Raw genomic sequence first — 126,592 nt, 5'->3', positions numbered from 1 at the left:
TCAACGTTGTATGTGTGTGAGATGACCAGACAGGTGCCGAAATATCTGTGACAGCGCTACTGCTTGGACCAGCTCACAAGTGCACCCCCCTCCCTTTCTGCAGCATCTACAGCCAGGGCTGTGAGACGTACCATGGGGCCCCAGGAATGTGGCTGTATGCAGCAGCCTCCAGGGCTCCGGTGAATGGCCCCCTGGGTGATTTTTCACCCTACTTTGACTTGCAGTTTTAAATAAAGATGTTGTTTTGTGTGTTTTCATTTTAAAATGTGAGCAATCACGTAAATAGGAGAGGATAATTATTGAGTACAGACAGACATATTGACCAAACATAATGGACACTTCTTTTTCATAAAGTAACTAAGTCCTGTTAAAGTAAGTCATATAATATCACAAACTTTTTTGACATGTAAAATGCAAAACAATATGGGGCATTCCTCTATGCCATTCGCCTAACATTAGCTGATAACTAAATTAGCAAAGAAGGAAATTGAACAAAGCTTGAATGTATTGGTCACCTGCCTGTAGAAAATGTTGATGTCCTTAATACTTTGAATGAGTCCTATATGAGGTTGAATAAATATGACACAATTTTGAACGATTTTGCCTACCAATCTGTTGTTTTTTCTATTCAACTGTATTCACTATTTTATAAAATTGGAGCATTTGCACCTAGTTCGCGAACCAGACATGGGCAAACGGTATCACACAACGATGTTACTGTATTACATTTCACCTACATCCTGGATAGGTTTTTCCATTGATATAATGAACATATTTCATTTGTGTAGGATGTGCTGTAGGAATTTTTCATTAACTATTGTTTTTAATCAGCTGGGCATGTTAAAATAAATACAATAGCATTTGAAACAAAGAGTATAACAATGTCAAAGCAACGCTGATCAGGTTAACTGCTGTGCCCTTGCTACACGATCTCCAGCAAGCTGAATAATATATCTTGTGTTCCACATTACCTGTTAAAGAAGGTTACCTCAACATAGGCAAACTGAGGGGGGGTCCTAGTGCCTGGAAACCCCCCATCCAAGCCTTGGGCACTGTATAATTGAGGTGGATGGACCCTGCCCCCGCTTCACACGGCTCCGCTTGAAAAGGGAGAGCTGCGTGCACCTAACAGTAGTGCACGCAGCATTGTCCATGTATATTATGGGGATAGGAAGAGTTGAAAAGCAGCCAAGCACTGTCTAAAATTATAGCCACGCCCCCATGCATGCTGGTCACACCCACTGGCGGCGTAGTGTGGAACCCCCCTCTACAAATTCTGCGTTTGCCCCTGCTCAAGACATATAGCAGGGACACAGATCATGGTTAATTAGTCATACTATATAGTATATAATTTTTTTATTTCTACCAGTTAGAGAAATCACCTAGCACTGCTATTATGTTTCTTGTTTTTTTTTCTAATTTCTTGGGTTTGCTCCACCAATTCAGAGGCGACACTGGTTTAGGACGCACAGAAGAGGGTGGCACATATGGAGGAAAGAGTTTAAATGTGCTGCTGTTTTCCTCCATATTTGCCTCAATGCATAGAAGCCTGCATACAGTACAACATGGAATAGAAGCAGGGGCGGGCTGGACTGGGAGGCGGGGGGCAGCGGGCCGCTCAGTCTAACGGCTGTTCGGGCCGGCCATCCACCCCCCCCCCCGTCCCCCCGTCCCCCCGTGGATGCAGTAATAGGTTAATTTTACCGGCGGCCGCATCACTTGACACGCGATGCGGCTGCGTCAGCGCACAGGCGACCGCATCATGTGACACGCGTCATCGCATTGCGTGTCACGTGTTGCGGCCTGTGAGCCCCCCGGGCTGAAACCTGCCAACCCGCGCCTGAATAGAAGAGATGATTAGAATGCCTTATTTCATCAATGGATACTTCTTAATTCAGCATGTCAGTGTTTTGGTAGAGTGCAGCTCACCTTTCTGAATATGTGCCCTACCAACATGCTGAAATATAGGAATGTGACTTATTATATGGAATACTTGGGACATAAGGGTTTTCCCCCCTTAATTTACAACACCATACCTAATATTGACTAAATTACATTTGGATTTACCCGTCTTTCCCAACACTGGCATTATGCTCCTAATTAATGTGTTTGGCAGAGTCTGACCAATTATTTCACAGTGACTGTGAGGAAACTCTAATGACCAAGTCCACTTATCAAAAACCAACAATTATTTGCATATTTTTCTTCCTGGTTTTTGGAGCTCACTGGATATCAGGTTTCCAGATGACAGATACCTGTATTAAATGAAATATACCAGTTGGATTAATTGCAAGATTTGTGTGTCTCTCCCATGTTATATGCTTAGTGTTTGCATTCATATAGGCAGCCAGGTATTTATGCCATATATTTTAATGCTTTGTTTCATTTAATTTGTTTTATTAAACATGAAAAGTATATCCTATAAGAATAACAGTGTTGATATTGCTGAGAAACAAAATGCTATCTACAGAAATAGCCACTAGATGGCGCTTGTGCAATTTGAACTTACATTCCAGCTGTGCAGAAATTGCTTCCAAACACTAGACATCCTGGGCCTGAGTCATTAAGTAGAGCAAAGCATAAAAAATTAGCAACTATGCACCTGGGCAAAACCATGTTGCATTGGAGGGGGAGGTAAATTTAAAATCTGGGGACAGATTTATAGTTGGAGTAGGACATGTTCTAGATCAACTTTAAATTTCAATGTACAAATAAAGCCATCAAGTATTTGTGTGCTACATGAAAAAGCAGTCAATATTTAACTTATGTGCAAAATAATAAACTAATTTGCACCCCTTGCATTGCTACATGGTTTGTCCCGGAGAACATTTACTACTTTTTTTTGCCTTACTTTCCTTAATGACTCAGGACCCCTGTGTCCCTACAGCTTTAGTGGAGCTACAACTGCCAGTATGTCCTGCAAGGCATTTAACCAGCTGAAGAGCCACATATTGCTCATCTTGCTATACACCATAATTTACATTTTAAAAGAGAAATCTATGATGATATAGTATTAGTGATGAGCAGCATACAGAACAAATCAATAAACATGTTTTCTAAGTTACTGTTACCTGTTCAAAGAACATGTGCCAATTGTTCATAATCTCTTCTTACAAATAGAATTCCTGTGAACAACTGTCCTATATTCTGGAGTTTAGTAACTACCAAAGCTAGCATTTAGGAATTGGTTTACCAGACAGTCAAAACATTTTACATATTTCCATGCATCACTGTATGATCTCTTGAAGATGTATTAACGACATAGCTGTCACTTGTGAACACAATTTCGAGGGACATGTTGCTCCTGGCTAGATTGCTCTACATAAGTCACACTAAGATGACAGTTACAATTACTGAAGTACACCCTCCAATCACATGAGCCATTTACAGTAAAACGAAAAAAATCAACCCTTTGCTGATTGGGTGATGCCACTATAATTTCTCTCAGTGGATAGCACTGTCAGTGAAAATACGTTTGTATAACAAAGGATTTATTAACAAATTACGACAAACTCTTTTTTTATATAAATAGCAAAGGGCAAGATCAGGAATTTCAGGGAGGATCCATATCTGCCTTCATCAAAATGTTCATATTCCCTGAAAATAAATTCTCCACAAAAGTGACATTTAGATGGCAAACAAGTTTTCCCTGCCCATTGAAGTCTGAAATCATTTTACCATGTTGTCAGGTGAATGTGAAGTTCTTGGGGGAAGGGGCATTGACACCTGGGAGTAAATGTATCAATGTCTGCCTTGTAAAGGGAAGTTTCGCTTTACAAGGCAGCGCCGCTTTAAATTTAAGCGCTGAAGACGCTGATCTCGCCGGAGTTGAAGAATCCGGACATTGATACATTTACCCCCTGCTCAGCTTGTTTCAAACAGCATGAAGTAAAAGTGACAATTTTAACTCAAGGTAGCCAATGCTAATTTTGTCTTTTTGAGTGAAGTTAGCATATAAAGTGCACCTGTTGTCTACACATAAAGGATCTGACTGAGCGTTGCAGGTAAAAGTTGTTGCTTTACATATAGGCAAATGTGTTTGTGCACATTTGCATTTGGACATCTGTATTTTGAGTAAGACACTATGTGCAACCTTAATTATAGCACAGAAATGCCCGCTGCGTTGTTACATGGCGCATAATTTACAATCCGTAAGTAACATTTTCAAGCGTTACATGGAAAGCAAACTACAGATGAGGCTGAAAGGGCAATGGTAAGGTCTCCACAACCTTACCGTACTCCGCCAGTGTCAGATACTTGCACCTGGAAATACTGGTGCAAGTTGTGCGCATGCGCAGTGTGATCAATTTTATGACACATAAGTATGAAGTGCAAATACACTCACGTACAACTCTAAATCAGCCCCAATGATGATAGCCATTTGTGGGAGTAGAAGTATCCATGAAAATGTAGCCTACCAGCTCACCAGGAATTAGGGACATAACCTGGAATGTAGTCTACTAAAGTATTTGTGACATAGAACACCATCATCATCACCATTTATTTATATAGCACCACTAATTCCGCAGCGCTGTACAGAGAACTCACTCACATCAGTCCCTGCCCCATTGGAGCTTACAGTCTAAATTCCCTAACATACACACAGACAGAGAGACAGAGAGAGACAGACAGAGAGAGAGAGAGAGACAGAGAGAGAGAGAGAGACAGAGAGAGAGACAGACAGAGAGAGAGAGAGAGAGACAGAGACAGACAGAGAGAGAGAGACAGAGAGAGAGAGAGACAGACAGACAGACAGACAGACAGAGAGAGAGAGAGAGACTAGGGTCAACACCATGGTGTGATTTTGGTCATTCACTGTTATCTCTGGTTATTTTATTTATAATCTATCAGCTTTAGCTGCTTATCAGCAGCTGAGTTTACAATCTGTTGTTTTCTATTTTATAGGAAAATAAATATTGTTTTCTAGCTAACCGGTTCTCACTAGATAAGTTATTTCTTCCTTACTTAGAATTGCAATTAATTTTATTACTGAAGAAATCTCTTCCTCATCGCTGTTTTTCTTCTGTATAGTTTGAGGTGGATACAGCCACAGATATATCTGTCATTTCCCTTTGAAATAACAGCTGTTAGAAGGAGGAGAATCCCCATGGAATTAGGCGCTATGGCAAACATGGGTATACTGGCCCTTGTAGTTTTACAAGGGCCAGCAAATTCAAGCAGTTTATGGTTGCCAGGACTTGCTGGAATCAGTAGTTCCACACAGACTTCACAAACAGACATGAAATAAATACAGTCTCTGAAGTTTTGCTAGTATGATGAATATAAGGTAACACAGGAATGATGCAGAAATATGACAGTCTGAGGTAATGCAGAACATGAACACTGAAGATATTTCTGATGCAAGATAACACAGTCTGTGGGCAATGCAAGGTAGAAACAAACTGAATGTAGCAACCAGGTCTCAAGTGTCCAGAATGAGCAGAACCACAACTAGAAAATCTGTGTGGTGCAGTTCACAAATCAGGATACAATTTCAACATTAAAAACAGAAAACAAATCCCGGGCTAGGAACAAATAGGTCAGGATACAGGATTCAATGATGGCACAAAACAAACAAGTCAGGATACAAGGGCCAAAGACAGGAACAAACAGCTCAAGATACATGAACCAAAAGCATGAGTGTCAACAGCAAACGCTATCACACACATCAGTGCATGGCAAGTGAGAGTTATTATAGTGAGGTGTTCCAATCAGATCACAAGCTGCACTGCAGCTCAGAACTGATTGCAAGCAGGAATGCAGGGAATAGTTCTTTCAGAGGGAGACTCACGAATGTATCTGAAGTACATAACAGAACTGGGTAGGGTGCAAAGCAGATTTACATCCTAACATTTCTCCTAGGGAATTCAGGCTTGTGCTGAATAGTCTGGGGCTGTGTCCCACTGTAACAGGAGAACCTCATGCTGCAGGGTTTCCCTATTATAGTGTGACCGGCCCAGCCTGTCATAGCCTGGTGCTGGTTTCAGCTTTTGGTGGGGACCCTACACTGGTTATCCCCATTAACTGCAATTTGTCCAGGCTTTGAGAGCTTGTGCTTCATGCGGCCACATATACATATATATATTTAAAATTGCTTGTATCTTTAGAAATGTGCAACTCAAAATAAACACCTACATTTAACATTTTTGCAGAACACATATTATATTTGCATTTTGGAAGCAAATAACCCCAAAGATATCCACAGTGAATTTCCTGAGCATAGAAGCTTCCCTACCCAATATACATGGTGCATATCTCACTGCAACAAAGGATGACACATCATCACTAATGCTGCAGTTAGAAATTTGGTACATTCAGTAAATTCAGCATATAATAATAATAACAAAAATAATTAGTTGTTCTTATCTCTAATATTCCTACTCTAAACAATAGTATCCCTGTGAATAATCATGAGAAGCTAAACTTATCTAGGGTTTTAACTAGGTACAGGAGGGAAACATTCTTCAAGGGAAGAGAAGTATTAGAACACGAGGACATGTACTGACACTGGAGGGAAGTAGGTTCAGTGGAAATATGGGGAAAAATTGATAGACATAAGGATATCCTTACAAATAACTAAGGATCAAATAGGGTTTGAGGTCAGCTTATCTGCCAGTCAAATTCTATGATTTTATGTTTCTATGTTTACCTAAAATGTGTGTAGTTCTAAACAGGCACAGCATGAATCACTATTAACTGTTTCACCCCAGTTACATTCCACCTCTTGACATGTAATGGGTGTAAGCGCCATCAAGTTTGTATACTTTCAGTGATAATATTTCTGCAGTGCATTTCATATATACAGTGCTAAGATACTTTAGTAGTATGAAAATAAAAATGTCACAAGGAAAGATTGCGGCACCTGCGGGTATTGACACGCCGCCGGTCTTCACCAGGGACCCCCGCAAGGAAGTTTGGTTTTCGCGGCAAAAGACGTGTAGGTCGCGGCCCTCCCAGGAAGCTACCTGCGAGATGGCGGTGGTAATCGCGGTCGTACTAGCAGAGGTCTGGAACCGTGCGGGCAGATAAAGTATCAAATCAGTAGGCAGAGAGTAGTCAACAAGCCAAAGGTCAAATCCAGAGAGTATATGCAGAACCAAGGGAGAATCCAAATCAGAGTCAGGGAAGCTGGGTCGGTACACTGGAGAACTATCAGGATATATGTATATATATATATACACAAAACGCTGGAGGCTAGAATAAGGAAACTAGTTGCTCTGGCACCCTAGTGGATAGGATATATATATTGAAGAGTCTGCTCTCATTGGTGGGCAGTGGGTCGTCGGTCAGACGCGCTGACCGCCGAAGGAAGCGGGGAAGTGCGTCTCGTTGCTGGGGCAATGGGCGCGCATGCACAGTGGCCCGCCGGAAGGAGCGTCTCCGTTGCCTAGCAACGGGGCGCTCCGTGACAGGAAGATGACTGTCCCCAGCTAGCGAGGAGGCGCGGGGACGGCGTCTGATAAAAACAGTACAAAAATAGTATAAAAACGAAGGCACCTTCTAGAACCATTTCTCCCAGAGATAAAGCAATCCAAACAATGAAAATTCATTTTGTTTCTCTTATCACATTTTACGTTGTCCTTCAACTCTTATACATTTTTGCTGACAACCAGATCCTACTTTTATTACCAGAAAATCTTGTGCAAGCGATTTTTCTAAGGTCCGCTCTCAGTGTTCTCGTAACTCATTGTTTAATAAGGCAATAGCTGTGCTAGTGACAATAATATTTTCTGCTAAACCACAAGCAATGCTGTTTATTACCCTTTCATTGTATACACCTAAAACTGAAATCCCCAATAAAGATGTCCCTAAAGCTTGTTTTTCTGCATTACATAGCAGAGATAAGGCTAGAGATTGTTCATGTCTCATGGATGATTTTACAGTTTAATACAGTAGAATATGCAGGATACTAAGAGTAAGCAATGGGTCCATACTCATAAAAGACACCTTTCAGAATAAGGAAACCAGCTGATGCCCAGGATCGAGCCGTAACGTTAACACAGTTCATGTTATTATCCAAAATAAGTGCTTTGTTTGGAGCACTTATCACATGAAAAAAGCAGTCAGTATTTAACTTATGTGAAAAACAGAATACTAATTTGCACCCCTTGCATTGTAACATGGTTTTGTCCAGGAGACTTAAATAAGAAGTTTCTTAAGTTAAGATCCTTAATGAATCAGGACCCTAGAGTTGATCCCGGGTCTTTTGGGTTTGGTACTTATTTGGTGAGTCACTGTTTATCTCAGCTCTTATTTCATCCTCTCTTAATTCATAACTTATCTTATAAATGTATCTGGAACTTGCACAGTTCAGTCCACTTCCTATCTCTAGCCAATTCTTTGCATTTTGGGGATATTTAAGCCTGGCAGACAATTGCACAAACTGCCAAATTATCGTACCTTAACTCAGTGTTACTGTAATCTCTGTTTGAGCTCCTGTGCACCAACTTTGGCTTTGTAGGGCAATCCTCCTGGCTCTGACTCCACTGGCATGTCCAACTTCCCAATCTGGTTCTGACTTACTGGCGACATCTCCAGTTACATTTTTTCGATTGCCCTTCTGCCCCAACTACTGGGATCCATTCTTACTTACCATTAGCCAGCTGCTTCGAGACACCACAGCAATGTTGCACAACTCTTTCATATGCTGCATTCCTTCACCTACTGTATGACAAGGGGTAACATCTATTGGCTTATCAGGATTCTGCTATACTTCTGCAATAATCATTTGCACAATGTCTAGCAGTGTATTGTTTTGTAATATGTTTCTCAAACATCTCATTTGTAAATGTACTTGTGGATCTATAGTGACACTACCCAGATCTATAGGTTCTTGTAGGGACAATAATATTGTGTCCCCTTCCAGATCCTAAATTCTGACAATCCATGTCAACAACAATTCTCCTGGTCCCTGTGTCTTGCAGCAATGTAATTTAACTCCCCTGCATTGTACCAGGGAATACCAATAAAAATTAGTCCCCAACATGCCAACAAGCATCACAAAAATTATTTCCTCTTTGTACAAACCCACTTCTAGCACCAATTTGTTTCAGGTTGTTAAATTGCGCCTCAGCGAAATATAATGCACAATGCATTTAACAAAATCATATTATTCCTACACTCCATTACAGGAAACTGAAGCCCCTCCAACATCTTTAGGACAGTTACAGGTTAAAATTCTCAGACTGCACTCATTTAAGTTACTGGCCCATCCCTGCATATCAAATCACCACTTAAGTACACTTCTGCAGAGAAGGCATGCAAGCCCATATGACAACGTTTGGCTGTTTAGGCAAGCACCTCCCCAATAATATGGCAACCTGCTGCTTTCCAGTGAAATAAAGCATTGTGGACATATTTGTTAATTATAAAAACTACAATAATTTCAGGTGTATTGTTAAGCCCAGCTATACACTGCCTTTTATATATATTTGTTGCAAATACAGGCTTTGCTTTCTCCTTGAAATATGTTTTTCTTGAAATAAAGGTAGCTGAAATATACTCTTGGTTTCAGAAGCTAAAAGATTAAGGCTTGCAAAAATGTTTAAATTGATGATGGGGTGTTTAGTGCTGTTTTCACTAGTGCAAAAGTCCCATGTTAAAAAAATCACAATAATCATGAAGATAGGATGTGCACACAAATTTGCTTGTAAGCATTACTTTCATAAATTAGCACCAGTGTCTAAGTAATCCCGTATGAAATATGAGTATGGATGTCCAGACATGAAAATAAGCAGGTGTTGTTGTTGGAAGAGAGTCCATTATCTTCCTGAGTCCAAAACACGTTTAACCCCCTAATGTTTAACAGTAGTGAAATTATGATGTTCTGCTAAAGATATCAAACATCCACTCTTGGGAATGAAACTTTCCGGACTTGTTAAGAAAGTGAAAATATTTCAAATAAAATTCCAGCTGTTGCAATGCATGCTTTGCATTTATCTGTTTTACTGACTTAAATAACCATTGGGCTTAAGGATCTTAACGTAAGAAGCTTCTTATTTCAGTCTCCTGGACAAAACCATATTACAATGAAAGGGGTGCAAATTAGTATTCTGTTTTGCACATAAGTTAAATACTGACTGTTTCTTCATGTAGCACACAAATACTTGATAGCTTATTTGTACACTGAAATTTAAAGTTGATATTTGTGTGCTACATGAAAAAACAGTCAGTATTTAACTTATGTGCAAAACAGAATACTAATTTGCACCCCTTGCATTGTAACATGGTTTTATCCAGGAGACTGAAATAAGAAGTTTCTTAAGTTAAGATCCTTAATGAATCAGGCCCCTGGTTCATATATTTCTATAGAACGGTGTCAGTCTGGCCTATAGAGAACTCCTAAGTCAACCTCCTCACCATGATAACCATTGGCCTACAGACAATTTCAGCTGTAAATGGAAAGGACTATTCGTGTTGTTCCTCATGACTTGGGCTGAGAACACACACATTACAGTGTTTTAGGATGACTATCGGGCCAATCAGACAATAAACGACCGGTTAGCCCAATATCACATTAGTGCGTACCCTGCAACAATGAACAATCATTGTTCCAAAGCCCATCGTATCCTTGAACGAGATATTTAAATTAATACTAAAAATCTTGTTAGACGATGAAAGAATGTTGTTTTAATCCTGCAGTGTATATGCACTCACAATCGCAGGGTCCATTGATCTCTATGGGGTGCGCAGAGTCAGGATCTTTCCTGCCGATGATTATGACAGATGAAGAACACAGATCTGACAGTAAATTGTGTAAAACTTCAATACATAGAAATCAGCATGTTGATTGGGACTTTTTATTTTTTTAGTCTCTGGTAAAATTGCTGAAAACATGGCATTGTTATAATTTTGCTGTAGTGTGTACCCAGCCTTGGGCTGGAAATCTGGATACAAAATAATTAATTTGTGGCGTAACTAACGTCCCCAGAGCCTCGATACATAGTCTGAGCATCGACTCCCTCTATACTCTCTATTGCAACACCATTGTCATTAATGTAAAACAAAGAACTTACTGTCATTTACAATATTTACACTTGAAAGTGTGATTATAATTCGAATTTTAGGATTTAATTTTCAGCTTCTCCAGGATAACATCTATTTATTAGCTTTATGTTTCTTGATTATGATTTCCATGTCACAGCTTGCAAATCTTGCCTCTGCTTTTCCTGAAGCCATGCTCCTCATTTTCCATATGCACAGTTCATCTTCTCCCATTAGTTTCCCCTGCCACTCTAATTTAAAAAAAACCTATGTAATCACAGAGATTCTGCCTCACTCAGACACAAGTCCCGTGTGATCAGACAGCCAGCATCGACCACTGAGAGGCTGTGACGTCACACGCAGGAGGAAATGCTTTGTGTATAGTGCAGATCTGATGCAGAATACACAGTGTTCTGTGCAGAATGCTGTGTCTAAGCTAAGACAACACTAAGCAATTGGTATCATCCTTGAAAATACATCACTTTATGTCACGCTAACCAGTACCCTGGTGTTGTTACTAAAGGATCTGGTCTAAGTAAGTAGTTTTTTCTTTATTTCTTTTACAGCAGTGCTTTGTGTAGCATCAATTTGATCTATTGTACTTGCAGTGATTATTATTTTTATTATTATCATTTTGTTACTTTAGGGCAGAGGTTAGTAAATTGTATATAAAGAATGTTTTGTTTAAAAATGTAAATATTTACCTACGACTATAGTCACCGTACTATATCTTTTGGCAGAATTGTTCTAGGTTTATGGCACAACATAATAATATTAATAATAATAATTAATAATACAAATATTGACATGTTTCTTGATAAATCAGGCATTAAATAAAAGTTTGTTGTTTTTTTATTTGAGATTAAATTGTCCAAACAATTTTTGCCACCATTTATACAATGTAACATAGAATATATCACAGCAGCTTCAATTTACAATGGTGATTACTGGATTTGACTTGACCATGATTATTTAATAAAGCATATATAGTTCAAAATGCTATTTTGTATTGCCGTTATAATGAATATAGTCTTTCCACTTGAATTAGCAAAAAAGAACTATGGAGTTGTATACAGATGTAATACAATCCCACTTTTATTATTTCTAAAACTATGTGCAATCAAATTTATCGACATAGCCTGTTGTATTTAAATTTGTATTTTTGCAAAATATATATTTTAAATTTATATCTTAATAATGTTAGCATTCACAGAAATTAGGGGTTATTTGTATTTTTAATGGTAAGCTTGATACAATATCGGTCTATGGTAGGACTACTCACCCTCTTACTTGGTGAAATATAATACAGAAACGCAAGGGGAAATCTCAAAACCTCCCTATATAATAATAGCATTAAATAATGTATTTAATTATTTTACAGAGTATTGGATGCACAAATTGGGTCACAACAAAGCTGACCATAAAAGGCTGATATATTTTGTGACCACAGGTTTTTTTAGAAATAGAATTCTCTAAATTATTTTTATAATAGTGTGCAGCAAACATAACATTGCAGTAATTTTCCTACCTGACAATAATCTTCATAAACATAGCGAGCGAGAGAGAGAATAAGAGAGAGTATCTAATAAGAAATGTGTTATCACAGTGTACTGTGGAAGAAATTTGAACATGGTATTGCTACAAAGAAATGTTTTTAATGAATCACTGTCACTGTGTCACCTGTTAAAGACTTGTCATCTATGACTGTAAATAAATACATCTGGAGCTTCTGATTGGTCCCCAGAGCTGCTGTGACATCACAGCACCTGATCACAGCCAATGAAATTCATATATTCAATTGGCTTATCTTAAACCAGGGAGCAAAGATTACTCAATAGGCATGAAACTATTCTTTGCTTAAACAGCAAATGCTGCATCTATGACAAATTAGAAACGCAAAACTTTAATTATACATTGAAGAACAATTTCAAAGCAAGATCGTTAAAGGAGATCCGTTAGGTCTATCATGTTGAAAATACCCATTCCCCTACAATTCAATAACTAAACTGCTTATCAATCTAAATGTACAGTGTCAGACTGTTGACATAATAGACAGATGCATGAATATTTATGAAGTACTCAATGCTTAGTGTCATCACATCCAATTCTGGTCTGGTCTGAGACACTGTGGAGTAGACTTATAGAGGAGATCAGCCCCAAGGTAAATCTCCTGTCTAGTTCATGCAGGTTACACCTCCAAAATGGAGCCTTAGAAAAATGTTAGGATATATTTTGTTTTTCCATTGTATTTGTGAGATGTAAATTTAGGATGAATGTATACAAATATTTTTGATATAAGATGAACACTGGTTTCTATGAAGGTGTTAGTAAGTCAGTTTTCTCACAGTTCAGTAGAGTTGACATTGTTTCTCTTCTCTTCCTATATTTACCTTCTCCCAGAGCACATCTGTAAACTAGCTTGAACGCAAAGGCAGGTGACATGGTGTATGAGTGATGTCATTGGTGGGGAGGGAAGGTGGGGTTGACATCATTGGTGATGGGGTCAGTCCAGAAAGGACTGATAAAATGAGCAGGCACATGTCCAAACATTTGCACACATAGGGGTATATTTACTAAACTGCGGGTTTGAAAAAGTGGAGATGTTGCCTATAGCAACCAATCAGATTCTAGCTGTCATTTATTTAGTGCACTCTACAAAATGACAGCTAGAATCTGATTGGTTGCTATAGGCAGCATCTCCACTTTTTCAAACCCACAGTTTAGTAAATATACCCTATAGTATGATAAATCATATACCACTAAGGGGTCTATTTATTAATATGTGGTGATATGGCTGATTTTCTACCTCCACTTATCCGCTGTGGGTCACAATAGAAAATCACCTATCACCATAAATTATTAATGATACTCAGTCGCTTCAGCAATACTGGCCCACATTGGTAAGAGTTAACTTAGTGCTTCTTCTGGCCAGTCTGTGAGAATATGGGCATCCGTGACCCGGTTAGCCGCTTAACGCATGCGCATGAAAGACCGGACTTGACTTTTCAATTCCACAAATTTATTTATTTTTAATAAATAAATAAATAGTAGAAACTCATTGTTATTTCTAACCATTAAAAAAAATATTTTATTCTAAAAATAAAGCATTTTTCATTGTTTTCTTCAGATATCTCCATTCTGAATGGGCGAACCTCAGTAAATTTTAGGGCCCCTTGATATATAGGGTGAAGCCCTAACTCCACGAAAACACCCTTTTGGCTTTTTGCCCTATAATAAATAGACCCTTATGACCTGCATACATTCCTCTGTATAATGAAGCAATTATATTTTATGAGGCTACAGTGCCTTTGAGAGCCTACTGCTTTCTCTATGCTTGCTGGATTCATGCAAAAGCATAAATTCTACATTATGATGGATATGATGAGTGTAGATTTCTATAGAATAATGAACAATTGGCAGAATTTCCCGGTAACTATAGATATTTTATCACAATCACTTGTTTATTCATTCATTTACAATATAGGCAGACAGAAGACTAAAGAATACAAGTCTCAGTAGATTCAGAACATGTATGGTTAAAAGAGGATTGTAAAAAAAAAAGAGATCCCTATGGCCAGTGGCATATGCGCTTTCTTATCATCAAGGGCCCCGCTACACCGCATGTTCTGTACCAATGGTAGTTCCGCCACTGCTATAGATGATAGTTACTCCACTGTGTACCAGGAATTCTGCCTTTTCATGGCCTGTAATGTGCAGACAAAGACTATGAAAGCTCAGCGTTCAATACACAGGCGCACAAAACAGCAGTGAAATGTTCCTCTACACTTTGCATTGACACACAAGATGGTCACATGGTCGTCAGTGAGTACCGAAGCAGGTTGTCATAGCAACATACATCTCTCCTAACAAAGATATAAGGGGGGTAGATTGTCATACTGTATCAGTTATGGAAAAAACATGTAAACGGACTAATTGTACAGGCATCAATAATCATAAAGCATTTGCTAACTTTATTTCCTCATGAAAAAAAAACATAGGCGTCTACATCTATAAATCTATCAATGCTGTATAATTAGAGAAGGTTATTCTGGTATATCAGCTTCTGCACAGTACTTCTTGCAATCAGTGTCTTCACAAGAGCTTTCAATTGAATTCCATCAACACAGACACACACACATATATATATATCTTCTTAAACGCTATAAGATTAGCTATAATCACCAGGTGGGCCGGCCTGTTTAAGTCCCAGGCCAAACTATCGCTGAAAATGCGGTCCTACCGACAGTTGCTGGGGTACTCACTAAAACATACAAGTCTACAGTGGTACTGCTATGTTTTCTAATAGCCCTTGCCAGGGCCGGACTGGGACTAAAAATCAGCCCTGGCATTTGAAGCATACAGGCCCACCTCTGTTGGTGACGCTGCGCAGCGGCGATGGCGCAAAGGGCGTGGCCACATTATGTTGGAGGCGTGGTCGACATGGGGCATTGATATATACATTATAATAAAACATTACATTTATCAGGCCCTCCCCACCCACATCACGCCACCCCCACCCCAGAAACACATTACAACACCCTAGTCCACTGTACTTATCTACGCTTCTGACACTCATCAGGATGAGAACTTCCTGTAGAGTGAGCAGGGAAGCTCTGAGTCTCACAAGATTAATAAATCTCATGAGAGTTAGAGCTCCTCGGCTTGCTCTGCAGGCTGTGTCCTGTCCGGGGACTGGGAGCAACTATCAGATTCCTCCTACTAACCAGAGCTGGATTAAGGCTTGGGGGGAAAGGGGGGGGGTCCTAGGCACTTAAGACAGGGGGGGCTCCTATATGTAATATGGTTACTAGACACATTTTCAACAAATACACACGCAATACCGTGAGCACTACTGTTAGGTGCACACAGTTCTGCCTTCACAAGCAGTACAATGTGAAGCAGGACATACCTCCCAACTGTCCTTGCAGTCATACCAAATCCTGACTAAGCGATACAGTCACCCACTAAATTCAGGACAGTTGGCAGACTGTCCTGCTCTCTCCTACCTGACTTGTGGCTGCTGGTGTCTTTAGATCAGTTGCTGCTTGTCTGGATCCTGGAATATTGGGGGCCCTATTTGGAAAAAAAAGGGTACATGAAATTTAGAAAACTCCAAGCAGCACCGCTGTTAAATCAATATAGCACCCACGTTTTAAAATTAGGCCTCACTACAGCCCCAACATCAAAATAATAGTATTCACATTTAATAAATAAACATATTACCCTCCCTGCAAACAGCCCCTTCATCACCACCATACTGTGCCCCCTTATGATCACACTGCGCCCTCCATGCTACTTTTACCCCCTTCATCACATTCTGCCATGCTGCTTTTGCCCCTCTTCATCCTCCTGTGCCTTTTATCTCCCCCCTTTCTTCATCACCCAGTCCCTTTTACCCCCCCCCCTTTCTTCATTCCTCTGTGGCTTTTCTCCCTTATTTCCCCTGTGGCTTTTCTCCCTTTATTCACCTGTGCCTTTTCTCCCCTGTGGCTTTTGTCCCTTTATCCCCTGTGGCTTTTGTCCCTTTATTCCCCTGTGGCTTTTGTCCCTTTATTCCCCTGTGGCTTTTGTCCCTTTATTCCCCTGTGGCTTTTCTCCTTTTATTCACCTTTGGCTTTTCTCCTTTTATTCCCCTGTGGCTTTTCTCCTTTTATTCCCCTGTGGCTTTTCTCCTTTTATTCCCCTGTGGCTTTTCTCCCTGTGGCTTTTCTCCCTTTATTTTCTGTGGCTTTTCTCCTTTTATTCCCTTGTGGCTTTTCTCCCTGTATTTCCCTGTGGCTTTTCTCCCTTTATTCCCCTGTGGCTTTTGTCCCTTTATTCCCCTGTGGCTTTTGTCCCTTTATTCCCCTGTGGCTTTTGTCCCTTTATTCCCCTGTGGCTTTTCTCCTTTTATTCACCTTTGGCTTTTCTCCTTTTATTCCCCTGTGGCTTTTCTCCTTTTATTCCCCTGTGGCTTTTCTCCTTTTATTCCCCTGTGGCTTTTCTCCCTGTGGCTTTTCTCCCTTTATTCCCCTGTGGCTTTTCTCCTTTTATTCCCCTGTGGCTTTTCTCCCTGTATTTCCCTGTGGCTTTTCTCCCTTTATTCCCCTGTGGCTTTTCTCCTTTTATTCCCCTGTGGCTTTTCTCCCTGTATTTCCCTGTGGCTTTTCTCCCTTTATTCCCCTGTGGCTTTTCTCCTTTTATTCCCCTGTTTTTTTTCCCCTTTATTCCCCTGTGGCTTTTGTCCGTTTATTCCCCTGTGGCTTTTCTCCTTTTATTCACCTGTGGCTTTTCTCCCTTTATTCCCCTGTGGCTTTTCTCCCTTTATTCCCCTGTGGCTTTTCTCCCTGTATTCCTGTGTGATCTTTCTCCCTGTATTCCTGTGTGCCTCTCTTCGCTTCTACTCTCTTTTACTTACCTCTGTATTTCTTCTCTTTTCTGTCTTCTCTCCTTTCTTCTTTCTTCCGGGCGCCGCTCCTCACTGAATGACGGGCGTGACGTGATGACGTCACACCCGACATTCAGTGCAAACAAAAGAGGGGGGGAGGGTGGACGCCAGTGCCGCGATCATGTGAGTATTTGTATACTCACATGATCGCGGCGCCGGAGCCGCCCGCCCCCCTCCTTTGCTAATAGAAAAAGAAAAGACTTTGAAAAAAAATAAAAAAATTTAAGTGAGTGCGGGGGGGCTGCGGCGCCGCGAACATGTGAGTATACAAATACTCACATGACCGCTGCGCAGGGTACTGGACCGGCCCACACAGCCATCGGCCCTTCTGGCAAATGCCAGAAGTGCCAGATGGCCAGTCCGTCCCTGGCCCTTGCTAAACTGGTGGTGAATATCCGGCCAAGCTGTTAATAGTGTTCTGGCCAAGCTGTTATTAGTTTATTGCTGAACTGTAGCAATCTCCAACCCAGCTGTTATTGCTCTGTAAATTCTTCATGTCCCTGGGCCACTCGGCCAATAGTCTCTCTGTCAGTATGGTAGGGATCTAAATTCCAGTCTCCATACTCCAGTAGGCTCACCAGGCAGAGAGATCGACAAGCTTCTTCGATGGAGTAATGATGATGGAACTTGAGGTTTAAGCACATCTTGCATCAATATATTAATCATCCAACAGAGCTGGTAGAAGCCAAACTCAAGCTCTTCCCAAACTGGAACAGCGGGAGATTCTTGCAGGCTTATTTTTAAGTAGTTCAAATATTCCCACATAGGGATCGTTAGCTTTGGCCATGCTACCGTTAGGGATTGGAATGGGGGAAATGATGGAAAACAGCACCACATTGATCTCCTGCCTGCTGGGCTGGTGCTTGTGTGGTCTGTCATGGTCCACGGTGAAAGAGAAGTCCCTTACTCATGGAGATGAGGAGCTTTGGACTCATTGATGAAGAGAGCCTCCTACTTTTAAGCCCTTGCTAACTTCCTGTTCCCAGGATAGGAGTGAACAGGTAGCTGAGTTAGCCGGTATGGTATCCCGTTCCCTGACACTGTCACTCCCATGGGACCCACCTGGGTCTGTTTAAGTACATAAGCTGATTATATAACCATATTACAATGTGTTCATAACATAACCAATATGCATTATTACATAAGAATTTCTCAGATCACACATTTTGGGTACCACTTTGATGGATAGCCGGGCACTACATTGATATAATGACCAAGGTTGTTCCTAATAGCCCCGGCCAAGTGAGGGCATAGATTTTTTTTATTTAGAGTCCCTTACAGCTGCCTTTTTATTACCATAGGAATACACAAGGTAGGGTAACAGAAACCCAGTCAGCTGGCAAAATGGTTGTTTACATACAATGTGGTGGACCGGATAGGAGCAAAATCTGCCCCCCATTACATATACATCCTTAGGGGTAGGAATATTGATAGTCATAAATGCATTTGATGAAAAGGATCTCCTAAATGGGAAATAATCCAGTGACTTTGAATTTGTAAGGGTGGAATCTCTGCAATTATGGTCTTTACTGACGAGGGGCAGATGATGTGTCAGCTGTAATAAGTACCTATATTTATCATAACATATGTCAGGTATATATGTTATTGTTGTACCTTGCATTATGCTGCACATGGTACACTAAGTATACCATTTCTGTTTTAAATCACATTTAAAGAACTAATGCATGCATTGCTACACTAATTTCTTATTACTTTCTTTATTAACACTTATCTATATAGCACATACATATTAAGCCATGCTTGCCCCAGTAGAGCTTACAATCAATACTCCCGACCACTCGGACACAGACACTAGGGGGATTGATTTACCAATTGACTTATCACAATTTGTTTGGAGTGTGGGAGGAAACCGGAGCACCCAGAGGAAACCCTCGCATACACAGGAAGAACATACAAACTTCACACAGATTGGTCCCTGATTGGAATTGAACCCATGACCGCAGGGCTGTGAGACAGCAATACTAGCCACTATGCCACTCCTGCTTATGTAAATCACTCTGTAAAGAAAAATTCAAGTCTGGTCTTATTCCTAAAGCTTATTTTTTGTCATGACTAATTGTTGTTAACAATATGTGATGTGTGATACACTCTAATGTAGGGAACAGTTGTAAATTACCCCTGGTACCTCTGGAAATGATTATGAGACCCATAATTAATGTGATTGTACTGAGTACTTTAATCTCTTAAAGTACAGAATTCTGGTACTCATTCTGTCTGTGGGTTAACAGATATAAATAAGCATTATATATGTTGTAATATCTCCCTACTGTAAATTATATGGATAAGGATATTTGAAGCACCTGAAGTGTTATGGACAATATAAAAACACACCATGAAGCAAAGTGCTTTATAAAGGCCACAGAAAGACAAGGTATCAATAATAATTGAAAGTAGTAGGTGTATAATTCCTTATAATACCCATAATGGCCTAATTAATACTAAAGTGATGACATCAGAACTCATCAATTATAAGCGATGACCTCAGAATTCACTATTTATACAGATGTTATTTACAGAAGCTTATACATATATTAATATCACTTGTCTATTAAATAAACAGAAAATAATATTTATTTCAGCAGCACTGCCATATAATAACCACCTGTGGGGAACAGTTGACAATATAATTGACTTCTTCAAATATATATTTTTGGGTCATGTTATCATGATCCCTGCATCTCTATTGGCTAGAACAACTATCCAGCCTATATCACATTCTCAGCTTTTCCAAAATACATTAAAGCTGTTCAAACTATTTATTTTTTTTTAAAGTGTTCAACAGTTTACTCTATTTATGTAACTAGAATATGTTTTAAAATGTACAGGCATAAATGATTTTCAATCCCATAAACTCTGTTTATGTAAACATATTATTTAAAAAGTATGTTCATTTTCTGACCCCCGGTTTACAAAAGGTGCCTGTAAATTGGTCATTTGTGTGAATGGAATGAATTTGACCTACGACTTCATAAACATCAGTCAGCTTTTAATTGGTCTCATAAGCTGGATAGGCTTCACCTGAATTTTTAATAGCTGAATATGAAAATGATGATAAGTGCCATTTCTTGCAGAGTAACTAACAGGAAAAATAATTATTGATAATGTCACAACGGAGGTCATTTAGGAACAGGGGGAAAAAATGCACTCCATCAAATACAGTTCTATTAGCGCAAATCGCCTTACACGTAGGAAGGGGTAAGCCCACGGTTTTGGAACTGCTCCGGGAAAAGGGGAGCTGTGTCTGATTTTGCGGAACCGTAGGTCCCCCTGGAAATGCGCATAGAGGAACAAGTGCAAGAGTCCCTTTATAGCTCAAAGTGCAGCTTACGCTGCGACCCCACATTTTGAACTTTCATAAAAGACCGGCCAAAATACTAATCAGTTTATTTATTAAATATGATTTAATGCTATTATTGCTTGGGGTATTTAAGCCTCCCCAAAAAAACGCAACAGCTGCAGTACCACATTCAACAGGAGATGCAGAGAGATTTTGTTCTGCGTTGCTTTGTAAACAGACAATATAGGAATTATTTACACTTGTAAAAAGTAGTGCGGTGCAGAAGATCTCATTTAGCACAAATGGGCATAAATTAGCACATTTGAGGTTCCTTGGTAATATTATAAATGGGAATGTATGCATTTGTTAACATTGTGCATACTCATGGTACTTAGTGGATTGTGAAATCAATATTTGCAAGGTTAGGAAGGTTAAAACATGTCGTTGGGGCTGTCTTTATTTAATCACTATGCGTTTTCTCTTTTTAGTGTTAGAAGCACATTAATGGAGGTTGTAGGGTGTATGTCTTGTAGTGGCAGAAAGGGGGTGGTTCAGGTGACAGAAGGGGTAGGTACACCCCTAATCAAGTCAATATTTATTTACATGGTACAAGTACCATGTGTACTTTCCATGTGTATAATTTACTACATGCACTATGCATGCTTTGCATAATGGTTTGCAGACATGAAGAATCTAATGCAGACAAATGTTAAGGGATGAGTTTTGGAAATTAAAAAACTAACTGTCTTTATCTATGAAATATCCCCCTAAGCAAGGGGCAAAGCACTGGGTTTGGGCCAAAACATGGGTGACCATGTCATTCACATTGTCAGGCGCCGTCTCCGCACTGACACTTGTTGCAGGAGACAGACGCCTGCACCTTCTCGGCAGCCGCGTCCTGTTGCCTAGCAGCGGGATGCTATCTCCGCTCACCTGTCGGCAGTCAGCAAGTCTGACCGCCAAAATCTCCCTAACCCAATCAGGAGGCACCTTATGGTATATAAAGCAGCCTCTGACACATGTCTAGTGCCAGAGTATTGGTTCACTCCTGCTCCAGCGTTTCCTGAACTTCTAATGCAGTGTTCTTCGGTTCTGACTCAGTTTCCTGTTACTATTCTCCTGTGTTTCATTTTGGTAACTCGCTGCCCGGCTGGTTGGACTATTTGGCTTGACCTGACTTCTCTCTGGATCCTCCCTGTGTACTGCACCGCTCAGTTGGCTCTGACCTGGATTGCCTGACTACGCCTGTCTACTACTGTCGGTACACCGGTCACTGCCTTGGAGAACTGTGACCTGTATACCCTCTGCAGCTAAGTCCAAACCAACGTGCGGGGTCCCTAGTGAATATCGGGTGTACGTTAGACTCCGCGCCTCCCTGTTCAGTTGCGCCAATACCAGCTAGTGACACACATAGATCTTCCTTTTGAAGGCTACAAACTTATGGACTAAGGGCCTGACACATCTTCGGACATCATTCTTGATGCGTGATGTATCTTGCGCTGTGCAAGCTCAGAAATTGACTTTACCCCAGTGAACGCAATTGCATTCAACTCATGTCCACACACAAATGACTGCCTACGACTTGATGGGGGGTGAGAAGGGGAGGACGCACGTATGCAATGTACAGTAAGGGGTGAGGTCGAGCACATGCATATTTCGTCTGATTCAAGCTCTGGGCATCTCTTAGGTACGTTTTCTATTTAGCTGTATCACCTGCACCAGCTATAGTTGTAAATGCAGTCTGCTAGTGATGACTACACATATGCATGCCAGAACATGTGTTTGCAGGCAAGAGAAATTGTAAAAATGCATTTTATGTACAGAAGGCAATAAGAGCATCCTCATTTATGTATTTCATGTAAAAAATGTAAAAAAATAAAATAAAAAAGTACATATATTTTTATGAATGATTGTAGTATTAATAGTTTTATAAAAAAAAAAATATTTACCTGTGTTCTGTTGGCACGGGATATTGTATACAAGTTAACCCGTGCATAATACTCATGCATTCTAGTCAAATCAAGCTACTTAAGGTGTTAAAAAGGTTATTGTCATGCATTTGGGGCTAGGCCAGGCCTCCTCAGGGGAAGAGCGTTACTTCCCGACGTAAGCGCCCTTTTTTAACGTGGTTTTGTCCACATGTCACCACCTCATCATTCTTCTCCATCACCTCATCCTTCATCTTCATCGCCACATCCTTAATCTCCATCGTCTTACTGTCCTAAAACCTCTCGATACACAACGTTTCTGCTAAACACCTTATCGCTGTGCTCAATCAGTCTTCCTTGAAGGGCAGTATTCATAACCTGCACTTTCACATCACTGCTTCTCCGTACTCGTGAAAATGCAACATACAAATGTCCATGACCAAACACAGGCTCTGGTAAATAAATACCCACACGGTCAAGAGTTTGAGCCCTCAACTGGTAAATTTAGCCTTTACTGCCCCTCCCACGGGGGAAGGGGGGATGATGGAAGTTAACTTACTTCACTATTATAATTTTTTTGTCAAATAATGTCAGTATACCAAATTTCAGGTCAATTGGATGAGCCCTTTCTGAGAAAATAGTTTTTTCCACACACACACACACACACTAACACACGCCGCTAGGCTTATATATATTATATATATTAGATATGTGTGTGTATCCTACAGTTTGCTCTGTCTGTCTGCATACAGTAGGTAACGTATACTCCAAGCGTGCTTATACTCAGATTCAAATGTAAAGGTGTCTTGAGGTCCGCTTGTATTTAAATATGGGCGTGCAAGTGATTTTCCCCTTTTTTTTTAATCATGCGTTGCGTTCACATTGCGTTCAAAGATGGCACTAGACTAGACTATTTAATTATAGTTTTAATTATTTTTTTGTACACATCCCTAACTTCTTACTCATTATAGTATACCTAAGTAGATAATTTTGTACAAATAATTTGGGCCCCATTTAAAAATCAGATAAAAACAAAAATAAATTCCCTGGCGCTAAGTAAGGGGACTAAGGACTAATAGGAGAAAGATGCAAGTATGAAGTCATGTATTTCATATATTCATAAATAGTTAATAGAAAATATTCCCACAAACAGTGAAAGCATAAAATCAAACACAAACACAGAGAAAATGAGGAAAAATAAAAATAAAAAATAATAAAAAAGTAATCTGCAGACAAAAATAAAAAACTCAAAACTGATAAAAATCAAAACATTGATCCATGAAAAAATTTATATATCCTTAAAAAGTATATATGCATGCATTTCTTTTCTGTGTCCCCATTTAAAAATGTTTTGAAGAAACCCTGGTATACGTTATCATGGAAGTCTTGTGCTTGATCCTAGTTATGTACCAAATAATCAAACATGTCTTCAAAACTAATGGGATTTTCAACTTCAATAAATTCGGTGCAGCATTTTTTTCTCAGTTGTGCCAAGGATATCTAGTTCTATAAATGTAATTCCATAGGTTTATTTATTTATTTTGCAAAATAATTGGTTAGATGCGTCCAGATTATGTCACTTGATTTGCTTCAAGAATCTGCTTCCTAGCGTTCCACTGCTAGCGTAAATAATACAATAAGCAACATTGTGCAAGATGTAAGAATGGTTGTTACTGATTAAACACCACCTACATAACACAAAAACATTGTTACATAAATTATGTATTCCTCTTGCGTATGTTATTTTACTATGACAGGTACATACACAGTTACAATATGTTATTTTATTTCCTTACCCATTTTTGTTACACAGTTATTAAATCCCATTCAAATGTAAATAGGAGCGACATTTCCATACTTCTGTTGTACAATTCCACTGAAATTGGAAGGTAATATGAAGTGACGTTTTCATGGGCATATTGTGTGTGCGTTCCCCTTTGTCTGAGCATTACATGTTCAAGCTGTCGGAAAGCATCAATCTGTTATATTTGTAACTGGAGGTCTGAAGCCATACAGAGTTTTAAAGTGCATTAGCTTCAGGTACTCTACATGTGCTGCTTATGGGAAGAAGCCAGGTGCCCTGTCCAGTTAGAATGGATTACTATAAAAGCTATTAGACTGATCGTAGCAGTTGGGGATTTTCTTTACAGAATGAGGCTTGAAATTGTCGCTTTTCAGGGTTAAGTGTTCTTAATGTACAATATATATATATATATATATATATATATATATATATATATATTAGAGATACTCACTGGTTTTGGTTTTGGATCTGGATTAGCTTCGTGTTTTGGTTTTGGTTTTGTATTTTTTTAGCAAAATTTTGTTAGTTTTTTGATCCTACATTATTAATAACCTCAATAACACTAATTGCAAGTCATTTGCAGTCAATGTTGACCACCTCACAGGTCACATTATTATTTTCATACACTTTCGGACAAATACTACAGCGACCTGGCTGGATGCTAAGCGACAGAGCAATAACACAAACACACAGCAGTTCCTAGAATATCTAGGACACATTGGCACACAGCAGTGGCAGAAAAAGAAAAGTCAGAAGAAAAGCCTGCAAGGCCTAGTATTTGTATTTCAGCAATGACATTTAGCAATGGAGCAGTAGAGCTCTTCTCTTTAGGTGTATATAACACCGTACACTTTTTTGTGCAAATTTAGAAGAAAAGCCTGCAAAGACTAGTAGTTGTATTTCTGCAATGAGAATTACCAATGGAGCTCTCCTTTCTGTGTGTTACCTATATAACACACAGTAGAATTGGATTGCAGAATTAAATCAACCCTGTAAGCACTATTATTTGTATTTTTCTGCAATGACATTTAACACTGGAGCTTTGGTGCTCTTCTGAATGTCACTGATTACTTTGTTTAACACTGCTACCACCCTCGACTTTCAATTCTCTAACTTTGCCTGCCCAACTGCTCTACACTCCATGCTACCCCTTCTGTGTCCCTCTCTCAAATGGCGCTAGATCGCTGTGGAGGGCGGTATTTATAGATTCCAAAACTCGCGAGATCTGAGGACGTCACGATGACGTTTTGCCTCGTTTTTGATTCCGAAAAAGCGGGAAAGTACCGAGCTCAGTTCTCGGATCCCCTTAGTTCAGGCGTGTTCGGTTTCCAAGGAACCGAGCCTGAGCATCTCTAATATATATATATATATATATATATATATATATACACCACCTGTGTGAGAGAACTGGCAAGATAATACATTGTCCTCATTTTCTATGTAGTGGCTAATATAGTTGTGTTTAACTAAGAATGGAATGTTTAGGTTAGTTAGTGTTGCAAAAGGTACACTTACAGCACCTTGTAAGATTTATTTTAGTTTGCAACAAGACTTCATCATGTTTTTCTCAAATTGTTAAGACTGAGCAGTATGTTCACAGTATATAAGAACATTTTGCCCTTTATTTTATATATTTCCTTATTCAATTATTTTTAAGCATATTGGATATTTACACCATCGTCTATATATATATATATATATATATATATATATATATATATACGCTAATACTCTGGTACCCTGACACACACACAAACACACACAGATATATATATATATATATATATATATATATATTCGTGTGTGTGTCAGGGTACTAGAGTGTTAGCATAACAGCGGCCCATTAAGGAACCCTGGCACCTCAGGGTTTATTGGACCACAAAGGCAAAGAGAGCGAACAAACACCTTCTGTAATAGAGATACAAATATCCATAAACAGTTAAAACAACACCCAAGTGGTCACCAAACTCCAAACATCACCCAACAGTATTCCAATGCCCATTAACCCTTAACCGTTATAAAATAAATGGGTATAATCCTTATTCAGTTCAAGTTGTGAAGAGACAGCTTTCGGGCCAAGCTGTATTTCTCTAGTGGTCCAGATGCAGTTGCCATGTTGTTAGTTTAATACAATATATTATAGGTATTCTCTATACCTGGACCGCTTTGAATGTCTATGGGAAAGCCAGCCAGAGTGGCGCTGATACAGTTTCTATGGTGATCCAATGATAATATACCAGCATGTAGGGTGTACCAGGAGTCCGGCCAGAATGTTTAGTCTTATCTCCTCAATGTTACAGCAAAGTCTGTAGCAGCAGCTTTGACAATGCACGGCCACACTGCTAAGTCCTATTCCCCATAGTGTAAACGTGTTCCGGTAAAGTTGTAGCTTCTATACACATTAATGGCAACTCCTGGCTGCGATCTGCTGATCTTGTGGATCTGCTGATGCTCTCTAGCAAGGTGGTAGTGACCAGCACTCCAGTCACCCTACTCCAGTAGGCACACCAGGTGTCACAGATCCATGAGCAGCTCGCAATGTAGCAGAGTTTTCTCCAGACAAGACATTCTAATGAAGATGCAACTGAGACACAGGATTGTAAGCAGGAACCAAAATTGAGCTGATAGGAGAGAGAAGTCCAACATCAGACTCAGTGGAACCTCAAACACACCTTGAGTCTCACATACAGGCCACGTACAGCTTTTCCACGATGGAAATCCTACCCTACAGAGTTATCCCAAGTTCAGCTTGAATGCCACTGCCTCTCAAGTAATTAGAGGATGGAAATGGGAGGGGAGAACTGTCATCCCCTCGTGGTTTCCCTCTTGCTGTTTTGGAGTCCAGGAGTCTGGTGCAATCCCAGGAAGAACAATAGCTGATGTTGATAAACTTAATACTGGTTAAGTAAGTGAACGTTGAAGGGGCTTTAGATGGTCTAGAATTCCAGTTCATCCCACCGGTTGTAAAATTGGCAGGAAATAGTTCATCTGTGGGGAAGAAATGAGATCTAAGTGATTTTTATTGTTGGTGCTAGGTTTCAATATCTCAGAACCTGCTGATCTCCTGAGATTTTCACGCACAACAGTCTCTAAAGTTTACAGAGAATGGTGCACAAAACGCATTATTGATACAGGAGGTCAGAGGAGATTGGCCAGTCTGGTTCAAGCTTGCAGGAAGGTGACATTAACTCAAATAACTATGTGTTACAACAGTGGTATGTAGAAGAGCATCTCTAAATGCATAGAACATAGAAACTTGAAGTGGATGGGCTGCAGCAGCAGAAGACCACACTGCAGCAGGATAATGCGTCATGTCACAAAGCACACGTCACCTCAAGCTAGTTCCACGACCGTGACAGTGAGTTCAGTGTACCCCATTGGCCTCCACAGTCACCAGATCTACAATCCAATAGAGAATCAAAATAATTAAATGTTTCCATATAAAAGATTATTGTGCCTTTATAATGTAAAATGGATACTACATTACACATATCAACGTCAACCCTACAATGGGTCCTGTCACTTTACACTAATGCCGATGGCTATCTCTTGTGTTTGACTTCTCATTCTATGCTAGAGAGAGCACATAAGATAAATGATTAATATGTCAAATAAAGAACTTAAACATGATATTACTTAGGTTACACCAGCTCCTTTCTAGAATAAACCATGCAAAATACTATAGGGGCATTTATGAAAAACTCTTCCACAGGTAAATATGTAGAAAACATGGTGTTGTCCATAGCAACCAATTCAATTTTTTTTTTCTAAATTGCTCGAGATGAATGAATGAATCTGGCTAACAGCTCCATTTTGCATAATTACCTGTGGAAACGTTTTCATAAATGACCCCATATGTAATGTCGTAATTTTGTAGCTTTAATAACTATTATTGTTGTAGCTTTATCATAGAGACCATTTCATTAATCATTATTACTGGAAGTAAATGAATTCCTTAAATACATTTACAAATACACAATTTGTGTTCAAAGTTCTCACTTAAGCCAACTTTATATCTCCACTCTGGGAGATCCTGGAGGAAAGGTGACGTGTGAGGAAGGAACTGGGGGGGTCGCGGCGAATCATGTAAATTTCACCCCGCAAAATAATGACGGAAAAGAGGGCGCAGGGTCAAAATTACTTGAATCACGGCGAAACGCGTCATGTTGGCTTCCACCCATTAGGAAGTGTTCAGGATGCGGGAGAGTGGCCTGCTCTCCCGGGAATCCAGGAGACCTACCTGGAATTTGGGAGCCTCCCGGACATACCGGGAGAGTGGGCAAGTATGACTTAAACACACAGTTACAGTAGTGAGGTGAGAAAATGTATTTTTTACAAATATTGGCGCAGCCCACAAAATGACTGCATCCTTTTTGTGTATGAGACAAACACACTTTAAATAGTGACCAAAAGTGTCTTGTTGTTTTCCAAACAACTGTGTGACTGTGAGTTATAGTTCTTTGATCTGATTGTGAGATGCGTTTTATGCCAATGCTTATGCCAATGCTTCATAATTGTCACCTGTCACTAATTTTTGCCCCTGGAAATGTCCCTATTTTACATATTGATGAACTGCACAGTAAAATACCTCCTATTCTGCCTGACAAATCTATTTTTACTTCTTTGGGCTATACAAGTTAATATTTACTTAGAAATAAGCCTTGTATATTCCAATTAAGATGGGGGTTGTTAAACTCCAAGATCCAGGACAGTATTGCACATGACATGCTTAGATGCGGTGGCTCAGCTGCAAATTCTCACTGGAAACTATTCAATGTTGGCAACTGTGCCCTTATTTATTTTGTTGTAATGCAGAGGTACTCAAAGAGCATCACTCCCACTGCTGTGTAACTGCTAGTCCCAGCATGCCTGCAGTTGCATGCTGGAACATGTAGTTCTACAACAGCTAAGGAGCCACAGACATTGTTGCCAATTGTCATGTAATATACTGACAGTTGGTAAAAACAATAGTAAAATGTTTTCCTGTAGCAGAGAACTTTTGACAGGAATAATCCAACCTTCTAAAAAGGAACAATGGAGGCGTTACCCATAGCAACCAATCAGATTCTAGCATACTTGGCAACCTTATGTTGGCTGGGTCCGGGAGATCCTGGAGGGCACAAGAGGTGTATGGGCAGAGGGGACGGGGCTTCGAGAATTACATCATTTTGGTCCCGCCCCTGGTGACGTAATGCCTGTTTTGGTAAAAAGACCCCGAACAAGCATTGCATCACTAGGGGTGGGGCCAAAATGATGCGAATCACGAAGCCCCGCCCCCTCTGCCCATACATGCCGGCTCTAATTTTATTGAAGTGGGCAGATGGGCCAGATGCGGGAGAATTGCCAGCCCTACCTGAAATTCAGGAGTCTCCTGGACATTCCGGGAGAGTTGGCATGTATGGATTCTAGCTGTCATTTTCTACAGTGTACTAGATAAACAATATCTAAAATCTGATTGGTTGATATGAGCAACACCTCAATGTTTTCTTTTTAGAATGTGATTTTCTTAATGTCACATAGCATTCACACCAATGAATTGAATAAGATAATGATCTCCCTCAGTTCAGTTCCTAGCACTATTTTAATATCAGATGTAGCTATTTTTACTTTTTGATATACAGTATTTTTGGATTACATAAATAATATGTCAGTAAAGCAATTACAATTACTATAACATTTTCAGTAACAGGTGTATTCAAAGGTCTGCCTATAAGTTGCCTATGCCTGTTCTAATGCTGGAAGGTACGCAGAGGTAAAAGGGTTAAATTCTACCAAGAATTTCCGGTGCCAGCCAATGATTTCCCAGCAGATGTCGTCCATTACACAATCTCACAGCCCTGATTCGCCTCCTTTCTCAGTTGTCATGGCAACCATGATTCTGAGCTGCAAAACCTACCATATGGCTGTGAGATATCTGTTTTCTTTGTAGTAATAACAAAAAAAAAAATCTGTAGTGCTCCGGAGTAGAATTCGATAAATAAAAAAATATATGTTCATTGCATTTAAATCTATTCATAAAATTAAAGGGTTGATAATAAAGACCGCTTCTATTATCAGGAAAAATAAGGCACTCTTCAGTCAGTTTATAAATGGCATATGATGATTCTGGTGGCATAAAGGGCTTGTCAAAATCAAACTGCATATTGCGTACCTACTGGAATCTGCAAGGACAGACTGAAGCATCCTGCCAAGTGTGTGCAATGCATGCTGGAACCTGGCCAATCCTTTGTGTTGGTCCAGGGATGTGTTCTGCTAATCATATTCCTCATAAGCAGTAACAGCAGCTGAAGATAAGAATCCCTGAGAAATACCAGGTAATGTTCATGATATTCTAATAAATTGCATAGTCACCAAATTGTTAAAATAAATTCATGGGACACTCCTACTGGGCAGGTGGATATAAGGAGATCATGTATGGCACTATAGTACCTTGAAGCAGTGTAACTTGCTTATAATGGTTTTTTTTTGCTGTTTTAAAATTAAACCTTAAATATAGGACAATATAGTGAGAATTACATTCTGTATGCAAAAAGAGAGAAATTCTACTGTGCTGATGGTCAGTAATGAGTAACAGGAAAATATTTGGCACCGTCCTTTGAAATTAGGGACAGTTGACTATTATGAAGTTTGATAAGACTAATTACATTGAGACATTTCCTATCGCAGTGCATATTTTGGTGTGGCTGTTTACTCCTGACCTTTGAACATGAATTGTTATTATTGAAAAGGTTTAATAATAATAGTTAATTTCTGAAACATGAAATAGGAAATTCTGAGATAGAACTAGAATTGATGCCAGAAGGTAGTTACCACCAAGCATTGTGCTTTGCTAAGCTTAAACTGGGTTCACACTAAAGAATATATCTCCCAATGAGATATCTTTAACAATTTTACCAACGAATGAAAGTCCCGAGCTTGATTTCCGAACCATGGCCTTAGCTGTGTGGAGTTTGAATGTTCTCCTCGTGCTTGCGTGGGTTTCCTCGAGGTGCTCCGGTTTCCTTCCACACTCCAAAATCAGACTGGTAGGTTAATTGGCTGCTATCTAAATTGACCCTAGTCTCTCTCTATGTCTGTGTCTGTGTATGTGAATGTTAGGCAATTTAGACTGTAAGCTCCAATTGGGTAGGGACTGATGTGAGTTCTCTGTACAGCGCTGTGGAATTAGAGGCGCTGTATAAATAACATGATGATGATGATGATTTATCTGTGATTGGCACGATAATCGGGTGAAAAACCTGTAGTGTGTACCAAGTCTTACTGATTTACTTTGTGTTTTGTGAATACTCGGAACAATGGAAGTAATGTAACAAAGTTATCAGTGGATTGAGTTTCAGTGGATTTACTGAATTCATTGATGGGAAACCTCTCCTTTGGCTCCTCTTGGTGCAAAGTACCAGAGGAAGATCCTGGAGAAGCTTATAAATAGAAATCTGTTACGGATTCCCAGTGTAAAAACCATGGACAATAGTAGTAAATGTAAACAGAGTGTCTTTATTTAGAACACCGGTCACACAGGTTATAACAAAATGCAGTCAATGGTAATACAGCTATCACAATTTCATAGGTTAGAAATATTGCAGACAGGAACAAAGGTACTTAATAAGCAGATGAGCTGGAAATCAGGCACGATAGGTAAAGTGCAGGCACCAGAAAACTGGATTACCAGGTTAGTCAGGAGGCACAAGCCACAAGTTAGCCAGGAGGCATAAGGCAGAGGTTAGCCAGAAGGCACGAGGCACTCTATGATCCATGGGCGAATCAGGCATAAGGAGGGTCAGGCAAGCCATGGATCAGAAACTGAGAGATCCACAATATACCAGGGAGTAAGCAGGTGCATGGTCAAACGAAGCTGGGGTCTGAGTCACAAGAGGAGTTAAAGGACGATGGAACAAAGCAGGAGTCAAATTCCAGGGAGAAGTCAGGATCCAAACAGGAGCATCACAGGAACCAGCAGCAGCAAAGACAAATGAATTGGCACTGGCCTGTTGGAAAAGGCAATCTTAAAAAGGCCAGCCACAGGTGATCACGACCCTGATCACATGATGAGGGCTTAACTCCTTGCAGACAAAGAAAAACTGTCCAGGTATAACAGCAGCAGCACAGAGGTACTGCAGACCTAATTCAAAATAAGGACAGAGCCGTAACAAAATGACTGAAACTTCCACAATTCAGTTCACTGATGTTATTAGTTACATGGTGTAGTTGGGTTGAGGAGAGACAGCAAAAGGCAGAGACACAAAACATGTTAAACTGTCAACTGGCAACCATTGCTGTTCTTCACCATTTATCATAACTGAGCCTCTTCCCTCTCCTGGTTCTAGAGGAGGCTTTTAGTAATGATAGTTAAACTCACCAGGTAAAGTAGCTGAACTGAGATGATATGTCAGTAGATCTTCTAAACCCTGTGCTTGGTGTTTAGACACCCCAGGTTTGATTGATTTAAGAACGTGAGTTCATTTAGCGTTCTTTCTCTTTGTGCATGTGTGAAACCGCAACATATGTCAAAGAAAATATTAATATTATTATTATTATCCTTTATTTATACATGTTTGCACGTAATAGACAGCCCACGATTTGAAGGGCAGAGCAGGCAGGGGAAGGGGCATATGCACAAAGTCAACGTACAGTAAGGACATGCCAAGCTCGAGCGCTTGCAGCAGCGTCCGATTCAAGCTGTGGGCATCTTTAAGGAACGTGATTTTCAGTCGTATTCCTTGCACTATTTACAAGTCCTGTGTAAGTGCGAGTGATACTGATGATGGCAGTGTATGTACGCTAGAACATGTGTTTTCAATCGAGAGCAACTGTAAATATGCATTTTATGTACAATAGATATTAATAACACATGATGCATGTATTCAAAGGTTTTTTTTAACCTGTTAAAGGTATTTCATGAGGAGTGGGCAATGGAAAAAAAACATGATTATATTCTTATATCATTAACAGGTGACAATAATTGAATACATTTGTTTCTGTATGTACTGTTGGGACTTTACACATATGTATCATATGTATCCTGCTGTGTTTTGTATCTGTCTCAATACGGCAAGTGTCGTATAAGCAGAGTGTACTAAGACCTGTGTTCAGCAAGAGATGCTTCTTCAGATCCGCTTGTAGTTGAATATAGACGTGTGAATGCCAAAATTACATGCGTTATTCAAAAAAAATGTACAGTATCATCATCAAATTATATAACACCACTAATTCCGCAGCGCTGTACAGAGAACTCACTCACATAAGTCCCTGCCCCATTGGAGCTTACAGTCTAAATTCCCTAACACACACACACACACACACACAGATACAGAGACTAGGGTCAATTTGATAGCAGCCAATTAACCTACCAGTACGTTTTTGGAGTGTGGGAGGAAACTGGAACACCCGGAGGAAACCCACGCAAACACGGGGAGAACATACAAACTCCACACAGCTAAGGCCATGGTTCGGAAATCAAACTCATGACCCCAGAGCTGTAAGGCAGAAGAGCTAGCCACTAAGCCAACGTGCTGCCACATTACATTTGTTTTATGCGTGGCACCACCGCAATTATTTTCCTCTACCTTCACAAATTTTTAGATGTTTTATATTTGTGTGAAGATGATTATATGAGAAATAGGGCACAGAAATGTTCTTTAATGCAGACATCTTCAACTGAGGTTCCATGAATAGACATTTGTTCAATTTGATGTCTCTTTTATGCAATTTGTTGTTGAAATACGTCAAGGTAATTATGTTCAAAAACAATATATAGAAAGACGATATTGTTCCAAACTGTGGAACATGTAGCAGCCAAACCTTCACAAATCAATTCATCTGCTGTGAAACACTGAAATTCAGAAAAACTCGAAAAGAGCTGAAACATTTCTTTAGTTATAAATATAGCAGCCTTGCAGTTGCTGGGCAGAACACGTCTCTCCTTGAGCAATAAACAGAGACCCTCTGCAAACTCAGGTTTCTGCTCTTAGATCTATTATATATTAGTGCAGGAAGGCACTTTATCCTTTCGTGTCCTTCCTAGTTGGAGGAAGCTATTGAATCTTGGATTTGCTATGATTGTTCTTATTCCAAGTAAACTGAGAACCTTTATTTGTTGTTTTATATCCCCCAACTTTTGGAGGATTCAAATGTTGCATTGTTTGTGTAAACTCCTAACTCTGAGGCCTTGCCAGTGGAAACTCTGCTATCTATCTATGCACTGTCATACATAGCACATACTTGCCAACTCTCCCGCATTGTCCGGGAGACTCCCGCATTTTGCGAGAGTCTCCTGGACGAGTGTGGCAATCTCCCTGATAGGAAGGGAGAAAAATTTAGTTTAAACGCCGCGATTCACCCGGAATCGCGGCGTTTAGCCCCGCCCCCACTGTAAAATGACGCGATTTGCGTCATTCCGTCACGGGGGCGGGGCCAAAATGACGCGATTTCGCAGCCCCGCCCCCTGCACGCCCACGTCCCAGTCGGCATCTCCCGGAAAAAAAAAAAAAATGTTGGCAAGTATGACATAGCATGGTCTAAGGTGATTTACAGACCACTAGTGAACATATATGCCAGTCAAAACTGCATGTTTCCTTGTGTTTGGGTTTTAAGCTAACCCATACTTGCCAACTCTCCCGGGAGACTCACAAAATTAGGTTCGATCTCACGGACTCCAGGGAGAGCTGGCGATTCTCCCGCATCTGGCCCATCTGCCCACTTCAATAAAATTAGAGCCGGAATGTACGAGCGGAGGGGGCGGGGCTTCGCTATTCACATCATTTTGCCCCCGCCCTCAGTAATGTAATGCTTGTTTGGGGTCTAAAAAGACCCAAAACATGCATTACATCACCGGGGGAGGGTCCAAAATTATGCGAATTATGAAGCCCCGCCCCCTCCCTCCCATACACCCCTCCTGCCCTCCAGGATCACCTGGACCTGGCCAACATAAGGTTGACAAGTATGAGCTAACCACATATTGTGGAGTATAAGTTTCAAAATTGCACATGTATGGCCAAATCGGTTGTCAGGAAGCGGCAGGAGACCGCACACTCAATTGGATCATTTTAAGCCATAAACCGGTCGACACGGGGCTGCATTTGTTCTGTGTGTGCAAACTCCTGCTGATCGGTTTATGTCTTAAAATGATCTGATTGACTGTGCAGTCTCCTGCCGTTTCCCGCCAACCGGTTTTGGTCACACATGAGCAAATTTGAAATGGTTCAGATAATCTTGGGCAAGACAATCATTTTGTGGACACACATGCAGTGATATCTGGGCAAATTGCTGTATGTGTAACCGGCATTACTCTGTATTCTTGCTTGCTTGTACAATCCCAGTCACTTATTCTTGGGTTGACTTTTTGGAGAGCCACGCTCTCGACAACTTGACTTAGGTTACGTTTAGTGGGCAGCGTCAATTATATATTATTCATTTTAATAAGATGCTTAATATTTCCTAAATTACATATTCACCTAAAGAGAAGGCAGCAGTTAACAAAATGTTCCACACCGTCATTAATATTTTATATATTAAAGAACATTAAAGGACCATTAAATCCCAATATTGAAACATTCAGATACCATAAAGATTAAATATAATGTTCACTGTTAACCTAACATTCTACTGCAGTTCTGTTAAAAAGTAAAGTAACACCCCAAAAATGCCCTACAGAACTCACACCTTTAGAGGAAAGTCTTAATGTTATTTGATACAGGTTAAAAAGCTGATGTGACATCACTGGCTCTGTCCATGTGTATGAATCAGCCAATCCACATGGTGCATTTCTGCAAACAAGTCTGTCAAGACGTCAATCACTCTGTGTCTGCTCTGTTAGATAAGCATCTCTTACCTAGCATAGCAAACTGCTCTAGAACAGTCAAAGTGAACATGATGTATAAACATTCCAGTTATTTCATGTACATATAATATTCATCTTAGTCATAAAAAGCCTTTGATACATATTCAAAATCAGTACTTATAATTTAAATGAATATTGCGAGTAAATGTATTGTTATGTATCAGTAGTGTGGAGAGACCAAAACAACATAGAAATTCTTGGGAATCTATCATTGTCTTTGCACCATATGGAGTAAAAATAGAGATCTGATATCAGAGGGAGCAAGATGAAGTGAGAAGCCTTGTAGGAGGTGGATGACATTTAAAGTCAGTATCAAAAGATTGTCATAAAATCAAAGCTGTCTGCTGTAGATGAATGAAGCATTAAAGGGTAGAGATATCAGTTAAATAGTTGGAAAAGGAAACTGATTACATCATACAAGCCTTTACATGATAAAAGGCAGGGTTGAAGGAATTAATGCTGTGTGGTCCTAAAGATAAAATGGTTGTGTTGCTGGAACAGTGAAAGCACAATTATGTGTAGCTTTTCATAGCTTCTGACTTGCCATATTCATTTTTTTTCCACAATAAGCACATTGCACAATTAATGCTTTGAATTAGTGTGGTGAGTTTAGTAATTAGTATGTTATTTTAGCAACAGAATATATGGGATACATGACATGCGTGGTTTGGCAAAAAAGGATATACTTATTACAGGATAGGCAATTATTGTAAATACTGAAATATATAACATATATGTTATAGTAAAAATTATATATCTTTATTGGTATGGCGAAGATCATCATCATCATCATCATTTATTTATATAGCGCCAACATATTCCGTAGCGCTTTACAATTGGGGACAAACATAGTAAACCAATAAACAAACTGGGTAAAACAGACAAAGAGGTGAGAAGGCCCTGCTCGCAAGCTTACAATCTATGGGGCAATGGGAGTTTGACACACGAAATTAAGTCTACATTTTGCATTTCGGCCCAGCCAGACCGCAAAGGTAAAAGTGACTTATAAGCTAAATGATCCTGTCATACAACAATGTTGGTCAAGGGGAAGTTGTCTTGTGTGAAATTGTGTAACGGGTGGTAATAGGGTAATGTAGTGAGGTTAAGAGGGTGGTTGAGGAATATTATAAGCTTGTCTGAAGAGGTGGGTTTTCAGAGAACGCTTGAAAGTTTGTAGACCAGAGGAGAGTCTTATTGTGCGAGGGAGAGAATTCCATAGAGTGGGTGCCGCCCGAAAAAAGTCCTGTGACCGTGGATGAGAGACGCAGATCTAGTGCAGAACGGAAGATGTAAATAATTATTGTGGATTGTACTTTACATTGAACAGTCGAACATATGCATTCAAGCTTACACTAGATAGTGTAGATTATGTGTACATATGGCCTACTGTATCACCACACACCCTTGTATAATGCCATATAGCCATATGTATAAATGTATCACTATATTTTATATATACAACAGAAACTAGTCAGTAACCACCTTATATTAAACTGAAATATAATGACTAAATTACTTTATGATCAGAATTCAATAACATTTTTATACACTACATTAGATGTAGAAACTTTAGCAATAGAATCTAATGAATAAATAACTAAATTATCAATCACTATATTAAAGGAACAAAATAATTTCTTGATACACTACAATATATGTATAACTTCTTCCATTGTAGTTACTTTGCTGGGCATGTCCCCTGCAAGATGCACTGATATATGTGACTGCAAATAACTGTCACAGTGTCCAGATCACCCAGCAGGTCACATGTTCCAGGTCACCCAGCAGGGCTGCAAATAACTGTCACAGTTTCCAGACTACCCTGAAGGTCACATGTTCCAGATCACCCATCAGGTGCACAGCTGTATTGCTAACTGTAACATTTTCCAGAGAACAATAGTAATGCATTGTTGTAAAGGGCGTGCTTACGTTTTGTGAAATAACTCCAAAACGATGCATTATTTTTATGCAAATCTATAGACCAAGGCCTTTAATTTGGTATATGATGTGCCCTGCTCAGACAACGGCATCATAGAAATAAGTCACTCATAAAAGTCATACTTTTGCTATTAATATATAGAGGGGTATATGGGGGAAGGGGGCTCATGAACTATATGTATGTGCTACCACATAGTCTCTGTCAAGGTTTATCTTCCCTGGTTGCCAAGACACACATCCTGGGTCCACTGCAGGTGCCAAACTACGATCTAGTACTTGGTGATTTTTACAGTACTAAAGTTTGTGTTGCATCCTGAACACTGATTGGAATTCAATAGAAAACACAACAAACTAGTGCTATGAATGTAATCCCAATGCAACGTTATATTTCCTGTAGTGCCTGTCATTGTCATTTTTTACTTCACCTTATGATGAGCTCCAGTCACTAGTCACGTCAATGACCCAAAGGTGATTAATGATTGCAGTAGGCCTCCAAGACAAATGCTCCCTCTCCCCACAACACTAGTGATGTCACCCCACTCCTGTCTGCTCTCATCAATGGGTCAGTGAGCAGAGGGAGGCAGAGCAGGCAGCACAGTATAGTGGGTCACAAATACATCTACAATAACCAAGTGGGGGCAGCTAATGTGGTTTTGGGATCTCACCTAAAGTCACCAGTATTACACCTGCCTGACTGTGCCAGACTGGGTTACTCTGGGTGCAGGGGGGCATAAGTCAAGGAGATGGAGCAGAACCACTTGGATATATGGGCCCTTGTTTAATGTACTAAACCCCCTGCCACCATGGTTGATATGCCAGTGCAGTGTCCCTAACAAGGTGGTACTTCGCAGGGCCGTAACTAGGGCTGTGCAACAGGGGCAACCGCCCAGGGCGCAACGCTGAAGGGGGGCGCAATTTAGGAATATTTTAGGTTAATTTGGTTAAAATTGAGGGCTAAGGGGGCGGCATTTGTCTTTCTTGCCCCAGGCACTAGAATTCTAAGTTACGGCTCTGGTACTTCGTTGGCTCTTTTGTGTATATTGCTATGATTTTTAGCTAATTCCAATGCACGATTTATATACTCTACTATATATTTATGCGTGTGACATGTGTATGTTTGGATATATGTAACATGTATGTGAACTGGACATGTTACTTGTCTACAATTTATATGTCTGTCCTTTACAAAGAGACAATTGGGTTCCACAGAGTCTGACCTTTATTGCTAAGACGCAGTTTAAAGAATTGAATTATAACCACTCAATTTTTCCACGCAGACAATGTTGTGTAATTTGAGAACACATGCAACTGGATGTTTTTACAAGTATCTAATTTGAATTTCTTTATGTCAGTCTGTATCCTGTGTCCAAATGGCAATTATCTTCTGAACAGCATAACTAAACGTAGCATAGAACGTGCTGATGTTCTTCAGTGAATGACCTATCTGCATATCTTACTACAACATTAATAGCCCAATATGACATCACAATCAATACAATACTGCAGGAAACAGATAAGTTTGCATGATCTATTAAGTACATTAGCAAATACAAAAGCATTAGGTTCACCATTAAAATACAAGCAATACGCTCTTTGTTGTAGTGTAAATATTTATTATTTACATACCACTTATACCGATATAGAGAAGTGTGTATTATGACCTTTGTCTAATGTAGGCGTTTAATGTGTGTTTTTGAGCACACTCTATGCTTTCAGTTCATTACAGAGCTACAACATATCTGGTTACTAAATAATTAAGTAAGTATGGAGGCTTCTATTAAAACACCATAATATTTTAGCATAACCATGGTAATTTTATTACCTAAGTGTTGAATGACATTTTCAAACAATGTTAAATAAATGGGCCTAATAGAGCCGGTTTATTAAGTACATTGGGTCAGTTAGATGGTTCAATCCTTGTTTGTATTGTTTTATTATCCTTTATTTATATAGAACCGAAATTTATGCAGCTTCGAGCCATTAGAGAATGTTTATTCATTCACATCTGTCCCTGCCCCAGTGGAGCTTACAATCTAATTTTCCTACCACGCACAGACAGACACATATACATATATCTGTATAGGTGGGGAAGGCCATGCATTGCAGTGGAACTATTGCTAGGTAGTTTACACTGTTGCCTTATTGCCCAATTATTACTAGCCATGTATAGCCCATCTTCTTTTAAGAAGATGGGCTATACATGGGTGTTTCATTATAATCCTAATAGGCCAAGGTGCCTTAAAATAAAGGCAATCACTTGTCATATAATCAAATTATCAGAATGGTAAAAAAAAAAAAACACAGTATTGATCCAGCGGATGACCCTAATGAACCTCTCCTTGGCTCAAATCCCCGCCACATAAACTTGACAACTTGACTCTACCAGCACGGTGGCTCAGTGGTTAGCACTTCTGCCTCACAGCACTGGGGCCATGAGTTCAATTCCTGACCATGGCCTTAGCTGTGTGAAGTTTGTATGTTCTCCCCGTGTTTGCGTGGGTTTCTTCCGGGTGCTCTGGTTTCCTCCCACACTCCAAAAACATACTAGTAGGTTATTGGCTGCTATCAAAATTGACCGTAGTCTGTCTGTCTGTCTCTCTCTCTCTCTCTCTCTCTGTGTATGTTAGGGAATTTAGACTGTAAGCTCCAATGGGGCAGGGACTGATGTGAGTGAGTTCTCTATACAGCGCTGTGGAATTAGTGGTGCTATATAAATAAATGATGATGATCTAACTCGTTTTTCAGGTTCATTATTTGGCACTGTGTGGCTACATGCTTCCTCAGTTTACTTGTGGTAAGGCTTGGTTAGCAAATTCCGAGCCCTTTTACCTCTTATTTCTTACCTGGTCAAGTTATCGCTCAGTTCTTTTTCAAGCTTTAATTGGCTGCAATAAATCTGCTCTGACAGGTGTGTTCCTATTTATGTACATCTCTAAGAGTAGTTTGACGCGTTTCCTTCTCATCTTCTTTTGAAAAGTATGATTTGAGCTAAAAGAGTTTCACCGAGCATCATCTAAACAGAAGGAGTTGTCATTCCTGGAGCGGTCACCGTGTGAGATGTAATGACTATCCATGTATGTGTTTTTGTGCTTAATTGTATTTATGTATATGTAAGTATGTTTATTATATTCATGTATGTCATCTCTGTAAGATAATTGATCAGCGTTACAGAACCTGTGGCCCCCTATAAATAAACGATGAGTAAGCAATGCTGTAACTATCTTTTTACAGAATTGTTAATCTTTACTCATTCATAACTAGCTAATTGACAGCAAAAACAGATCTTGCTAGTTCTCTCAGCTTCTGAACTATGTATGCATGCTGTGTCCTATCATGTCCATGTTTCCAACATAACATGTCTCAAGATTTAAACATAAGAGGGTCCTTTCTAACATGTAGTGCTATTCTATATTGATTCATTTCTTTAGACCAGTACTGTCAGTCTAGACAGCTTACCGGATGTTGACTAGACTCATTTTCTTGGACCTTTGCTTTTCTAATTATATTTTTCAACAAGTATCCTGTTTCCACAAAGTAATTTTAACAAAAAAAAAATCACAAACTGTGTTGGCATGACAAATAGTTATTAATGGGCAGCACGGTGGCTAAGTGGTTAGCACTTCTGCCTCACAGTGCTGGGGTCATGAGTTCATTTCCCGACTATGGCCTTATCTGTGTGGAGTTTGTATGTTCTCCCCGTGTTTGCGTGGGTTTCCTCCAGGTGCTCCGGTTTCCTCCCACACTCCAAAAACATACTAGTAGGTTAATTGACTGCTATGAAAATTAACTCTAGTATCTGTCTGTCTGTCTGTGTGTGTGTGTGTGTGTATATTAGGGAACTTAGACTGTAAGCTCCAATGGGGCAGGGACTGATGTGAATGAATTCTCTGTACAGCGCTGTGGAATCAGTGGCGCTATATAAATAAATGGTGATGATAATGATTAATCAATGCAGTTGCAAAAGCTGTCTCCATGCAACTAGTTCACATACACCTTTTTAAGCATCTCTGTATTATATAACAGTCACATTTGTTGCAGTCTTTCTAGTAGAACCTTCCTTCTTTTTCAACCTTTTGGAATGTTGAGAGCCTTGGATACTTCAAATTCATTTGTATGTTTCCTTTGTAGGGGTTGAGATATCTTATTGTATGTTTTTGGACAATAAACATTAAAGTGTCTTTTATCCGATTTTCATTTTCTTTCAGTGGTCTTGTTACTTCTCTTCACTGTTTTAGAACGTGAAGGTACGCTGGCACTGACTAACAACTTAACACATACATGCGACATATAAACTATTATCCTGAAATAGGTACCCAGATACTGACCAGCATATTAATTGGATTTTTGACAAGTAAGCCAAGCAATAATTCACCAGTGGATTTAATGTGTGAGATGAGGGCATTTCATTTTGGCAGTTTTTTTGAAAATGCTAAGGCTTACATTTAATAAACCTTCCAAAATGAAAAAGGGGAGGTGTTGCCCATAGCAACCAATCAGCTATCATTTTCTAGAATGCACTAGATAAATGATAGCTAGAATCTGATTGGTTGCTATGGGCAACACCTCCCCTTTTCCTTTTTTAGGTCTAGTAAATCTACCCCCAAGTGTCCTATCATCTGTAGTCTGGCAAGCAGTGTATTTCCAAGCTACACAAATATTGGACACTATTTATGTAATTGTACATGAAAAATTTCGCCACAGTGTAGGATATTACGTTTGCATTCATTTATATTCCCATAGTTTCCTCTCCCCCAGTGTCTTGAAATTCGCCCAATTACCGTGACATTTAGGTCCTTAATACTCTGGGCACTGATGCAAAAATGTTCTGCCGTGGGAACATCTCAGTCAGAGAAACAAATTTTACTTATTGCTCACTGAGTCACATACAACGGCGACTAGATCAGTAAGCATATGGGGACCCTCTAATCATCCATCGTATAGACCTAAATATATGCCCTTTGAAAAAACATCAGGCAAGACCTTGAGCATCAAAGTAAAGTCTGAAGAATCATTGCAAAAGCTACTGCGTGATATCACAAAAGTGGGAAAAAACGGCTTTGTGCGCTCTTTGAAATACGTTTTTCTGGTTTTAAGTGAACTCTATTTTTGCATTCTTATCGTTACAAATTATCTTTACTATGTATTATAACATTTCTGCCTTTGTCTGTCCTCTTTTCATCTTTTATGTTTTTGATCCAGCAAGGTAGTTTTTATTTATTACTATTGGAACAACCTATACTGTCCTTGAGTATCATCCCCATTTACTGTACTAGCTTCAACCTGCTCCATTAAATACCTATTCATTCTCTCGCATTCTCCATAGCATAAACAGATGCATTCCTTCTTTAATGTTGTTTGCCTCTCACCCAGCAACAGTCACTCAGTTCTTAACACTGACCTTGCCTTCTTAGTATAGGTTTATGTGAGAACTGAGACCTCAGTAATTTACCTCTTCCTTGAAAGTCTACCTCTCATTTCCATACAGTGGAGGCAGACATTCGGTGGGCTAAACAACATTCTCCAGATTGCAGTCATTCAATAAACTAGGAAACAGTGGTGTCGCTTTCAGTGAATCAATAGGCTGTAGATTCCTGAACATTTGGAATAGCTCACACAATTGCTGCCCCACAGTTACACTTTAAAAACCTATATATTGTAAGAATCCATGCTCAAATGGGTTACTTGTTCACCAGTCAACTCATTAATAATAAATTTGTAAATAATTCTTCATTAATTGGCCCATCAATTAGTAGACCAATTGACGGATCAAATTGCTTTTGACTGGTGAACTCACTAGCTAGCCACTTGGTTATTCCAATGCATAAATGACCAACCAATTGAATAATTGATTGGCCAGTTGTCTTATTGAGCAGTTGATTGGTCAACATAACAGTTGTCCATCAAAAGATACTATATCATTCTAAAAATGTAGATTGTTGGAATGAAGTAACAAAGTCAATGTCTTAACATCTATCTATCTATGTATCTATGTATCTATGTATCTATGTATCTATGTATCTATCTATCTATCTATCTATCTTTCTATCTATCTATCTATCTATCTATCTATCTATCTATCTATCTATCTATCTGTTTATCTTGAGGCAAACTTCAGATTCCATTGAATTTATTTGATAACCATTCTTACAAAGATACCTTGCCAATCTGTCAAATTCTCATTACTCCTTTATGATAAATATATAATTCTGCTTGAATTCAATCAATTCTGAGCAGATTCATTTTAAATATGGCTGACGGATACCATGTCATCCTGTTGGAATTTGGACAAAGTGACAAGTACAGTGGAAAGAAATAAAGAAAGCAACATGTAAGAGGTCTGTCAATGTTATCAATTTTGTGTAGTAAAAACCAATACAAGAGTCATAAAACTGACAAGAACTTTGTACAGTTATTGCCAAAGGCAATGGAATGAGGGTTGAACTGATTTGTACCCAGGTGAAGTGGCCCCAGCTGTCATGTTCTAATGTAGTAATTGGTGTCATTGTTATTTGGTATAATAGGTAGAATGTTGACAATGTATTGCAGCTTTTACCAGGCACATGAAGTGAGAACATAGATTGTGATATTATACTGAAACTTAGTTCAAAAATTTTTTACAATGGTAAAACAGTTTGACAGATCAATTATTTTTGAATATAGTCAGGATATTTCCAAGTCTGAGAGATACTTTATTCAAAATGATTGTTCAGGAAAGCTTAAAAGGAGACATTTTCCTAAGTGTTACACTTCGCCGTCTCAATTTTTTTCATTATTTTTTTTTTTCTCTTCCTTTTTGTTGATTGTGCGGCATGCGGATTCTGTAGTGTAATATAAATAATTTAAGGTGATGATGATCGGAATAGAAATCATTATATTTTCTAACCTGCCAGAAATTCACCAAATAGCACCAGCACAAACAGGGTGGTATTGAGTGGAGAGATTGAGAAAACTTTACTTATAGTCGAGCTGTCAGATTAGAGGCCTCAATCCCGGCCCATCTTTCTCTACACATCACAGCTCTACATATATATGCTCCGGAGAAAGCATAGCCCAAAAAAACATGCTAAATAATATTTCCTTTCCTTGGTGAAGGGGGCACAAGGCACTATGTAGTAAATGGTTGCCATGGTAGTTGCATGACGTCAAGCAAGCTGTAAATCATAAATCCTTACAGCTTGAAAAAAACGTAAGGAAACAAGGATAACACTATGGGCCTGAGTCATTAAGGAAAGTAAAGAAACAAAGGAGTAAATTTGATCCTGGACAAGTCATGTTACAATGAAAGGGGTGCAAATTAGTTTATTATTTTGCACATAAGTTAAATACTGGCAGCTTTTTCATGTAGCACACAGATATTTGTGTTAAATTTACCTCCCCCACCAATGCAACATGGTTTTTCCAAGGTGTAAAGTTGCTCTCCTTAATTACTCAGGCCTGATATGTCTTCTTACAGTCACCCAAAATAATTTATGTTTGAAAAAAGCAGACACATCATATTTTCATAGGATTGCAGAATTAAGCATGAAAGCAAGTGCTTTATATTACCACTTAGTGGTCAGAAAAGGCTCTGTAGCTATTTTCTTCCTTTCCCACCATCTTTTGATTATTTCATTAAACTTTAAACCAAATGCATGTGTGTGGTACGGCTCCATGTTCATATTTAACGCCTCAGCCTCTTCTACTTTTTCAATGTTCATATGCTTTTACATTATAGAAATACATAAATTATTAATGATCATTTATGCTACCATACCACTTCTGAAACAGTCCACCGGTCTGCTCCAGACTTCTGGCTGCCTGACTGTCTCAGTAGAATTGTACGCGAGACACAGATGTCAGACTTGTGTTTGTGCTGTAGAATGCTATAATGAATATCTAGATTAATAAATGATACTTTTCCTATGTTGGCTGCAAGAGGAAATTAACAATGATACCTATAAAAGGTATGCTCAAAGTATAATACTGCATGAGCGGTGACAACCAATCAGGCATAAGTTTTCCATAATTAATAAGGTGGGAATTCAATCCAGTGCGGGGTCCCACTGCGCACACTAACGGTTATTACAGGAGACAAATCTCTGCTCATTTCAACCCGAACAGCGCTGTGTAGTGTCATTATGCAAAGCTTCTGTGGGACATCACGCTGAATTCAGTTGCCCCCTTAGACTGTTAAAAGCTGATCCAAATGGTTTGTTTGGGTCACATAACATTTTTTATCTTTGCAATATGTTTTATAAGTCCCATGAAGGTAACTAGGTGTGGACCTTGTGATAGGTAGAGGTGCTCCGGCAAGGCATGTCAATGCGAGGAGGAGCAGCCAAGCAGTGTGGAGCAAAATTGCCAAGCTCCACTCCTGGCGAGTGACATGGTAGCCTGAACCTAGAAAAGATTCCAGTTATCCATGCTAGAGGATATCACTATTCTGCAAGGGACTCGGGACAGGAGAGCAGAAGGTCCGTGGTGGCTGCCATGTGGGCAGATTAAGTTTGAGCAAGGGAGGAAGCCCTGTACCAAGAGGGGAGAGTCACCTGCTCCCTACGAAAGAAAGAAGGCGTGTTATGTCATGTCAAGCCAAGTATAACTGACCTGAATGAGGGTAATGTTTGGAATAGCACCAGCATAGACCCTGCAGTGTGTGCGCTGCTTGGAGCAGTGAAGCTGCAGTAAGAGAGGAAGAGCCTAGTTGGAGAGTCCCCTTGTAACGTTCTCCATAGCATGAGGAGGGTTGCTGCAAGTAGGCAGTGTGGCTACACTTACCACAACATCTCCCTGAATGAAGGACATGTTTTAAACTACCAGCAGTCTGTTAATCTTCCACAGTGGAGATAATTTAGACAGTTCCAGAATGGTTATGTATGACATTCCCTGGAGTATAGAATGTATGGAAGTGTCAGAATCCCTGGATATTGGAATGACTATATTTGTATCCACCTGTAGAAAGCCCTATGGAGAGTGGAGCGCTGACAGGTACAGTGTGGCAACTGAGAAAGAGGGTCCCTGATGTAGGGGATAGTGTGCACCTATGGAGGAGAGATTTATTTTCTGCTAGACACTCATGTATTCGAGGCCCACTGGTCATGGATGCCATAGCTGGGACAGAGGAGAGCGATAGAGAGTAGGTGTGCCACACTACATCCTGACACGTAAGTTTATATGCTGCACCAAAAAGGTCAGTAGTGACAAGACCTGTGCAAGCGCTGGGTGGTTCCCCCCACTCAGAGGTGGCACCTCCTACATTGGGTATTGTGCTCCCACCCCTGCTGCTTCTTACCTTAGCAGGTGGGAGGTGGGGAGTTGCATTCACTGTTCCTCAGACTGGGAGTGTTGCACTTGGCTGTCTCACCGTTGTGTATTATTTTTGTTTATTTTTATCTTGCATAAGCGGGGTTTTAATTTTATTTAAGCAGAAAACCAGGACTCTCATGTTGCAAATTTTTGTCTATAAATTTCAAGGGTACTAAAGCAGTTGCATAACTGTCAATAGTCCTGAAGGCTGGAGTAAACTCAATGCCCATTCAATGGGCAAAAAACAGACATATTCTGGGAAAACTGCAGCCTTGTTTTGGTTTTCACATGATACAACCCTGTGTGCTAATTGCAGTTCTTACTATGACAGCGTATACATGCACGCTGCCAGGGGCTGGCTGGGCAGGAGGGGGTGTCTCTCTCCTGGGCTGATGCCATAGTGGGCTACCATGGGCTAGGTCACTGGGCTACCTGCATTTTTTACCTTTAAAATATTCCTAATAGGCTGCTGAGCTGTCACACTTCAATGCTGAAAGCTGGAAATGACAGCTATGGAGCCCAGAATATGGTGAAATCACATTACAGTTATTGAACAGAGATGATCTAGATAATGCAGAAAATGGTACAAACTGGGTACTGCAGACACTGAACAAGGATTTCTGAGAGAGGCTGAAAGCAGGTAAACAAGGTGCAGGTGAACAGGCTGAGTGGGGAGAAATCAGGTACAGAGATGTCGGCAAGCAGCTTGTAGTAGTCTCAGGGAACAGGAGGAACAAGTGAGCACAACAATGTCAGGCACAGCAACATAAACAACAATGACCAGTAAAGGTAACTGGGAGAGGCAGGTATAAATAAGGAGACAACAGGTGCAATTGATTAGCTAGTGCAGCAGATTAACCCCTGGTAGTGAGAAGAGACACGGCAATGCACAATAGCAGCACCTCTGGTAGATTTGAGGTACTGCGGGATAATTACAATAATCTAAAATCCAATATAGTCCCAGAGGCAGGAGCTGCCGATGCAAAGCCCCCGCATGCTGCACACTAATTGTAGCTTTTTTACATGATAGCAAGGACATGCATTCTGCACACTAATTACGACTCTTCCCATGATAGCCGGAACATGCATGCTGCACACTAATTGCGACTCTTCCCATGATAGCCGGAACATGCATGCTGCACACTAATTGGGACTCTTCCCATGATAGCCGGTACATGCATGCTGCACACTAATTGCGACTCTTCCCATTATAGCCGGTACATGCATGCTGCACACTAATTCAAGTTCTTACTATGGTAGCATATTCATGCTTGTTGCACACAAATTGCAGTGCAGCATGGCAATCCTGAAAGTGTATGCTTTCTGCAGGGGACCTAATCTGCAAGTAATGCTAATTTCATATTAAAAACCAGGACAAGTCTGCTCAGGATATAAAATCAGCAGACTGCTCCCTGGTGCCAAATAACTTTAGACCGTTGAATGAACCCACCTTAACTTAATCCATTGACTTAGGTTCATCCGTATTCTGAATTATGAGAAAATAAGCTTTGTAAGTTAAATAATTCTAGTAGAAAATGGGGAACTGTCCTATAAAAACTGGGATACATATGGCAGGTACTTAATAGTGGAACGTAATGAATAGTTGAACTAAATCCTATTTAATAACATCACACATTTGCTGAATCCAATAGCGCCCAATGAAATATAAACTTTCTCCAACTTTCATCGGTATGGTGAAAGTTAGGCTGACTTTCACTGGCTTATCATGCTTTTCAGCCTGAGTGCCACATAAAATGATCAATTTCCAATCTGGTCAAATTGAACAGATCTAGTAGCCACTTGGCTCTTGAAACTATGGTTGGCAGATGACTGTGCAAACAGGCTGACTGCGGTAATCTGCCAACCAGATTTTCAGGACTGAAAATGATCAAGGAGTATAGTTACTAAACTGCGGATTTGAAAAAGTGGAGATGTTGCCTATAGCAACCAGATTCTATTTATTATTTATTTAGTACATTCTACAAAATGACAGTTAGAATCGGATTGGTTGCTATAGGCAACATCTCCACTTTTTCAAACCCGCAGTTTAGTAAATGTACCCCCAAATCTTTTTGACCGGATTATTCTCAAGCACACCTATTATCTTGTTGATACGTTCACTGAGCCAATTTGCCAATATCTCCACCGATATTGGTGCATGTGTAGTCAGCTCTAGGCTAATAAAAGCACTTGTAACACCCCCTTTCTGCTATTGTATGTGTACCATGTTATTAAATAAGCCACTTTATTATTTCAGCCTAATGACTATGCAAGTGAGTGAATTAAAACAGTGCATCTCTAGAATATCAATGCGCATTTCATAAACCGCCTGTCATTGCAGTGACATTGAAACACCACCATAATATTAAGCAACACATGGCCATCACTAGAAAAGGGTCCTAATGGCTTTCACAGCTTGTGCAAGCACTTCGTACAAGCATTTTCCAAATCTGCCCTTCAAATAGTCAAGCTCTCCTTTGTTGCAGGGTTTCCTGATTCTACATTCCATTCGCTGTTGCATTCTGTGCAGGTTCATAATAGTTTGAGCAGATTTGTATGAATTACATAGAACATGAATATGAAGAACATAATGTGCCGGAAGCATTAGGAGTCGAGCGGAGGGCAGTGCACTTACCATCTTTCCTACACATTAAGAGCAAAGAATAATTATACACACAGAGATTGCTTAGTCACTCACAGTTTGACTCTTGCTGGCAAGCAAAGCCACTCTTACTCTTTCCTAATGTTATTAGTTAGCTACTGAACTGCCAGGTTAGAAGTAATTATTTCTGTAATGAAAATGTACCCAAAATCCTTCAGGACGGGGGCAGCTAAGGACAGACAGAACCACTAAATCTTGTCAGGAATCCTTTTTTTCTCTGAAGTTGGCAATAATTTAATTGATGCTGTTCCTGGCTTCTCGCCAAGAAATTCTAAGGAATCAGACGTGCAGTTCTTAATCTAAGCTTGGAATCAGGGGAGTGATGCTCAGGGATAGCTTTCTGCAAAATTGTGGTCCCTCGTTGATGCTCCATCACTGAATTTCATCTCGTGTTCTTGGTAGTGACACATCTGAAACAACTAGTTTATAGATAAGACATGCATGGTAAACAGTGAATTATTTTTGTTTATGTTTACATTCTATGCATGTTTTATGTTTGATAACATTTGTTTTTATCAGAAGTATATAAATGTGTTCTATTTCTAAAGTACATTTTTATTTACATAACATTTATTTATATAGTGCCAGCATACTATGCATTGTTTTACAATTGCAAACAAACAGTATTAAAACAAGGCTGGGTATTAACAGAGAGACAAAGAGGTAAGAGTGTCCTGCTCGCAAGCTTAATACTATAGGGAAATAGAAGATTGATACATGATTTTAAGTGCAACATTTTGCATATTGGTCCAATTAGATAGCAATGTGAAAAAGTGCTTAGAGGGGATAAGTGATACAGTCACACAGCAATGTTGGTTTTGAGGTCAGAGGGGTATATTTACTAAACTGCGGGTTTGAAAAAGTGGAGATGTTGCCTATAGCAACCAATCAGATTCTAGCTGTCATTTTGTAGAATGCAGTAAATAAATGAAGGCTAGAATCTGATTGGTTGCCATAGACAACATCTCCACTTTTTCAAACCCGCGGTTTAGTAAATCTAGCCCAGAGTGTTTTTTGGGTATGGAAAGAAAATAAATGTAAGTTTTGAGTGAACTGTTTGAGGAATCATAATTGGATAGAGTAGCATCGGGAATTTAGAAGACGGCTCATGAATTTGATAGGCCTGCCTAAAGAGTTGAGTTTGCAGGGAATGTTCCAGGGGTTGGAGGCTAAGGGAAAGTTCTGTTACATGAGGGAGGGAATTTCACAGAGTAGGTGCAGATTGAAAAAGTCCTCCAACTGAGATTGGGAATAGGTATGTGGATAAGAGGCACAGATCTTAGGCAGAGTGGAGTTGTCAAGATATTTTAAGACAAGAAAAGATGCATGTTGGTACAGTTTTGTTGAATGCTTTGCATGTTAGTAGAAGTATTTTATATTGGATTCTCTAAACGTACTGGCAACCGATGCATGCACTGACAGTGCGGAGCAGCAGTAGAAGGACATATTACAAAGAAAATTAGTCTAGCAGCTGCATCAAAAATACATTGTAGGAAAAATCTGTTTATGGGAAGACCAGTAAGATAATTGCAGTAATGAATGCGGGAGATTATAAGTGCATAAATTAAAGTTTTTGTAGTTTGTTGTGTGAGATATCTGCGTATTCTGGAAATGTTTCTTAGATGTCTATAACAGGATTTGATCTAGAGAACAAAGGAAGTGGGCTTGAATGGTAGAATTTATTTTTGCCTAGTTAAGAGATATCAGGTATGCAGTTTGTGTGGACTAGTGAAAATATTATTTGCTCAATTTTTGAAAGATTGACTTTGAGGTGGGAAGAGGATACCCAAAATGAAATGGCAGAAAGACATTCAGTAACACGGGCCAACACGGATGGCAAGAGATCCGGAGAGGAGAGATAAATTTAGGCATCATCCACATAGAGGTGATGCTTAAATCCAAAGGAGCTTATTAGTTTTGAAGGAGAAATTGTTAAGATAGAGAAGAGGAGAGAGCCTAGCACCAAGTCTTGGGGTACTCCACTTGTTAGAACAATTAGAGAGTAGGTGGATTTGGAGAAATGAATCACTAAGAAGTGGTTTGATAAGTACGATGGAAACCAGGAATAGACAGGGTTCTGTACACCTTGAAAATGTAACTTCTGTATAGAGTATAGAGAGCTTGGGTCTGAATTGGTGGATTCAAATGAAGAGACGGTGCCCAAGGATGCAGGAAAGAAATTGGACAGGTTGCTGCACAGAGAAGAGCATACCACTTCATGTCAATCTGGTCATTAAAAGTAGGAAGCTAGATTTTGGGAATTGATGGTAGTCAGATGTATTGGCTTGGGAGGGTTTAGAAGAGATACAAATGTATTAAAGGGAGGGTTTGGGCTTGATTTCTGAGCAAACATGAGAGATTGGACGCATGTATGTTTGGCAGTGTCCAGATGTCTGTGATAGGAGTTATAGATATAAATATATTTGAGGCTGTCATGAGAAGTACGAGACTTAGCCAATGTTGTTCTACTTTGCATGAGAATTTTTGAAGGCAGAGTGCTTAATTAGTATGCCATTGTTGAGATCATGTTTGACGCTGAGAGGGAAGTATAGCTTGTGCCACTTGTTCAAGGGTTTGATTAAGTTGTGGTACCGCCAGATAATAACAAACGCTGCCCCCCCCCTCTCCTCAACCACACGCTGCCCCCCTCTCCTCAACCACAAGCTGCCCCTCTGTCCTCCATCACACACTGCCCCCCCTCTTCTCCACCACACGTTGCCCCCCCTCTCCTTTTTTCAACCGTGCTGTACCCCCATCTCCTTTTTCAACCTTGCTGTCCCCTCCGTTATTTACTTAACTTTCTATGACCTTCTTCTGTCTTCTTCTCTTCTGTTCTTGATGTGATTACACCACGCCTGACACTGTCAGTGTCTTTTTCTTGTTCTAGCGGACAAGCGGGGATGGCAGGCGGGAGGAGCGTGGGGGGGGAGCGCCCCTCAGTCTTGCTTACCGCGTTCCGCCAGCCCTGTTAGAGTGGGGGAGGAGAGCTTGCAGATGAACAGATGATGATCTAAGAGATGGAAAAAGTGTTAAAGAAATCAGAAACTGAACACATTTCTAAAGAAAATAAGATCAAGGCAGTGTCTGTTATGATGAGTAAAAGAGTCAGTGCACAGGGAGAGACCAAGAGAGGTTAAAGGCAGTAGTTTGGGAGCAAAAAAAGAATGTAGATAATCAATAGTGATTCTTGAAATCATCCATGATGATGGTAGATAAGAATGAGGGCGCACGGCAGAGAAATGTTCAAGGAATTGTTCGACTTTTTCAGGAGAACAATAGATCATAACAACACAGAGAGAAGTTGTTAAAAATCTGGACTGTATGTACTTCAAAAATGGGAACATTAGTTATGGTACAGTTAGCAGAACTGTGAAAGTCCAGCATGTAGAAAGGAGGAGTCCAACCTCACCTCGTCTGCTTCCCGGTCCTGGAGGTGTGTAAGAAGAGGAAGCCATCACGTGATGGGGCTGAAGTCAGTGTCTGATTGTGTGAGCCAAACTTTAGTTATTGTCAGAAGGTTGTGGTTGTATAAGAAGAAGAGGTCATGGAAGGACATTATTTGTTACAGACAGAGCGCTTATTCAGCAAGGCACATTTAAAGGATTATGGAAGTGATGGGAGACAAGTGATGTATTTGAGGTCTGCTGGATTTCTATAGTCAGACACACATCTCCAATTATTCTAGTTATCAGAATGATGGGACATGTGTGTGGGGTATCTATGTATTTACCTACAGTTGTTTCCTAAGGTGTCATTTTTTTTATCTGTACATTTCTGTAAAACTACATAACCTAATCTTCATTTTACTTCCACAAAAGTCACGTTCTATTGTTGGTTTTGTAACTTGATTACCAACCATCGGTAACAAAAAAATAACACTAGATACTACTATATTAAATACCAAACCAATGGAGGAGGAGCTAGCAAAGGTCAATATGTAGAAATAACTATAAAAAATGCCATTTTTCACTGAATCTATTAAAGACAAACCAACCTATAAATCACCAGTTTTCCAAATCTCAACAAAATCCCCAGAAATTGCCGAATTTAAATCACCCATATTTCAGTGGTAAGTACAGAACAGTATAGTACAGGTGAATCTTAGAAAGATATATTTAGTAAATTGCTGGTGAAATCACCAAAAGTTTCAGGCATAAGGCTTGGCTGCCCTGTTTTGTGTGTCATTTATCCCTCGATTTAGAGGATGGAATTCTGCAGTTTTCTTAATGTCAGCTTGAATGACAATGAAATGGGTCCGATAACATTTTTTTCATTCAGTCTTCACGTCCTGCTTGTTCTGGATTTCCTCAGTTTTGAATCTTTGAAGTGGGGACTAAGCAACTTGCAGCCGATCAACACATTGGAGCTTTTAATCCACTACCTTATATATTAATTGCTCCCCACACCTCTTAGTTTATAGACTCATTTGGACAGGGCCATTTTTACCTTCTGTTTTAAGTCTTAATAAATGATGATAATAATAATATAATAATAATAATAATAATAATAATAATAATAATAATAATAATAATAATAGGAATGTTCACAACAGCAGGACATGACAGTACCATCTTCTGGGTGGAAATCTCTATCCACTCATATATTATATAAGTAAATAGCTGAATGTGACTGTGGCAGGGGAAATGGTGTCTAGTAGAAGGTCACATGGGTATATTTACTAAACTGCGGGTTTGAAAAAGTGGAGATGTTGCCTGTAGCAACCAATCAGATTCTAGTTATCATTTGTTTAGTACATTCTACAAAATGACATCTAAAATCTGATTGGTTGCTATAGGCAACATCTCCACTTTTTCAAACCTGCAGTTCAGTAAATATATCCAACAGAGTTAAATAAAATTGTAGGCTTCCGTAACAGAACAAAGTAATGATGTCAGACTCAGATTGATCAGGAAATCTTTGGTGTCAAACAATTCTCTAGATGAAACCAACATTCATACATCCAACTGGTTTAACTAATGTTAGATTAACATTGTAATACAAATATTTGATTTATAAATACATATACATTTTCTAAATAAAATATCTGTTATGTTTGTGCCCTTCATTAACACAGAGTCCCAGTTGTACCATCCCTTTTGACAATGGACCCACTTTTGCTGGGTAAATCCAAACAAATAAAGTTATTGTAAAAAATAATCAAAATAGATAAAAACTAAGTTAACTTGCCTAAACAATCTAGCACTGATAACATTTAGACATATAAGGTCTGTGCTCCTCTCATGCCAAAATAGGCATTGAAAGGCATCAATGAGATAATTCCAATGAGGATATTTCTAAATTACATGTTAAACAGCTGTAAATATCCACTGCTGGACAGTATATCTAACAAATAAAACAAAATATATGGGGTATAATTTGAAAAGTACCCATAGGATCTTTTAAAGTATTGACAGTAGACCCCCTACCTTCACCACAAAAGTAGACCCCATGCATTACAATAGTATGTGTTGTTTAAATACATTTTGCAGGTATCTTGTGAACCGCAATAAATACAGTGAATGGAAAGACTCTCAATTAAAGCAGGATTAGACAAGAGTTGTTACCAACGCTGTAATATTTAAGCCTACTTCCCAATAGTATCCAGGAGACACAGTAGTGGATCGCAGCTAATAAAGGACCTTTGTTTGCAGAGTAAACTTTCCATGTTCTAATGAGTCATTGGATTTATTTTAGGAATGATCTGTCCTGTTTTAGAACAGAATTATTAAAAAGCTGAAACAGCTAGTGGTGCAGATTTTAATAATATTCTTGGAAGCCTACTTACACCGATGCTTACGCATTCTATTAACTATATTAATCTTATTTGAATTTAACTTTTTAAGTGCTAGTAATGTGTTCTACAGACCGGTATAGAGCAAACGTCTGTCACTGTATGTCATTGACAGACTAATGCTTTTTCATATATTTCAAATAAAGGATTTCTCCACCTTTGTGTAACGCCTAATTGCTGTGCAGTATATCACAGTCATAGGGGTCGTGGGAAATGTGAAGTTCCTACTGGAAGAAGGTGGCTTATGATTGGTTTACCACAATTCTCCTTATTCAAGTCGCTTTCTCTAACACTTTGTCCGCTCCCCTTTAAAATGTTGTATGCACCAACCAGGCTTTATGCAAGGAGGGTGGAGAAAATGTTTAAATAACCTCCAACACTGGAGGTCATTTATGTAGCACCTAACGTGCACTGTAAATGTTTTTGGTTTTACATTGATGTGCCAAGACGGTCGTTCCTGTGGACTACAAGGCTCATACCTACCCTGTGCTCTTAGGAGCCTCCTCCGTAAAGTTGTAGAACCTTTCCATGTGCAGAGAGGCGGAACAATCAAATGTGTAAACTTAACAGCAAATTCAAACCTACTACCCATTTAGTAAGACTCTTTTCATCAAATAAACTTAACGTTATCTACTATAAAAATACTCAGTTTGTATTTGGCTTATATTATTCATAAGAGTGTGGAAACAGTGGGTCTTTTGAGCAGAGGACAATGTGTGCATGAGGCATTCTATTATATTACTTGGAATATGCCTGAAAATGTGTTTCTCTTCTAATGTGCAATATGGAGATACAAATAAGTTCCCATTTAAGCCAGAGAATGAGACTTCCAGCTCTTAGCTTCTGCAAAATTCAAGTTCTTTTGCAGAGTGGAAATGGCAGTAAGAGTTTGAATATGTGCCTTTTTTTATGCCATTTAAATAATCTTGCAATGCAAGTTGAAATCTTGTTTTTGCACTGGTCCTCAAAATGAGGTGCACTGTTGTGCCTATTCCCTATTTCACAAGGAACAGTTTCATCCTACCCAACTCCTGCTTTTACATACTGCTGCTTCTCTACAAATGTATCTTGCTCCATAAACCTATGTGCCATGGTGAGAATCAAGATGCACTTGCGCAAAGGTCCTTTTGCGCTGCGGACAGAAAATTTTGTGCATCACAAATGAACTTCATAAATGCTTTTGAATTGTTTACTGACCTGGTAAAGGTTAAATATGTTTTGTTAGTGGTTTAGAACCTGCAAGACTATCTCACTGGCACTGGTGATTGGTGTTACGGCCTGTCTGTGTCAGGTCATGCTAAATCAGTCTCTTACTTATCCTGAGGTTGTTCCACAAGTCTGATATACTCTGAGATCTTCATTGTTTGCAGGCAGGGCTCACCGCTTGGGATCATGCCTATTTTCCAACATGGCGTGGCTGCTACACTGGTGCAGATATGGGGTTTCTAATACCATCTGACACCACTGCTGTAATCAAACTGTCAACTGTGGGTTGCAGCAATGCAGCCTCTGTGCAGTGAGTCACCCTCAGTTAGTAACCCGCTGCATCCTATTCATCTCATCTGTGTAAACCTGCATCAGGGAATGACCTAATGACCTATATGTTGCCAGCACCTGAGATTTATTTCAGGCCTATATAAACTGCTTCCTGGGAACAACAAACTGGCAGTTTATTATGCTTCCCTTTTTGAACCAGCAATCTGGATTCTGTTGTTACCTGGCTGCCATTCTGTGTTTGATCCCTGGCTCTCAGACAGCAATCCTTTCTGGCCTTGATAGCCAGGCCTCTGCGGCTATGTTTCATGTTGTTGTATGTTATTTATTTGTATCATGATGCCTTCAATGAACAGCACTGTGTATCATGTTGGTGCTTTGTAAATAAAGAATACTGCCACTAGTACTATTTCTACTACTACTAATAATAATATGAATGTGATGTTTAGCGATACAGAGAAAGTTTAAAACTTACAGTATACTATGAGAAATTGTGATGATCAAGCGCACAGTTTAGAACAATTTTTCTCTATCGGTACCTTTTACTCAGGTCCACATAGCCCCCAGGATGCCTGCCAATAGCCCCTTAACATTGATCTTTAATATATTTGAATATGCCATTCATATTATCCCAGATAAAACATTTTTGTAATATAGCTTTCCCTAATGCGGTTAACCTTTCCTCTGAAATAATATTCTGCATAGCCTTAATTACTTTTGTTGCCTGCTGCTGTACTCTTTTAAGATCCTTAATATAATTTTATTGGCTAGTGCTGAAAACTGTAAACCATACTTAAGATAAAGTCAGCCCAGGGACTAAAAGAGGAAGAATTACCCCCCTCCTCTTATTCTTATGATAATTTATTTGCAGAATTTATTTTTATTTTGCATATAAATATTTGTATTTACTTAATTGTATTTTGTTTGCATTATTTTTTACAGTCTTTTACATTTGTAAACTGGACTGGCATTGACGTTGTATTATATATAGTCACTTGTTATTAAATAATAATTGAATATGGGTTTGTAAGTTCTGGTCATGTTTTCGCTGTTTCTTTTACTTGAGCTTTAAACCTTGCATCTCACGACAGAGCATCTCTACAGCTGCCTTTGCTTGGGTCTTAACATTTGTGTTGTAAAAGGTAATTGGAATCTGCCCTATATATTGCTTTCTGACTCCCTCTTCTTCACAGTCGTAGCATAGGGTGAAGGTCATCTGAGGATGGATGACTGAGACTCTTCAGAACAAATCGAAAAATAAGTTAAAGGGAAAATATACCCTATCACTTTATTTTTAGTTTATGTTACAGTTAATCACAACATAAGTCAGTCTGCACAAAAAAATCATCTGCATATCTGTATTGCAGAAATCAGTAAGGCTATTGCTTTTTTTGGCCAATCTAAAATAATGTATCTATCAAATGCAGATATAATTGCCACTTTTTTGGGGGAAAAAATTCTATCACTGTCTGGCGACTGCCCTATTAATAACATTGGCACTGCGTCAGTGAAATAGCAGCTAGGTGGCAACACTATCTAAAGAATCCTATTAAAAGATGTCACATATTTTAGAAAAATGTATATAAAATTAAATATTTCACTGACTGACCAAGCAGTAACTTTTAAACTAAACTTCCCAGTCTTGGGAGTTTCTTTGTGTCAATCTGCAAGAGCAGGCCTGCTATTTGCAGATTGAAACGCTTTGCCAGCCAATAGCTGGCAAGGTATGCTGGGCAGTGTTGGACTTTGGCATGAAGGGCCCACCGTGGAAACCAATGACTGGGGCCCATCTAATACAATGTAGCGCTGCAAATGGGGTGTTAGGGGGGCTGGTGCACTTAAGACAGGGGGTTATCATTTTAGACACATTTTGGACAAATACACAGGCAAGACTGTGTGCACTACTGTTAGGTGCACGCAGCTGTGCCTTCACGAGCAGTACAGTGTGAAGCGGAACATAGCTCCCAACTGTTCTTGTAGTCGGACCAAATCCTCCCTCCCTCCCTATAGTTTAGTATAGGCAGGTCCCCCTCCCTTTAGTTTTTTCTAGGCAGTCATCCCTCTCTCCCTCCCTATAGTTTAGTATAGGCAGCCCCCCTCCCTCCCTATAGTTTATTATAGGCAGGTCCCCCCTCCCTCAATCCCTATAGATTAGTATAGGCAGGCCCTGCTCCCTTCCTCCCTATAGTTTAGTATAAGAAAGTCCCCCCTCCCTATAGTTTAGTATAGGCAGAACCCTCCCTCCATCCCTATAGTTCATACTTGCCAACTCTCCCGGAATGTCCGGGAGACTCCCGCATTTTGCGAGAGTCTCCCGGACTCCCGGGCGAGTGTGGCAATCTCCCGAATTCTGCCCACTTCACTAGGAAGTGCCCCGCTTCCTAGTGAAGTGGGCAGAATTAGATCCCAAACGCTGCGATTCTCGGTGAATCGCAGCATTTGGTCACAGGGGGCGGGGCCAAAATGACGCAATTTTGGTCGTCCCGCCCCCTCACGCCCCCCTCCACTGGCTGGCTCCCGGAAGGTAGCTGAAGAAAGTCGTCAAGTATGCTATAGTTTAGTATAGAAAGCCCCCCCTCCCTCCATCCTTATAGTGTAGTATAGGCGCCCTACCCCTCACTTACCTTTAGCTGCTCTGGCTGGCGTCGCTCCGCAAATCAGGCAGATAGGAAGCAAAGTGAGACTTCCTGTCTTCCGCACAGAACTGTGGGACCCCATACAGCAACAGACAGCCTAGCGATTGGCTGCCTGTAGCTATCCACTGACCACCAATGCTTTTGATCACATCCCCCCCACCCCTGCACTGGTCAAACAGTGAAATAAGTAGCAGTGTGGCCTCATTTTTAATGCAAGGGCATAAGATTAAATCGCTCATACGTGAGGGAGGATTTCGTGACATCTGAAGAGCGGGATGGAGTGGCGGAAAAGGCCACATGTTAATGATTAATATCATAACTAAATGACACACTCACTCTCCAATCCGACTCCCCAGGCCTCGCCCACCAGTGGATAGCCATGCAAAGCGCCAGTCTGAAGACAAATATGGAGGAGAAGGGGGGACGGGCCTCTCTTTATTCCATAGTTTCCTTGATACATAGACCAAGTATTAGGTAGAATTTTCCAGCCCTATATCATCCAGCTCAACTTGCAGATTTTACACAGAATATCAATTTGATGTGTCAAAAAAACAGTAAGGTCTGTCTGTCTGTAGGTCTGAGCCGAACAGAAATCATGTAATGAGACAGGTGTAGCACTTAATGATTCAGCAGCTACGGGTACAAATCCATCCTGCTGCAGGCGCCAAGCTATAGCCTGTCACTAAAAGTGTTTGATAACGACCTCTAAGATATATAGAGGAAAGGAACGATGGCGGCTCTGTACATACAGAAATGTACAGACAGCTCATGTAAGATTTTAAACAGAATGTACCAGGTCTAGGGGAAAAGCTGAGGCATGTAGAAGGGACTGTAAAGGATAAAACAATTAGGAATACCACAGAGCAATCACGGGGGTAGGAGATGAACAAAAGACATATTCATTTTTGGCGATGTTTGAATGACAAAGACAATGCAAACAATAAACAATATTTAATAAGGGGCTTGGTGTAGTGTGGAGAACAATAGAAAATTCAGGGAAACCAGACATTGCTAAGCTTAATGATATATCTTCATCAACATATATACAATATATATATGTTAGTGACTCTGTCTTTCTTTCCAAAAGAGCTGTTCATCTCTTTTCTCGTGTCTACAACTCTCATCATTATCCCGTCTATTTTCCCTTATGTTAGCCCCCTATTTCTCTATCCACATTGATATCCTTACCTGTTTCCACTTTCACGTCTTCCTTCCTCCCTTATGCTGTAGAAGCAGCAGTAAGACCTGTATAGTATAACACAAGTCTTTCTGGCTCTGACAGTATTACATACTTGCTAACTTAGTCAAGTTGGCTTCTGGTAGATCTGGGAGGAGGTGGGCATGAGGGGGCATGGCTCTGTGAATTGCATCATTTGGCCACGATTACGTGTGGACCGCATCCTAAGCCCCACCCCTGCCACTCAATGAATGAAGTGGCCAGGAACCAAGAGTTTGCCCTGCTCTCCCGGGAGTCCGGGAGGACTCCCAGAAACCTGGGAGTCTCCCGGATAGTCCGGGAAAGTAAGCAACTATGCAGTATTACTGCATAAGGCCTTATCCCATACTTGCCAACTCTCCCAGAATGTCCTGAAGGCTCCCTAATTCCAGGTAGGTCTCCCGGACTCCTGGGAGAGTAGGGCAACCTCCGCATCTGCCCTTTTCCTATTGAAGTGGGCAAAATTAGTGTGGCAGTGATCTCAGGGAATCACATCATTTTTTCGTATCAAATGACACGAATTTCTAAGCCCTACCCCCTCTGGCCATACCCCATCTGGAGCTCCCGGAACTGTACCGGAAATGTAGGCAAGTATGCCTTATCCTCACTAACTTTTTTGCAGAATTTAATAAAAAATTTACCCGTGCTAAGTTCTGCCGGAACGTGTCATTGAAAACAACGGTTTCCATTTTCATACCTGTTTTCATGCATTGGGCTAGCGATAAACAGATGTTAGGCACAAAAATACTACAAAGCATAAAATTGATAACCTAATGTCCGCATGTAGAAAGCCTAATATAACATAGCATATTGTAGCAAATAGTTATCACTTTTAATACCCCAGGGTCCCTACACCCAGTTACAGCTGTTATTGCTGCTACTGCTTTAGTTACACCACTGTATTTTAATTGTCAGGACTTGAAGTTCGGATCTCTGCAGAATTTAGACTTTGTTATTGCAGCCCCACATTGCAGCCGGAGGTGCTCTTGATACCTGGACTTTTGCGATTCCAGCAGCTCTATAGTTAATGAGCCCTGCTTCTTTCTCCAGCAACTAACAAGCTGCACCTGTTCCCTGGCCATTAATAGTCTTTCCCTCCATGCAATCAATGTCACATTAATGTTAAGCTGCATGTAGTGCATCCTGTGGTTTCCATGATCCAGTCTCCGCCTGGCCGTGTTATCCTTTATCTGTAATCGTTGGTACTGTCAGTATTTTGTATTCCAGATATTAGATCCAGTGGTCCTGTGACCTTGCTCCCAGATTCAACTGTAGTGTGCAGTAAATTAATAATAATAATAATAATAATAATAATGTTCATTTTGTCCACAAATAAAAGGATACATCTTACTGCAACCTCCTCCTCACCGGCCTCCCCCACTCACATCTCTCCCCCCTCCGCTCTGTACTTATTGCGGCCGCAAGACTCATCTTCCTCTCACGCTGCTCCTCCTCTGCCTCCCCTCTCTGCCTCGCCCTACACTGGCTCCCCTTCCTCTACAGAATCCTTTTCAAACTCCTCACCACCACTTACAAGGCTCTCTCCCACTCTACAGCCCCCTACATCTCTAACCTCCTCTCCATTCACACTCCTGCCCGCTCCCTTTGCTCAGCCAATGATCGACGCCTCTCCTCCACTCTTATCACCTCTCACCACTCCAGAATCCAAGATTTTTCCCGTGCTGCCCCCCTTCACTGGAATGACCTCCCTCGTACCATCCGTCTCTCTACTACTCTGTGCTCCTTCAAACGTGCACTGAAAACCCACCTCTTCCTTAAAGCCTACCAACCATCCGCATAACCCCTTCATCTCCTCCACTCGCTCTCTCCTTTGCCTCATCTAGCTCCCCTTGTGCCTGTTCTGTTTTCCCTCCCTTAGGATGTAAGCTCACTTGAGCAGGGCCCTCTTTCCTCCTGTCTCCTCACCTGTTCTTCTGCTCTGTGTTTATTGCTTTAACCTGCCTGGAGTTTCTGAAGTACTGGTATCTCTGTTTATTGTTTTGTACTGTTTCACCCTGTATAGTGTACTGTCTGTATGGTGTACGGCGCTGCGGAAATCTTGTGGCGCCTAACAAATAAAGGATAATAATAATAATAATAATAATAATAATAATAATAAAATACTGGAAGCCTTGAGTGAAAAGTGGCAGTCATAGAAAAAGCCTACATTGAAATCATGGAGGGAACGGAAGTTGTATAAGCAATGAACAAAGTTCTTACTAGAGATGCTCAGGCTGGGTTCCTCGGAAACCGAACACACCCGAACTTAGGGGATCCGAGTACCGAGCTGGGTCGGCTCGGTACTTTCCTGCTTTTTCAGAATCGAAAACGAGTCATTGTGACGTCATCGGATCTCATGAGTTTTGGAATCTATAAATACCGCCCTCCACGGCGATCTATCGCCATTTGAGAGAGAGACACAGAAGGGGAAGCATACACTGTAGAGCAGTTGGGCAGGCAAATAGATAGAACTGAAAGAGGAGGGGGAAGCAGTGTTAAAGAAATTAATCAGTGATATTCAGGAGAGCTCCGTAGCTCCAGTGTTAAATCTCATTGCAGAAAAATACAAATAATAGTGCTTACAGGGTTGATTTAATTCTGCAGTCCAATTCTACACTGTTATATAGGTAACACACAGAAAGGAGAGCTCCATTGGTAATTCTCATTGCTGAAATACAAATACTAGGCAGTCTTTTCTTCTGACTTTTCTTTTCTGCCACTGCTGTGTGCCAATGTGTCCTAGATGTGCTAGGAACTGCCGTGTGTTTGAGTCATTGCTCTGTTGCTTACTATCCAGCCAGGTCGCTGCAGTATTTGTCCTAAAGTCTATGAAAATAATAATATGACCTGTGAGGTGGTCAAAATTGACTGCAAATGACTTGAAGTGAATGTTCATAATAATGTAGGATTAAAAAAAGAGCAACATTTTGTGATTTTAGCATATTTTAGCAATATTTCTAAAAAAATACAAAACCAAAACCAAAACACACGAGGGTGGTTTTGCCAAAACCTAAACCAAAACACGATCCAGATCCAAAACCAAAACCACTTCACAGGGGGTTAGGGAGCATCTCTAGTTCTTACCCTAATAGGGCCATAATAAAATAGTGCATGTCAATGATAATGGAGCTGCAGTTTATAAAATGAAAACATGCGTATGATTGGTTGATAGGGTCAGCAAAACCTTTGTTCTTTTATAATAGCTAGTGCACACTTTTACCATAGTAACCAATCAGATCTATGCTTTCTTTGCTAAACTGTACTAGAGAAATGATATTGAGACTCTGACAGTAAGAGACTCTAGCAAACTCTCGGAAGAGACTCTGAGGGCTAGATTTACTAAGCTGCGGGTTTGAAAAAGTGGGGATGTTGCCTATAGCAACCAATCAGATTCTAGCTGTCATTTTGTAGAAGGTACTAAATAAATAAAAAGCTAGAATCTGATTGGTTGCTATAGGCAACATCCCCACTTTTTCAAACCCGCAGCTTAGTAAATCTAGCCCTGAGACTCTAGTAAAGCACATGTAGCTTTCAGACAAGTGGTCAGATAATAGCTGTCAGCGAACAGGCAAAGCAGTAAATATCAGGGTCACCTTTTATAATTGCTCCGAGAGCAATATTCTTTTACAAGTTACAGTGTTACAAAATTCCTATTTATTTTACATTCTATTTTAAAGAACAATAATGTTAAAAACCACAGAATTAGATTTACTAGATAGAAATGAGAGTGCAGTGTTATGTCTTGCTGATGTGCTAGGACAGACCTGTCTTCAGCATTGTATTTACCATATTGGGTTCACAAAGTAGCGAAAAAAATAATTTAATTGCATTTTATTTTATCATTCTTTTTGCTGCATCAGCCTTTCTCTAGCTCACGTTGCTGTAGTAAAAATAATGGAGAATGTGGTGTCTGAGCATGTGAGCTGTCCAATTACTAAATGATCCTCCATACCGCCCCGCTTACCTCTCGCCAGCACTATTGGGGAAGGAGCGCTGTATGAAGGAAGCAGGTCTGATAGAGAGCGTATCACAGCTTGCAGCAAACACAAGAGTACTGATGAGCTATTAGTGTACTGAGCAAGCATTTGTTTATACATGACAATAGGCAGTAAAGGAAAAAAAAATAAAATCCATAATCTGGCGATGGATAATCTACCCTGCCTGACGTCAGTGCTAAAATAATCATAATGGTCATATGTTCATGAATGATATTGTAACTTGTAGATATGTACCTTCAGTAAATGATTACATGCATGAAGTAACTGTATAACTGAGATACTAAAGATTATGCACGGTATACAGAATAAGGGAACTGGTTCTGTTATTTGGTCAGAATTAAATATATTGTTGCCTATTCTCCTGAAGTGTCCGAAAGACTCCAGGGGGTATATATACTAAACCGCGGGTTTGAAAAACTGGAGATGTTGCCTATAGCAACCAATCGGATTCTATTTATCATTCATTTAGTACATTCTAAAAAGTGACAGCTAGAATCTGATTGGTTGCTATAGGCAACATCTTCACTTTTTCAAACCCGCAGTTTAGTAAATATACCCCCAAGATTAGGAGGAGACTTCCCTGACTACTGAGAGAGCACTTACCTGTCACAAGGTGAACAGGGACATGATGGTATTCGCAGAATGCGTATACGCAGAGCGCCAGGGTCATGATGGCATGAATTGATATGGTGGGATTGTGGTGGTGTGTATTGTGATGGCACAACTATGAAGCCCCACCCACCTCCACTTTTCCTACCTCTCATCTGCATGTCCTGGAAGTCAAGTAGATAAAGTAGACAAATGTGATATTAATAGTCATGGATATGAAACATCTTTAGGTGCAGGCCAAATGTGCTATTTTGTATTCTACTACTAGTAGGTACCTTACCATTCATTTCTATTCAGCAACTAAAAGTATTGTAGTAAATAGTAATTATTTCCATCAACTACAGTGTAGCTCTTGTGCTGTGAATTTAAGGGGTATATTTACTAAACTGCGGGTTTGAAAAAGTGGAGATGTTGCCTATAGCAACCAATCAGCTTCTAGCTATCATTTATTTTGTACATTCTACAAAATGACAGCTAGAATCCGATTGGTTGCTATAGGCAACATCTCCACTTTAACCTGCAGTTTAGTAAATCTAGCCCTAAATATTTTAGCAATGTACAATGCCGACACACAACTTCAAGTTGATGAAGTTAGCAGATAGGAAAATGAAAGCAATTGCATAAATAAAACGACATATTATATTTGTCTACCTTGATCTCATTGTATTTATATATCACATCTTGTGTGTATATACAGTATATATATATAGATAATATTCTATTTTCGCTTTCTCTATGTATGCAGCCTTGTGTCACATCTTACTGGCATCACTGATAATAATTGGCTCACCGGAGGCCAATTTTTGCTCTCGCAGGACTGGATGATTTTAAAATGTCATGTCTTGGGAGGCAGAGAATGAAGTAATGACCACATGAGCCATACCTCTCATACTAAGGGGATTTCTGCATTAATTATCACAATACCTCCCCTCAACCTTGCAGAAGTAAATGTTTTGTTCTGTAACCTGACAGTAGAGAGATGCTTAAAGAAATAGTAAGGGTACATTTATTTCACAGTGGTATTTCCCACTAGGCAAGCAAGACATATACTTAGATATGATCTAGAAAAATAGATGAATGAACGATAGACCAGTGTAATAACAGATCAGGCATTTTAAGCTATAGCGAACAAATCTGGAAACAAAGCAGGAAGGAGCTTGGGGCTGCAGGTGGAGGCTCGGAGGGCCGCAAGCGGCTCTAGGGCCGACTGTTGTCCATCACTAGTTCGGGTGTTTGTCTTCATCATCATCTGTTACTTACACCAGCCCCTGAACACCCAGAAATAAAATTGCTTTTTCTGCAGCATCTGCGACTCTGTCTCAGTCTAAAGCCGATTGCTGGAATACGCCTTTACTGTACGTTACCTGTATTAGAAAACACCCCTTCTCTCCCGTGTAAGGATTGGGGAGTAAGGTGTAAGGAGTGCTAAGTGTCACCAAGTCGCAGGTCTTGGTGGCCACAGTTCACTTGCAAAAAACACGAAAAATTATCTACGCAAACTGGCGCACGTCTCACCCTGAATCAGGCCCGTTATCTTGACCTTGTACAGGAAAAAAGCTACCTTGTAACTTTTGCTGCTCCAGGGCCCAAGTCCTCTACACTTACTGTTACATCCAAAACTGGTCATTTCCCCTAGAAAATGTGGCATCGGCGGCATTGAAAATCTTTTGGCACACGCTAATAGGCAATACTAGAAGTTCTGACTTAGATCAGTGAGAGTTATTCTGGCATAATTACATAACTAATTATTTGGCTTATCAACAGTTAAAGGTAAATGTTCTTTCTCTAAGGGGTTATCTATTAATAAAGTGCAAATACACAGTAGCGAATAGCAACCAACCAACCATTTGTATTCATTGTCTAATATACACTCGTTTCATCAAAACTAATTATTTATCGGTTGCTATGAGTTACTTCATACTGGCATTTTCCACTTTTTTTTGGGGGGTAAATAACCCCCTTCTAGTGTTAGAGTGGATTCACTAACAGATGATAAGCCCAAGCCATGTCAGACTGGGATTGTACATTAGATGGATATTAAGCTTAAAGGATATATTTCTGATAAAAACACATCCCCCCTCCTCTTACCTGAATAATAGGAATATTTTTCCTGGGGCACCCTTCTCTGTGCCAAATGGAGCCCTGAAAATAGGTATCTGAGCCTTCCCACTGCATCATGTTTCTGCCTCATTTCAGCGACTTAATGAGATATGAGAGTTCTAGAACCAACAGATACCATTATCAGCATATAGACCTTCAAACATGACCTATGTCACTGTACACAAAGCTCTTCTTCCATTCCCTCTACTTGCTTTCCAGAGACAGACGTCTAGTCCATATTACATGTTGCTTGGCCCTTTCTATATTTTAATATGTTGTGCGTATTACTTAATATATTATATCTTGTTGTGAATATTACTATTGGGTTGTATGTGGTGGTATGGGGCCAGATGAGGGCTGGCAAATATTAGCCCGGGGGGCAAGATTAAACTCAGCAGCTTATTTTAAAGGAAAAAATTGCAGGGGGCCCAGTGACCCAGCCAAAAGTAGCCCACTATGGAACAGGTCCATGGGGCAGATGCCCCCCAGCCCAGCCTGCCCCTGTATAAGGCTGTGTATTGTTGTTATGGAGCTGTTATATTGAGCATATATCTATATATGGTCAGCACTGACGTGTGCATTGTATTTACTTTTTTACATACCGTGTGTGCAAAGTATCTAGTCTTTCACCGTACTATACACAATAATTATATCCTCGTTTGAGGAACTGGGATTTGTATTGTATATTACAAATATCACGTGCTACCTTTTTTCCCCAATAGTGTGCTGGTAATTGCTACATAAGTGTGCAGTGCAATGAATGTATGCATCTGAATATGATGTTTGACACCTAACTGTGCATAGCCCTCTCCAAATATATAGCAATATGCTTTTTACCCCTCGTGGTCTTATTTGTCCCCAACCATCGTAATTTCAGCGGGAAAGTCACAAATTTTATGGCTCTGTCCGGCCCGTAGACATGTTTGTCCCAGGGGAGGGAGTGTTGGGGGTGAAGGGAGATATCCAGCGGTAGGCAGCCCTTTGGGGTTGTGGCCACACCCACATTGTGATGTGGCCACGCCCCCTGTCCCGCTGTTGGGAACTTGCAAGTTGGGAGGTATGTTTGTCTGTTATTTTGATTACCAATGGTCATTGTCATTAATTAATTAGTTGCAAAGAAATGAATTTCAGATTTGAGGCGAAGCAATAGTGCACACCTAAACTGGGCCACTGCACATGCTCTGAGGCAATATCAATGACAAAACTGCTTGCACCCACTAGTAATATATGCCACATTTAGGATAAAGGAGTAGAGAAGGATTATTTAGGGAAGGATTCAAATCAACACGTAGTGTCTCATGGGCATTCTGGAGACACTATGCACGCATATTTTTACTGAAATATCCGCCATAGAGGTGTGAGGAAAATTGAGCGTTTATTTTTACCATAGTAACGGTAAAACTGTGCAGCCGCGATGTTCATGAACATCTCGGCTAATTGAATTTCCCCCTTAGAGGTGTAGCTCCCTGATTTGTAGGAGGAAACATAGAGTTTTTCTCCCCACAAAAGGACTTGATTTTCCACTATCTCAGAGGTGTGTGGAGATCTGGTCACATATTATATTTTTAATGCCGTGAGTTATGTATTTTCCTGTTGCACGTTTTGTAGGTGCAACATGGTAATAAAAGTATTCAATCAAAAGTAAAAAATAATTAATACAGTCCCAATGTCCTCTTCCTCATGAGTAATTGGAGATAAAAATTTAGATTAACTGAGCAATATCTTAGTACAAAAAAATAAGTTTAAATCAATGAATGGGGCGGTTCTCCAGTGTTAGTAGTTTGGACACTGAAGTGACCTTTCGCGATGGGTATTGTTTGGGTAGATCAGCAAGCCAGCAAAACTAGGGCCTGATTTATCAAGGCACGCAAAATGCACTTAGTTTGGGCATATGCACGACCTTATTCAGTTGCAAGCAGCTCTGGAGAAATGCCTCTTGTTGAATACAGGTGTAGGTCACAGCATTTCATAGCAGAGGGTGGGGCTTAGTGATGTGAAATTGCATCATTAAGCCTCGCCTCCATCACCTCAGGGAGGATGCCTACTCTCAGAGTTTACGGGAGACTCCCGAATTTCGGGGAGTTCTCCCGGACTCCTGGAAGGGTAGGCATCCTCCCGGAAATGATGGAGGTGGGGCTCAATAACACGATTTCACATCACTAACCTCCACCCCCTGCTCCGGGAAATACCGGGAGACTCCCTAATTTCGGGGAGTTCTCCCGGACTCCCGGAAGGGAAGGCATCCTCCCGGAAATGATGGAGGTGGGGCTCAATAACACGAGTTCACATCACTAAGCCCCACCCCCTGCTATGAAATGCCGTGAATTTAGGCATTTCCTAGCAGGGGGCGGGACTATGGTAACACATGGCGTCACCAGGCCTCCTCCCACCTTCTGTCCTGTCACATGACCTCTCCTCCAGGAGTAGGCAAGTATGGTGTAGGTACGCTCTGCATATACAGCACTTTCTACATTGTGACAGACTACACGCTGCAGGATACGAACAATACATATGTGCAATATAAAGTCCTAGCAGAACGCACAGAAAGAAAATCAATTGTCTCCACCTGTTAATATTTTAATCATGAAGAAAAAGACATTAAAGAAAAAAAACTTTTTTTCCCCCTTCCCAACTTTCCCAACTTTATTGAGATGTTCTCAATGAATTTTGTATATAAAATAACTTTTTACAGTTGCTCCTAACTGCAAACACATGTTGTAGCATGCATACACGTCCTTCATCACTATCACTCAGCACTTACACCTACCCTGTAGCTGGTGTAAGTAATACGACTGAAAATCAGGTACCTGAGAGATGCCCAGAGCTGGAATCGGATAGATGTGTGCGCTCAACCTTGGCACGCCCTTACTGTACATAATAGGCTGTCAGAAGTGTCATTTCCATTCAAAAACAAATTAAAAGTACTAGGGATCACTGGTGTATTGTCCTTTTTTGAGCACTCAAAGTGCAATTTTGCGCAAAATAGGGCACAAATCGGAATTTAAGTTTCTTAATGAATCAGGCCCAGAATCATTTTCCCGGAAACGTTCCCAAAAAACCCCATAAAATAAATATAGGCACACGTGCACACGCATAAAGAAGGGTTGGTTAATGAGACTACAGCCATAGTATTGTATGCATAAAATATATCTATTAAAGCTTTCTAGTAATACATAATTTCTGTGTACACATTTCTACATTTGTTCTTCTAGGAAATACATCCCTCCCACGTATATTTTAAAGAATATGAAACTGGATCAGCTGTTAATTTCTACTCATCTGAGACATGGATGAGATTTTTACATGGAGAGCAGTCTGCTTAATGAATAAGCTGCATGTATTGTTGTATGAGTGGAGTGTGCTTGTCATCAATATACTGTAGTATGTGCAATTAATCTAGGAGAAAACAGAAGCTTTCAGAAAGAAAAATACTTGGGTCAGAGAAAGGCCTTATGCAGACCAGATTCTTTTTTCTATAAAGCATTCAGTGCCTGTTAGAAACGTGATTGGAATGCAGAGTGAGGAATCATAAACATGCTCCTTAATTGTAAGCCTTCAGTGCGCATTGTCAAAGCCCATTGAATTGTACAGCGCTGCTGTATTGGTGGCGCTATATAAATAAATGATAATGATGATAACTAATTTGAGCACTGATAGTCGACAAAATAATGAAAGCGAATGGAGGTGTGCACACGCTTCGTGACAAGGGATTGCTTTCCGCCACTTTAGAGGTTGCCTACGGTGTTCACACACTGTAAAACATAACTGACTTCTGTGGGAACATTCATTAAGTATGTAGTAAATATGTTTTAGGAAGTATTTAGGAAAACGTTTCTAACGCTCTGTTAAAAGTAAGGTCAATGTACAAGATATTATATACACTTTTACTGGCATTATTGTTCAACACCCTTGTATATGAGACTTAACACCAGGGGCATAACAATAGGGGGTGTGGCTACATGGCCAGAAGATGAGGGCCCCACCCCCTCACCTTCGGGCGGTGTAGCCACACCCCCTATTTCCCCTGAACCACCTTCAAAAGAGAGAGCAGAGTGGAGACCTCTTCTGGTTATTACAGCAGAGCTGGGGCCACAGAGCCATACCTCCCAATGGTCCCGATTTTGGAGGGATATTCCGATTCGCAGACTGCAAAAGCGGCTTAACAGGAAACTGGGTGGAGTTTGAACCAAATTTCTCCATTTGTGGGTGGAATAGCGGCAGGGTTTATTTTGTCCTGCTTTTGGGATTCTAAATGTTGGGGGAGGAATGCGGAGGTGAGAATGGCATAGTGGGCCCCCCTATCTAAATTTTACTGTGGGACCAGGCAACACACTATTCCGCTGCTGCCTAGCACTACTACTAACTTCGTACACCCACGTGCACATGTCTAATGGCATTTTATAAAGACACCTAAAGTGCACCTATCACTTAGATCAGGGGTAGGCAACCTGCGGCTCTCCAGGTGTTTGTGAAACTACAAGTCCCAGCATGCCTTGCCAGTAGATAACCAGCAGATAGGTGGCAAAGCATGCTGGGATTTGTAGTTTCACAAACACCTGGCGAGCCGCAGGTTGTCTACCCCTGACCTAGATAGAGTGGTAGCCCTTTTATGGACTAATGTTCATGAAAATAAAACAGCAATTAGGGAACAACACTTCATGAATATTGATACTATAAATACAGGAACATTGTTTCTCCCCAAAAAAATGTCTGCCTCCATTGTGTCAGGTGCTCTTTAATTGCTTAATTGTTGATATTGATGTTTCAAAACAATAAAGAATATTCCAGATCTTCGAATAATCCATTTAGTATTTATTTCATTCGAACATCGATATTGCATATAAAACAATAATAAAACTATTTATCTTATGAACATTAACACTTGTAATTTTATATTATTGCACATGTGCAGCCATTATTATTATTAAACATATAATATCCAATTGGATTTAAACATTATCTGCAAATTAAAATCTTATATTTCGAGTGCCACTTATTGAGTATACAGAAAATAAATAACTTGCTTAAATATATGACTTAGCAATTTTACATACATAGATTAATTTTAATGGAATAATGAAATGCCAAAAATATATTTCTTGTGGATGATTGACCCTGTATTGTCCTGAAATAATGCCTTGTATATCATATTGTATTATTGGACAAAATGCCTATAAAAATCATGTATGAACTGTTTTATATGGCTGTTTTGCTAATTTACTAGAAATCCCTTCAAGAGACAACTGATTACATTTTTTGCCTTTGCTAAAAAAAACCATGTTGTTTGAGGATTTTAGATGATTTGTAGTGGATTAATGACTTCAAACAGCTTGGCTGATTTGCTAGACTTTCCTCTTGCTAGGATTCAGCTGATATCTGTAGACAGTGAAATCAGTGGATGCATTTGCCTGGCGTTTTTTTTTTTTCCAGACAAGTCTCCCATGTGATCACCATACAGGCAGGCTCAGTGAGACATTTGCTGTTCTACAGGCACTAGGTAATGAGTCTTTGTGCAGACTGGAGCTCTTAACAGTGGACAATAAAGCATATGCTACTAGCTGTAAAACACTACTTTGGGAAATTGAAAAAAAAAAAAAAAAGCTTTATTCAAACACAGAAGACAACAAATAACCTTGAATGTGCAGTGTTCTAAATCAGTTATCAACATTCCATGGATTGCAATTAGGATTGCTGCATATAAAGATTGCATGGATTGGGGGTCTGCAGTTTGAGCAGGTCAGTTATTTCTGGTCTCTTATCAGATTATATTGCATGTATTGGTAGATAATTTCATTTCTATAATTTTTGTACAGTTGCTGTGGTTATGTTCATTGTGCATGGGAATACATTTTCAGTCACATAGTAGTAGGCTAATCTATGTGCGTTTGTCTTTGAATGGCCTGTGCAAACATATATAAGGATTGTCCAATTGTGGAAAACATTTGCAAATAATGAAATGGTTTATATATTTATAATATTACATTACATGATCGTACAAAACAATGCATCCATATTTGTGGTTTTTTTTTTGGTTTTTTTTCTTTAAATATATTGTAAATGTGATTTGTTTTATAAATATGCAGACCTAAGCAAAACCTATTTTGTGCATATTCTTTTAAACATTTAGATATTTACCACTGCATTGTGTCATTGTTTTTATTGGAGCAAAGTTATAGGCATCATAATGTTGGGGATGGGGGTTTAATATTTTATTTTTTGCAATGTTACTTTCAGTGTTTATCACTTCGATGTTGTCTCATACATTTCTGCTTGCAAAATCCCAGTTTATACTAGAATTCAGAAACTGGCCATTGTATTTATACTAACTAGTTCATTATCATCTACCACAACCCCATCCAAAGCTTTCATTTTCTGTATTGCGCTGTCAGCTTTCAATTAAAGTTCCTTTGTCTTTTAGGACAATTTACATTACAATTGCTGACTAGACATTCATTCAGCGTGAGAGCCAATCAGTAAGGCAGTATTTAGGTTTAATTTGAAATGTAACTTAACAATTCCCTTTTAATTGTGTGTGTGATTCAAATATTCCATTCAAATCTTAAACATTGGCTACATTGGAGATGATGAAGTTTTTGTCAACTGCAAAAGTGCAGAGACACAACACATTGTTAAAATCTAGTGAAATAAACAAGGATGTTTTTTTTTGAATGTTATCCGGTAGACCAAAACAATTCCTTAATTATAAATCCAGAAAATGCAGTCTGCATTCTTAATATAATACAGCACTGTGTTGGCTGTCAGTAATTAAGTGCAATATAGTATATAGTTGTCATGTCATATAATCCTATTCTTTTCAGCTGTTTGGTACTGTACAGGCAATATGTAAATTATATGACCGTAGGTTTAACTGCAGAGACAGGGGGACGGCCTTGGGGATCAAAGGTCAGAGTACTAATGAAAAGCTGAATAGGGGGGAAAAAAATGCTGGTTGTTACTGCATAGTCTTTGCTGAAAAGCGAGTGTGCATATTGCCTTGAAGTAGTGTAGATCTGGTCTGAAAGATCTTGGGCCTTAATTAGCCATATCTAACGCAGCCGAAAATTCTAAACACAAACTCTACCCATGTCTGACAAATGTAAAGGAATATATTTTTTAAAGTGGTGATATTAATGTTTTTATTTCTTATTGTTCTATTAATTAGAATGTGTGTATTTATGTGTGTGTGTGTGTGTGTATATATATATATATATATATATATATATATATATATATATATATATATATATATATATATACGCAGTGATGTATAGTAAATCTTACAGGCCAATAATGATGTGAGCTATTTTAGGCTGATAAAATAATCAATAATGTTATGGTCCCTGCGGGGTGATTGATTGTTAAGTGCATCAATAGATTACAACCTATAGATCTGGATGCAAGAAAATAAATCTTGTCCGAATAATGCTTTGTAATTTCCCATATGTGAGTTTTTTTGTTTTTATAATTTACACTTTATTGCCTAGATCAAATTAAAAGATTAAGCATCTGGTATTAAATCATTTCCCATTGTATGAAGCTTTGTAACCAGATGCCTGAAATTTACGTTTCTTTATTCAAATGGCAAGAGGTGTAGAGTTCTGGTTTGTATGACTTGCACAATAATTTGGGACTACATTTATCATCTATGAATGACATCATTTAAACTAGCTGATCCTTGTACAGGGTATGATTCTGTTTAAAGAAAAACATCACTCGTTAAAAGATACCAAAATGATTTACACATGGACTGATCTTATCTGGTTTAACAGTGGGAGAAATATACGTTGAATCTGTAACTGTAATATAAAATAGGGATTTAGTAATTAAGGGAAATTACATAAAGGGCATTAGAGATTATGAAATTATATGTTGCTAAACAACTAAGGATACAATGACTTGTAAACCTTTGCTAATATATATTCATATAGTTAATCCTAGACTTAAATATATATTACCAACCATAACAATCACCTGTATTTTAGGCATAGAATTCTCAATTCATTTATATAAACGTGTCATAGAATTTTTCAGACCTTAAGATATATCTGACATTGTGCTGCAACATCTGTATCTCCTGCTCTTTTGTTCATTGGGTCAGCCGAATTTTTCAACCAAATAAAACACTATTTGTAGTGATTGGAACTTACTTTCTACCATGTAAATGCAGTGTATTTCTCTGCAAAGAATTAAATGTCCAAGACTGTGTTCCTGTTTTGTCTTTATTATTATAAGATAATGTGTTTTTATTTTCTTAGCTGTGTAGCCTTTAAAATGTTCTACTGATATATATTATTTTTTTATTACTATTATTTTTTTTTATACTTTGTTTATTGGTAGAACTGAACATTGGGCAGCTTGTGTTATCTGTCAATTAATCTCTCTCTGTTGTGTGCCCATTGAATACTCAGCACTGAAATGCCTTGGTTCATCTACAGGGCTAAGCTCCTACTGTGATCGAAATCAGATATTGTCCAAAAACCCACATGATTACCTTCAATGTGCCAGTGAATATAATGGGTAACTTCTGAAAAGCTTCCTTGCTAATTAGGCAAAAGGGCATAGTTAACTATTTTATGACCTAGAACAAGTGCAGTGAGTTAAATGATGAACGGATTAATCCTGTTCCCTGTGTCATAGGTGAACAAAGAAAAAAAAAATATGCACACACTAATTTTAAATTAAGCCATTACTGTGCATAGGACTTCTAAATATTCCCCATGCTGCAAGCCTATAACATGCATTTATATTGTATATTCCTTATCTACCTTCTTTTATTACTAAAAGCAAAAACAAAAGACTGCATGTTTGTGAAATAAAGCAGTTGAGAAAAATATGGGACGAGCAAACCTGATATAGGTAAACTAATTATTAGTAAATAGAAATGATTAATGGTATGTTTAAAAATTGCCCATTGATTAACACATTTTCATGGGGATTTTTATTAAGAGTGAATGTGTAATCTAAATGGTTCTTATTATAAATATGCCTTAGAGGACATCCATTAAGCTTCAGTCAAGGCATATGATTCAGCATCTATTATATTTTAACTCTTATCATAATGCACCAAGGATTTGAAGCCCTTGGAGGTAAGTATATCTTGAACTATTGGGGTTCCGGGGTTATCCTGTTATGTTATGGGGTTTTTTTTTTGGGGGGGGGGGGGGGGGTGGTAAGGAGGAATGTCAGTTGCTCCCAGCTATGGATGGGAGAGGTTTTAAAAAAACAAAACCGTTTGGAGATTCTACGGACCAAATGCATCCCCTCTTTTTGAAACCTCTCCTGCCAACCTCTGCCAAAGCCAATAATCGCCAACTACAGCGTTCAGTGTTTACATTGCATTAAGATTGCAGGGATGCCATCAACTCTATTGGCTCAAGACACATTAGCATTTTGTTTCTTGACTGTGCCCTATGGGGTAGACATGCTAACATTGAGTGCAAGTTATTCTCTTAATGCCATTCTGCTAGCAATGCCAAAGCAAAATTAAATCCACTTCAATGGAACATTACCACTAGTGTTCACCTTGTCATAGAGTATTTTTAAACACTTATTGTTACCAATCAATAACTTGCGAACAGAGCATCTCTTAAACATGGTTTGCTGTTCTTGTGGTTGGTAAAATGTGGGTGCTATTTCTGTATATGTCCGGGTGAGGTCTGTCTGCAGGCCACATTTGTTTACTGCCCCATTATAAATAAATGTTATTTGTTGTCATGCATGACACTGCCTAACAATCAAAATATGGCATTGGTATAGCATCACCATGCTGATGAACAGTAGAGTAGATTCATGCGTTATAAAGTAGGCCTCTTCCCTTTATTTCCATTACTGTATATGTGTAAAAGAAGCACATATTAGGCGGTTGAAAAAGTAATGATTGACACAGACATACAATACAAAACTGGTACTGGTGCAACTATGGCACAAAAAAAGCCATGCAAATAATACCAGGACTGGTTAGCCATATTATACTGGCCCCAATGGCCATCAATTTATTGCCAATAAAGGTACTGGACTAATATGTTAAAACACTGTGTATAATCTTGTAAAACGTGTTGTAATCAGGCCCGCTTTAGCTAGAGCGTGTCATGTGTCATCTGTTTCAGCGGTTTTACAAGATTTCCTGATTCAATATAATTTATGAAGCTGTTCTTGTTTTCGTCCCTTCCTTTCATTAAAAAAAAAAAATACATACAGTGGTCTAGGTAGAAATTTAGAAGCAACGGTATGTAAAATGTAGTGGGTGGAATTTCATAGTCTTGCAGTCAAAGCAGTAGGAGAAGTGACAGCTTAACATATCACTGTATACCAATCTACTTCAACCAGTGTGTGTGTGTGTCTGTGTGTCTTTGTATTCTGTATTTATGCACTTGCATATAGAAACAAAATGTGCACAGTTGATTTTGTCTGTGGAAAATCTGTAGGTGGATTAAAATACATTTTTATTATGAAACGTATAAATGCCATCACAAAGGTGATCAGTGTCCTGCTTATAGCAAAATCTAAGGGGTTTATTTATTAAACTGCAGGTTTAAAAAAAAAAAAGTGGAGATATTGCCTATAGCAACCAATCAGATTCTAGCTGTCATTTATTTAGTGCACTCTACAAAATGACAGCTAGAATCTGATTGGTTGCTATAGGCACAGCTCCACTTTTTTAAAATCCGGAGTTTAGTAAATATACCCCCAAGAGTTACTTCTCCATACTCATCCTCCTGGACCTCTCTGCGGCTTTTGCACTATCGATCGCCTTCTTCTCCTGCACACCCTTAATTCCATTTGCCTTTGTGATACTGTTCTTTCCTGATTCACTTCCTATTTATACAGCTGCTCCTACAGCGTCTCTGGGTCATCCTCATCGCCACTCCCACTATCTTATTTTTATCACTGTACACATCTCCTGGTGAACTAATTTGCTCCTTGAGCCTCCAGTATCGTCTCTATGCTGATGACGTTCAAATCTACATTTCCTCCCCTGACCTCTCCTCTACTATCTAATGTGACCACCTGTCTTTCTGACATCTCCAAAACGTATCTTTTCTCCTCCCAGAGACTCTCTCAACGTTTAACAACACCACGATTCCCTACGGCTCCCAATCCCACGGCCTTGGTGTCTCTCGTGACTCTGCTCTTTGCTTTACTTCTCACATCTAATCCTGTGTCCACCACCTTTTTGGTAAAATAGGCCATTTCTAACCCAAGATGCATCCAAAACGCTCAACCATTCCTTCATCTCCCGCCTCAACTATTGCAACCTCCTTCTACCTGGCATTCCCTCATCAAGCTTTATACGCTTAAATTCAGTTTATATGCAATGGCAACGCTGCTTTTTCTCTCTCGCCACTACATACCTGCTACACCACTCTGTAAATACCACCCCCCCAACAATGACTTCCCATATCCTCCAGAATGCAATTCATATTACTTAGCCTCACATAAAAAATCCTCACCAACACCACGCCTAAAAACATCTGAAACCTCATCTCTGATCTAAGTCTCGCTTTGTCTCTAATGGCCCTTTTTCACCATTGCCTTCTGTACTGCTACCCGCTTATTTCCTACCAGACTCTCCCCCAGCATTCAAATCTTTCAATGCTTTCTTAAACCCCATCTCTATTATTAGAACTTACACTTCTTCCACCTATACTACTCCCACACTTGCTTCTCTTGTCTCAGCTTTTCCCTTTTCTTACTAGATTGGCAGCTCTGTCATGTGCTGTGCCCCCTCTTCCTTTTTTTCCGCATCAATTATTTTTCACAGCAATTATCTTGCTGACCATTGTATGTCTGTGTTTTAAGTATACCCTGTTTTCTCCAATACCTGGCACTGGGAAGCACTGTGGTGCCTTGAAAATCAATGGCAGCAAAAATAATTGACAACTGAAAGTTTAATTCAAGAAAAGCATCATTTCAATGAAATGGCTTCTGTTTAGTGGGTTGATCATAAGGAGTGTCACATGCAGCATGACCTTGCTGACCTTCCCCCTAATTATTTTGTTTGCTAGAACCAGTTTTTTATTATTACTGTTTTTTTGCACTTTGCTTTATGCAAAGTGCAATTGAATTGACAACCCGGCCGAGGACAGCTAGACCAGGCAGAGAGGTATGAGAGAAAAAAGAACGCTTGGAAGCCAGAAAGGGGAAGGAAGAGAGGTGGGGAGTGGACTAAAGTAGGATGGGTCTGGTCCTAGGAGTGGGGGTGCAACTAGCAGGACCAGAACCAGTAATGGAGGGGAAAGGAGGGGAGCAGACCGAGACCAGAGCCCAGGGTCGAGGTTGAGAAATGAAGCTGGAGTGCCGGAAGCAACAGGAAGGTGACGGGAGGAGGACGCAAGGAATAAAGAGCCTGATTTTTAATGAATTGCATTGCTTTTATGCATCTTAATTACACTGGGCATTGGGTGCTTCAACTTGCCTCTGACACTGGTCCTCCATTCTTCTAAGCCTGGCCTCGCTAACTATTTTTTAATTATAATTGATCTTTAATAAAATGCGTTTATTTCTATCCCCATGTTTCTGGTGCTCCTCCTGAGACACAGTCCCACTTCTATGGCTGCTACCACAGCACAGAACACAGTGCTTGTCTCTCTCTTCCTTGATTGGATTGTATGTGTGTACGCTATCCTAAAACGTAACTGCAAACATCATGTGTCATTGTGTTCTATAGACGTGGCAAGACAGATGGTGGAACATTCTAGCCTCATTAATGTCTAGCCCTTGTTCCCTGAACACATTCAGTATGTTGCTTGAGGCTTTTTGCATCCTGTCGCCTACTCGCCTTCGTATGGTGGTTGAGTGGTTAGCATTTTATTACGCCATGACATGGTCAGACATTTTCATGAGACAAAGACCAGGTGGTGATTTTCTGTCTAAATAATGTTTAAGATTCTTGTCTTGTATCCACTCCAAAGATTTTGTGTAGAGTCCTAAGTGTCTGTTTTACTTTCTCCAATTTGTTATACTGGACTATTCGGAGGAAACTACCATTGATTTTTTTTTTTTTTTTTTTTAATTGACGTCAAATCTCTGCCTCTGGCAGTAATTCATAGGTTTGGTATCAACATACACCTGGCTCTGGCCAACAATATACTATTCCCTGGAGCTGACGGAAAACCGTCCCTCAGAAGCTGACAAAGCTCAAAGACGAAATCTCCACCTGTCTCACAGTTGTCTTTTAACTCTTATCTGAGTGAATTTTGCATGATGATTGTTGTCAGGGAGAGCTCCATTACCTCTTCTTCAGTATTTTACAGCTACCTTCATTTTGTCAATTTTGTTTTCTTATTGCACTTTGCCACTGTTTGCCCAGGGTAAGAGTGGCAGCACACTTGCGTGGCCTATTTAGACAAATATTTCATAGGACATGACAGAAAAATAAGCATCCTGCATTAAAGTATACGAAGACACATACTTTATTTTGATACACAACCGCCATATATTATTTGTGAGGTTACTCTGATTCCTAATCGATTTGAATTTTAACTTGTCCAAGTTTTATATTGCCCCCCCCCCCTTCCTGTCTTAGCTGGATCCTAATATAGGGGTTTATAACATATGTGTAAAGTTGTCATTCATTATAAGGATTAACACATCTGATAATGTGAATTATTATGGATATTTGAAGTCACCCCGGATTTCCATCACCTGTATAATAACCTTTGACCTCACGCCTTTTATGTAGTCACACATGTCTTGTTAACCTGCAATCTCATTATAATGTACAGCAGGAGGTGATTTTATCTCATATAAATTAATTTAGACTGATTTTATAACCTACAAAATGCTGAAAAGCCCAATGGTGAGAACATCTGAAAGACACCGAACCATAAACATTGGACAAAAGCACTTTGTGCGCTGCCCATGGGAAGAAAGGAGACCATCCAGAAGGTTGGCCATACGTTAGCGAGTGTTTCCCTCCAGGACATCACACATCTGCTTTATCACAGAAGGAATATATTCACTCTTTTTTTTTTTTTTTTTTTTTTTTTAGTCCATTTATTTGCAGGAACTGAATGCACAGAATGATTTTCTTGTATGCACAAGCTGTGATGTGTTCAATGAATCATCTGCTCCAAACAAGACAAAATAAATACTAGATTGTGGAAATGTGGCTGGCGTAGATGGTTAATATGTCAATGAGATACCAGCTCTGGGTATGTAAATAAACTCAAGCATCAGCTTATTAGGTGTCGTGAAATAGCCATAGGTGACATCTGTAGACAAACTTAATGGAGGGTGGATAGCTGAAGAAGTGACCAGCTTTACTGTGTTACTTGTTTATCAAAACTAATGAAACCAGGTTCTGCATTCAAAGTTGCTCCATATAAATCCCTTTACTCTGCGTTAATTAAAAATGTATTGCCAACAAAATATTCCAATGGAATATTCCCTCTAATAGAACGTCTACTGATCAAATTATCATATAAATTGTAAAATATTATTTATTTATGCATTCATTTCTTTTCTTGAGTTTGGTGTCTATCCATGATTTCCCCACTTACTTTCCAATTGCATTAGCCAGTGTTGAGTGAATAATGAGTATTCAATAGAGCTGGGCTAATACAATTTAAAAAATTGTTAGCGTACTGATAAAATCCCTTTTGATTAATCTCATGAGTGTGTCTTACTGTATTGGGGGATAAAAACGTGGGTCATTACTCATTCCAGAATTCTTTTCATAGAAAAAATAGTTCTCAAGTAGTTCTCAATTCCTACAATTCAAAAACACTTTCTAGTGTCACACTCTAATATGTTTTTCTTTGTTGTTGTTGTAATAAAGATATGCTTGTAATTTGTTCTATGCTTGTAGGTGGTAGGGGGGTACCTTTCCATTACACCTACTTCTGTACCTCTTTAGTCAATCAGCTGTAGCTCAGTCTCTCTTACCTGTTTCTTCTGTAGTAATCCAACAATATTCCAAACGGGGACAATTAAAAACTCAGATAGTGGAGCTGCATTGGTAATCGATGAATTGGTCTGGTTATTCATGGACAGAGCCACTTGCCTATGATTGGCTGAAGCACGAGAAAACAGTTTTGATTGGCTATTCTTGTGTTCCATAGATGAACTTTATTGAACTTCATAGAACTCTAGTCAGGTTCTTAATCCAAAATTCCAGATGGACAGACTGTTAAACATTGGTTAGTTACTCACAGAATGTTTCTAACTGCTACCCCTTACTGCTCAATTTAGGGAACCAGGACATTGCAGTTGCATCATGTACCAGGCTTCATTGGGTTTACTTATTTTGACAATCATAGTATATGGATGAGATGAACTATTTAAAAAAAAAAAAAAAAAGACTGTACCAGCCAATTTAGGTTTAAAACTATTAAAACATTTTTATTAAAATATTGAGTGGTCATAGCAAACAAAACGATATCTAAAAATATCTGGACTCTGTATCTCTGGTTTAATGAAACATATTATGTTTGGTCTACAAGACGTCTCACATTCCTCAGTGTTGTTTTAAATTAAGATTGTTATCGACATACAATAGCAGTTGTATTTCACTCTGTTCTGTTCTAATATTTGAAAGGGCCTTCTAAAATTGAAGGGCACCTTAGGGATAGGATGACATGTGAAGTGAAGAACTGCTCTTCTTCACTTTGAATCTAGAAGGTCATTTCATATTTATTTCATTGATTTTTATAATCATAGGTTAAAGTGACTTTTTTTCTTGCTGTAACAAAACCCAAATGCTGACTTCATATAAGGACTCTGGTAACGCGCATGTTTTAAAACTATTATGTTTTCTGCCTGCTGTATGACATGTAGATAGAGCCACTACCTTCAAAATTGGAATGTTCAGATATGAAGTATAAAGGGAGAAAAAACATTGATCTCTGCAACTTGACATTTCACAGTAGCTCTGTTTTAAATTAGATTGCTTGAATTGGGGGCTGAGTTTATTTTGTCCTGATTTTGACTTGGATAAATGTTGGGATACACCTGTGTGATCATTGGGGTGGCAGTGACATTAAAAATTTACAATAGAAAACCGTTTCTCTGAGATTATAATTGATGGGTATTGAAGGTACTAGGAAAAGATCTTTGTAATTTTAATATCAAACTGGATAGACTTCGAAAAAGAAAATATTCATAAAAACAAAATGCATCTTCCACTATATTTCTAGTCTATTGTTGGATGCATCTTTTAATAAGGGCAGCGTGGCAGGGTTAGAGGCAAATGAGTTTTCGTTCATGCAGTTGCTCTGTAATCACCATGCTTCATTGGTATGAAGGTCATGTTGTAGTCTCTAAAGAGTGGGGTAGGGTCTTTTCCATGTTCTGGAATATATAATCAACTTTAGCATGCATATAGCCTTCTTATAGCACAATTTTGAAATATGAGATATATCATATTTATTACCTGTGATGGGGATAGGAAAACCCTGGCTGTGTCGTCTCGTTTAACACAATTGGCATGGGGACATGGAGAGACGTCATGTGATCGATTCACGTTTGGCGAAGGAAGTCCTACTGCTGCCGAATCCACCTGCCACTTGTGTTTCCATCTCCTTATATTACCTGAGACTTTAAGAAGTAAGCTTAAGGCACAGCCTGTGCTGGGTCCAAATTCACCCCACATACCAATTTTGCTGAATTAGACCCATAACCCTCTATATTAACAGCATAAAGTATATGTAGCGCAGACTACTTTGTGGAAAGTCATAATGGCATCATCGTGCAGGCCAGACCTGAGACTGTAGAACTGACATAAGTCCGTATATAGGGTCCATATATCGCTTTCAAATGCGCACTTTGAAAATTGATGTTGTTTTTTTTAATGACTTAGACAAGATTCTTAAATTAGAAGTAAATCCCAAAGAATAATTAAATATATAGTGTAACTAAACAATGGTACGTATATATACCTGCCAAACAGTCCCAATTCTCATCTCCCTCTCTACTGGGATTGTCATGATATTTGGTGAACAAAAGCAGTGTGTTCTGTCTTAGACTTGGGCAGCTCTAAGCGTGATTTGAGTGCATTTGGGATGTAACTATTTGTCTAAATGGGGATGTTGATGCATAGGAGTCACCCCTTACAGTGTGGAAACTGAGTAAGAGAAACGACAGTTGAATTCATAATATTCTGCTGCTAAACCTGCAAATTATGTCAATTCACAATTATCGCACTAACTTATTGGTGTTCATTTATAAACATGGTGCAGTGTGAATACATGTGCTGTAACCCATAGAAACCAATCAGGGTAGTTTTTGGGTAGTTTAGACTAATGAAGTGTTATGGTGTTCAACGTTGTATTTACTTTTGAGCAGCTATATATATTCCCTTTTTTTTTTTTTTTTTTTATTATAGATTTTATTTTTATCATGAACTACTTTTGATTACAACAGTTAAAAACGTATGATTGAGTTTGCCAAATATATAATGATGGTAAACCATGACCTGCGTTCTCTCTGTTTTCAGGTAGATGTGATAGTGCTGCAGCTATGAGTGGAATTTTAAAGAGGAAGTTTGAAGAAGTCGATGGATCCTCACCCTGTTCTTCTGTCCAGGAATCTGATGACGACGTTTCCAGCAGCGAAAGTGCAGACAGCAGTGATAGCGTCAACCCATCCAGCTCTAGTCATTTTACACGTATGTGGGGTTTTGGTTTCTGTTGTGTTCGTAACAATTGGTGTAGTATTGGAGAATGCAGATTGGAAAATTCTGAAAGGAAACCCAATGAGATGAACAACATGTAAAAGTTCATTTATTTATTCAAGACACCCCTAAGCCAAAATAATTACCAAGGAGTCCCCCGACTTTCTTACCACTGGCACTTGTCCGTGGCACCCCAGGAAGCCGCGGCACACAGTTTGGGAACCACTGACCGATACGCTTGGAGGCAACAATTGTGTGGGCTTAAACAATATTTAATAATAAATAGAAATAGTTGATACAAAGAATTTGACACAGACAATGTTTCATATCTTTTTTTTTTTTTTTTAATGCAGTGCTTAAAACTAAGACACAGATAATTTTGGATGTGTTTGTGAAAAGGGGATGGTCACTCTTTGGCACTTTTTTCACTTTCACTAATGTGGTTAATAACTGGACATGAGAAATTATTTATTACATTCTGAAGCTGAATAGTGCATCATCGGCCCTATAGCAAAATTTGGGTGAAGGTACTGACGATGCATCGTTGGTCCCCTGCTCTGTTGTAAAAAGAGAAGTGTTCCATTTTCTAAGCGTGCGTGTCCCGTACCAGCGCATGCTCAGAAGAGACCAGTGCTCTGCTCTTTTGACTAGGGTCTTGGAAGGGGGCAAACGTAGCACCTAACCCCATGGATACCCAATAGTTTGGCAACTTACACTTTCTATCAATAGTAGAGAATGCGGAATAAAGGGACTGGAAATGGCTCATGAAATGGGTATTAGCAATGTTCATGGTGTGACCCCCAACCAATGAGGAGGGGACTTAACTGAATTAAGGGTTGCCCAAAAGTCAATAGCCTCCTTTTTTTAAAATTATTTATTTTGTATACCCTTGAAATTCTGCCTTAGCTCACAAAGGCATGCTGACTAGTTATTGTCAAAGGTGGTGTTTTGTGTATATGAAAATCTTAATCTCTGCAGTGGGATATTAATTAGATAGTGGATAAAACTGTTCAGAGGGCTGTAGGTTGTTCTTTCACATGGAACATGTAATGTACAAAGCAATATTTCTATAAATGCGAGGCGGTTTACTCTCTAAGGAGCTTAGTGGCAGCCTGCCAATCACAAAGCAGCATTTGGCTTCAGCTACAGCTTGGCTCATGCAGATAGTCTTAGTCTCTGCATAATAAGCCAGCAATTTCTTGGAGAAAAGCATCTACATATGAGTATATAAATATAGCTTGCCTTATCTGTCCAAAAACAGAATAAAAAAAAAAGAAACAACAAAACCTACCGTAATTATAAAAACAAGGTTTGCACAGTTCTCGAAGTCTCAAGGTCTGTCTTTGTGTTTATTCATTGTTGGACCATATTAATATTACATCATTTTTCTAAGTTGTTTTGTGCATTCAATAGTGGTGTTGGCGAAAAAATATTTTACGCTAATATTGACACTGTTTTATGGCAACGTACATGACGACTGTTGCTAGACATACACGAATACTATTATGTACCTCTACTATTGTTTACCCTGTGAACATATCATTGCATCAGTGACTGCACTTAATGATTGGTACAGTTGCTGCCAAGTCTTTGTGACGATCACAATTTTATAAACCGCATTCATTTTTCAGGGTCTCTAAATAATACAGATAAATAAGGGTAGATTCACTTAAACTTCTAAACAAAGAAAAGTGGAGGTGTTTCCCATAGCTACCAATCAGATTCTACCTATCATTTTCTAGAATGTACTAGATAAATAATATACTGTAATTGGTTGCTATCATTTATCTACTACAGGCCTGGCCAACCTATTGGCTCTCCAGGTGTTGTGAAACTACAAGTCCTAGCATGCCCTGCTAGCTATTGTCTGGCTATTGTCGAAGTCGTATAACTGGATGAACGAAAGTATATTGGTTAATATTGTTTTATCGTGCGATTGCACTCAGTATGCCACGCTACACGTGGCATGGCGCGATCACGCGGTAAAATACGCACGCACACACTCGCACTACAACATTTAGTTATTTATATATTTCATATTTATATTGATTCCATTCCACAGTGATTTGTGAGCAGATAGTATTTAGTTTATTATTAGTTTATATATTATGATTATATGTACACTTTTTAGTGTTATTTAAGGTTCTTTACAGGAAACGTGTCATGTCTGGTATCATTTTAATCCCCTATTCATCAGCTGTTGCCCGGTTCCTTCGCTAAAGAGATTGGACATTGCATACTCTAGTTAGCGATGTTAGGGAATAAATGTTTAAAGAAATACTGACTATAAAATGCTAATAGACTAGTTGTAACTGGATTCTTGGCTGGAAAGTCAGAGCACAACCCCTGGAGAGATGACCCCCACCTTTGGATATTTTGGTTTGAATTGGCCTATGACCTGGAGCACTCTGGACCTTCCTGATACCTGGACCAATAGAAGCAAGCCACGCCATCTGCATTGTTTTCACTGTAACACTGAGTGTATATAATACAGCTCTAACTGGCACTGGCCTCAGTCTTTTCTGACCACAGTATTCTGGAGTGAAGTACGGCACGCTGGTACCAGTGGGAGCGCAGCTAGCGCAAGCGAGCGCAGCAGTATGTATGTACCTTTTGGTATTGGCTGTACTGTATTATAATTATGTATTGAACTGCTAAATTTTTGATCTGCTAAAATAAATTACTTTGTGCTTTGGAAACACAAATCGCTTATGTAATGCTTATTTAAAAACGATAGAATTACTTTAATACTATCTACTGGCAAAGCATGCTGGGGCTTGTAGTTTCACAACACCTGGAGAGCCACAGGTTGGCCAGGCCTTATCAAGTACATTCTAGAAATGATAGGTAGAATTTGATTGGTTGCTATGGACAACATCTTCTATTTTTCTCTTTAGAATCTTTAGTAAATCTATCCCATTGAGTTTTGATCATATCGTAAATATAAGGATGCTTAAAAATGTCTTCCATGTTTTCTATGATTTTAAAATACATTTGTTTACTTTTGTTTACTAGTTCAACGCATATAAATGAATTTGACTACGGAACGCATAGCTTCCAATATCGGCATACACACTGCAGTGCTATATCTGTGTTTGTGTGTATTGCTACATTTTTTTAGACCTACTACCTTCAATCCATTTCAGTGTTCTCCCCAGCACCTATTTCCCGGGTGTTCCACCCAGCTGTTCTTACTTGTCACCCAACTCTTGGAGCCCAATAGAATCCTATTATAATAGAATAAACCATTGTTTCTCCTATTAGAACAGACACTGTGTTAGAATACAGCCAGCAGTGTGTGTTAGACCACTGACCACTATCCTGACAAGTCATGGCAGGTGTGGGCAATAACCTCCAAAATGTTTTCAATATTATTACAACTGCCCCCACCCGGCTACTTCTTAATGCCACTCGACTGGTAAAATTTTCTGGGCAGAACACAGCATTTAAAAGTAAGATTTGAGATGGATGGAGCATTCTCAATGATCTCCCATACACAAATAAAAACTGCTAGTTAACAACCTCTATGTTTATACTTGTGTTCAAATTTCCGTTTTTAAACACAAATCAAATGCCATAATTCCTAAGGCTTCGGGCACATGCTGTGTTACTGCAGTCAGTCTTTGTGTCCATTGATCCCTATGTAAAATGAGTCTTTGGTCTACGGAGGTTTTTCAGAAAACAGAATGCAGCACTTCACAGCTTTTTGATGTTCCCATTCTGTTTTAGTTTCCTTTAAGAAGTCATGTACACAATACTTTTTACATGGTTACATGTATGTAATTTTCTATTGTGCTACAAATTAAAAATGTTTAAAGGAAGGCAATATATGTGTGCCAACGTAAGCTTATGCTCTTAAATAGAATAAAGGTTTTTTTTCTAAAAATTTATTTTGTAACCCAAATAAATCTATTGAAGTTTATTTATTTTTTTACAGAATAGATTTCTGGATTTTTTTTCATTATTGAAATTATTTCGTAAAGTAAAAGTAATTTTAGATTACACAATTGTATATTTTTTTTTTTTTACATAAAAATTTTATTCAAAAACACAACTTCTATTCTAGTTAAACTGTTTTCTAACTCTAAATATGTGTCCTTTAGTTATTGTATTGCCTAAAACAAAAATGTTTTCTGAACAATCTATAGCTTGCGTTGGTGGATGCATTACTTCTGACAAATGAATTGTATTTTTGATCACAAAATTAATTAAAGTAACAAGAATTAAATCAACTTTTAGTTCCTCTTGGTAAGTTTATAATGTTTTGTAGTTAATAGCCTCCTTATTCGAATTATATACAATAGGAATTATTTTGTGTGTGTTGTTTTTTTTTTTTATTATTATTTATTTATTTTTTTTAAATAATTTACAGTGGTTATAAAATCATATTTACTCATTTGGTATTTTTTACCTTTTAATTTTCTTACATTTGTGTTAGTAAAGTAGATATATTTCGGGATACTTACCCGTCCAACTCAAAACATTCTGTAATCTCAAATAAAAAATAAAAAAACAACTGTAAATCTTTTTTTATTTTTTTATTTTAAAGAAATCACAAATAAACATTGTGAGAATACTCACACAATCAGTTAGTGTCTGTTTGTTATTTAGTACTTTATAGAAGCTTATTTAGCTGTAAATAAAGCCACATTCCTCAAATTTGACCCATGTGCATGGGGACTGTTGGGAAAAGTAATTTTCAAATAATTCCACAGATTCTTTATGGGATTGAAGGCTGGCTTTGACTGCATTTTGGCTGGGTTTTTTTTTTATTTTTAAATTTGTTTGTATTTAAACTCCTCCTGCAATAAGTTCTAAAGCATCCCCATAGCATTATGCTCCCACAACCATGCTTAACCGTATGGACCATGATGTTGGGATGGTGCACATTATTAGGCTTGTGCCAAGCGTTGAGGCTCAAATATCCAACCTTGTTCTCATCAGACCATAAGATCTTCTTTCACTTTGTATGGAAGATGGTAAATTGTAAGTGAGACTTCATGTGCGGTTTCTTCGACCAATGTATTTTCGGTTTTTACCCCCTCCAATAAATTCATATTAAGTGCCCAGGCTACATTTTCCTATACCTGCCACGTAAGACTATGTTTTAGACTCTTGATGGTCTTTCTAACATGTGCCATCTCACCTGGATGGTCCATATAGGTTAGTCTATTTTGGACAAATTTAGAGTTCTGTGGCATATTATGACAGTGCTCTGGTTGACATTAAGCCTTCACATAACCTTTCCCCTGTTGACAATCACAATGTCTACATTTTTACCGTGCAGGCAGCAAGGATGTGTCGGCATTTACCCTGTCGACATTTTTTTGTCGACAGGATAAGTGTCGGCATTTCCACTTCCTGAAATATTTTTTTTTTATTTAATTTGCATAAAGCTCTTGTTTGGACATGCATCAGCCAACTGTGAAACCTTTTACCCACTCGTGTATGTATTTGTAAATCAATGAAAACATTTTTAAATTTTATATGTGGACTCTGCTCAATTCATTGTGTGAACGACAACAGATTATATCAATGTTTTATTTTAGGTTTATGTTGACAAAAGCAGTCAATACTTAAATTAATATTTGCTTCATTATAATTATCATTGATTTGTACGGTACCACAGTGCCATACAGTAAGGAAAACAGGAGATACATACAACGGGAACATAGAAGGTAGATTTAAAAAAATGAAAAACAAATTTGCAGGCATTAAAACAAAGAGTAGAGAGGGTCCTTACATTCTAATTGGTAGAGGACAATGCTGAAACAAGAGAATGGCGCTAAAACTTAAAAACACCCTTGCATTAATGCAGGTAGGAAACAAGTCCCAACAGTACCGGTAGTCAGAGCAAAACTCCTGACTGTCGGAACGTTGGGATAATCAATTAGAACTTGGACTGTCCTGGACAGTTGGAAGGTATGTGACCTGTACAATATAAAAATTCCAGAATGTGGAGAAATTAAATGTGTAGTTATCAATTTTTCATGACAAGCTTGAAACTTGTCTCAAAGTTCAGAAATCCCATCTGTCCAGTGGTTGTAAGCATACTTACCAACTTTGAATATTTGTTTTTAGGGAGCCTGTAATGGGAGGTGGGCGTGACGGGGGCGGGTCTCCAAAATGCGCATCATTTTGGACCCGCCCCCGTGACGTCATGACGCAAAACGCGTCATTTGACAGCGGGGAGCGGGGCCAGAATTGGGAGCTAATTCTGCCCACTCACTAGGAAGTGGGGCACTTCCTAGTGAAGTGGGCGGAATTCGGGAGATTGCCACACTCACCCGGGAGTCTCTCGCAAAATGCGGGAGTCTCCCGGACATTTCGGGAGAGTTGGCAAGTATGGTTGTAAGTCCCAGGGTACCAATTTCCAGCACTCTTTTGATGCTTCAGAAGCTGCAAGTATGCAGCCAAGGATCTTTCCATTTTGCTACTTTACTTCCCAAGATGCAGATTTGTTTATAAAGGCCAGCGCCGTTGGTGGCATTTTTGTTATGGTTCCAGAATTTTGAAATTTGTTCTTACTAGGAGGAATATTATGCATCCACCATTTATTTAATGGAAAGTGATACAATTCTTCTACTGATTTAAATGTTGGTCAATTATTATTATTTTTCAATTGAATCCTGTTGCGCAGTGCTGTATGGAGGATATGGTATCAATCGCATCAGTACCTGCCCCATTGGAGCTTACAATCTACATTCCCTAACACACACACACACACACACACACACACGTGTGCGTTTTCTGGAGGAAACGCACCCAAACACGGAGAGATCATTAACCTCAGTTCCTGGTTAAGGGTTTATGCCGCCCTAAGCTAATTTGCAGATAATGATTGTGATTAACCCTTTCTGGGCCTGAGTCATTAAGCAAAGGAAGGTAAAAAAAAATATGTAAATGTTCTCTGGGTCAAACCACATTACAATTAAAGGGGTGCAAATTAGTTTATTATTTTGTACATAAATTAACTACGGGCTGGTTTTTTTTATGTAGTGCACAAATACTTGATAGCTTTATTTTTACACTGAAATATAAAGTTGATCTAGGACATGCCCTACCCCAACCATAAATTAGAGAGGTTCACTGACGTGTTCTGGTTTTGGTTTTGGATCTGGATTAACGTTGCGTCTTTGTTTTGGATCCCGAATTGGTTTTTTTTGTCCCCCCCCCCCCCCCCTTCTAAAATCCCTATTTTTGTTTTTGCTAAAATCACATATTTTTGCTTCCCCCCCCCCCTACATTATTATTAACCTCAATAACACTAATTTAAAGTAATTTGCAGTCAATTTTGACCGCCTCACAGGTCACAATATTATTTTCATACACTTTCAAACAAGGACTGCAGATATAGAAGACCAAGCCTGCCAGACCTATTATTTCTATTTCAGCGATGGAACAATGGAGCTCTCCTGAATGTCACTGGAGACTTTGAAGAACACTGCTACCAATCCTCTTTCTTTTCTACCTATGACGCTGCCCAACTGCACGAGACTGCCAAGAACTCTGCTACCCCTTGTGTGTCCCTCTGTGAAATGGCGCTGGATCACTGTGGAGGGCGGTACTTTTAGAATCCAAAACTCCCAAGATCCAACGACGTAACAATAACGTTTTGCCTCGTTTTCAATTCCGAGGACGCACGAAGGTACTCGGATCTGCTAAGTTCGGGTGTGTTCTGTTCTCGGGGAACCGAGCCTGAGCATCTCTACTATAAATCTGTCCCCACATTTTAAATTTACCTCCCCCTCCAATGCAACATGGCTTTGCCCATGTACAGAGTTACTACTTTTTTATGCTTTGCTCTCCTTAATGGCTCAGGCCCCCTGTGTCAATTGGAAAGATTAGATTGGGACTAATACGCATTGTCAGCATGAGAAAGCAATAAGGGAGCAGGAAATGAGACCTTTTGCTACAAATATGGCAGCTGGAAATATTACTCATCAGGAATTTGATGCATCTTATAGCAATTCACAAATTTGTCTAACAAAATTCTCTAATGTGTCATAATGGAGTTAAAGGAGTCTTTAGCTTATTTTTCCCCAAAATTCTGAAGGTAACAGGTGTGGCCAGATGCTATTGACGGCCCTTCGCCAGAGGCGGCAGCAAGGAACATATAGTTGGCGATTTGTGAGCTAAGAAAGTTATCTTATTGAAGAACCATTTGTTTTATCTATTAAATAGGGACTCAGAGGAAGCGGGAAATCTATTCTCTTTTGAACATGCAGAGGCTTAGCTTTGTTTTTTATTTGTATTTTATTCTTTGCTCCCCTAAACACTGATACAGTGGAATAGTTAAATACTCCTTTGACATCCCCCAGAGCCCCCCTAGAAGGAGGACAGTTTGGCACCAATGTAGGATCAGGAATACTAAGGACTGTGGATCCTAGACATGTCCCAACAACTATCCCAGTAGTGTAAGTGATCTTTAAGTCGTGATTCCAGCATAGGAGGCATGTTGTACTATCCACCAAGAAGCTCATCAATGGAAATAGTGAGGTCCCCCAAGTCCAATGATTGTAGGAAGCTTGTCAAGGGGATTCTGTAAAAGGTGTTGATCTGGCAGTCGGTCTTGATGTAAATAGAATCCTGCAGGAACAGTGGAATGCAACAGAACTTCTACCATATATGACTGTAAAAACTAAAACTAAAGTAAGAGCATAGTTCTCCAAGGAAGTGGCAATTGTAACTGCTAAGGCAACGGCATATATGAATTACAGATGGACCAAATTGTACAAAAAGCATATAAAGCTTTAAGAAACATATAAAGCTAGTCTAAATGGGACTAAACATACAATAAAAAGTGGTAAAGCACAAATGGCACAGTGAGTTAAATAGGGTGACAGAAATAAAGAAAAACAAAGGGAGAAATAGACAGGATACAAATTGATGGGGTAGATATCATAATCATCTGCAGCTATTTATATAGCGCCACTATTTAGACATGTTGATAGTTGCAAAGAGATTGCAGACTGCCCAAGTAATTATTTTGTTCTGTATGTACTGTTGAAAATTGAAAGGGCTACAATACAATAGAGGAAAATATCTATACTACAAACACAAATACACTTACTATTGAAGATGTTTTAATTTGGCTCTCAATATTAAAAGTAGAAAAGTCAGAATCCAGATGGTATACTTGAAAGATTATTAAAAGAACTAAGAGTAGTTCTTGCAGCTCCATTAACCAAACTTTTTAACTACTCGATGCTGACAGGTGCAAGTTCCAGGTGACTGGAGAATGGCAAATGTAGTTCCAGTACACAGAAAAGGCACTGAGGAAGAATATTATAATTAAAGAGTTGTTAGCCTAGCATCCATACTAAGTAAGTTTAATGGAACCACTTAAAAAAAAAAAGAAATAAAAAAAATGTTCAAGTCAAACAAACTACAAGATCCAAGGCAGCATGGATTTGCTGCGAGATCGTGTCAATCAAATCTAGTGGATATTTTTTAATCTGTATCTAACGTAATGGATAGGCGTGGATCAGTGGATATAGCTCATTTCGATTTTAACAAGGAATTTTGTACAGTGTCCACAAGAAATTATTTCAGAAACTGAAAATTCATGGGTTTTATTCCAATATAGTGGAATGGTTAACGGACATTAAACCGCTCTGTAATCAATTGTCATATTTCTTCCACCCTCCGCTCTCGTCACACATGCTCCCCTGTCATTCTCCCATTGTCACGTGCACCCCAAACCTCCCTCAAGTAATATATGGTAGCACCAGCCTGCCCTCTCTCCCCCTTCACATAGCTAGTAATTGGGGCCCTCTTTGAGTTCTAGGTGGGGTTTTAAGTCGCATAGTTGTTGATCCAAGACCTGTTTTTAACAAGTTTGAATTTATTTTTATTCTATTTTTGTTTATCCTTTTTTTTTTTTTTCTACTGCTCCTTATCCCCTCTAGCCACTATTATGTATTGTATTTTCATTTAATACCATGTATAGTGTCCCCCCCCCCTTCCTGTAGATGCATAAATAATATGTACTTATTTGGTACTGTACATTTTTTGTTTGATATATTCGGTTTTTTGTTTTCATGTCCGTATTCTGTAATATAGCCTTTGTATGTGAGAATTTATTACAACGAATGATCCTGTCTCCTATACACAGAGGATTTTATGAATGAATGATTCTGAGAATGCAGAAATGTGTCTCGTGTCAGTGATGTGACTGGCTCCTGGTGAATTGCACTGCAGTCTCATGAATACATTATATGGGCAATGGGCACACTATAGAAAATTGTCCAATTCCCTAGCACCAAACTAATGCCTGGGTGATATTCATTTACGCAATGTAACAGGACAACTTTTGGGGGGACCATAAGAACAAAACAAGGCATCATATAAAATTCATATCCTATTTTTTTTCTTTTTTTGTTACTAAATTGCAAAGTCAAATTATTATTTTATTTTATTTTTTTTAGATGACCCTTTTTTTTAAAAAAAAGTTGTGATTATTGCACCCAACCCTAAATATACTGTTTAGTCATTGGTCACTAATATGGCACCTAGATGTTTGCTTACATTGCATTGATCACTCATTTTTTAGGCAAAAATAAAATGTTCTTGGTAAATTAGTATGAAAAAATGTTATTTCCTGGCAATTAACTGAGCCCAAGTGAATTCAAGAAGTCAGTAAGCATAGGAGCAGACCAATATATCCCACTAATCCTGAGTCTAACACTGTATCAGTAAGGAGCCTGAATACAGGACAAGTATGTATTTTGTGTCCGATATGTAGTTACCATGTTAAACCAGAAGCACGTGACATGTACACGCACTGCGTGGCTACATTGCAATTATTTTCCATGCATGCTGCGTACCTGTTAGCATTAGAGAAATTGTATACGTTATATCACACTCTCAGTCCCTATTTGGTGCCAAAACCCTAATAATGTCCTGGGAATATTGGCAGCTATGCATGCTGCATTATTGTATAACAAACCTACCAACTCTCCCGATTTTGGCAGGACATTCCAAGTCGCGGGCTGTAAAGGGGTGTGGCTTAACAAAAGGTGAGTAGAGTTTTAACCAAATGTGGCCAGTTTGTGCGTAGAGTTTAGTTGAAACAGGGGTGGGACTTATTTTGCCCCTATTTCGTGATTCTAAATGTTGAGAGGTATGGTATAGTTAAAAATGGGACCATGCAGCATGTATATTGTGTATGTGTATGGTCTGGATTTACATGGTGTATCTAGTAACCTTCCACTGTGATGGCTGTTTATTATCCAGGGGCAAATGCAGGATTTGTAGAGGGGGGTTTCCGCACCACACCACCAGTGGGCATGACCAGCATACATAGGGGCATGGCTATAATATTAGACAGTGCTTGGCTGCTCTCCAACTCTTCCTATCCCCATAATATACATGGGCAATGCTGCGTGCACTACTTTTAGGTGCACGCAGCTCTCCCGTTTCAAGCAGAGCCATGTGAAGTGGGGGCAGGATCCAGCCACCTCAATTATACAGTGCTCCAGGCTTGGATGGGGGTTTCCAGACAGTAGGACCCCCCTCCCCTCGCTTTGCCTATGTTAACATTGCCATATATCCTGTTTTTAGGTGGAATAAGCCCGTTATTTCGAAAGTTAGACTGCTTGTCCCTACTGCTGGGAATATTGGTACATTCCTCTCAACCACAGCTGTGGTAATGGGGTCCTGCACTCACCTGCCAAAGGTAGTACTTCGAGGAGCTAGGCATAGCTATGTCTCACCGTGATGCAGCCATGTTGCTCATAATGCTACAACGCTAGGTGAACAAGCCCCCCTCCCGATAACAAACATCAGAATGTTGGAAGATATGGCGTTGCTCAAATCTGCACTAAAACACATCGGCAAAGCAGCCATTAGCTTTTAGCTGCTCAAAGAAAGTTATACAGTGGAAACAAATCCCTTCTGATTGTTTGCTTTGCTTTTAGTGCAGATTTGCAGCTTTCAGCAATGTTGGTAAACAACCCTCTTGGACCAATTTGGAAACATTGTTCAGCAGACCCCAGTGTTGTGCCTGAATCAAGATTATTTTTAGGTCCACTCTAGAAATTCTCAATGTACTTTTGTAGATCTTGAAAGAAGCATTAATTAGCTTCCTTTTATTTATGGTATGTAACATTTTTCTTTTGCTGCCTGAATAAATTCTAGGCATATCATCTGCACATGGTTTAAATAAACTCAGCTGATCTACTTGCAGTGTGCTTAATTCTCTGCGAAATAATTACAGTCATCTTCCCACTGCAAGACGTCTACTTTTTTTTTTCCTCGCTCTCTCTCTAAAGCTCTGTTAATGTTTCCAAGTAATGGTGCCAGGAATTCGTTTGGGGCTTTAAAGTCACGTGTCTGCACTATTATTTTTTTTTTATATACTTTTAAAAATAGCTTTACAGAAAGCCAAGCCAATCATTTCCAACAGCTCCCAAGACTGCTAATTGCCTCCATCTTCTTGCTTCTGTGTGGCGCTTTAAGGGTGCCTTTTTATGCAGAAGAAAAAAAAAAATGTTAATTGGGACTATTAATGAAACCACTTTTAGGCAAGAACAATTATTCTTTCCCGTCCGCTGCACTGCTCTTGGGATTCTTGTTTTGACCCTGCTATATTTTTTCTCCTCTTCAGCTATCCAGTCACCCATGTGAAACAAGAGGCTTAAAAATGGATGAATGCTATATTGCCGCCAGATGTTGTGTGAATAGCACATTGTGAGAGATTAAAACAAATTGTTTACATTTAGGCTTCTCCGACTTATTTTATCGCACAGGGAGATTATAGCTAGTAACATTAGGGCTATATGAATCAGCAAATTTTAAATATTGCTTAATGTGTTTTGTATCTAACCTTCTTGGGGAAAAAAAAAAATCCGGTTTCAAATCGGGCAATTAAGTCATCAAATTACTTCAAGGTAACTCTAAAACTAATTACTGATTTAAATGAAAACTATCATCAGGAGGCAGTTTTATTAACTAAAATTTTTATTTAATCTAATTAAATTGTAAAGTTATTACATGGATAGCTTTTTGGCTCATCCGTTCTCTGTTTTTATAATTGGCAGGTGCCAGGGTTGCAGAGTTCATGACTGAGGATGTTCTACTGGAACAAAGTGCAAATGTATTGTAACCCCTAGCAACCAATTGGCACTTCGCTTTGATCTTTTACAAGTTTTGGCAGTGAGAGCAAAGGTTCTGTAGCTATGGTTTGTGCAACTTGTTAGTAAATAAACCATTCTGGCTAAATTAAGGTGCACTAGAACTAAAGAAAATACAAATGAAATGAAGGCTATTTCTTTTCTAGTAAAACTGTAATAATAAGTTATTTACATTTTTGCAATTTGTATTTTTTCGGCATTATTATATCAAAGTCGAAAGGAAAAAAAATGAAGCGACCAGGATATAGTTTCGCATAAATGACAAATCAACATTCATATCATTCTACTTTTCTCTAGTTATTTAATTATTATTATTATTGCATTAAAAAAACATGAATGCTCAATGAATGTTTTGTTTATGTTGTCAGTTTTCTAGTTCTTGCTCAATTGAATAACAAGCCTTTTTGACTCTTTCTAGAATTTCCTTAATATAAATACAATGAAAACAAATGTTTTGATTAAGGATGAGTGACTTTGGAATCATCTGTCATTTTAATTACTCCTAAGGAAGCCACTCTGTCATTTTGTAATACTGATTTCCCAGGGGTCTGTGAACCAATGCATGTAGGAATGAATGTACCAAGTTACTAGCGTTAGCTATGGACACAAGACTATATAAAAAAAAATTCTATGTACATTAAAGGTATATAATCAACTGCAGTGTCCTGTGAGACTAAAGAAATAACAGTTGCTAGGCTGTTCAGACTGTCCAGATGTAACTGTACAGAATGATGTCCTAGGGGCCATAAAATCCACTGTATAAATATTTTGATTCAACAATGTTAAGTCAACAAAGGGGTCATACCAGAAGGTGGTTAATGTCATAGCAGTGGGGACCTTTATTTCTGACTTGTGGGTACTAAAGATGGGTTAATCAATGAGGAAATGGGGCCTATTTTCAAAGGTTAGCCATCGGTAAATAAATATCAATTTGGCAAATAATGAACGTCCTCTGGAAAATCAGGCAAATTGCAGTGTATGGAATGTAAATAAGCCAATTGGCAAGCACTAGCACTTGTCACATGTCTATAGCCTTACAATGGAGCTTGCAGCCCCTCGGAGAATCATTCTTCCTGGAATATATTATGTATTATACAAATGTCTGGATACTTTCTCTGGCTATTAGCTCAGACTACTGCACACTTGATTTTTTATTTTTTTCCCCCCCTTCTGAAAGAGAGTTGATGCTTGAGACTGCCAAGAAAAGCTTAGAGAAACTCTTCAGCCATTCATACATTAAGAAAAGGAAACCTCTGTCAGTGGTAGTAAGGGTAATAAGAAATGGTCACCAGGACTCCCTCCCATGGGAAGAGAAACCTATTAATCTATTAATAATCCCCCCAAAATATTTTTGGATGGAGAACATTTTTGAGAGAGCATGAAAGGTTGCCCGATTCTGCAGGTCAAAGACAGAAATTGATGGCTACCTGAATTGCCATATAGTACTTGTCAAGAGGTGTATCCGTTGCGGGTGTTTGACCCTTGGATCAAAGATCCAATCTCCTCGTGATAATCCTTGGGACGGACCTTTGCAGTGTAAAAGAAAAAGATTTAAATATTTTTTTTTTAAAAAAAAAGAGTGCCCCCTCTCCCTTCAACCCAAAACAGGTGATCTTAACGTAGGCACTCGTAGCCTGGACTAATTGATAGTAATGCATGATGAACAACATGATGACCAGCAAAAAATCACATGTCCTGTTGTTAGAGTTCTGTGTTCATATCTCACAGGAGCAGGGGTTCATTCAGTTTTTGAGTTGGAGGAGAGGAGTCACAAGGTGCACCGCAGGGATGTGTATGAGGGCAGAGGAGGGAAGGCTGGTCAAAACAGTGTAGAGCGCAATCCAATAAACAAAGCTGTAGAGGAAGAGTGGTAGGTATTACAGGGATGTGACTGTAGAATTTGGTGAGAAATTGTTATTTGAAGGTAAATGAAGGATTACAGATGGCACTAGATAGACATAACCGGAATGAATCCGGATGAGAGTGTAGAAATTAAAACAATAATAGGAAAGATGATATAAAGTGGGATAATGTTTAGAAAAGAGAGGTTAAGGTGATGACTCATTCAGTTGGCCAACATGTTGCAGGTTCATGAATTGGGGCAGCCAGCGGTCCTGAGTGAGGGATGCTCCTTGTACAACCACCCCAGGCTGTGTAGGGGATGGACACTCCCCATGTTGGTGATCCTGAATAAAACTGGATCTATTCTTTATTACAACAGCAGCAATACCTGAGATATCAGTGGAATATACTGCTACCTTATGTATAATATTTACAAAACCAATATTAAAACGCATTAACTGCCCCCTAAAAATAAAATAAAGGTGTCCTGTTATTAGCTTTTTACATTGATAAATATTACAAAGCCCTTTTCATGTTTGATAAACTTGTATTTTAAATTTTACCTGTTGAGTACTCAGAGTGTAGGTAGCCATATTGTGGGCTGATGCAATATTCAGCCTATCATTTGGCATTAGTGACCTAATTGAGGCAGGATCATATTCCTGGCATGTTTAACTTCAAGTACCATTGAACTAGGGGTGAATTTCTGTTTTAAATTTTAACCAGTTAACTAATAAATAATTATCTATGGACCTAAGTGGTCCCTTGAGCATTTTTGTAAATGTTTGCTCTCAATCTATCATAAGGGTATTCAGAGAGACATCCTGGAGCCCAGAGCTATAACAGAGGCCAGACTTTACTTATTCAAACCCAACGCTGCAAGTGTGACCTTCAGATTAATGGTCCTGTAGGCAGAGAGGGGAAAGCGTGCTTGGTGATGAATGCAAGTTCACGCTGATAAATGAGCTCAGCTGCACCTCCATTAAGAGATTGCTCTCTCGTAATCACTAGCATGTCGGTTAATGAAATATGTGCTGAGAATAAAGAGTGCCTTAAAGTAAAGCCAACTATAAACTTTATATTGATCAAATTAATAGTTGCACTTACAAGTGTCCATGAATATAGAGTATCGATCTAAACTGAGCTGGTCAAACGTGGTTCAAGTATCCACTTTTGCTACACATTTTGGAGCAGGATCTCCAGAATTCCTAGATTGCCCGTTGGAGAAGATCATGCTCTATAAATGCATTCAAAAAGGAGACATTTGGAACCATGGTTGGCCAGCTCCATTTATGTCCATGCTCTATATTTATGGATGCTTGTAGGTGCAACTATTTATTTGTTCATTAAAAAGTTGAACCTTCGCTTGAGCTATAGTTGGCTTTATTTTCCAGTGATCTCCATTACGACCTTGACAAGATACAAAGTAAGGTTGGTGTGAGAAGTTTGCCACATAGTCCAATCAATGAGGTGTTGCTATTGCTGTTTAATTTGTATACTTGGAGCCTGAAAGTTAATGTATATATTAAAAACTTAGGGTGAGAAGTTTGCCGTGTGTTCCCTGGATTATGTGGCATAAATAAAGTATGTGGTGTGTGGTCCCAATATTTCATATCCCTCCAAAGCTAATGGTAGTTTTAATCCATCAGACTATCAACCAGTGGCGGATCTACCATTGGTGCTTCAGGTGCGGTGAACCGGGGCCAGTGGAGATACTGGGTTCCGCTGCACGGGGAACTAGTGATCTGTGGGTCCTGGTTCCCCCCTCCTCACTTCCCAGCACCCGGGCCCACAGTTCGCTAGTTCCGCCACTGCTATCAACTCAGCATAGGCTCCCTGATCGCCACCCTTGTCTTGTACATAACCCAACAGTTATAAGTTGTAAAAATAGTTTTCATTGTGTTTGATACCTTTGTTTTGAAACAGACAAATTGTTTCTTGTAGATATTTTTCCCCACAGTGATTTATTGTCCTGAAAATTCTCACTAATCTCAGCTATTCGTTGTCTATTTGTTCATTGTATTAATTCTCTGTTAGGTTGTGAAACAGGTAAGAATGTGTGACGGTAGCCCCTCGAACTGTATTCACAATATACCGAAATGCTTTGAAAATTGCTTATCCTATTATTTTTTAAGTGTAAACGTTTTTCTAGTGTGCTAAAAGTGTAATGGAATTCCCTGATGTGTGCAATGTTATCTAGGGTCTCCGTGTTCTTAACGAAAATACATAAAATAGTATGGCAGTGATGATGAACTCCATTGCCCGCTTGGAAAGGATAATTCTGGTTTTCTGCTCGGTGACAATATGGCTTTATATTTCTTTTAATGCTTTTCTAACACCAGGAGACAAGCTGAGAAAGCAGAGGAAATTGCTTTTGGTCTTGGAGTCCTGCCATGAGATTATTTGTGTTCTGTGACAATGACATGGTTTGTTATGTTCCAGTAAGAAAAAGGAACATTATCTTAAATAATTTACTTTTTCTGACCATCCGAATTAAGCAGGATATCATATGGATTTATCTCCTCCCTACATCAGGACAGAAGCTCCTCCAAGGTTCTTAAACACCATCTTCTCCAGACATGTTTTAGTCTAACTCTGATGGTGATCTCAATAATCTAAATTACAACCAACTAAAGGGTGGTAGACGCTGGCTCCGATAAGTAGGAAAAACAAATGGCTAAGTTCTAGAGATCATTTTCCTTTCTAATGGCCATCACGCTCGGCATGTAATTGCATGGGACATGCCCAATAAGAAGGATAAAATCTAGGCTGAGAGTAAATTATATACATGGACTACAATCTGGTGTTGCTCCTCAGCTCAGATTGCTGTTACAAGGAGTGCTAAGGCCTTCTTTGCAATATTTTGGCCATGCTGCCACCTATTGAGAATCACCGCTATTATGTTAAGTCGTTATACTGTTGGATTCCTATTTACAAGTTCAAAAGGGGCTTTCAAGAGATCCTACAAACCCAAAGATGAGCCTATAGATGGAATATGAGAGTCCTCAAATTAAAATCCTCTTGTGGAATGTTAATTTCTAATTGACCAGTTACAGAATCTCCTCCAGGTAAGTAATTGAGGTTGAATATTTAATCTGTTCTTGCTCTTAGTCTAACTTTCATCTGTTGAGAGACCCTGGTATAGTGATAAACTACACTCAAACTCTGTGCCACTGAATTCAATACTTGAAGATGATGGTGTACCATTTATCCTTGTACGAGAAGGTCCTGGCACAATGGCAGCATCTACAGCTTCTCTATCACTATCTGCTTCAACAAGGGAAACCACCACCAGACAGGCCATGCTGGACGGATCATTAATCACTTTGACTTTCTCTTATATAATTTACTTATTTATTGTCGAGCATCGGAACTGGAGGAAAGACGTAGCACAAATGGATGTTCTGTTTTGTGAGCCAAGACATTTGTCCCCATTGCGTACAGAGAATAACTCCTTAAAAAAAGGCTTCACTTGGTCATTTTTAAGTTCTGCCATTAAATCCACACTACTAAGACCCCACTTCTGAACTACTTGCCTTAAAACTCACCTGGAATCTTTAATATTGAAGTCTCTCTTTCAAAATCTAAACAATATCTGTTCGTAGTAATGGTTTATTTAGAGGATTTAGATGCTCCTCCTCTGTTTAGATTTTTTTTTATCTCCGTTCCACTGAAGGGCGTGAACATTTTCTCTACCTGCTTTGTAGTATATAGTTTTTCATTCACCAACCTCTTGTTCTCCATAATGTATAAAATAAGTAGTTATATTAATTCCTAAAAGCATCCATTTCTACAGAGTCTTCAATAGTGGTGGAACCACTGCCACTGCCGGAGATGTTACCGCTTTGTGGCCCAGCAATGATGATCCACCCTCTGCAGGCCCCCTGCTCTGCTCTTCTAAGCATGCATGGGGACTTACCTATGCACGGTGAAGCTGGTTTAAAGCTTCACTGGCACGTAGCCCCATCACACCCTCAAATGAGCAAAGCGTGGGCCCCGGGAGGGTGGACTAAGATTGCACAGCACTCGCCCCCAAAATTTTGCTTTGAGGCTCGGCAGTTCCATGTGACCCTGGTCTGAATTTCTTTACTTTCTTACTAAACAGTAACGGGCCTTGAAAATGTTACAACAAATTTGTGGAAACAAAACATTTAATTCTTATTCTGTTTACTGGCAAGAATCTGTTACAATACTCCTTTACTCTGCCTGATGTCCATAAAGTATTTTTATTGCTTATAGGGCTTATTATTACAGACATAAAGCATTTATGTAATCAGTTAGAACTAGTTTATGTAGCTAGAAATGTAACAATTTGTGCATTCTTCTTGGACAATATAATGTAACCTATGCTAAATAAGACCCCTGTAAGCAGCCGCACTGCAGTGAGCTCCTGAATAGTGAATATGCTGTCCTATAGAGGTGCAATCATTAAAGCATTGAATTCTTTTAAGGATATTTCTTTAAGTTTATTGTTTTCACGGCAAATGTTATTCACAAGAGCATAACTGTAGTTTAGACAGTTGGACTTGTCATAGCAAACCTTCCCGCTTAAGGACCACAGCATTCTGGTTGATCGAGCGCTCATGACCAGAATTTGACTGGCTCTCAGGTGGTCTGGTATAAAGACCTGTCTCGGGTAACAGGACCCTTCTCACATTATGTTTAGATTTTTATGCATCTGCTCTGGTCTTGCTGGTTTCTAGCACATGATGTGATATCATACTTATAATTTCTTAATGGGTCTCCTTCCATTTTCACAAACCCATTCTATTTATTTTCTAGTCTCGCACCTGGCCATTCTTCCCACTCTTAGAAGAACATGGGAACTAAAAAAACAATATAAATTTGAGGGCTGATTTTATGAAGACTCGCTAAGGGTTCTGAGCCCTGTGTTATGTTAATATGCATATAGGGATGTAGGGCTGTGCAATTTTGGAAAAAAATTGCACTCCTTCGATCATGTATATGCAATGGAACATAGGACTAGCAGATGTAACAAAGTTATCTGCATGAAGCTATGAAGCCTAAAGACATTCTAAGTGTGGTTTCAAAGAAGTCCTGCAAGGCATGAAATTATGTTGTGCATTATTTATAATGTATGCGTTTAAAAAAAAAAAAAAAAAGTTAATATTCCTCTATGATCCTTCTACTGGAAATCTAGCTTTAAGATCACAAGGTATACTCGTTCCTTTGTAGCTTTTTCCTTCATCACCGCTCCTCTGCCTAACTATCATAACTCCAACCCAATTAATATATCCGACCTTTTTTTTTTTGTTTTTTAATTCAAACCTGACAGGTGAGAACCAAATTTAGAATACTTTTTAAGTCCATAACTCTGTTGTGTAAGTGGGAACTTTGTGGTGTGTCAGTTATTGAAATCTTATGCTTCACCTGCTAACCCTCCACTAAGGCCCTTTCACCCAATACATAGCGCTTTACTCCTGAAATTCCACGTATTAAGTGCAGAAATCATTGATGGACATTTAAAAATGTCCATCTCCTCTTTATATTTTCTACTAAGTGGAAAAGGGTAGTTTCTAAATCTCTGCAACCCTTTAATGCACATTTTTTCATACATGAGGTTATGCTCTGTGCATCAAGTACGCATCAAAAACACATTAACTTGCATTAAATGCATTTTTGATTTATGTTTGGTGAGAATCTAAAACACATTTGTCTGACTAAGCCCTTGTCAACTCTGCTTCACTTATAATAGACCGTTTTAAAAAATCTCTTTATGAAGACCAGAAGAATGCTTTTTAATTTTTATTATTTTGTTTGATAACTGTAGAAGGACGGCAACTACATTTTTGTGTTTTTTCTTTTTTCTAGCATCATCGATCTTGAAAAGAGAGAAACGATTAAGAGACAAGAATGTACGATTCAACTGTGTCACAGTGTATTACTTCACCAGGAGACAAGGGTTCACAAGCGTGCCCAGCCAAGGGGGAAGCACACTGGGGATGTCTAGCCGTCACAACAGCATTCGTCAGTACACTCTGGGAGAGTTTGCGCTAGAACAAGATCGGTTGCATAAAGAGATGTTGAGAGATCATCTTAGAGAAGAAAAGCTGAACTCTCTGAAACAGAAGGTAGTTATTCTGTTTTTTTGTTTATTTTTATTTTTATGTGGTTTTTGTGTTGCCTTCAGTAAAAGCAGAGGAGTTTGTGTCTTGTATGATTATCCATAGCTGGTTTTAAAGGAATATAACCTCAACAACTTTCTTTTTTTTCACACAGGAATCTATATGATAGACATAGTTTTGCGTTATCTCTCTATACAGGTTATGAGCAAACTCAGAATGTCTGATACTACTTTACCTGCTTCCTCTCACATGTTCTGTTCTGTGTTTTTCGTTTATTTTTTAGTCTGATCCCAAACTGGAATCTCAACCTAATTTAATCAGTTACTGTAAACCAAACAACCCCCTGACTTTAAATGTAGCTTTATAATAACCAAACCTGGCATATGGATTATTTATGATCACAAACACAGAACATTATTAAATAGGGCTTAATATGACCAAAATGTCACCGTATTTATTGAATGAAATGGTAATCACACATAAAAATTCAGAAATAAAAATGCAAAACAGTTTTCTTAAAATAAAACCAGATTAAAGACATGGCGAACACATGATATTTGCTACTGGGGTAAACTAGAAGGTATAGACATATAATAAGCATAAGGACTGAGCCCCAAGAATTGACCATTTCTATCATCATTTAGTAGTTTTTAAACTATTTTTTACTACTCAAAGTGGTATTGTATGCTAATGTGGTTTATTACCCTTTTGTTCAAAAACACTTCCGATAGGGTTTCATATAAATAGTATAATACTGTAATATATTAGTATTATTAAATAGTGAGATTTAATAATAATTCCAGTAACCACAGTATGACGTTCGGCACATATGCATAGGAAACATCATTATGCTATATAGATTCCTTAGGAAGATACATTTGTCTACATATCTTCCTTATGGTGCCGGTATCTATTGCTGACACACGTCATGTGACTTGTTTAGTTGGTTACAGATATATACAGAGGTCTTTCCAAATATGGATTATGAAAAATAATGTTTTGATGTATGTTGCCTACAGGAAATATACATTGATTCATATGGTTAGCTATATTTCCAGCCAAAGAAATTTCCCAATCTTTTAAGTATCTGTGGCTGGGCCGTAAACCATAGTTGACATGCTGATTTTATCTTTATGGTTGGGACACCAGATATCTCTGAATAAACCGTTAAATCTAGGTAAAACAACATAGACAACTGAAGTAGACATACATGAACCCTGGCTAATTAACACCATGTGGCTTGAAATGTTAGAAATAACTTGTATATTTGCCAGGGATCAGGATCGCATCAATATATTAATTTCCTGATCAGCCCGTACTCCTGATGAGAGTATTATTACACCTCAATAAAATTGATGGGATGTTCTTAAAGCAGAAGAGCGCTCTAGAGGGAGATGGGTTATTGTTGAAGAGAAAAGAAACAATGGCATCTCTACTGAATGATGAGTTTTGCAAACACACTTACTGGGTCATCACAGAAACTAGATAAAGCCCTATAGAAAGAATAGTGTTGTAAATATTAATGGATAAATGTATATTAGACAAATACAAAAGGAAAATAACTAAAAAAAATGGGATTAGAATCCCTTTAACGTGTTAGAGAACAATATGGCAAGAACTGCTAGCTACCTGACTTCATTTGACATTTAGGATGCTGACCAAGGGTTAGGAAAAAGTGCTGCAAGCTTGGTTATGAGGGATCAAGGGAAATGAGGAGGTGAAGGGAAGTAATAAAGAACTGTGAACATTTGACCCTGAGGATTTGTTAGTAAATTAACTTGGTCAGGTGGGGCTTATAGGAGAGGGGAGAGCATTTTCGTGACTGAGATCTTTCATGACTAGTTCTGTGGTCTAGAATTATGAAGTTCTATTAGCCAAGAAGAATTGTGTAGTTTGTAGTTCAAATATTGTTGGCCACCGAAGGAATCTCTTTAATCATTTGTATGTGTTTTTTGTCGTGTTTTTCTTTTTATACTACCACACCGCTGTAGGTAAAAGTGGGCAAAGTTGAAATGGTAGTGTGGAAAACACGGGGGGGGGGGATTAAATTGTGGTGTTATTCACTAGTCTTGTAAAAGCAAATCTATTTTTAATACAGTTGTAATTATTGAATGCAAAACCATTGTACATGCCTGTTATTCACTAATAATAAGAATAACCTCAGGTAGACAAGGGAATACTCCTTGCAAACTATGTGAATATTTGTGGTAAGATAACTAGGGATCTTTTCCAAAAGTGGTGGAAGTAGAAAATTGTTGAAAGAATAATGGTAAAACTACTCTCTCTTCTCTAAAGACGTCCATGTTTATACCTCCTGTTTACTCTGGAGTAAAAGTGGAGGTATTTTGTTTGAACAATATGGACCACCAATTAATCGCACTTTCTTCTGCCACCATGGAGAATAATAGATACAATACTTTCACCTTAAACGTACAGCAACTCTTTTATCAAACCTCAGAATGGAGCAACTCACACAATTTCCGTAACCTCCCTTCACTGGACCATGTTCACAGAAGCATTTATCTGTATATCTCCAAGTCAAATTGGACTTTTCCCTTTTCTTTTTTCCTTTTCTTTCCCTTTTCCTTTTTCTTTATCCATTCGTTTTCCTTTCCTTTTCCTCTTTCTCTCGCTCTTTCGCTCTTTTTTTTTAAATTATTCTCTCTGTGTTTATTTTGAAACAAAACAATTGCTTCTCATATTCAGTAGTTTTTGCCTTAACTGGCAATCATGGATTCCATCATGGAGAAAATGTTCAAAATAATTTGTAACACAAGTCAAATCTCTGCTCTCCAAACATAAGTGATGCTATTGCTGCTTAACAAATCCATTGTGCAGGATGTTCTACATATTTTCAAGGCACTTTTGTATTGTATACAGTGTACCCTCTTTATAACATCACCATGAATATTGCATTATATGTTACCCTTTTATCATGCCACACTTGCTAAAACTATTTTACTCTGGTATAAGTTGGCATTGTAATCATACATACTTTACATCAAGTAAGTTATATAAATATATAAGACCTGCTATAATATTCGTGAATTCTCATTCCATATTGAAAGGATTTATGCAGATATAAGCATGCATTATTCTAATTTTAAATAGTTTATTAATTCCCAGTTGTGGAAATCAATATGCTTCATATAGAAGGAGGTAGAATCTCTGCAAAAGAGGACATATACCTTTCACAGGAAATACATTAAGATTCAGATTATAGTATGTTTCAGAAGTAAAATTAGGCCAACAATATGCAAATAGACTTGTTGTTATTCATTTATGTGAGCTCATAAGAGATCTACAAATAGCTTTTGAAACTGTAAGTAAGAAAATAAGCAATAAAGGTACAAATCAAAATAATTACAAATCAATACTTTGCAAAAAATACAGACACAAATTGTGTTCCGCAGAATCTGAACAATAAAACTTTTTAGCTTTTAAGTCTGAATTTGCATCTGACACTGTTTACAACTAATATGCACAGGACAGCTTTTAAGTAGATCTGTCAAATTTAATTATCCTTTTCATATTCAAAACGCCAATAAAAACTATAGGCTATGCTCATTTACACAGAAATACATGTTGTTTTAGTAGTTCACCTTCTTTGTCGAATACCAGCAGCCAAAGCATTACTAGTTATATAGAGTTAATCACAATATGCAGCATTCTATAGAGAATAGATAATCATTCATATCATTTCCCACCCCCATTGGTACTTACAATCTATGGATTAGGGTCCAATTTACCTGTATGTTGTTGGGCGGTGAGAGGAAGCGGGAGCACCCAGAGGAAACCCACATAAACATCGGGAGAACATACAGACTCCACATAGATAGGACTGTGGTCAGGAATCAAACTCATGACCCCAGCGTTGTGAGACTGCAATAATGACCACTGCGCCACATTATTGAATGAGTTGCTGATATTGAGATTTCAAAAGTGCGTTTCTGTTCTTAATACATTATTATTTGAAGGTTAAAAAGTAACCATCAACAAGCCTGGTTTAACACTATATTTAACCTCTTAGTAAGTGTAGTGTTCTCCTTGCACCAGTTATATTTCTGTCATTTTATTTAAAGAATTTTAACCTGCCCTGTATGGTTTACCTTATGAGGATATTAGAAGTCATCAGCGTTCCATGATCTGAGATTTAAAGGTTTACCCAACTCTGTGTTTTTCAATTTTTCAGATCACTAAAAATGGCACGATAGAATCTGAAGAAGCCAACATTCTTACACTGGATGATATTTCAGATGATGACATAGACTTGGATAACACCGAAGTAGATGAGTATTTCTTTCTGCAACCTCTGCCAACAAAGAAGCGGAGAGCCTTATTACGAGCATCTGGAGTAAAGAAGATCGATGTGGAAGAGAAACACGAGCTGCGAGCAATCCGTCTGTCCAGAGAGGACTGTGGCTGCGACTGCAGAATATTTTGTGATCCAGAGACCTGCACGTGCAGCCTTGCAGGCATAAAATGCCAGGTGAGCCGCTAGACCAAAACTTTTGTTAGAAATTCTTATTAATACAAAATGACCTTCTAAAAATAAAAATGAAAACTGGCAAAAATATTACTTTTTGTTTTTATATTTTAAGTAAAAAAGGGGTAAGTGTAAATTTCCGAATCCCACCAAAGCATTTTTAAGGAGCCTCCTCAGATACACTGATACAAGTCACATGTATGTGTGTATGTAAATCTATTTTATGTATTCATTTTTTAGTCCTACTATGTCTTCCTCCTTCAGTGAAAAGTGTGTTGCTGCATTAGAAAAAGACATAAGTTCCTGCTGCAGATCGTACTTCATAGTTTCCTTCAGTTTCTCATGGAGCCTGTCTTGCTACTGTATATGTTCATTGAATAGGACTTGATTGCAAATACCTAGCCAGTAGCTCCCATGTTCAGTAACCAGAAAGCAAGGGAGGTGATTACAGTAGAAGTGGTCTCAACAAATGTGTGCCAACACATCTTCAAAAGTTAGGAAGTGCCATATCCGATGCCATGTTTTATGTGCAGAGCCGTAACTAGACATTTTAATGCCATGGGCAATCAGAGCACTAGAGATGATGATTGATGATTATTATTATTTATTAATAGTAGTAGTATTATTAGTAGTATTATTATTACTACTAATAAACACATCACCGCCTTTTTAAATATAGTACTTATCCTCTCCAACCCTCTGAATTTTGCTCTGTTCTCTCCAGATCCTCACTCCTTCTTTCCATCAATTGCCCCTGTTCTCTCAAGCCCTCTTATCTACCCTTCTTCTTCAGCCCCACCTCTCCATCTATGCCCCCCCCCTTTGTCTTCTCTAGCTCACCCCCCTCTTCCGTTCATTCCAGCCCCTACAAAAATTTAGTTACCTTAGGGCTCCTAAGCTTCTCTTCTTATGTCTGCGTCGTCTTCCTCTTCCTTTGTCGTCTTCTTCTTCCTTTGTCGTCGTCTTCTTCCTTTGTCGTCTTCTTGTTTCCACGCTGGCTCCTCTATACACCATCCTGGTGTCATGTTTGCACGTCAGTAATGCTGCAGTAATTGTACTGGCTCCGTCACTGAGAAATTGTACCCCTACGTTGCATGCCATGGGGCTATATGTTTATATGCGGCGTCGCAAATAGCGAATGTTGCGCCCCCTTGTCACTGTCTGGAGCCCGGTGGTAAGTGAGTGGAGGCATTGGGGAGAGGCGATGGGCAGCAGGAGCATGTTTTGTTTCTCCACCCGGTGACAGCAGCCCTGCACTTCTTGATTTTCTGAATTTTAATTCCTCCAGGAATTCTGATGGACAAACTTCATGCAGCAACGGACAGTATAACAAATTAAAAAACAAGTCCTAACTAAAAGCAGAACAAGGATATTCAAGGGTGATGGAGCGGGTGTAGATATGAGACAGACAGTAGAGAGGACCATGCTTGTGAGGGCTTATTGTCAGACATCTGGTTAGTACTGATACAACCTGACAGTCAGAATTTTTAACACTCTTGTACTTATGTACTAATGAGGTGATTTAAAGGACCACTATACCTATAATCAAAAATGATATAAAAAGCACTACTAATAACAGTCACAAGTACAACTTTCTAAGCAGAACAGAATATATTTTAAATAAAGTTGTGATTGTGGCCATTCAATGTCTTCATGTAAATTTATTTTTTTCCCTCTAAAAGGTGGATCGTATGTCTTTTCCTTGTGGGTGTTCCAAAGAAGGATGCAGTAACACAGCTGGGCGGATTGAGTTTAACCCTATTCGCGTACGGACACACTTTTTGCACACAATAATGAAGCTAGAGTTGGAGAAGAACAGAGAACAGCAGATGTCTGCAGCAAACGGTTGCCATAGTGAAGTTGGTTCAATTGCCAACTCTATGGTCCAATCCGGCCACCCGGTAGAATATTCTATTGCAGAGAATTTTGACATTGAAACGGACCACCAGTCTGCAATGATGCACTTTCAGACGTCAGAGCACCTGGACTACAATGGTGAAGACGAGGAGGAAGATGATGGGAGCAGCTACTGCAGTGGAGTGACCGATTCTAGCACACAAAGCTTGGCACAGAGTGAGTCAGATGATGATGACGATGCTGAAGAGGACGACGACGATGATGAGGATGACTGTGACAAATCAGATGATTTTAATGACGTACCCCATGCAGATAACCTACCTGTACCTTCAGTGCTCTGCTATTCTGATGCCAACGTAATGCATGAAAATCATTTAAAAAATGCAGCGTATTATGCTAACCCCTCAGCGCTATATTATCAAATAGACCACCATAATTCTGGTGCCACAAATCAGATTCCAGAGGCCTATTCAGAACGGGACTCGGTGAAAACTGGTGCTCAGAGTTTGGTGCCTTACAACATGAGACCTGACCAGTTTGTGGACTATTCACGGCAATCTGGTGATGGATACACCAATTCTCATTACACTACGACAAGTCCCTCAGTGATCGTTTGCTGCGCTACTTCAGAAAATGACAACAACGGCAATTGCAATTCTTTGTACACAGAACATCGGTCAAGTCTCCCGCCGGGAGGGTTTTGCTCGTATTTAAAAAGCCCCTCGTCTGAAGGATATGTATCGAGTTTAAATGGTGTTAGCCATCATGTACCAGAACTTCTTAATGAAAATGCCATAACCCTCTCGGAGACCAGCAAACTTCATGAGGATTGCATGAAATCCCCTGTAGTGGAGACCGTACCTGTTTAATGCGGTACATGTTCAATGGGATATATCTGACAAATCATGAACTCGATGATCTTCTTTCATTGTGATTTATTGATTTACTAAAAAAAAAACTATTTTTAAACCCAGACCATACAAAGGAGAACACTATTCCTTCTTAATTCTATTCAATTAAAGTTCACATTTTATGTCAACATCACCGTGGAACTGCACAAACATGCTTAACTATGTTTAAAAAAAAAAAAAAAAGTATTTAAACAACTTTATTAGGAGATGTTAATTTAAATATGTTAACCTTTATATATTTCAAAAGTAGCCTTCTGTTGAAAAGGGGACACCTGCCAAACCAACACAATCAAATCTTTTATATATTTGATTAACGGGTCTGTGCAAGATTGCTGTACGATTCTTTATCAGGGGAATAGAACCCGTGGCTTTCAGTTTTGTTGTTGAACTACAAATCACAGCATGACCTGCCAATTGGGCTTTTTCGTCCAGCCTCAACTGGAAAGTCACAGGTTGCTAAGCCTGGTCTTAAGTTAACAATGATTCATGTGATATTGTGTTTTAAAAAAAAATAATATACTTATCTGTGATTTATTTATGAAAGTTGTATATTGTTCTGTGTTTTTGGGTTTTTTTTTTTGGGGGGTGGGGGCCTATCAGAAAAAATGGACAGTGTGTTCATAAAGGAAAGAGTGCAAAGTACAGCATGCCCACAGAATAATCAGTACTTTGGGGTATGATGACGGATATTTAAATGATTTATTTAAAATGTAGCAGGGTTAATGTAAGCGTATGCATCAGATTATAGTTGGGTAATACAGAAAACTCTATGCTTACCTTACAGTATCTAATACTAATCATATCATGCAAAGTTTAAATTGTTTAGATCAGTTTTCACTGTTCTTTAGTACCACCTTTAAATTTAAATAAGGTTCTCCCATGTGCAATCTCTGAAACAGTTTACACAGGGAATCGTTCCAAATTTAAATTAAGATGACTTAGAATAGGATATGATTTGTAATGTGTTGGGATAACAAGTACTCATTTGTAATTCCTCATACAGTTAAGATTCCGACAAATTATCTAGTCTGTCAATCAAATTGCCTGGCAACCAGATCTGCTGCCAGATTACCTACACACATGCAGAGGGCAGAATGTGCAGAGCAGTGACTGGTCCCCCTTGCAAATTGGCATGATTGCCTAATGGCTGGATCACAATAGGCAAAAGAGATTATGGAAAGCCAGTGACCACAAACACCTGCTGACGTGGTTATCCAACCAACTAAAATTCTGTCTGATCCAATTTAATCATTTTATATTGGCAGATCCGTTGTAGTACGTTCCCAGCTCTCCAGAGAGTTGACTTTGGTGAGCTACTTATGGTGACTGCCAGTTTCTACATCTGCAGCTATTCTGCTCCCCTGGCCATCTATGTACTGTATACTAGGACTTAAATTAAATCTAAATTCTGTTTGAATGCCTCCTACCTTTCAGCTCGGAAGCTTCTAATTAGATATGAAGGTTCCCCTTGAAAAAATCCAAGTATGGAGGAATAAATGTAATGCTCAGCTACGATTGCTAGATCAGCCAGGAATGTAAATACTGCTTTGACCACATAGAACCTTTTTGTATTTACTAAGTTGTAATTTAGGGGCTAGAAGAACACAGTTTAAAGCATTCAAAATGTTACTGGTGTGGTTTTTTTTTTTATGTATGAAATTTGCATTTTGTAGACCGTTGAGTGGCTGAAATGTGCAAAGCACGCATACATACTAATGCACTTTATATAGATATATGGCAAGGAAAAGATATTGTCTGCGAAACTGAAGGGGGGGAAAGGGGACTAGCGCTTTTTTATCATGTACCGGTCTCCAGCACATTGTGAAAGCAGTCACTTTCTGGCTGAACCAATATTCATTAACATGTATCCTACTATCTCCCCACCAAGTTCCTTCATAGAGGTATTAGGTCACGAGAATTAATTTGGATGAAATATAAATATAGTTACTGTAGCCTTGTGTGTTGGTTTGGCCCACAAAATGGCTGCACTGTGTGTAGGTAACCGGCCCACTTTTTAAACGAGTTTCCAGCTTTCTTTTTAGACTCAAACCCACAACACTTTAACTCCACTCAAACAGCGCATCCAATACATTAATTACCCTCAAACTTGTGTCTACTTTACTGTTCATTAGAACTGAAACCCGACGTTCTCTGGTGACTCGGTTATGGTTTTATATATGTCTCATAGATATCCATTTCCTCTTCAGATGTTTCTATTTCTACTCACATTCTAGCAAAATATAGGGAGATAAAACCCATTTGCACTCCACTGACACATATTTATCCATCCACGTCTCTCATAAACCCAACCTTGCTGTTCTTGCAGAGGCAAAGGACGGTCATGAAGAATGTTATTTATGCCTGTATGTCTCACATGAGCAGCAATGTAATCCATGGATCGGAGCAAAGCACTGTAACATTGCACATGCATGATTCTCTAATGCACAGATTATTATTCTCCTTTATAAAGCAGCGCTGTATGCTACAAATACATTACATGCAGTGACATAAATAGGAAGATAAAGATGGGGCTGCCCAAGTGAGCTAACAATCTAAGAGGTGTGGAGAAGAATTAATACATAAGGTAATGAAATAAGAACTGTAGGTGGGGAAAAGTGGGGAAAGTGACACTAAGTAGGGGCAAACGCAGGATTTGTAGAGTGGGGTTTCCACACCACGTCACCAGTGGGTGTGACCAGCATGCATGGGGGTGTGGCTATAATTTTAGACAGTGCTTGGCTGCTCTCCAACTCTCCCTATCCCCATAATATACATGGGCAATGCCGCGTGCATTACTGTTAGGTCTCTTTTCAAGCCACGTGAAGCGGGGGCAGGGTCCAGCCACCTCAATTATACAGTGCCCCAGGCTTGGAAGGGGGGTTTCCAGGCACTAGTAACCCCCCCCCTCGGTTTGCCTATGGTAAGGAGTCACTGCAGATCACCGGCCAGTGATCCCAGTGACTGCAGTATATTCAGAGCGCTTTGCTCACATTACATTCTATGTGGAATGCAGTATAAGAACATTCTGTTTATACATTTGAATGAGATTTTTACAGTTCAATACTTCCCAATGTTTGCAATAGAAAGAGGGACACATAACATTTGGTATAACCAAGATATTTCTTGTATATTCACAGATAGGCATAGCTCCCAAATTTGCTGCTTCCTAAATCAGGATAGTTGGGAGCTTTGGATTTGGACAAACCTTTCAGAAGCTTTTAGGATACAAATTACAATCAAACAGCTCTCCCTGTAAAGAAGAAGCAACATGTATTTTGTCCTGGCTGCGTGACCCCGTACTTGTCAGAGTGAAGAGTATTTGCTGAAACACGCTGCAATGGCTTTGGCCGCTAAGTGTGTGGGAGGACAGGGAGAGAGAGGTAGCGTGATTGATATGACTCTTAACAAGTGCCGGATCACGCTGTCGCACCGAGTGAATAAATGACAGGGCATTTACTGACCGGCGCGAGTTTCCTAACACACCCAATAACACACAATCTCTCTAGAGTTGTATCTGCCCCCGTAGTCAACTAATTAATCAGACAAAGTCACCTTTGAAGGTCAAAACTAACGAATGTAGTTGCCGGTGTTCTACTGATCATTGACATTGCAGACAAAAAGAACAGATGCGTGGGGTAAACAGGCCTTCTTAAATATCCTGAAAACACCATTTTAAAACACTGACAGAAATGCAGGAGACATGGTGAAAGCTTAAAGTACTAATTTAGAGCAATTAAAATGATTGCTTGAGGTGATCGCTTTCAAACAGTTATTTATCTCAAGGGGACGGGGCTTGGTGGCGGTTTACACATAAATGACTGGTTAGGCCAGTACAAAAGTGACGCTTTTGTCTACTGTACTTCAAGGCTGAAAATATTCATCATTCAACGCAAATTCCAGGATTTGTCTCTGCTATTTATTCATTTAAATTTTTGGTTGATATAAGCCAGTCAGAATTGGATTGGCTTTTTTTTTTTGGCCAGAATACACTTAAAAGCAGAGACTGCCTGTAGTCCTATTTTTGAGTCTGAATCTGCTGTGCCCTCTATTTCTGTGACTAGAACATTGCCAAGACTTCTTATACTCAACAGCAGCCAAAGATACTGGACCTGAGTCATTAAGGAGAGCAAAGCAAAATAAAGGAGTACGTTTGCTCCTGGATAAACCATGTTGCAATGCAAGGGGTGCAAAAATTTTTCATGTAGCACACAAATACTTGATAGCTTTATGTTTACACTGAAATTTAAAATTGATCTAGGACATGCCATATCCTAATTATAAATCTGTCCCCACATTTTAAATTTACCTCCCCCTCCAATGCAACATGGTTTTGCCCAGGTGCAAAGTTACTCCTTTTTTATGCTTTGCTCCTTAATAACTCGGGCCCACTGTTGCTACAAACATGGATGTATGTGTTCTCTATGACATGCTCTTTAAATAAGTGCAATCTGAAGCAAGCAATCACTTTACAAGCAACAAAGGCAGCCATTTTGTTGGCTGGTTCATTTATTTTTTTTCACATCAACAAGGCTTATCCCACCATTCCTGACACTTTAGGCATTGACACTGATTCGAGCCAACGTACCCACAGTCGACCCTGGCCACAGACTCAAGTCCATAGTCAATGGAATTGTCTCGTGAAAACGGACAGCTGAGGGCATTTCATGGCCAGTACTCGAGTGGCGTTAGCCCCTAGTGAATTATTTTAAATAAATTCCTTCAGCCACAAAATGGCTGCCTAGTGCTACAAGTGCTAAAGCCTATTTAAAGAACAGGCATTTCCTTTTTGAAATTATGTTCTTAGCTCTCATTTTTTTTTAATTACTAACATGTATTATTACTTGGAATTATTACTTTAATAAAATAGCACAGTTCTGTCCCATTAGTACAAGGATTGGGTAGACCTTTCCTTCATCTTCCCCATAACCGTCTGCACATTCTGTAGTTTCCCCTCTCTGAAAGAACTGTGGAAAAAAGCAATTGCCAAAATGCAAATTGAAATGTGCAGATATGTAGGAATTTAATTATATTTTGAAATGTGCACTTAATGCGTTTTACTTTACCTCATATTCCTTTTTAACTTCAAAGAAGTATTTTTTTTTTATTTTAAATATGATGAGCGAGTGGCCGCGTATTATGGTTCCCAAGGGTATTTACATTTTTAATGCAATATGAAACCTCTCAAATCTGTTTCAGTATTTTGTTGTCTTTATATTGATATGAAGTATATGTTATGTATATGTTGGTTTGAATATGTAGAATTGCCTTGCTGTTTAAAAATACTGCATCTGCTCATCTTTTATACTGTTAAAATGGAAACTCTTGTTTTTTGGATATAATGAAGCGAAACAAGATGGCCGCCTCGCTAGAGGGCGGCATTGTAATTAAATACAGCTGTGTGCTGAATTATGGACGGTAATAAACAATTGAGATAAAAAGATGTTTGGTTTTTTTTTTTTTTAAACAAGCTTCAACTTAAAAGTTGTTTTCTTAGAGTTTATTTGCCATTATGTTTGTTGTCACACATTTTAATGTACAGAAACACAAAGATTATATACGGTCTCCAAAAGGTATCCTAAAATATGTTTTTTGCATATTTGTCCATATTTGAGCCTAATTTCCATGGATGCTTCTATGGCTGGCATATAATACCATGGAACCGATGATGTTTTTTAAGGATGAAAAGTTGAACTATATGAACATTTGGGGCTAGATTTACTAAACTGTGGGTTTGAAAAAGTGGAGATGTTGCCTATAGCAACCAATCAGATTCTAGCTTTCATTTATTTCGTGCATTCTACAAAATGACAGCTAGAATCTGATTGGTTACTATAGTCAACATCTCCACTTGCAGTTTAGTAAATATATCCCTAAGTCTCTCTTTCAAGCAAAAGTACAATATAACTATGCAGGGTGATGGTGTTTCCTCTCTAGCTCCCTCTCCCAAAAAGGACCAATCAAAAAAAACACAGCTTTTTTTAATTTATTTATTATTTTAATCCTATTTGCTTTTACCGCTATATACTTTGTGTAGAACTGACCATTGTAATGGACTGTAAACCACTTGTCCTAGTGTACCATCAAAACTGTGGCTTCTGGTACCCCCCCTAAACATTAGGGGACATGTTGGACATTTAGAAAACGTTACCCTGCTGTAAATGTTCTTCCGGGCCCCATGTAATTGGGTGTCCGCTCCTACAGTCCTCTGTGCAGGTGATCAGCCCTACAGCAGCATTGTGTCGTGTAGCCATTAATACAGAAGCAGATCTTATCTTTAGCTACAGTAGAAGCTACATCAGGCTCAAGAGATTACTATCTGGTAAATGGATGGGATAATGCTTTACATTTTAGAAGGACATGTATGAGTAAAACTTGTGGGAAAACATGATTTATTTTTGTTGCTAGATTAGACGAGGAACCACCACAGTCATCAAATTAGGAGACGTCCATGATGTATTTTGGAATCCTGTCCCACCTGTGGTAAAATATAAGGGATTGGAGAGAGGAATTGTGTGACAATATAAAAGCACTAGTGATTTTGCCTCAACATCTTTATATTACAGTAGGGGTACATTATTCCTATCATATATGGTGCTCCAATGCATATAGTACATCTTGCACTCTGCTGCTTGCATGAATGGAAGGCACTAATACAGGCCTGTCCAACCTGCAGCACTCCAGATGTTTGTGAAACTACAAGTCCCAGCATGCCCTTCCAGCTATCAACTGGTTGTCTACTGGCAAAGCATGCTGGGTCTTGTAGTTTCATAACATCTGGAGGGCCGCAGGTTGGACAGGCCTGCACTAATAGATGGTTAATACACAGGCTGTGGTCATAATACAGTGCTCCTGCTTTTTAAAATCTTAATTTATATAACATTCATAATAATAAGGAACTAAGAATTGTACCTCTAATACAAAAAAAAAAATAGTACTGTGTATTGTACTAAATTTCTAAAAATGTGATTGTTTCAGGAAATGGCTACCAGCGAACATCCAGTCGCCCACCACAATGTAACGGTATTACCCAAAATACGTATTAGAATTGGTTATTTAAAGGTATATAGTGTATACTGGATATTCATTCTAAATCGAATTTACAATGCATTATGTATATGGCCATGGAGTTATATCTAGTAATGAGCAGGTATGAAAGGATTTTAGAAATGATAAAATCCATGAATATAGAGAAGCCAATCATAAGCCTCTGTGTATGTTGCCCTATTTAATGCAGACTGTTCTCTAAGCTATTTAAATAGCTTTAGAAAAGAGGTCCCTCTGGTGGTCAACAAAAACATTTTGTTGTCATAGTATAAAAGCTGAAAATCTTTTTTCAGTATCTGCAGGTAAATCCGGTTGGTAAAAGTATAACGGGAAACCTTGTTGAAATGAACAGCATACTCGTTTCAATGTGAACAATTAATTTACTTATAGTATAATTTATATTGGGTTACATTAATAGGGAAGCATGCATGTCGCACATATAAAGACTTAGATCAAACTAGAAACATACGTGTATGAAGGCAAAGTACCGTTTGTGGAAGAGTGTACAGTCCTAGTGGATGAAAAAATGTGACATTAACAATTTTGTGTTTGTTGCACATATTACACCAAGGGCCTTAATAATATGGTACCAAGAGCAATGTTGTGCTGGAACTCAAAACAACCAATCGGAGATTAATTTTATCTGTCTGATGTAGTCCGGCTAATAAAAAAAATCAATATCTGATTGCAGTGTTCTCCCCAGAAAATTTTGCCAGACAGGTGGCATTAAGAAGCAGCCGGGTGGCATTAAGTAGCAGCCGGGTGGGGGCAGTTGCAACAATTTGCAATAATATTAAAAAATGTTGGAGGTTATTGCCCACATCTGCCAGGACTGGTCAGACTAGTGGTCAGTGGTCTAACACACACTGCTGGCTGTAGTGCTCACATAGTACCTGTTCTAATAGAAGAAACAATGGTTTATTATATTATAATAGGACTCTGTTGGGCTCCAAGAGCCGGGTGGCAAATAAAAACAGCCGGGCGGAGCACCCGGGAAATAGGTGCTGGAGAGAACACTGTGATTGGCTGTTAGGGCTACAGTGATAGACAACCTAATACACTTCAGGAGCCATGTGAGTGGCCCTCTAACCTTCAAATGGGCCACACATCACCCTTCATCACTGGGCTACAGCATGTACTCTATTAAAAATATATTTGAACTGAGCCTTCACTTAAGGGCAAATCTGTTGCACTTTAACTGGATAAGCCAATTTTTCTAATGTTCTAAAATAATGACAAAGTGCATTACAACGTAATTCTCTTATTTACATGAGTTATTTTATTAATTATTAGTGATGTCACAGTTTTGTCACAGTTTTAATATTAGCCAACTGTATGGTACAATTTTTTGTTACCCTGTAGTTGGGATGTAATTTTCCTGATCATATTTCTATTCCCAGGAGTTAATAAGTATATATGTTTTGATGAAGAGTATTGGAAGTACCCCAAAAAGTATATTAAAGCTATTTTCAGTGAAAATGTTATGTTTGAAAGTTTAGCACACTAAGGTCCAGCTAGAGAAATAATATTAAATTCAACTATGCACTATGAATATTCCCCGTATTACCAACATTTTGTAAGTAACAACATACTTTAGAGGTTAAGTAAATGTCCACAATACACTATAGCTGCAATGATTTAAAATAATTGTAGAAGCAGAAAGTTTGTAACATTTAATAGTGATTTAAAAGGTTGAGACAAAATGATTTCCTGTTTGAGACATAAAAGATACATAACGTTGCCAGATTGTTTAAATAAAAATTGTAAATATTGTACACAATTGACACAAAACAAGTAAAATGATTCTATGCATGCATAAATGCATATGATCAAGTAAAATTACTTGCGGCCCTTGCATCACGAGTTTAATTTTCTTTGAATTTAATAAATACTATGTCAGACATTTCACAATTTCAGCATCATTATTTATTAAAAAAACAAACAACCAATTCTTTAGTTGGACAGCTTCATTTCCAATTATAGTGGAGAGTGGTTTCAATATAGATTCTTAGAAATCTCTAGACTTAGACACATTAATACAGCCTCTGGGCACAAGATTATTATTTTTTTTCCTTATAGGAATTTTACAGACTATAAACTGGTATGATATAAGCTTCAGTACCATCGGTAGTGGAGAATGTTTTCATTCACCACTTTAATATGGTAACATAAGAGGGGTTTGGGGGCAATAGGAATCTACAATGTCAGTGATTATGGCTTCAGATTGGTCAGCCCACAACCACCGCGGCTGTGAGACAAATCATGGGTTTACGTCTATGGAGCAGTCCTGGGAGGGGGAAGGAGCCAATTTCCGCCATGTGCTGAAGCTGCTTTAATCTGGTCCAACAAAGCCAAATTGGCCATCAATTGGCATGTGTGTGGCCCCAGGGTAATTGTCTCCAGTGATTAAAATCTAATTGTCAGGGTACAGGACAGGGACAGTTCTTTCAACCAAAGAGTTCATTTAAAGCTATGGCCATATCTCAAAACCCTGCCTTTTACAACAGTGCTCCTCACAGTGACAGTAGGAGGATGTACTTGGTGATCATCTCTGTATGTTACATTATCACTGAGTAGCTGCAACTCTTTACTTTTTTTTTTTTGTTTCTTACTGTACTTTTGACCTTCCTAGATAATGAGTCACTGGACTCTACACAAACGGTAGGGAGTTAGAGTCAAACAGGAGTCAAACTTAGGAGCAACTGATATAATGGAATAAAAAATCAGCACAGTCAGCTGCTCACAGTATTTCCAATCAGCCAGCATCTTAAGTCAAAGAAGGAAAGGAAGGAGAGTTACTAATTCTCTCTATATACAGTCCTGAAAACGGGGTCTGTGTAGTGGAGCTGGTGCAATGTAAATGTCAATGATTATTGTGCATTGTGGCTAGTGAAGTGGTCCGTGCACAGTAGTTGGCTGTAGAGTCTCATTATGTGACTGACAATAGGCTCCACACGCTTGGGGGCACTTATGGAGGTAGCAATAAAGTATGTGCGATGTGGCTGCCATTAGTGTCTGAGTATGTGGCTGACAATTGGGTTTGGAAATGACCATACCAAGCAAGCTGGGGCTTGTATTTGCACCATAACTAGAGGGAAACAGGGTGCATAATAACGATCTACTTAATCCGACAACTGCTACCCCCAACAAGTATTAAAAATGCTTTTTCTACCTCTCCTCACAGATAACTCTGCCCGTACATCAACACTGGCATTGATACACTGTCAGGGCTGTTTTTATAAAGTGGATAAAAGGGACATTGGCTCTGGGTTCCTGCATTAGATGTTCTGGTATTGCACAGGACAGGCCCAGGGTTCTACCTCCGCTCCCTGGTAGCAGAGGAAGACACAAGACCCCTTGTCACAAATCTCCATTTTCCTTAGTGCCTAGGACAGAGTTTCTTAACATTGTGACATGCGTACCCAGAGCTGGATTAAGGCTCTGGGGGGCCCGGGGCACTCCTAAAGTGTACTATGGCTATGATTTTAGCCATATACACAGACAATACTGTGCGCACTACTGTTAGCTGCACGCAGCTCTGCCTGCATCAGTAGTACAGTGTGAAGTAGGACATACCTCCCAACTGTCCTTGTAGTTGGACCAAATCCTGATTAAGCGAGACAGTCACCCAAATTCGGGACTGCCCCACCCGATTCAGGACAGATGGCAGATTGTCTTACTCTCTCCTACCTGTTCTTGTCACTGTCTCCACCTCTGGCTGCTGGTGTCTTAAACTCAGTTGTTGCTTGTGTAGATCCTGGAATATTCATGTAAATCTAATACAGCCCTGACATTAAATCAATGCACCCACATTTAATAAAAAAAACTATTTTCCTCCCCACAAAGCAGCCCAGCAATGAATTAATAGCATTTACATGTAACAAATAAACCCATTTCACACAACCATTGCTGACAATTAATATTTCATATTGACGTTAAATAAATTAGCCCTCCTTCTCCCCAAACTTAGACCCAAATTGAATAATAAATTAATAGTCCCGAAATCAGCACAGCATTTAAAGATCCCATCAACTCACCTTAAATTAATTGGCCCCACTATTAAATTAAATATTACACCAATACCTATAAAATAAATTCATATCACCCACCAATAAATAATTCGTCCTCAGCAAAACTACAACATTAAAAATTCTCTCTCTCATTCATTCTCTCTCCCTCTCCCTTAGCCTCTTCCCCTCTCCAATACATCATCCTCAACCACATAAAAAGGCAACTTTGCAAATGTACACTCCCCAAGTGTTGTACTACAACAAACATCGGATCACCTGTCATCTTTCTCCTGTTTGTGCGGCTGTCAGCTGTAAATCCCCCTTACGCAGGAGCGCACCTCTCAGCAACAGAAACCCTCCCCCTCCAGACGGACAAATCCTTGGCAGCACGCCAGATGTACAGCAGCACCGCGGCTGCTGTACAGTTTTACATCACCGACTTCTAGCTGCTGCATATGCGCAGCAGCTTCTCTCCTTCCAGATGGCGGGGGGCCCTCAGAGAGAGGGGGGCCTGGGGCATGTGCCCCCCGCCCCCCTTGCCCCCCCCCCTTAATCCGGCCATGTGCGTACCCCAAAGGGTGCTTTATACATTTACAAATTGATACTTGGTGTAAATCTACATTCATTAGGGGGCAAATATACGGGGCTGGTCACACCATTGAGTAGCTGCCTAGGGTGCCGGCTCTGGGGGGGGTGCCACTGTGGTCAAGAGAGAAAGCTGCAAAAAAATATGAAGGGGGCTAGAAATATGGGGAGATGAGGTGGGACAAAATAGGAGCGGTACGCTCAGAAATCTCCCATGTGTTACAGCCTATGGGGCCCTATTAAGCCATAAACCATGCGAAAATGACTTTTTCCCATGGTTTAGGCATTTTTAAGTAACCTAGCTACCTAACAAAAGCCTCACACAGGAGGTATCATAGATATCTCCAGCATTAGGCTAAGTTTCTATTTAAACCGCAGTCCCCATAATTTTCAATGGGGACTGAGGTCTGGGGCAATTTAACAAGCTCCAAAAATCCTTGACCCTGATGGCATTAGCCGTTGTACCCTATGGGGAGAGCATTGTGGTAGAGGGATCTTCAGATCCCTCACTGTAACCTTCCTGTTCTCCCCTCCGATTACTACAGCAAAATGGCTTTCCACATACTTCTACAGAATACATTAACACATGCAAATAAATATAGAAAGGTCTAGATTATCCGTCAGTTAGATTACCTAAATTTTAAGGTTGCTTAAACATTAAGCCGTGGGCAAGAGGGACATGTGTGAAAACAAGCTGGCTAGAACACCTAGGGCAGGGGTGTATGTGAGAGATAAGCCAGTGGCCAGGGGGGCATGTGAGCTGGTGTTATGTGGGTATTAACAAAAGCTGATTGGCAAGGGGTGGCATATGTGAGAAAAGTTGGTGGGCAGTGGGGGACATCAGTATGTAATAGGTGTGCGTTTTCTTTTGGTGTGTCCTGAAATCTACCATTTGGAGCCTCCCCTCAAGATATCCAGTGTTTGCTCCTGGGCAGCAGTGAAGCCTGGACATCATTCTACGTCAGACAGCAGTACGTCTGGACATCAGTGCATCTGAACTGCAGACTTACCATCCAGCC

At 39.2% G+C, this 126,592-nt stretch overlaps 1 protein-coding gene across 3 annotated transcripts; it reads left to right on the top strand.

Annotated features, from left to right (window-relative positions):
* The first annotated feature begins 11,352 nt into the window (after nucleotides 1-11,352).
* On the top strand, nucleotides 11,353-116,265 carry CSRNP3 (cysteine and serine rich nuclear protein 3). 3 transcript variants are annotated; one of them, XM_075180729.1, is made up of 5 exons: nucleotides 11,353-11,518; nucleotides 85,440-85,610; nucleotides 106,427-106,686; nucleotides 110,873-111,169; nucleotides 112,849-116,265. In XM_075180729.1, the coding sequence occupies exons 2-5, from the start codon at nucleotides 85,463-85,465 to the stop codon at nucleotides 113,890-113,892; spliced, it is 1,749 nt and encodes a 582-aa protein (XP_075036830.1). In that variant the 5' UTR covers nucleotides 11,353-11,518; nucleotides 85,440-85,462; the 3' UTR covers nucleotides 113,893-116,265. The 3 variants fall into 3 exon arrangements, with proteins under 3 accessions (XP_075036830.1, XP_075036831.1, XP_075036829.1); XM_075180730.1 differs by lacking the exon at nucleotides 11,353-11,518 and adding an exon at nucleotides 73,495-73,741 and having other exon boundaries at nucleotides 85,444-85,610; XM_075180728.1 differs by lacking the exon at nucleotides 11,353-11,518 and adding an exon at nucleotides 73,495-73,741.
* Nucleotides 116,266-126,592: the final 10,327 nt, after the last annotated feature.

The sequence above is a fragment of the Mixophyes fleayi genome, chromosome 7, assembly GCF_038048845.1.
Source record: "Mixophyes fleayi isolate aMixFle1 chromosome 7, aMixFle1.hap1, whole genome shotgun sequence".
Taxonomy (NCBI): Eukaryota; Metazoa; Chordata; class Amphibia; order Anura; family Limnodynastidae; genus Mixophyes; species Mixophyes fleayi.
This window is presented reverse-complemented; position numbering and strand designations above follow the sequence as displayed.

What these genes read in the sequence shown, in the direction of transcription:
- CSRNP3 (XM_075180729.1), top strand. Translation starts at nt 85,463, where the DNA reads ATGAGTGGAATTTTAAAGAGGAAGTTTGAAGAAGTCGATGGATCCTCA. An exon ending in CAGCTCTAGTCATTTTACAC is followed by an intron (nt 85,611 to 106,426) that starts GTATGTGGGGTT and finishes TCTTTTTTCTAG; the next exon opens with CATCATCGATCTTGAAAAGA. An exon ending in TGAACTCTCTGAAACAGAAG is followed by an intron (nt 106,687 to 110,872) that starts GTAGTTATTCTG and finishes TCAATTTTTCAG; the next exon opens with ATCACTAAAAATGGCACGAT.